Source organism: Corylus avellana, chromosome ca1, assembly GCF_901000735.1.
Source record: "Corylus avellana chromosome ca1, CavTom2PMs-1.0".
NCBI classification, from domain to species: domain Eukaryota; kingdom Viridiplantae; phylum Streptophyta; class Magnoliopsida; order Fagales; family Betulaceae; genus Corylus; species Corylus avellana.
This window is the reverse complement of record NC_081541.1, coordinates 19,197,151-19,322,374: the sequence shown is the minus strand read 5'-3', so window position 1 is coordinate 19,322,374 and position 125,224 is coordinate 19,197,151. Positions and strand designations below refer to the sequence as shown.

The 125,224-nt window shown below is 35.4% G+C and overlaps 6 protein-coding genes across 9 annotated transcripts; 4 read left to right on the top strand and 2 right to left on the bottom strand.

Moving 5' to 3' along the window:
* Positions 1-32,314: 32,314 nt before the first annotated feature.
* On the top strand, positions 32,315-48,175 carry LOC132179866 (uncharacterized). Of its 3 annotated transcripts, none has more exons than XM_059592661.1 (11): positions 32,315-32,412; positions 32,648-32,790; positions 33,953-34,478; positions 36,105-36,255; positions 38,576-38,686; positions 40,998-41,400; positions 42,651-42,893; positions 44,843-44,912; positions 46,025-46,203; positions 46,807-46,873; positions 47,828-48,175. In XM_059592661.1, the coding sequence occupies exons 2-11, from the start codon at positions 32,653-32,655 to the stop codon at positions 47,974-47,976; spliced, it is 2,037 nt and encodes a 678-aa protein (XP_059448644.1). In that variant the 5' UTR covers positions 32,315-32,412; positions 32,648-32,652; the 3' UTR covers positions 47,977-48,175. The 3 variants fall into 3 exon arrangements, with proteins under 3 accessions (XP_059448644.1, XP_059448657.1, XP_059448650.1); XM_059592667.1 differs by lacking the exon at positions 32,315-32,412 and adding an exon at positions 32,439-32,517; XM_059592674.1 differs by lacking the exons at positions 46,025-46,203; positions 46,807-46,873; positions 47,828-48,175 and having other exon boundaries at positions 44,755-44,844.
* A 765-nt stretch (positions 48,176-48,940) lies between these two features.
* On the top strand, positions 48,941-51,031 carry LOC132179890 (mitogen-activated protein kinase kinase kinase 20-like). Its single transcript, XM_059592684.1, has 2 exons — positions 48,941-49,357; positions 49,523-51,031. Exon 2 carries the CDS (start codon positions 49,555-49,557, stop codon positions 50,881-50,883), a length of 1,329 nt encoding a protein of 442 aa, XP_059448667.1. The 5' UTR covers positions 48,941-49,357; positions 49,523-49,554; the 3' UTR covers positions 50,884-51,031.
* Positions 51,032-55,705: 4,674 nt separating this feature from the next.
* LOC132167817 (mitogen-activated protein kinase kinase kinase 20-like) lies at positions 55,706-57,309 on the top strand. Its single transcript, XM_059578846.1, has 2 exons — positions 55,706-55,851; positions 55,966-57,309. The coding sequence occupies exon 2, from the start codon at positions 55,998-56,000 to the stop codon at positions 57,258-57,260; it is 1,263 nt and encodes a 420-aa protein (XP_059434829.1). The 5' UTR covers positions 55,706-55,851; positions 55,966-55,997; the 3' UTR covers positions 57,261-57,309.
* A 5,475-nt stretch (positions 57,310-62,784) lies between these two features.
* LOC132167449 (mitogen-activated protein kinase kinase kinase 20-like) lies at positions 62,785-64,476 on the top strand. Its single transcript, XM_059578433.1, has 2 exons — positions 62,785-62,953; positions 63,072-64,476. The coding sequence occupies exon 2, from the start codon at positions 63,104-63,106 to the stop codon at positions 64,337-64,339; it is 1,236 nt and encodes a 411-aa protein (XP_059434416.1). The 5' UTR covers positions 62,785-62,953; positions 63,072-63,103; the 3' UTR covers positions 64,340-64,476.
* An 8,749-nt stretch (positions 64,477-73,225) lies between these two features.
* LOC132165546 (myrcene synthase, chloroplastic-like) lies at positions 73,226-80,931 on the bottom strand. Its single transcript, XM_059576166.1, has 7 exons — positions 80,682-80,931; positions 78,849-79,116; positions 77,742-78,123; positions 75,347-75,565; positions 75,069-75,207; positions 74,268-74,532; positions 73,226-73,633 (listed from the first exon to the last, which is right to left on the bottom strand). The coding sequence occupies exons 1-7, from the start codon at positions 80,919-80,921 to the stop codon at positions 73,332-73,334; spliced, it is 1,815 nt and encodes a 604-aa protein (XP_059432149.1). The 5' UTR covers positions 80,922-80,931; the 3' UTR covers positions 73,226-73,331.
* Positions 80,932-83,028: 2,097 nt separating this feature from the next.
* On the bottom strand, positions 83,029-96,932 carry LOC132176489 (ATPase family AAA domain-containing protein At1g05910). 2 transcript variants are annotated; one of them, XM_059588720.1, is made up of 11 exons: positions 96,810-96,932; positions 96,235-96,535; positions 95,367-95,468; positions 93,407-95,221; positions 93,133-93,321; positions 92,842-92,984; positions 92,193-92,438; positions 88,386-88,572; positions 86,175-86,240; positions 85,844-86,096; positions 83,029-83,704 (listed from the first exon to the last, which is right to left on the bottom strand). In XM_059588720.1, the coding sequence occupies exons 2-11, from the start codon at positions 96,457-96,459 to the stop codon at positions 83,301-83,303; spliced, it is 3,630 nt and encodes a 1,209-aa protein (XP_059444703.1). In that variant the 5' UTR covers positions 96,460-96,535; positions 96,810-96,932; the 3' UTR covers positions 83,029-83,300. The 2 variants fall into 2 exon arrangements, with proteins under 2 accessions (XP_059444703.1, XP_059444712.1); XM_059588729.1 differs by having other exon boundaries at positions 83,029-83,698; positions 96,235-96,931.
* Between the last annotated feature and the right edge of the window lie 28,292 nt (positions 96,933-125,224).

The window sequence follows — 125,224 nt, the reverse complement described above, 5'->3', positions numbered from 1 at the left end:
GATGAGGAGGCGGACGGTGATAATCAAAATGTAAATGCAGAGAGAACAATAATACAAGTTAGTGGAATGGGAGAATGCTATGGTGATGAGGTTAATGATGATGATGCATAATCAAACATGGCACGAAGTGACATTCTTGTATCCCCTCCCAGAAGTGATGAGGAGAATGAGGTTGATTCTCTTGCCACATGTGTAACTAAGCGACCAGAGTTTCAACAAACTGACATGTACAACCCACAGTTGAGTAATAGACAGAGATTTCCCTCAATCAAAGTCTTTAGAGAAGCTATTAGAGAGAACAATTTAAGAAATGAGAAGGATATAAGGTTTAAAAAGAATTACATGGCCAAATGTATTGTGGTATGTAGGGATCCAGGTTGTAGGTATCGGGTTTACAGTTGTAAATGTAAAGATGAGGAGTCATTTGAAATTAGATCAATACAGGCCAAACACACTTGTACAAGGAAGCATAGGAATTCGACTGTGAAATCATCCTGGATTGCTGATAAACTGATTGACAAGTTTAGAGCACAACTTAACATGCTGTTGAAGGCAATTCTTGGGGAAGTCAAAGATAAGTGGGGTGTTGATGTTAATAATTGGCAAATGTATAGGGCTAGAAGAATTGCAAAGGAAATGATTCAGGGCAAAGAAAAGCTTCAATACTATAGGCTTTGAGATTATTGTGAGACAATTAGACAAACGAACCGAGGTAGTTGTGTGATGATGAAGGTTGATAGACCTTTTCCTGACCATCCAGCATGTTTCCATAGGCTGTATTTCTCTTTTGTTGTCATGAAGAAAGGTTTTTGATCTGGTTATAGGCCTATCATTGGGTTAGATGGATGTTTTTTGAATGGGACTTATAAGGGACAACTTTTGCCTGCCATTTCGAGGGATGGCAATAATAATATGTACCCAGTGGCACTTGCAGTTGTTAAGGCAGAAACCAAAGACAGTTGAATATGGTTTCTTGAGACTTTGCTATCAGATCTTGGCATCTCCCCTGCACAAGGATGGACATTTATTTCTGATCGTCAAAAGGTAATATATTTTAAGTTCATTATGTTTCTTTGTTTTTGTTTTTTGTTGTTTTCATCAAAAGATAACCAATTTTTTGTTTATTATTGTGACAGACTGTAGGGGCTGCAACCAGCTTTTGATGTGGTGCTTCCCGGGGGTGACCACGGTTTTGTGTAAGGCATTTGTATGCGAACTACAGAGACGTGGGTCATCGTGGTCTTGCATTTTGGGACAAGTTATGGGTTGCGACTGCAACATACACTGAAGCTAAATTCCATAAGGAAATGGATGAATTGAAGCTTATAAGCCAAGATGCATACAACTATTTGTCAAAGATTGACCCAAGCTCATGGTCCAAGGCTTGGTTCAATACATTCCCCAAGTGTGATCTACTTGTGAACAACCTGTGCGAGTGCTTCAATGCTTACATTAAGGAGGCGTGTGACCTGCCCATCATATCCATGCTGGAGATGATAAGGAAGAAGTTGATGAAGAGATATCAAACAAAGAGGGATGGCATCTGCACCATGACTGGTAGGCTTTGTCCAAGGGTTGTTGCAAACTTTGATGAAATTGGACAGGTTGCTGGGCATTGCTACAGCACATATGCTGGGGTTGGGTTATATGAAGTGACACACAATAACAAGCAGTATGTTGTAAATTTGTTGAGGAGAACTGGTGGCTGTAGACAATGGGACTTGACAGGAATGCCATGTGCACATGCAATGTCTACAATTTGGTTTTTTAATGCAAACCCCGAAGATTATGTAGATGATTGGTATACTGTTGAGATGTATAAAAAAGCATATGATGAAATTGTTTATCCAATGCCTGGAGATGACTAATGGGTGAAGACAAACTACGACCATATGGACCCTCCCCTACGTAGAATACAACCAAGGAGGCCTAGAAAATTAAGGACAAGGGGTCCGGAAGAGCTTGTTAATCAATACCGTGTGAGGAATGGTGGAGTTAGGATGAGATGCACTAAATGCAGAGGGATTGGACACAATAGCAGAATATGTCCACATAATAGAAGAAAGGCAGTGAATTACAGGGGAGAAAGCAGTAGTGCAAGACAACATGGGGTGAGCTACTTCTGGAGCTTTTTCATGTTTTTTTTTTTTGGTTATAATATGTTAATGTGTAACAATTTTGTTATCATAGGTACAAGATGGTAGTGGTACAAGTTTACATGGTCAAATCCCAACTCCCCAGCCAACCACTGATGCTGAAACAGTAAGTTCCAAACTGTTAATATGTCATTACTCATTGCCATAACTTCTTTACATTCGATTTACCAGGTTTACATCATCTTTGCAGATTTCACAAGCTACTAATGCATCAACCAGAAGGGTCTATTCAACCAATTGGATCTTCTCAGCCTCCTCAACCACAATTGGGGCTAACTACTCCATGTACATCAACGCCTTCCAGAAGAGGTAAAGCTATTGTACCAACCGTGGATAAGGGAATTGAAGTAATGGAGGCTAACAAGAAAAAAAGGAAGAAGCCGGATTGGCAAAAATATTAGATCCAAAGAAAGGGATTGTAAGAGCAACAATTTGTCATGTTCGATGTGTAATATAAATGGTTAATGGAAGACACATTTACCTTGTGAAAGCAACAATTGGTTATTTTGAATGTGTTTTTGTTAACTTGTGTTATTGAGATATTAACTTGTGTTTTTGTTGACCTTTATGGAAGAGCTGGTCTCATTGAGGAGGCTTGCGTTTTGGTCAAGAGAGATATAAAAGTCTTTAAACTACATGGATCCAGCTTCGATGCGGTAGTGAAAACTACCGCATATATGCTGTTAAGATTTTGGACGGCTCAGATTTAATCCATGCCTTTTTAATTCAAAAACTCACGCCGTATATTTTTTTTCTTTTTTCTGTAAAACAAAATAAAACATCTATTTCCAATCAAAGTAAAAACAATAGGAGTACACAAAACAAAACATGTTTAAATTTAGATTCAAACACAACCTCCTGCCTCTCTTCTTCAGACAATGGAGAAAGATGTCCAAAGGAAGATGTATGCCCATGAGCTTTCAAATTTAGTAACCAGACCAGTGAGAGAGAAAAAATTTCCAACAACATTTGGCATGAATCGTGTTCTAAGTGCCAAAAGGCAGTAAAGAACAGTCTTTATATATATATATATATATATATCATCGCATAATAAAAATCTCACAAATATAAGGGAGGGAGAGACTAGAAGAATAAGACATGTTTTGCTCTATCTTTGATTGGAAACCACAGAATGCCAACAATTCCCATTGCAAATCAAAGGAGACGTTTCCAGTAGCAAATAGAGGTTTGCTTTGTTTGATGGAAGAAAATATCACGAAATAAAAGAGACGTTTGTTGTTTGGTCAAACGGCGTGAGTTTTTGAGTTAAAAAGGCATAGATTAAATCTGAGCCGTCCAAAATCTTAACAGCATATATGTGGTAGTTTTCACTACAATCCCATAACATATATTTATTTTCTTTCTCATATGCCTTTTAATTGTGTTTTATTTTTTTTTTCCTGTTTGAAAAATAGATAACAAATCCAAATTCAATCTATACAATCCCATAATATATATTTTGAATCAAAAATTTATTCAAATACAATCTCAATTGCTCCCAATAAATTACAATTCCTCGCAAAATACAATTCTTATAATTACATTCAAAACTCTCACTCTAAAACCAAACTTCAAAATACAAGCCACTCTCACTATAAAACCAAACCTCATATGCCTTTTAATTGCTGCATCTTTTTTTGATTTCTGCAATCATCAAACCAAAAGGATCAAAGCAAGAAACTAAATTAGTATAGGCATAAATCGTTTGTTCAGAAGTTTGGTACTCTTTTTATATTCCATAAGTTGAGCCAAACACAAAACGGCATTACATTTCCTTTTTCTTGTTCGCTGCTACCTGTATTGTGTTATTAAGGCAACAAAATATGAAGAAATGAGCCTTGGCTTAGAATGCTTATTTCCTTGACATAATTTTTGTTTTGTTTTTATTTCCTTGTTTTTGTCTAAGTCGATAGAAGTTCAAAAAAATAAATAAAAAGAAGAATATAGTATTGTTTCTGTGAGTCTTGACAGCAATTTTTTGTTCTAATTTCCTTGTTTTTGTCTAAGTCGATAGAAGTTGAGTAATGCTACGGAATAGCAAAATATGGGTAAATAATATGGATTTCTCTGGTTTAATCCAACTCGAGTTAAATCAGCCTAATAAAAATAAAAAAATTTAAACCAAAACCGCGTGCTTTTAGTTTTAGACTAAGAAATTTAAGAAAAACTCTATTTCGTCGGAAGATAATACCTAGAAAAGATGAACTAATCAATAAACATATAAATGAACTATCTGGTTCTAACATAGCTCTGATGGATCCCACAAAATCAACTATTTACTCTTTGATCTATGAGTTTGACTATAAACTGTCAATTACTTTTTGTTTATCAAACTGAAAGAAGTTCTTACCATCAATTTTGTAGGAGACTATTAGAAGATAAAATCTGATCAAGTCAAGCATATCCAAGCAAGTCAATAATCCCATGATTTCCTCCTCCATGATCTATGGGATGCGTTCCCTTCATATGCCTATATATTGTTCTCTAACATTCAAATTACCGAATCTAATGTAGACAAAAATGTAGTCTTATATTTTGTCTTTGTGTTCTTTTCTTTCTTCCCTTTTTCTTCTTTCTTCATAAACTTTCTTCCCCTTTCTCTATATTTTACATGGTATAGTCAGCTGATAATTGAAGATCAACCCAACAACCAGATTCTAAGGAGCTATTACGGCTGTGTGAGACAACCGGACTTCAAGAGAAAACAATGTCACCTATCACAGGAAACATGGGGCCTCAATCCTCCTTAATTCAAGGCTTATTTCCTGGGTGTACAGCTGCTACCTAGTTGTACGTCCTCCTATATATATTGAACTAAGTCTGAATGCTAAGCAAGACATTACAACCAAAACTCTCTTGGTGTCTTCAATCTAATATATACCACTGCACCAAAAAGGCTCATTACTGGATATATATATATATATATTGCAAATCACAATTGGTTTTGGAATATATATATTTTCAAATATATTCCCATATCAATATCCTCTCCAATCTCTCCCATAGCATTATGGCTGAAGATTTGAGGTTTTCGGCCATCCCCCAAAAATCACCAAATCAAAACTCCTCTCGAAACCCAATTGGTTTGACAGCCCAGAACATTTCAATTCAACCACAAAACCTCCAAAATCAAACCCCAAAATTTGCAATCAATTAATCAACTACAACTGAACAAGAACACCTAATCAACCTTTCAATCACCGAAACAAATACCCAAATTGATTTTAGCTTCATCAACCACAATCACCCGAAATCAATATGAAACAGAGACCGAAATAACGAATCTAAATCACAATACATGTCAATATAAGACCCACAAATAAATAAGTACCAAATCACAAAACACATCAAATGAAACCCTATCTTCTTCCAAAACAAACCGAGAGATGAGAGATAGAAATACAAAGAGGGAAAAACGAAAACAAAAACAGAGAGATGAGAGATAGAAATACAGAGAGAGGGTGAGAGATGAGAGATAGAAGAGACGGATAGAGAGATACCTGGAATCGAGAGACTGAACGGCCGCGATTCACAAATAAACCCTAAGAAACTTATTTCGAAAACCCCTAATTTTGAAAACCATCGTTGACGAGCTATGAGCCGGAGAGGAGAACGTTTTGAGCTGGAAGTGATGAACTGGAATATAGAAGATGAAGAAAACGAAGTGAGAAACAGTATGGACGGAAGTACGATATGTTGTCGTGCAATAGATTCTTTTGAAAGCAAAACGACAACGTTTAGTCGGATTTGTTTTTAATTTGATTTTTTTAAAAAAAATTGTATTTTAGTAACTTAACCTCAACAAAACGACATCGTTTTGCATTTCCCATCCATTTTGACGGTGTTAACTAACGGAGTGGTCAAATTGTAACTAGTTCGTAGTTTGGGGGCTACTTTATTACATTTTGAACATTGGGGGGCTAAATTACAAATAGCTAGTAGTTTAGGGGGTATTTTATATTTTTTCCTTTATATATATATATATATATACACATTGAAGAAGTAATAACTTTCTATGTGATTTTTTTAATTTTATTTTTTTAAAAATAAATGTCTTTTTCTTCGGAATAATGATCATTTAAAAAAAAATGATTTTTTTAAAAAAAAATACCAAAAAAAAAAGGACCAGTATGTTATTACTTTAGGAAATTTTTTTATTTTTTATTTTATTTTTTTTTTAAAAAAAGACCACATGAGAGAAAAATTTGGTCAAAGTTGTGTCTCTATCATTTCTCTTATTTTAACATAATTTGGATATTTTGTTAGTGTTTTTCTTATAAAAAAAAAAAAATTATTGGCAGGTACCATTTGATTTTTTTTTTAATATATAAGTTACCATTTTGAATTTGAGGAAAGTTTTTAATAAATCCCTGAGTCAACGCGTGAAAACAAAAAAGATCATGAATTTTTTTTTGAATTTTTAGTCCCTAAATCAATCGAAAAATGTCATAAGCCATTTCGTTACATTTTCTTCAAAATTTCTAACATCTATCATTCAATCTCAAAACTCATTGTTTTGTCACATCAGCTTTTTTCCACATCACTTTAAAATAGTAATTTAATTAAAAAATCAAATCTAAATAAAAAAATAAAAATTGAAGGGGTGGCCAACAGTGGGGCTACCACCCCTGGCCACCCCAACACTCATAGGGTAGCTTTGCGGCTGCCCCATGTGGGTTTGGGGTGGCCGCAAGCCACCCTGTTGGGAGGTTAGGGGTGGCCGCAAGCCTCCCCAATGGGTGTTAGGGTGGCTTGCGACCACCCCATAGGGGATTGTTGGGCAATGGCAAGTAACAGCGATCCACGCTCCACCAGGAGGCCACGCTCGTTATAGAGGAGAGCGTATCGGCGCTTTGCCTTGACAACCTGAAACCGAGTGTTGTCGAAGAGCAAGTCAAGATCGTCATCTATCTTCGTATTGGCCTAAGTGTCAAAGTTGGTGTGCTCTGAGGTGTGAGTCAGGGAAGACTCCTCCATCGAGTTATCCTGCTCCATCTCCAAGGCCTCTTGGGCGTCGATTTGAGCCCTCCGCCATGTGCAGGGTCAGGAAGATGAATAGGCTACGCTAGCCTTGGTGCGTGCCATAGCCCAAATCTAGGAAATCACTATATGAAGATTCACAGTTACAGACTAGACGATACTCACTCCTTAGAAGACCTCTAGATTTAGTAAGAACAACAAGCTTACCAACTTGTCTCCATCGTGACCACCTTCATGCAGCGCATCTCCTTATCGACCATTCGGTAGACTTCTTTGCGATTGAGTGATGTGTATGGTGTGGTATGAAATCAAAAACAAAAACCCCAAGTGGTGGAAAGCTTCAAGGTTTTTAGGAATTCCACTTGGTACAAACACCGGTGAAGGGCATCACTTCTAAGAGTGATAATAGCAACCCTTTGTTCATCAGGAACCTCCAAACTCAGAAGAGCATAAATGGAAATTGAGAAGTTCAAAGAGTTCTGCAGAAAATGAGACAGGTATTTATAGATTTGAAATTTTACTTATTTCCGTCTTAACGTAGATTTTTTTCCGTTCTAACGGGAAGGCCAAAATCTGTATTTTGAGCCATTCCCGTCATAATGGAAGTTAATCCTCGTTAGAACGCAAAGAGTAAAAAGTATATCTAAATACCCAACACGAGCACGTCATAACACATCCTCAAACGAGAAAACAGTAGCTTCAACTTTGTTCTTGTCACATGTCCCGTTCTGACGAGGAAACAGTAACCGCCCGTTACATGTCCCATCCTAACGAGGTTCCTGACGAGGAACCAGTAGCTTCTCATTACATGTACCGTTCTGACGAGGTTCCTGACGAGGAATCAGTAGCCTCCCGTTACATGTCTTGTTCTGACGCGACTTTTGATGGGGAAACAAAAACTTCCTGTTAAATGTCCCGTTCTGACGGCGCTCCTGACGGGAAACCAGAGAGCACTCCTTCAGTCTCGTTCTTACGCCACATCCAACGAAGAAGGCAAAGAACTCTAACAAACATTCAATCCTCACCCTGACACTTGGGGAAGAATGGGAAAATACAAACAAATGTTTTGATCATTAAATAAGGCCAAATTAAACCTAACAAAAATCATTATTGGTTTTGTAAGAAAATGGGTACAAGAATTAGTCCAAGTTTTTTGTATTACAAGAAAGCAGTAGTAAGAACATGAAGGATACGGGAATGACCAAGAAATTATCTTGATGATGGCAAAACTCCACCAAGGCTTCCTCCTTCTCCTTCAAAATCACTTCTCACTTCTAGGGTCAGGGTTTTTGGGTGTGAGGAGGGGCTGAGGGTCGAAGGGAGGGGTTTATATAGGGAAGCGGGCATGCTCTCCTGAAAAGATGGATAATAGGTTAAAATTACTTTTCAGAGTTGTCAGCAAACATTCGAGTACCATGGGGCGAACGCTCGCGTACTATTACCCAATGGATAAATGGGTTCTAGCGTACGTTTGGATATTACCCCTAGCTCAAAGATTGGTCAGCGAACGCTCGTGGCGGTCCCCTAGCATACGCTCGCACTTAGGTCAAAAGCGTACGTTTGGGTGGTCCCCTAACATACGTTCAGTCAGGGAGTGGGTGTCTTGGGTTTTGTTTAAAAGGGTTTATGGAGTTGGGCTACTCATAAGGGGTTTGGGCCTTTGGGTTATAAACCTATGTTTTATGAAAATGTTTTGCCACTTTTTAGTAAATTATTAGTATTTTAAAACTTGGTGTTTTATCGGGGTATTACAGCAATGTGAGGGAAGCAACCAACAACTATACTTAGAGATCAATCTGCTGCAATGGCCAAAGCAATAGGCGGGGTATTTCCCAAATCACATAATTGTTTATGTGTATGGCATATTTATCAAAATGTTGCCAAGCATCCGAGTCACGTATTTCACTCATCAAAGCAATTTGCAAATGATTTTAATAATTGTGTATATGATTATGAAGAAGAAGAGGAATGGCTACTTGCATAGGATAATATGGTTAAAAAGTCTTACACTTAGGTATAATTCTAGCAATGGACTATTAAGATATTTTACCTTGTTTTAAAATACAATAATTAATTTATGACTCCATTAATGTATTTTGGCTCATGTTAATAATTAAATACAGTATATATAGGTTTCCTCCGTAGGCATAGATTTCCTCCAACAAGAGCATCGTAATGTCAAACAAGACTTCCAATTGTTAGATAACTTGACTCAGGTATAATTCTAGCAATTGATTATCTAGATATATTACCTTGTTTTAAAATACAAAAAATAATTTATGACTTCATTAGTGTATTTTGGTTTATGTTAATAATTACATACTGTTATATATAGGATTTAGTTGTGGGCATAAATTTTCTCTAACAAGAGCATGGTAATGTCGAACAAGACTTCCAATTGTTGGATAACTTGACTCAGGTATAATTAGATTACTTTACAATATTATTATATTACTTTAGTATTGAGTTTTGTGAACTTTTTATATTTTATATGACAGTTAAATGATGATGCAAAGATTTATTTTTACTTCATGATTTAGTTTTTTTTTTTTTCCTTATATCTGTAGGATCCAAAGAGAGCCTCGAGAAGTGCCAAAAGGAATCCTTAGATAGATATGATGAAACTATAAAGAGAAATCTATATTGAAGTTGGTGCATGTGACCAAAGGCACATATAGACCACTAAAAATGCATGATCTATAACGCAGGAATGTCATTTTCCTATTTTTGGAGCGGTGTTATTTCTTTTTGTATTAAAAAAGTTCATTTTCTTACTCTCATTATTGGTGACGATATACTTTGGACCATCTTAACAAAGTCAGTTTGTTTTTAAATACAAACCTAGCCAAAAATGTTTCATTTTCTTACTCTCATGTATCACAAAGGCAATTTTCTCGAGTTGTGCTTTAAACAGATTTTTGGTGCAATAAAATAAAAGCTTTCGGGACAAAAAATGACATTCTTGGTCTATCAAGTTTGATTAACTAAGTTGTGGTTATCAACAAGCTCAACAATTAGGATGGATATTTGAGAAGTATAGAACAAAGTATGCGGTGTAAAATGTTTTCACCCTACTGATCTAGTAAGTTTGTATGTGTGTGTGTGTGTGTGTGTGTGTGTACAAACTATAAAGAACAACAAATAGAGTGTACCAGCTATACTAACAGTTTGTACATAGAGGCTGATACCTATTACAAATAGAATTTGATAACTACTACTTCTAAGAGTTATGGTCAGCTATGTATTTGAGATAGAGTAAATATATTATACATTCTTATCTCTATCTATTTCTTATCATCTGGTTCATGATCACAGATATGATTACAATCTGTTTGAATATGTGACTCTTTGGATAAGATATCACATGCGTTAATAAGAAGTTACATATAGAATTTGAATTACGTTATCCAAAACAGATTGTTTCATTGAATGTTAATTGAGTTGTATAATTGCAGGATTGTAGTTATGCATTAAAATTCAAAATGCTACAAGATAAGCTATACACATCAGAACTCTCCAGCAAATAAACTGAAACATCAAGTCTCTGAAGCTTCTTGGAAACAACTTCTCATCTATGGACATTCTGCAAATGATCTATTAATTCAACGTCAGCAGCTATCTATCTCATCCCACCAGGAAATTATAATAAATCGGGAATCATGACAATAGCAAGTCTTTGAAGCCAATTTGCTTATTTGTATCAAAAGTGTCAACCTACATACACATCTTATGTTGCATCTCATACAACTGGTGTAGCAGATCATGCAACAAATAATGCTAATCAATTAGCAGATCATGAACTCAAGCAAAAGCCAGCTAAGGAGATATGCTATGCAAGGCAAGATTGGACCAAAACAACAACGTGTACAATGCATGCAGGCAAGGCAAGAGCATATATTAAGGGATTACAATCCATACAAGGAAACCAGATTTGATTCCATAGAGAGTACGCTGATTCTATTAATTGTAATTATTAATGTCATTCTATACTTACTCCAATGTATAATTGTATATAATGTCGGAAGGCTCTTCTCGTAGTGGGGACAACGAGGTATGGAAGGCAATATGGGCTATGAGCCTTCCTAATGTAGCAAAAAAATTTATTTGGAGAGCTTGTCACAACTCTCTACCGACAAAGGACAACCTCTTGATGCGGAAGGTGGTTTCGGATCCAAACTGCCCTATATGTGGTCAGGAAGCTGAAACTGTGTACCATGTATTGTGGGATTGTCCGTCGGCAAGCGATGTTTGGGGGGCAAGTGAACATGTTTTCCAAAAGAGCACCTTACAAGGCCCTACTGTTGTGCCAAATATTACCTAAATTAATAGATAATATTTAGTACGTTTTACTCGTAAGTGCACAAGATAAAATGATAGTATAGTGCAGCAAGTACGAGATTCATCCCACAGAGATTGTTGATTTTGTTTTATAAGTAACTAAAATACCAAAATTGTCACGAGATTGATATTGATACTAAGGAAAAGAAATAAAGATAAAGATAAGGTAAATGTAAGGTTTTGATATTCACCCCTAATCATACTTAGATAATATAACAATATGTCAATGATCCAATTATATTATCAATACTTAATGTTTACCAACCTAAGGGTATGGGTGTCTACTCCTTAAGCTATTGATTTTTCTAAGTAACGAATTAGGCATGGGTGTCTACTCTAATTCTTTTATTTCTTAAAGGATTTAGCATGGGTGTCTATTATGTTGTTCTTTAAAAAAGCATAAATCTGTAGAAATCGACAAACACATGAGGCCAAGGGCATGGATATCTACTTCCGGTTCCCCATGTTGATTAACCCAAGAACGCGGTGTGGATTTCTTTTATTACTCTTATTAAGCCCAGGACTCAATCATCTAAATTAATTTAACTAACTAATTCATACCACATGCATATAATGGCCAGTCACATACATATGAGGAATTCAAGAAAACATGAATTAATCAAGTTAAGCAACACAATATGATTATCACAAAGGCGCCAATATTGAAATATTAAATAAACATAATTAGGGTTTCAGTCTATCCATCCTTAAGAGTTAGTTACACATAATTAAAATAAAACTAAAAAGAAAACGGAAAGAAAGAACCAAAAACCGCTCCTAGAAGTAGCCTCTAATTCCTCCCCCTAAAGTTGTCTCCTTGAAATTCTGTATTGAATTGTGAGGCTTAGAGATCAATTTATAGGGATTAGGAGAGTCCTAGAAGTCCTAGTAATCCTAGGAAATTTGGAGATTTAAGTCCTAGTCCAATTAGGATAAAGAAAACTTAAGTCCAAATCGGAATAGGATTCGTCTAGAATGGTGTTCCTATCTTGCAGGGTAATTTTCGCATAGTGGCATTCCGAATTAGGAAAATGATATTTCCCAATGATTTGTATCATTTTGAGTTATCTTTACAATGCCACTTGAATTACCTCAATCGGATATTTGAGCTGAAAGTTATGGTTAAAATACCGAGACATGTGCATAATCCAAATTTGAATCCCATCCGATTTTGACTCCAATTTGAGAAATTTCAATTTAATCATTTCCTTTATTTGATTAAACTTAACCACATCATATAGGTCCTCTATTATGATTGGTTAAGCTTAACCATATCTTCTAGTTCTTCCCAATTTGCCCTTTAAGTTTGGAACTTTTTCGGAAACGCTTTCTTTTCTTTCAAAAACCTATAAAACAAAGAAAATACAAAAAGGAAATAAAATAGCATAAACTAACAAAACTAAGGAATTAACAAATATAAGTTAAGGGCTAAAATATGAATATTTTGGTACTTATCACCCACTTTTCTACAAGTGGCGGAGGGGATTAGTCAAAACTATGGCAAGGAGGTTCTAAACTTATTTGTGGTCACGACTAGACAAATATGGCTACGCAGGAATAAAGTGGTTCATGGAGGTAATTTTACTCACCCAAATATTATTGTGAGCAAGGCAAGGGTAGCCATGGAAGAGTTTCAGGAGGTAAGCCAGCCCAGTAATACTATGAGTACGGAAGCACATGTGGAGACTCCTTTATGTTGGACGGCTCCACCTGAAGGCTGGATCAAAGCAAACTGGGACTTCAGTTTGGATGTGCACAAGGAACGGATGGGAGTGGGGATCGTGCTACATGATCATCTGGGAAAAGTTATCGCAGCTCGAAGCCACACAAGGGTGGGTGCACCTGAGCCTAGTTTAGTAAAAGTGGTTGGTGTGTATCTTGCTGTGTGTTTCGGCCAGCTATTGGGTATCCAAAATCTCATCCTTGAGGGTGAAGCCCAAGTTGTGACAAAGGCAATATGTTCCACAGAAATTAACATGACAAGATTTGGCCATGTAATTGTGGATATGCAGAACGTATTGCAGTCTTTTAGAGGGTGGAAATGTAATTTTGTTTGTAGAAATGTTAATGGTGCAGCCCATTTGCTAGCAACTATGGCAAAACAGTCTTTCATGGATAAGGAATGGTTGGGGGAAACGCCGGATTGTATCCGTGATGTAATTTTGAAAGAGCAAACCGCTATTTCTATGATCTGATATATGACATTTGAAATTTTCTAAAAAAAAAAAAATTGTATATAATGCCTAAGGCATCAATGTAAATAATATCATATTCAAAGAACAGAGCATATGGGATATATATATATATAGCAAAGTTGTATTTTAAAAACTACACTTGACACATTCAAAGGACTGTGGATATGGATTTTTCATCTTTCTTTAATCTATAAACTTGGTAGATCAAAATAGGATAGTCATGTAATATTTATCAATGGAATAACTTGAGTGGGCTGGAAGTAAATATTAAAAATAAAAGTGATGAAAAAACAAGAAAAAATGAAGTGGAAAAAAAAAAAAAAAACCTACAACAACGTTAGATAATTCTTTGTTAATGGGCTAAATGAATAGTTTAAAATAAAAATTCAAACTGTTATATTACTCTCTGTTAATGGGATAGCTGAATAGAGATTAAAACCAAGCAGATTATTATCCAAAACACACCAAAACGACAAAGTCATGGTTAATAAAATATCAACAAAAGTACCTTTATATGATAGGAGACTAGTCTAGAATAGGAAGATAAAGTCTTGACATATATGTAGAGAACCTCATATGCCTTCTTCTCCTATAGCAACAGTCTTTCAGCAGCATATGCAGAAAACTTGAGAAAGAGAGAAAGAGACACAAATGTATGCTTATTTCATGACTATTCAACTTCACATTGTTTGGGTTTACAAAAATTTTCTAACGTTGAGTTAGGTGAGAAAATGACACTAGAGTCCTTGAGACATTAGTTTAACGTTAGTAAATTGCTCTTAATGACGTTAAGAAATAAATGTGTCATTTACATGTTAAAAGACACTTGAAACTATTTTAAATAGGTTGGAGAAAATTTCTTCCAAACTGGTATGGAGAAAATTTATGTCCATTTGGGAGTGTCATTTTAAAAAATGGCAGAGATACAACTGTATTATAATTTTAAGGGTTAAATATCTTTTTGCCCCATCTGGTTTAACAACTTTGAAAGTTTATAAGGATTGTGTTCTACTTATAACAACCAAATATTCGAAAGTAAGCAACTAAGCCATTTCAACAAACACGAAAGATGCACAGCAGAAACAAAAAGAACAACACAACTGATAAGTGCCAAAATATTCATATTTTAGCCTTTAGCTTATATTTGTTAATTCCTTAGTTTTGTTAGTTTTTGCTATTTTATTTCCTTTTTGTATTTTCTTTTGTTTTATAGGTTTTTGGAAGAAAATGAAGCATTTCTGGAAGTATCGGGTTTAAATAGCAAATTTGGGAAAAGCTAAAGGTTCTGATAGTGCGATCGATCGCAGGGGACTTGCGCTCGAGCGCACTACCAGAGAATGTCAATAAACGAGCGCAGCCTGGTGCTCGTGCGCACAACAAGCAACATTGATCGCATCTACGATCAAGCACTCAACACAGAAGATCGATCGCAGACGTGCGGTCGAGCGCATACGGGCCACAATCGAGCGCACCCGTGTGCTAGAGAATTTTAAATGCGGTGCCAGACTTCTTTTGCTTTCTATATTAGGGTTTTTCTAATCTTAGTTGCACTAGGACTTAGCCCTACAAGTTTACTAGGATTTCTAGAGTATTCCTAAGCCTATAAATAGACCTTTAAGCCTCACAATTAGATATACAACTCTTGAGGAGAGGAATTGGAGGCTACTTCAATAAGTTGTTTTTGGTTCTTTCTTTCCCTTTTCTTTTTAGTTTTATTTTAATTATGTGTAACTAAACCTTTAGTAGGGCTAAATTAAAGCCCTAATTATGTTTATTTAATATTTCAATATTGGCGCCTTTGTGGTAATCATATTGTGATGCTTAACTTGATTAATTTATGTTTTATTGAATTCCTCATATGTGTGTGACTGTCCATTATATACATGTGGTATAGATTAGTTATTTAAGTCAATTTAAATGATCGAGTCTTGGGCGTAATAGAGTAACAAAAGAATTCCTCACGGGTTCTTGGGTTAATCAACATGTAAAATCGGGAGTAGACACTCATGCCCTAGGTTCCATGTGTTTGTCGATTTCCATAGATATATGCTTTCTTAAAGAATAACTTAGTAGATACCCATGTTAAATCCTTTAAGAAAAAAAAGAATTAGATTAGACACCCATGCCTAATTCGTTACTTAGGGAGATCAATAGCTTAAGGAGTAAACACCCATGCCCTTAGGTTGGCAAACATTAGGTATTCATAATATGATTAGAACATTGACATATTATTATATTATTTGAGCATGATTAGTGGTGGATATTAAAGCTCTACCTTTTATTTATCTTTATTTATTTTCAATATATCAATATCAATTTCGTGACAAAGTTGATATTTTAATCAATTCTAAGCAAAATCAACAATCTCCGTGGGAACGATCTCGTACTTGCTGCACTATACTATTGTTTTGATCTTGTGCACTTGCAAGTTAAAACATACCAATTATTATATATTAATATAGGTAGTATTTGGCACCACAACAACCGCAACACAAGATTTGTTTATAAAGTGGAAAACCCTTGAGCACCTCAAGGTAAAAACCACTCCGGAGCAGCCAAACCCAATAAACCACTAAATGAAGATTTACAGTTACAGAATAGACGATACTCACAACATTGAGGACCTCTAAACTTAGTAAGAACAAGCTTCCCAGCTTGTCTCCATTATGACCATCTTCAAGCAATGCATCTCCTTATCGACCCTTCGGTACACTTCTTTCTTCAAGCATCCAAAGCAGCAATCTTTACATAGCCAAATGAACAAGGCAACACGCCAATCAAGAGTAAAGGGCAACTCCAAGCTTTAACACGCCCCCTCTTGAATAACAACCCCACCAAGACACAGCATTCGTGGAGAAATATTGAGACTTCAGTGAAGAGAGCTCACAAAATAAATTTCCAAAGTTTGCAGAGAATAGTGACAGGAAGACTATTTACAGGAAATACCTATTTTCTTTGTCACACTCTAACAAGACACTTTCCTGTTATGATAGAATGAACAGATTCGTAAATATGAGAATTCTACGTCCTAACGAGAAAGTAGTTACGTTATGATGGGAAGAACAAATGTCTCCTTTTCGTCACATGTCCCATCTTAATGCAACAGGTGACGGGGAACCAAGGAGTCCAACTTTGGTCCCGTTACATGTCCCGTCCTGATGGGGTTCCAAATGAGAAAACAGAGGCTTCAATTTTGCTTTTGTCACTTGTCCTGTTTTGACGAGCTTCTTGATGAGAAACTAGGATGTCCAACTTCTGCTCTCGTCATATCTTCGTTCTGACGCCATTCCTGACGAGAAACTAGGGAGTCCAAAATTTGCTCCCATCGCATCCTCGTTCTGTCACAGTTCCTAACGAGAAACCAGAGACTCCATCTTCTGCTCCCGTTATATCCTCGCCCTGACGGAACTCCTTACGAGAAACTAATAACTCCCTGTTACTTGTCTTGTTCTGACAGCACTTCTGACCAGAAAACAGGAAACACTCCAAGAACCCTTAAAAACCTAAGAACAACTCCGAAAGTTTTAAGCAATACAAACAAACAAGAAATATCATTGAATAAGGCCAACTTGAACCTAACAATCTCACCCTTTGGCCATTCAATGACAAACCCTAAACAAAGTTTAAAACTTTACAAAATACAAAACCAACTAAACACAAAGAACACACCAAGTTTTGCGCATCAAATAAGGCTAATTTCTAAAACCTAACAATCTCCCCCTTTGGCCATTCAATGACAAACCTCATACACATCAGAGACAACAACAATTACAAGTAAATAACAATATTTTACAATCACACCCAAGCCTAACAAACCACTACAACTAAGGTTGATCGAAGATGTACATTGTACCCGTTCTTTTAAAACACTAAACAAACTCATTAAACATATGGGGAATAACAATGAATAATCACACCAAACATGGATATCATTTATTTAACCCCATAACCACCAAGTCTCCCCCTCAAAACTAACAACTTCTCCCCCTTTTTGTCACAATAGACAAAGGGATATAAAAGGAATACATACTCCCTATATCAATAACTCAATTGATAGGACAAGAGGAAAGAGAATGAAACAACAATCACAATTACACATGTTAAAATAATTAAACAAATAACGACAAATAAACAAGCATGTGTCATGAAACATTTAGTGCCAAAATATCTCATAAAATATGTCAAAGAAACAAGAGATATGAAAGATATCACAAAAGGAGCCCAGCTCTAATGTTAACTCCCCCTTAACAAAAGCAACATCTCCCTAACAAGTGTTCTAACAAACCGCATTCTCCTCATTTTGTCATAAAAGACAAAGGAATAAACTCAAGTGGCGTAACTTGTATCCTTGGAAGGTATAAACTTGGGGGGTAGAAACATTATGAGCACACAACACAAACAAGAGGGCATGGTAGATTCAATTATGCACATGAAAAAGTTTAAAGAACCACCTTTTATTCAAGAGCCCAATTCAAGTCATCCAAACAAAGTTGAGATGCATGAAAACAAAGACAAAGAACAAGACTATAGCCAACATGACATTTGCAAAATATCAAGCACATTTGAACGAAAATGGCACAAAATTACAATCACAGCATGTGAATCATCAATTGCAATTTCTTAACATAGTCAAAAGGCAATTGACATTAATTTCACACAAGAGGCATTATTGCACCATATTCAATACTTTAAAGAAAAACTAGACATTCAGAATTGCATAAAGAATAAATTTATTGTGCCAAATACCCACTAAAATTAATAGGTGAATACTTGGTACGTTTTAACTCGCAAGTGCATAAGATCAAAACAATAGTATAGGGTGCAAGTACGAGATCATTCCCACCAGGATTGTTGATTTTATTTAAAGCAGTTTTTCCAAATTAAAATACCAAATTTGTCACGAAATTAATATAATGAAAAGAGATAAAGATAAATGAATGTGTTAGGGATTCGATATCCACCACTAATCAGACTAATTAAGATAACAATACGCCAATGTGCCAATCATAACGATATATTTAATGCTTGTCAACCTAAGGACATGGGTGTATACTCCTTAAGTTATGGATCTTCCTAAGCAACGAATTAGGCATGGGTGTCTACGTTAATTCTTTTCTTTTTCAAATGATTTAGCAGGGGTGTCTACTAAGTTGTTCTTTAAAAAAGCATAAATCTATGGAAATCGACAAACACATGAAGCCTAGGGTATGAGTGTTTACTCCCGGTTTTCCATGTTGATTAATCCAATAACTTGTGATGGGGTTCTTTTGTCAGTCTATTAAGCCCAGGACTCGGTCATCCAAATTGATTTAAATGACAAATTTATACCACATGCTTATGTTGATTAGGGACATTCATATGAGGAATTCAATTAAACAGAAAATAATCAATTTAAATATACCAAAATATGATTATAGCAAAGACGCCAATATTGATATCCTAAAAAGACATGATTAGGGCTTCAATCTAGCCCCTAACTAAAGAGTTAGTTACACATAATTAAAATAAAGGGAAAAGAAAGAACCAGAAATGACTCCTGAAAGTAGCCTCCAATTTCTCATATCTGAAATTGTCTCTTGAATGGTATATTTTTCTAGAGGCCTAGAGGTCTATTTATAGGTTTAGAAAAATTCTAGAAGTCCTAGAAACCCTAGTAAACTCGTAGGTTTAAGTCCTAGTTGAACTAGGACTTGAAAAACCTAATTTGATGTGGAAAAGGAGTTTGGTTGCATTTAGGCCGCACGAGTGCTCTTGATCCCAGGTTTGTGCGCTCGAGCGCAAGGCTGCGCTCTATCCTATGTGTGATGCGCTTGAGTGCATATACGCTCAAGATTTTGCTTGTGCGCATCAGCGCTGCTGCTTGTGCGCGAGATCTTTGCTCTGGCGCTGCTGCACTCGAGCCTAGGCCTTTTGCGATTGAGTGCAGATGCGCTCTATCCTAATGGCCTTTGCTCAATCCCAAAGCTTTCAGAATATTTCCAAATTGCCCTTTAAGCCCAATACTTCCAAAAATGCTTCCTGTTCTTCAAAAACCTAGAAAAATATAGAAAATACAAAAAGGAAGTAAGACAACACAAAATAACAAGACTAAGAAATTAATAAATATAAATTAAGGGGCTAAAATATGTATATTTTAGCCCTTATCATACCCCTAAACTTACATATTGCTAGTCCCTTAGCAATAGGAAACTAAAAATAAAATGAAAAACAAAAAACAAAAAGATAAATCTATCTTTCATGGGATGTACGATTGCATTTAGCATATGGAAAGCATTTTAAACCCTTAGACATCCCTAGTAGGACGAGTGAAGTCTTGTGAGGGTTTAACAGAAATGTTACCCACAAACATTATGCAAAAATTCATGTTATCCAAAAATTAAAGTATCACTCAAAATCAAGATTTTCATTCATTAGCAAGCTTAAAAAGATAAATTCAATCTTTTCAATGAATTGAATTTTAAAGTCTAATCATTTACAAAAGACAGGCTAATGCATCACAAGTTCGAAACAGTGTAAAGTGAACTAGCACATAAATATGAAGCTTCCAATTATTTTCAATGTGCAATGTCTCAATATCTCAAAGTTCACTGAAATCCCCATCAGAATGAATAACTATGGCATAACTTTCTTCTTCTGCTTTTTTGTCAGGCTATGCAATGTTTGGTTTTTGTAAGCTTTCTAATTGACCCATGTAACGAGTGTTAAGCCAATGACTCCAAAACCAGAAGGTTTTTGGGCATTAGGTGTAAAGATACCCCTAAGGACTTACTAACTTGAGTCAAAAAGCTACGAAACCAAACTAACTATGACATTAACCTAATCAAAATTCTCACATTTTGACGTGAACACTCATTGCTTAATGAGGCAAGAGGTTCAGTTACTTAGTGAAAAGCTTATCAATGATTAATTTTTTATTTTTTAGTTTTATTTTTTTTATAATATGCCAAAGTATCCATCCAACAAGTCTCCCAGCTTCACCGAAGACATTGAAATATACACAATCAGATTCACATTTCATACCCCTCATGCTATGTGCTAATGTGCTTGTGTCAGATGAGATCAAACAGGTGAATTCTCAAATGCCTAAAGTAAGTAACCAAACTTAAAAACTTTATCATCAGATCATGTATTCATAATTTTAAGCTCACCAAGCAAAATCAAATCACAATTTTTTTTTTTATTTTTTATTTTTAGATCAACCAAAATTTTAAAACAAACATGAATATGCCTTTTAAAAAAAAAAAAAAAAAAAAATTGGGACAAAGTGTGTGTAAGTGCCTCCCATACCCCCAAACTTCAATTTCATATTGTCCTCAATATGTGTATAACATGGAAAGATCTTACCCGGGAGATGAAAAAACTGGCTAGAACAGGTATGGCTCGTAGCATACCCCTAAACTTGAATGCAAGCACACTTGTCTCTGAAAAACAAAACACTAAAACAACAACAAAAAACAAAAAAATAAAAATAAAAACAAACAGAAACAAAATGAAAAACAAACAAAGAAATAAAAAGGATATGATGTGGGGTGCCTCCCATGAGCGTTAAGTTTAACGTCTTCAGCTAGACTGTTGTCCTGCTCTCAATGTTGTCTAGAAGAAGATGCCCCTGGAGCAGGTGGCAATCATGCTAAAATGGATCGAAGTAGTTCTTCTTAATTATGTAATCGTTGATTAGCCAAGAACTTGTCCTCCCAGGCTTCCATTATTTGATCAACCAGCTCAAACTGAAGAAACGATAACTCGTCATAAATGAATTGATAGTGTGAAATGCCCATGGTGATGGTCTCCTCCTCTTCTACCTCCTGCTCAGCCATAGGGTCATCCATGTCCATAGGCTCCTCCTCCTCGACTCTCTTTGTCTCAGTTGCTGGCACCTATGGCATATGTGAATAGCTCTGGTTCCATTGGATTATGCCAAATTGAAGGTGCTCAGTGACAGGTCCATCTGCTGAAGTACCCTTAATTCCCTTTTTTCAAAGTATATGAGTGAGAAGAAACGGGAAAGGTAATCCCCATTTGTTGGTACTGTCCGTGCCTCGAACATGCACCCTATCCCAAAACTTATATATCTGGCTCTAGATGAGCTCAGGAATGGAGCATCAATAGCCTTTATGAAAGGCGTAGAGTGCGTTGAGGAAGAGGTCTCGTCGTTGAGTTTTGTGTCCCAAGGGACATGCATTCCAATGCAGGATGAAATCCACAAGCCAGAGTTGTGGAGGCATTTTGGCATTGTCGCCTGCATTGCGGTGCCCATTGGCATACTGTCCCTCACACATGTCTCCAATGATATCTTCGACAGTGAGCATGGAAGGTTCCTCTTCAAACTCATCTTCCTCTGGAAGGTACTCATTGTTGCACTTTAGAGCAGCGAAGATGTTTGTAGAAGTCACCTCAATGTTGACGCCTTTAATGGATGAGGTCATGATACCTGGCTTGTTGCAGTTGAAAGTGAGGTGCTCATAGAATTGTGCGATTAGGCTCTTGTGGGCTGTTGAGGTGACTGGCTTGAATAACTTCTTCAAGCCACGGCGCTTGAACTCTTCGACCGCCCATCTAGTAGCTTCAAAATTCTTGAAGTCATCTCGGATTGCAAATGTAGTCTCCAGAATGAACTTTCTTTGCTGAAAAGTGGGGCAAGATGAAATAGCCTCAGCCATGGAAGCTTGAGAGGAGGAAGCACGGTTCTTTGGCGTTTTGCAAGTTGGTTTAGGACTTTTTTCAAGCACCTGGTGCACAACTTCGAAAACAAAGGTGCAAAACCACTGTAGAATGACACCTAACCCCCTTCAAAACTTAGCAAATCCAATACAAAACACAGCACAATCCGTAGCCACGGATTGTGTTTGTTAAAATAGTAAAGAATGGGTGAAGAATGGAAATGAATGTGATGTGGCTTGTGTTGGAGGTAGAGTGATGGATTGGCGGTGTGGAGGGAGCTTCACGGCGGTAGTTGGTGCCGTGGAGGTGTTGGGCAGTGCAAGTGGTGTGGTGGCCAGTGCTGTGAGTGCAGGGGTGGCTTTGAAAGAGCTGAGTGGTGTAGAGGTGTGGTGGAAAGGGTCACGGCGTAGGGAGAGAAAGTGATGGAAGAGAGAAGAAAATGACCTATAAATAGGTCACGTGAGCCTCTGGTCGAGTGCGCACGATCGCACTTGTGCAGAGGGTATGTGTGTGCGTGGATGCGCTCATGCGCGTAGGGGCGCACAGGCGAGAATGCGCTTGAGCACACAATTAGGTGCGCTCGATTGCACTCGTGTAAGTGAGAAAATTAAAGGAAAACAGAAAACAAATTTCAAATTAACAATAAAACAACATTAATACAATTAAATGATACTCCAACTAAATACAAGTCAGGTGCAACACATTGCAGTAAAAATATAATCAAAGAATGAACATGGAACAACAATGAGAAGGATAAACCTGGATGGAGATCATGGACCCTGGCTTGATGGAGGTCCCGAGTGCATAGGGCTTATGCTTGAACCTGTGAAGCTGACTCATTTAGTCAAAATATATGGGATCCGCCAAGCCACTAAATTCCTCATCATTGAAGCGCTCAGTGCTTTCTGACCTTTAAGTTTAAATTTGAAGCACAAATCTTTTCTTCTCTTGGACCAAAGAGAATAAATTTTACCTATAGAAAGGTAGTTCCAATTGTCCGTAGATCGGGGTGGACCACTCTGAGTCTTCTTAAACACTTTCTCATCCAGAAGGGAATCATGAGCTGGAATAATATGAGGAGAATACTCAGGGAGTTTATCTACCTTGATGTCTTCAATTTGCTCATTTAATAGTCCTAACAGACTACTCTCCTGGCCTTTTGGTAATTCGGAAATAGGAGTTGATGCTAAAGAAACCTTAATCCTCCCTTTCTTGCCTTTTTCCTGGTGTAATTCATGTGGAACCTCAATCTGCTCCTCCTTCCCCTCTTCCTCTTGACTTTCAAACACTTCTTCACTCCTCAATGTGGTGATAGCTTGCTCATGAAAGTAAGTACACCCATCCTCCATGTAGTGTCCATTAGGATTGGCTACTGACTGACTTTGAAACTCTTCTTCTTTTCTATTGAGGATATCGTCTATCTTGGAGATGGATTGCAGCAGTTGCTTACCGTCCTCCACTTGGCTTTTAAATTTGTTGAGAAGAGCTAAAAAGTCATAAATCTTTGGGGGAGGTGTGGCTAAGAAAAGCTGATGGCTCTTCTTCTAAGTTAGAACTCATCGGAGGAGATGCCTCGGCCTGATACTGCTGTTGTGGAGCTAATTGGGAGGAATATGATTGATCATAGAACTGTGGATATGATTGATGGTGCAATTTATGAAATTGTGGAGTATGATTTCCAGGAGCTTGAGCTTGCCATGAGAGATTAGACTATTGGCTCCATGCCTAGTTATAGGAATCAACAGAGCCGTCTTCCCCGGTCTAGAGAACGATGTGTTCATATGCCCATAAGAAAAGTTAGAAAATTGTCTTGTTGAAGGACAATCTCTAATATGATGATAAGGATTATGGCAATATGAACATTGTCCATGGGGTGTTGGCATGTTTCCCCACATGTGTGAAAACAAGAATAAAATAACAAAAAGAAGTTAAAATCAAAAGGAAAATAAAAACAAAAACTTACGAAGATGTAGACTCGAATGACCCTACATGAAAAGAAAAAAAATTCAGATCCGTAATTAAAACAGTTTCAATGCTGCTGTCCGGATGTGCGATCGATCGCACTAGTGTGCTCGATCTCCCTGGAATGGGCGCTCGAGTGCACCTCCATAGACAGCATAGGAACTGCGGTAAACCAGAAAACAGAAAAATTAAAAATTAAAACAAAATAAAATAAACTAGGGAAAAAAAATTCTATACAAAATTAAACAATCCCCGACAACGGCTCCAAAAACTTGTTGTGCCGAATACCCACCTAAATTAATTGGTGAATATTTGGTTCGTTTTAATTCGCAAGTGCACAAGATCAAAATGATAGTATATGGTGCAAGTACGAGATCATTCCCACGAGGATTGTTGATTTAGTTTAAAACAGTTTTTCCAAATTAAAATACCAAATTTGTCACAAAATTGATATAATGAAAGAGATAAAGATAAATGAAAGTGTTAGGGGTTCGACATCCACCACTAATAAGACTAATTAAGATAACAATATACCAATACGCCAATCATCGGTTTATACTCTTTAAGTTATGGATCTCCTTAAGCAACGAATTAGGCATGGATGTCTACTCTAATTCTTTTATTTCTCAAAGGATTTAGCATAGGTGTATACTAAGTTGTTTTTTAAGAAAGCATAAATCTATGGAAATCGACAAACACATGAAGCCTAGGGTATAGGTGTTTACTCCCAGTTTTCCATGTTGATTAATCCAAGAACCTGTGATGGGGTTCTTTTGTCACTCTATTAAGCCCAGGACTCAGTCATCCAAATTGACTTTAACAACAAATCCATACCTCATGCATATGTTGATCAGACACATTCATATGAGAAATTCAATTAACCAGAAAATAATCAATTTAAATATACCAAAATATGATTGTAGCAAAGGCGTCAATATTGAAATCCTAAAAAGACATGATTAGGGCTTCAATCTAGCCCATAACTAAAGAGTTAGTTACACATAATAAAATAAAGGGAAAAGAAAGAATCGAAAACGATGCCTGGAAGTAGCCTCCAAATTCTCCTCTCTGAAATTGTCTCTTGAATGGTATATTTTTCTAAAGGCCTAGAGGTCTATTTATAGGTTTAGAAAAACCATAAAAGTCCTAGAAACCCTAGTAAACTCGTAGGTTTAAGTCCTAGTTCAACTAGGACTTGGAAAGCCTAATTTGATGTGGAAAAGGAGTCTGGTTGCATCTGGACTGCACGAGTGCGCTCGATCCCAGGTTTGTGCGCTCGATCCAATGTGTGATGCGCTCGAGCACATATACGCTCGAGCTTCTGCTTCTGCGCATGAGTGCTGCTGCTTGTTTGCGCGATCCTTGCTTTGACGCTCAAGGGCTGCTGCGCTTGAGCCTAAATCTTTTGTGATCGAGCACAAATGCGCTTTGTCCTAATGGCCTTTGCTCAATCCCAAAGCTTTCAGAATTTTTCCAAATTGCCCTTTAAGCCTGATACTTCTAGAAATGCTTCATTTTCTTCAAAAACCTTGAAAAATATAGAAAACACAAAAATGAAGTAAAACAGAACAAAATAACAAGACTAAGAAATTAACAAATGTAAATTAAGGGGCTAAAATATGCATATTTTAGCACTTATCAATAATGAAGTAAACAAGTTTTCCTCAAGAGATAAAAGTGAGATTCAAGAATCAATTAATCTTTTGATCACACAAATTAGAACATGATACATTCATTGATTTAATTCTTACATGTAATAATTTTAAGGAAACAATCCAACAAAGGCATAATCAGTGAAGTGAGTCATTATTACAAAAACTGAGGATACATAATTCAAACCTCAAATGACAAGAAGTTACAAAGGAAAATGCTTATCACTTAAGACGAAAGTCAAACCCTTCTTTTCTGATTCTTGAGCAAAAAGTCACACACTCATTCCTCCTCAATTGTTTAAGTCATTTATTAATAAGAAGAATCAATCTCCTGGGTGTTTCACCTTTTACCGCAATGCATAGACACAGGCTTTTTCTATAAGGATAAAAAAAGAGTCATCATTTGAAATTCACAATTAGAACATACACATGATCTTTGATCAGTTGCTTGTCATTGCAGGAGGTGATGCCATTAACATTTAATAAAACAGACATTGGGGTCAATTTGTAAAAGATCAAAACAAAGTTTCAAATAGAGAGTTCATGAAATCCTTGGTAAAAGGAATATCCTTGTTTTGAAACATGTGTTTTAAGAGAATGCCTTGACAGATTGACAACCACAGAATATTTACACACATAATCTTTTCAAATGAAAGAAATCCATCCAACAGTGTTCACACTGAGTCAATTAGACAAAAGAAGCAGCTCACTCTATCAATTTTGGAACAATCAATCACATGATAAAAAAATGGAGAAGGGATGCTCTCGACTCAAATATCACATCTTTAGAAAATTCACAAGAGTACACAACATGAATCAAAAGGAAACATAATAAACAAGAAAAATAACTACAGTACACAATACATGAGCTAGAACACAAAATGTCACAATATGCACGGAGAACTCGCCTTGTAACCCCAACCCAATCTAGATAGGACCTTGATTACCTTCAAGTTTGACCAACCTAAAGGTTATGTCCTTCATAAACGAAAAGATTTGATTAAGGGGGTCGTTGTGTGTCTCAATCTCATAAGTATTAAAGTTCCCTCTAATTGGAGATTTATGAGAGAGATGGTAGAAGTGTGGTCGAATATGACCATTTTTGCCACAAAAATGACAAGTGGGAACTTTCCTTTGAAAAGGTATTCTCCTCACGTGAGCGTGAGAGATTTGTCCACTAGACCCTCTCTCTTAGAGAATTTAGAGGTCTAGTAATTTTACCCTTACCCTTGTCATTTTTCTCAAGACTACTAAACACAACATATGAAGCATGTGAGGCAGGAACAAAATTAATCAATTTTTTCGAAGCTATCACATTTCTTGAAGTAGTAGCACTTTGATCATATCCAATTCCACGTTTATCACCAAAAGACTTTTGCATGCTCAGGATGGTATTTAGTTTAGACGAAGGAGATTCATTTTGGAGACTTCCTTCTGTGCATCTTTCGATCCCTTGATTCCATTCATTTTGTTCATCAAGAATTGATTTTCATCTTGCAAACTTGCACAAATTTTGTTAGCATCAAACAATTTAGTAGTCAAGGAATTATTTTCTACCTTCAGGAATTTTTTTGTCTTGTAGGCTGAGTCCAACAGATTTTGAAGAGAAATGTTTTATTCTTCAGGTGCAGTCAATTGCTTCAATAGCTCCTTGCACTTCTTCCTAACTTCTGTGCAATGTCTAACAAGAGTGTCATGAGACACAAGATGACTGCTGCTTTTCACTAATTCTTCATCCGAGTCCTCCTCATATGACTCATCATCAACACCTGCAGATGCACGATCATTGGAACCTTGAATGGTGGCTGGAAGTGCCATGAAAACAACCTTCTTCCCTTTTTGGTCATTGGTGTCATTTGACTCTGATTCATCACTCAAAGATGCATTCATGGCATTTTCCCTAGCCTTTTTCAGGTTTTCACAGTCAGCCCTGATGTGACAAAATCCCTGACACTCGTAGCATTGAGGAAAATGGGTTTTTTTGTCTTTGTAGGATTTATCTTGTGAATCCTTCTGAGATTCTCCTTTGGATGGCAACTCATATGATCTTCCAGTTCGTTTAGTATGCTTCAGATACTAAACGAACTAGATTTTGAAGAGAAAAGTTTCTGGTTAGCATAACTATTGATTTAGAATCAGAGGACTCATCATCATTGGATTCTTCATGAACCATTTCCTTTTACTTCTTGGAATTTTGCAAAGTAATGCTCTTTGGGAGAAAATCTCTTGCTCTTATAGGTTACGAGAGAACCTACCAATTCATCGACATCCAACAAGAAGTTTCTTGGAGAACCTCTCATAGTAATGCTCTTTGGGAGAAAATCTCTTGTTCGTTTAGTATGCTTCAGATACTTGTGGAAGTTTCTGGTTAGCATAGCTATTGATTTAGAATCAGAGGACTCATCATCATTGGATTCTTCATGAACCATTTCCTTTTACTTCTTGGAATTTTGCAAAGTAATGCTCTTTGGGAGAAAATCTCTTGCTCTTATAGGTTACGAGAGAACCTACCAATTCATCGACATCCAACAAGAAGTTTCTTGGAGAACCTCTCATAGTAATGCTCTTTGGGAGAAAATCTCTTGTTCGTTTAGTATGCTTCAGATACTTGTGGAAGTTTCTGGTTAGCATAGCTATTGATTTAGAATCAGAGGACTCATCATCATTGGATTCTTCATGAACCATTTCCTTTTACTTCTTGGAATTTTGCAAAGTAATGCTCTTTGGGAGAGAATCTCTTGCTCTCATAGGTTATGAGAGAACCTACCAATTCATTGACATCCAACAGCTCTAAATCCTTGCTTTCTTCAACATCAGTGATCTTGGGGTCAAAACGTGGAGGAAGTGACCTACGAATTTTTTCAAACACTCTAACTTCAGGAACTCTCTCACCAAGCCCTCGCATAGAGTTCACAATCTCACTTAATTTGGTGTAAAATTCACCAAATGTTTCATCTTCCTTCATGTTCACAGTCTTAAACCGAGACATCAACATCTGAAGTTTGGCCTTCATCACCCCTTTTGAACCTTCATGAGTTTTCTCAAGAATGTCCCATGCTTCCTTGGAGGTCTCACAGAGAATAATCTGTTGAAACTCATCCGACAATACACAGTTGAAAATGCAACTTAACCCACGATTATTCCAGTTGCTCTTCACAGTGTCTTCTTTACTCCACTCATCAAAATCACCATCAGGTTTTTCAAATCCCTTTTCAACAGTAACCCATATGTTGTCATTAAGCCCCTTTAAGTATGCTTTCATACGTACCTTCGAGTGAGCATAATCATTCCCATTAAAAATGGGAGGGGCATTTGAAAAAGAAGTATTTGGTTCCATAACAAAGAGGTCAACAAACATGCTCAAGACGTTAGTAAAAAATCGAGCGAATTTGATACCAATTGAAAGTTTAAAAGGATCGTGTTCTACCTCTAACAACCAAATATTCAAAAGTAAGCAACTAAGCCATTTCAACAAACATGAAAGATGCACAGCGGAAACAAAAAGAACAACACAACCATAACACAAGATTCGTTTACGAAGTGGAAAACCCTTTAGCACCTCAAGGTAAAAACCACTCTGGAGCAGCTAAACCCAGGAAACTACTAAATGAAGATTCACAATTAGAGAATAGACGATACTCACAACCTTGAGGACCTCTAAACTTAGTAAGAACAACAAGCTTCCCAGCTTGTCTCCAATCGTGACCATCTTCAAGCAGTGCATCTCCTTACCGACCATTCGGTAGACTTCCTTCTTTAAGCATCCAAAGCAACAATCTTTACATAGACAAATGAACAAGGCAACAAGCCAATCAAGAGTAAAGGGTATCTCCAAGCTTTAACATGTCCCCTCTTGAATAACAACCCCACAGAGACACATCACTCGTGGAGAAATATTGAGACTTCAGTGAAGAGAGCTCACAAAATACACTTCTAAAGTCTGTGGAGAATAGAGACAGGAAAACTATTTATAGGAGAGACCCATTTTCTTCGTCACGTCCTAACGAAACACTTTCCCGTTGTGATGGATTAAACAGATTCCTAGATCTGAGAATTTCATGTCTTAACGAGAAAGCAGTTCTATTATGACGGGAAGAACAAATGTCTCTTCTTCGTCATATGTCCCGTCTTAACGCATCAGGTGACGGGAAACCAGGGAGTCCAACATTGGTCCTGTTACATGTCTCGTCTTGACGAGGTTCCTGACGAGAAAATAGAGGCTTCACTCTTGTCAATTGTCCCGTTCTGACGAGCTTCCTGACGAGAAACCAAGGAGTTCAACTTTGCTCCCATTACTTGTCCCGTTCTGACGGGGTTCCTGACGAAAAACCAAGGAGTCCAACTTTTGCTCTCGTCATATCCTCATCGTGACATAGTTCCTAACGAGAAACCAGGGAGTCCAAAACTTGCTCTCATCATATCCTCATTTTGATGCAGTTCCTAACGAGAAACCAGTAACTCCCGGTTACTTGTCTCGTTCTAACGGCACTTCTGACGGGAAAATAGGAAAGACTCCAAGAACTCTTAAAAACCTAAGAACAACTCCCAAAGTTTTAAGCAACACAAACAAACAAGAAATATCATTGAATAAGGCCAACTTAAACCTAACAATCTCCCCTTTTGTTCATTCAATGACAAACCCTAAACAATGCTTAAAACTTTACAAAATACAAAACCAACTAAATGCAAAGAACACACCAAGTTTTGCATATCGAATAAGGCCAATTTCTAAAACCTAGCAAACATTATTTTTTGCCCCCTAGAATTTAGTTTTTATCACATGAGGTATCTCGGGTTTACATAAGAATGGAGATGGTACCTATGTTTAAATTTTGTCTAAAATTTGACGGAAAGCCACGTCAGCACCATTAAAAAATTTATATGTGTCCATATATTAATTAAAATACAAAATAAAAATTTAAATATTTAAATATCATAAAATTAGAAGAAAAAAAAACAACAAGGGAAAGGGGTGGCTTGAGCCTGCGCCACTCGTGATGAGATGGCCGGCATAGTACTCCTCGACCTCATGTAGGACGTCGTGAGTGCTAGGCCTACCGCATCCGGCATTTTCGCTGGAGATACGTTAGTGTCCATGCCAATGTTCAGGAGGGACTGCACTGATTTGGTCCATTGGATCGCGTTGCTTGCACATTTGCTGGAGGAGATCAGAGACTGCGACGAAGGCCATTCCTGGCCGTTTGATGCGTCTACTTCTTCTTCTTCTTCTTTGTGGTTGTCCGATCTAGTGGTGGCCGTCCAGTCCTCCAAGTGCCTCTTATTACTCGCCGAAAACTTCCGTTTCAATAGCTCTTTTGTGAGTTTCATCTTCTTACTTAATGTTTTTTTTTTTTTTTTTTTTTTTTTTTTTTAACTGGCCAAAATGGGGGTGGCCCAAGGTGGTTTGGCCACCCCAAAAGGCCAATTGAAAAAAAAAAAATAAATAAAAAAAATTAGGATTGGCCCTTGGGGGTGGCCGAACCTCCCCATACCAAATGGGGGTGGGTGGGCCACCCCCAACAGCTTTGGGGGTTGTTTCGGCCACCCCGATTTTGCAAATTGAGGGTGGCTGAACCACCCCAAAACTAGGAAGGGGTGGCCGGCCACCCCTAAGGGCAAAATGGGAGTGGCTATCCAAAGGGGTGGCTAGCCACCCCCCCCCCCGCCTTTAAATAATATTTTTAATTTTAAAATTTTGATTTTGTATTTTTAATTAATATATGGACATGTCGATTTTTTAATGGTGTTGACGTACTTTTCCGTCAAAATTTGGATAGAATTTAGACGGAGGTACCATCTCCGTTTTTATGTAAATTCGAGATACGTCCTGTGATAAAAACTTAACCATAGGAGGCAAAAAATAAAGTTGTTAAACTATAGGAGGCAAAAAAAAGTTTGAGGGGGAGACTGATTGTGGCTATTTTACTTTGGTGTGACCATAGTAGCACCAATGCGTGGGGGACTGCTCAGGAGGAACCTAGACGACAAAAATCGCAAACGCAACTTTAAGACCAGTTAAGCCATAGCTTAATTGCCTGTCCCACCAAGGCATTAATGAGAACCAATGTGATTTATACTAATTAGGCATGCGGATTCTCCATTGCAGAGATTCGAACCTACACCCTACTATTTACCTAATTACTTAGAAATTTTTTTCGGCCATTAAACCACCCCTCCATGGTAATACGTGGATATTAAATTCCTTACAAATTTTGCTCCAATTAGACGGTGACAAGTTTCAAAAAGTAATAAAAAATTTGTATGTGTAGCTTTACACAGATTCTGGCATGCTTGGCGCGCTTACAAACCTGACAAAGCGCAGAATCATGAAAATGGCATGCTGTTTGTCGCTTCCTCTAATTCCAATAATTATACGATTAAAAAAAAAAAAAATCCAATACTATAAAAGGACTCACTTCTTACACACGTTTTCTCTCACATCAAACTGATTTCTGAAGTTGATCTTGAGTAAATTCTTCACTACTTGTCTTCTTTCTTTTTCTTCTTTAAACCCTAAAACCCTAATTTTCTGTGTTTCAATTTCCTGCATTCTGAGCTTTTCTCGCTCTCCAGGTTTTTTTTTTTTTTTTTTGCTTTCTAATTCTGAACTTCAGGGTAATTTTTTGATTTTTTGATTTATTTATTCTGTACAGTGCTTGTTTGATAAAGCTAATTCATGTTTATTAATTCATTGACCCTGTAGAGGCCATGGATGAATCAGAGGTGTGTCCAACTGAGGATGCTATTCAGGCCTTTCTAGCTTACTTGCTTGACCCAATGCTTCCGGCTAAGTCTTCTTTGCGGGATATCCCATCACTTTCTCATCAGCAATCAGTGGCGAAACAGGTGCTTCATCAATGTTACAATTTTTGTGGTTATCTCTTTCTCATGGTTCGCTTGTGGTAAACAATGCCTTGTGTTCTTGAATATTTGATGGTGGAGGAGTAGATAATGCTTATACATCTTCTGTGGTTGGAACGTGGTTAATATATATATATATATATTTGGATGAATGAACAAATTTTATAGCAAACAAAAGTCTACATTATATTTTCTGGAACTCAGCCACAATCATTGGCTTTACAATCAAACTACTAACATCTAACACTTTATCACCTATACAAACATCAACAATCAGCCTATCTAAGGATTCCAACAGGCAATCCCCATTTTTTGCACAGTTCTACATTTTCTCTACTTCTCAGGAATTTACAATTAGAAGCTAAACGAGCTCTAATCTTCCGTGTAATTCTTTGAATGATCTTCTCTTCCGAAAGTGGATTATTCCCATGTCAAAGATTATTCCTTTCAATCCAAATGGCGTAGATTGAAGAACTCAAACATAATCGAACCAAAGTAGCCTTTAGTCCTTTTCTGCCTCAATCCATAACAGAATCCCAATCATGGTTATTAATGTAGATAGTTTTATGTGTATACTGCACACTGTTTTACCTTTTACGAGAAGCTGTCTAGAATTAGGAGTGTATATCCATTTACTACTAAATTCTGGGTAATGCGGTAAAGAAAGGAACATTGAGAGGGATATGAATTTTGGAATGCCCCAGCAGGTCCATGTCAAAGCGTGGGAACTAATGCAAATTAATGAATTGATACCATGTAAGGTTTGTCTAAAAAGGTTATATTAAACATGTAAAAAACATGTATAATACTCAAACTAGTGATAGAGAAGAGCATGCCTAGCGTAACCTACCATTCTCGAATACCCCATTGTGGAATACCAGAATAGAGAAACTAGGATGACGCTGTTGCTGGATGAGGAACGTTGGGACACATACCAGAATAGCGAAACTAGGATCACGCTGTTGCTAAATGAGGAATGTCGGGACGCACCCATATGCGCCGACAGGCTAGAGAGAGATGCTCACAATTTCTTCTACACCAACACTTACGCCACCAATTCATACATGAATAGATTTATACATGCATATGTGATCCTCATCCTCCACTCTTAACTACTTGTTTTGCCTTTAAAATTGATTGCTATTAGGTGCATGCCATTGTGTTACTGTACAACTATTACCTCAGGAAACGACAGCTACAGCTAGAAGTTTTGGGTTTTGAAGCCTTTTGCAAATTGGCTGTGATTCTGAAACCGACTTTGTTGGCATATATGAAGTTCATGCAAAGATCCAATGATACTGAATTGGATGACTTGGAGAAACAGTTTTCAGTGACAGAGAAAAGAATCATGGAAGCATGTGATATATCTACAAGTTTAGATGCATCCAAAGATGTCCCAAATATAGATGGATGGCCAATGTCCAAAGTTGCAGTTCTCTTACTTGACTCAAAGAAGGAAAACTGCTTTTTGCTATTTAGTTCCATCACCCAGGGAGTTTGGTCAGTGATTGAAAAGGACTTGGATATCTCAAACCTCACTTTAGAAGGTATGGCAGAGGCAAAACAGGTGGACAAAAAGAAAAGATTCATTAGAAAACCTTCAAAAGGTGAATCGAGTGTTGATGAATCTGGTTTGCTCCGGCTTGCATATTTAGCTGTTAAGGAAGCAACAGGTATGCTATGTTACCTATAGGTAGATGAACAAATTGTTAAATTTTGAAACTGCAGCAGAACATTTTCTTTTTTCCTTTTTAATGATTTTAATTTCTGAGCAGTTGCTACTATATTCTGAGTTTTGTTTACTTTTCCACCCAATATATCATCTGGATTTTGAAGTATACTCATAAAATGATTGTGGAATTTTGTTTAAAAAGGTTATATTCCTTCTGTTGGGAGAAACATGCTGAATTGATAACCTGGATACTCACAGTAAATTATATTTGCCTTTGATGCTATTTTCCTGATTTCATTTTTTGCTTGATACTATGTATGCCTGGCATGATACACCTTACTTCACTTTAATGAAAATGAATCTACTTATACCATTGGTATTATGCTATGCATTTAAATTTCAAATGTTGCTGCTCAATGAGGATGTAAATTCATTTTTGGTGCTTAAGAGATCTGTCATGTTTTCTAAATTCTAATGATTAGTTCATACTTATCCAAAAAAAAAAAAAAAAGATCTGTTCTCATTCTCCAAAGTTGATCTTATTGTGGAGCTGGCAACAATCTTCTTGGCCTTAAATCTTATTGGGTTTTCACTGGAATTTCCCTTTTGTAATGCTGTTGTACTGTAGGCTTTATTCTCCTGAAGATATTTTATGGAAATAGTTTTTCTGCAAAACATTTTTGGGAAAAGGATCTAAATCACATAAATTTCCTTTGGAGCAGCCTATTGAATACGGAAATTAATATTAATTGGTTTGACTTATGTATTAGGATGACCAATTGTTATTGTTATTAAGGATTTTGTAGTTTATTAAGCAATATGTCTATCCAGCAAGAGTATAATATAAATTAATCATGGTTATCGTACTTGCAGCTATATATATTTTTTGATAAGTCGTACTTGCAGCTATATTTAACCAAGTTAAATTATATTTCAAGTTAGGAACATAACATTTTTTTTCTATAATTAATTGAGATATCGTTAATAGCGTAAGGCGCCCCCATGTACATAGGAAGTATACAAGAGAAGCCACCTAACTAGTAGATACAAAAAGAAGAAGAAAATCATGATAATTAATCACCAAAGGAGAAACATATGTAGCTTCCCAAACATGCAAAATTGTTGAAAAATAAAGACTTTATCTCCTCTGAAGTCTTCTTGTGGTCCTCAAAACATCCGACATTCGTTTCTCTCCATAGATACCACAAAAGGTACAAAGGCGCTATTTTCCACATAGCAGCACTCAGAGTGTTGCCAGCAGTCCATCAACAAGCAAACAAATTGACTACTCGTCTAGGCATAACCTAAGGCAACCCAAATCAATTGAAGAAAACATTCCAAATGGCACAAGCAACCTCACAATGAAGAAGAAGATTCACGGACTCCTCATTCCTTTTGCCATATAATACCAATCAACCACAATGACACTCTGCTTCTGGAGATCGTCCATGGCAGCCCATAACATATTTGATTGCTCTATCATTTGGCAGCCCAATCTGTGAACTTTAGGCATTACCTCATGATTAGCACTTGTTAGAGTTTAGTGTAGTTTCAGTTACCCTTTCCTTTTCTTTTTAATAGTTTTAGACTTGCTGATAATTGAATATGATTCTTGTACATGGAACAGGTATTAATCAGTCTGATCTCCTGGTTCTAGAAAGCCATGCTGTATATTCTCTCAGCAAAGAAAAGACAACTGCTCGCTTTTATATAATACGATGCACCCAATCTGTGAATGAGGATGTCATTCAAGTTCCTCTTAAGGATGCGATTGAAAGGTTTGGCGCTAGGCAGAACCTTTTGTGTATGCATTTATATATATTTTTTTATTATTATTTTTCTTTTGAGAGAGAAAAAAGGGGGGGGGGGGGGTTAAGGGTGTAGACCTGTGATTCCTGGTTCTCCTGTTAGCGAGTAAGATGCATGTAGACATTTGATTGGGTTCTTTCTAGTGCCAATCATTTGCACACTAATGGAGAGAATTGGTTTACATATGTTCTAAATTTTTCCTAATATTGAACTAGTTTATCAAACCAATCCACTTGGCATCTGCTAAGCGCCTTTAAGTATGGCAAGTAATTTATTTGATTTTGTATCTTTTGCACAAAAAAAAAAAAAAATGTGTTTGGCAAACTAACTCTTGAGTTATATTACATGTTAGACTGAGTTAGAGAGTAGAAATTTGAAGTATAATTTCTCTGTTTTATTGGAAGTGCCCTGTTATCTAGGTTGAGAAATATCCTTACTAAAAAAAGTTCTTTAAAGAATGGAAGAGAAGATGTTTCTTGGTCTTCTATTTCACTTATTTATGTGTGGTAGATTAATGCGGGAGGTTTATTTTCCTATTTTATGTTAACATTTTGCCCCTTTAGCTCTAAAATAAAAAGTTCAGTATTTTCCATCTCTTGTTTTCAATTTGATTTTACTTCCTCTACATTTTCATTTTTTTTTTTTTTTTTAGCGTAGCAATACATTGAATTATTCTTTATCTTAAAATAAAAAAATAAAATAAAAGAGGGTTATATCAATATATATTAAAAGAGTATTCTACTTCCTATATATATTGTTGTAATTTTGTTTCAATCTAATTGTGTTTATGTCGGTTACATCTTTCGGGCTGAAATTTCATGATTAATGGAGATTACTATCTTCCTAGCTCTAAACCTTGAATTGGTGATGAAAATAATAGTGATAGAATTTTATTTTTCATGCTAAGTGAGAAATTTGGATTCTTAAACCAATTATGAGTTAAATTGTGACCTAAAAGTATGTGCCAGATGGTTAGTTGATGAGAGTGTTCGTTTGAGAACAGCACACCTTAAAATGATGGCAGTTTTGTATTATTTTATGTTCTTAGAGTCAAGACATGGATGAAGTGAGCAATGAAATCAAAACCAACTATTGGGCTTAGGGGAGATCAACACGTAGCTTATAATATGAAAGTTGAAACTTTTGTAGCTGTTAGAACAGCAGTTCTATATACAAACCATGTTTTTGGGCCTTTGCTTTGTGAGACTAGTATCTATAGATGTTGTGTCTATTGTCATCTTCTTCTTTATCATGACTTAATTTTTCTTTCCTCATGAACTGCAATGCAACACGTGCTCAGGGTGGAATTAAGTGTTTTGATGTCTTTTATATTGATATTGTAGAAAATTATAATAAGATGTAAATGGAAGAGAATATAACAGAAGTGGAGGGAGAAAAGACACAAGGATTTTTGGGTTGTTGGGCCATAAAGGCCTACGTTCACTATTGGGAATTGCTCTAAAGGCTACATTGTGCTCTTATTGTCTTCTATATGTTTACTATACAAATGACCCATTTTTATAGGGGAAATGTGGTAGGTGGAGTGAATAAGGTAAAGATTTTATTACAATCAACCAACTTTGGCAAATACATTGATTAGGAAAATATCAAACTTGAGGTGGAAGCTTGAGTTCGGAAAGAAAAAGAATTGACCTTTTTTTTTTGGTTGAGGTGGATTTGGTGCGACAAAAACCAATATCTGAGTGTGAGCTTGGCCTTTGGATCCATTGATGAAACAGATAAGGATTGTGTTTGGCAAGATCCAAAAGCAGGATGTGAGCTCAGATAAGGGTGGAATCAAGTGCGACGCAAAGCCAAATCTGAGCGTGAGATGGGAGGTGGCCGGTGGTGGCAGTCGGAGACGCGGCTGGATGGTTGCTGGAGATGGAAGCCAGGCGGCGACCGGATATCTGGACTGACAATGGGCCAAACTAGGCTGACTTGGGCCGACAAATAACCTGATTTTCAATAATACTGAGAAAACATCGATAAGACGGTTAAATTAAGGTTTTTTCATTGTTGAAGATGATTAAAAAACCTTATTTGGTTGTTTCATAGAAACTGTTCTTTCTCCATTGACTGAGTAAATCAGATGCCTTTATGTAGTGTCACTTATTGAAGGAAGCACCATATATGATTCCGCTTCAAGAAAGAATATACTCTTTATGCTTCTTTCCCCATTAACTGTTATTTGGTTGTCTGACCTGAAATCTTTTTTATAAGAAGATCATAATCAACTGTACATTTTTTTAATGAGTTTTTTTTTTTTTTCCTCCGCTATTTGAGTAGCTTGCAGGGTCCTTTGGTCAGAAAAAGTTCCAGCAGATGGACGGTTACCCCAGTTATCGAGTACTTCCATGTGCTTCCTTATGCCAAGATAGTGTCAAGCTGGCTTTCGAGGTGCACCTAATTGTTTTCAAAATAACTTCATTGTGTGTTATAATTAGAAACCTTTGTTTTACCTGCATAAAGTAGTTCCTAGAAATGTTCTTTTTTTTTGTTGGTTGTGGATTTATTAGAGTTCAACTCATTTGAACACCCAATGTCAAGATTCAATGCTGTAGCATGTATAACATTTTGAACTTCCCATTTTAGATGCTTCAAAGATATAGCTTTGATGAAAACATTTTGGATCAGATAAATACTGTTGATGCAGACATCAGATATTTATTAAAAGTGGTTTGTGGGCTCCAAATCATTAGAGAGATAAATAGATAACACGTTTCTGTTCAAAACGTGTTATCTATCTATCTCTCTAATGATGTGGAGCCCACAAACCTCTTCTAAGAAAGGTTTTTTTAAGCCTGGGATGCATGATCTTGTGCACAAGAACTCTTCATTATGTGTAGCACTTTTTTTCTTCATTCGACATATTATCAATATGTATTTTTCCTTCCCCTTTTTGTTTGGTGTAATTCTAAGCCTTGTCCATGTGTTAGGCTGGGAATTGAACCCATTTTGTTGAAGGTGGATTCCACAACTAGGCTTGGGAACTACCACAACCTGGTTGTCCTGAGCTATCTGGCACTTCTTGCATGTAATACTGGAATATCTATAGCTAATTTTTTTTATTATTATTATTATTTTCTAATCAATACAAAGGAAGAGGGCTAGGGAGCTATATTCAATTTCATTTACTGCCATAGAAGATGTCTTGTAAGATGCATTTTCTCATCAATATGACGTTTGTGACATTCATTTCTTGGATTATTCATGGCAATATTTGGGGCTTGCACAAAAAAGAGAGGCTCTAAACAATAAACCTCTCTCCATTTTATTATATAAAGGGTTGTAATCGAGCTCGATTCAACTGACAAGTAGCTGTTTGAATTCCCCTATGGTTAAAAAATAGGCTGCTCAAACTCGAGTTGAACTCCAACAGGGTGTTCAAATTTGGCTAGACTAAAATTGGCCATGTTTGAACTCGGCTTGAGAAATTTCAAATTGTCTTCACCTTTTTTGCGTTGGAGGAGACCCACCACAATTTGTCTTCACCTTCCCGTCTCACTCTAACTAAATACAAGATCCTGAAGAATGTGGCAAAGACATCTACCTCTCAATCATGAACAGCTCTAGAAAAGTTCATGTTCTACTAAATGGAGCCACTAGACAGCTTCAAGAGAGCCGCAACAGAAGCATCCTTATACCACAAGTAGAATATAACCCACATTGATATGCAAATGAAATACTGAATGATCCGTCTAGCATATGTGAATACCAAATTCAATACCATTTCAAAGAACTTCTCAAACCATGTTCTTGGTGTCTGGTTTAGACTATATAAGGCTTTCCTTAACCTGCATATACATCCCTACCCTTTCTTACAGTTAAGAATTCAAATTGTGGATTTTAGTAACCTATGTGCTTAGTTTGTTCTTTACTAAAACAAAGGAATTCCTCAATCACAACCAATTATTTCTCAACTAACATTGATTGAGATTGCTCAATAAGAAGTATTCTTTGTGGTTGAGACATGAGAAGTCTGAATAATGGGATACTTATGATTCCATTCACAATGATAATTTTATGTTATTGTGACTTGTCGCTAGTCAAAATTGGGTGTTTTGTGTTCTTTTGATCTGTCAACAACAATAAGTTGTTTTCCACTGTTGTTTCAGGGAGTTAAAATAAAAGGGCTGTTCCTTTTAGAGATAGCCCTTTCTAAACTTGCATAGCTGGACTGCATCCATAAATGCAATTCCTGTTCTTTCAACCACCAATACAAAATTTATGGTTCCTCTGTTCATATCTTTTATAGATTTTATGTGAGTGCTAGTGATTTATGTCCTCAGTACATTTGTTTGTTTATTTTATTTTATTTTTATTTTTTTCTTTCGAGAGAATTGCATCGTTGAGCCTTATATTTGATTTAGATTTGATACAGATTCTTGTATCTCATGTGATTTAGATTTAGTTATGACTTCCAGCTTTCAGATGAAATCTTCAGCATAGCTGATTAGCTGGGGCCTTGGTCTTTGCTGGTATTTCTACACACTGTATGGTTCTTTTTGGGTTTGCTTCTGCAGTTTCTAGTTGTTTATGGTGCTGGTTTATTGCCAGCCCTTCTAACAAATGTGGAGGTTGAAGGGTGTTGCTTTCCTTTGTTCTATTATTTTCTTATATATTTCTTAGTATATGAACCGTTGGTCTTTTAGTTTTCCTTTTTCTTTAATTCATTTACTTACTTAAAAAGGGGAAAAAAATTATGCAGGGAAGTTCTGTCTGGTAGCTTGCATACTTTAAGCATGGTAGAGGGAAATTCAAATGTGAACAGCCCTGACACGACAGATAAACCTTGCACTCCAGAAATTCATAAAAGGCTCGATAGATCTCATATAGAATATGGACTAGTAAGGGGTTTTGGCAACAAGGCAAAGGACGCTAATGCTGAATCACTCAAACTGAAGGATGATAGTGAATGTCACATGATTGTTTTGTCTGGTTCTCTCAATGGATCTCTGAATATGAATGTGGATGACTCTTTCATGGTTCCTTCCCAGAATGGAGAGAAATGCAAGAACATAGCAAATACTATCCAAGTTGACAATCGTGAAGAAAAGATGAATAGTATGGAAAGTTATGTAAATGGCTCACCAAGTGATGTCAAGGTTAAGGTTAGATCCTTTTTTCCGCTTAAGTGACAACCTTTTTGGATTTCCTTTTAATTAAAGTTTATTAGGGTTAGATACACCTTTAGTTTGTAAGGTCTGTTGGTTTCAATTATATCCCTGCAATGTTAATTTACAATCATCCTTTAGTTATTTAAATTGTTTTAATGTTGTACAATCCCTAATAGACTAACAATGAACCATAATGGATTCTTCTTATGTCGCATAATTTTTATTGCCGCAGTCTATTTTGGTTGATATGTATTGCCATGTCAACAACTTACTAACATGGAATTTTATTTTTATTTTTTATTTTTCATTAAATAATAATTCTCTCTCCCTCTCTCTCTCCCCTCCAACTCAGTCCCAACCTCCGTACCTCTAATCCCTTTCAACCTACCAGTTTCCACTAGCAACCCTTTAAACTCCAACTAGACAAACACTAGCAATGAATTTTTTCTTTTAATAGAAAAGAAGAAACCTCTCTAGATAGGAAAAAAAAAAACCCATCATCCATCTCATACAACATAACACAACAAAAAAATCCAAGTTCATATCATATCATATTCCCATTTTGAAACTGATCAACGTTGAATGAAATTCAAAAAAGTTAAAACAGACAATAATTTCCATTAACAAATCGTCAACAAAGCATAAAACTTGAAAATTGATTCTTTTGTCTCAAGACATGATAAACTTTCCTTTTCGGATCGTCTGATATTGTATAAACTTTCTAAGAGTGGAAGTCTATACTTCTTCAATTTCTTCAATTGATATTGGTCACTATTGGGACTGCTAGAATTACCACTTTTGAACATAGTGAAGCCGAAGACTTCATGGAAAGAGCGAAGCTCAGAACTATTCAAAATCTTCATATGAGCAGGCTCGTATTCTGACTTAAAGACATGAAGAAAGAGAACAACGTCCACATCTTTATTGTTTTTCCAAATGTGCAAGTTCGTATTTGAGTGGTTGTGACATATTTCTTTCTTCCACCACCCCTATGATAGAGAGAGAGGAAAAATACAAAATTTCAGAATAGGGACACCTCTTAGGTACACTTCACTCTTCTTCTAGAATAGGGACCCCTGTCCCTTTTCTTTCTTACACAGATTGATGAGCATATATGTAAGGTTTGGGTTCAAGATTATGTGTTTTTGACTTTGTAATTTGTCTAACTATAGCTAGCTTCTTTATACTTTCTTTAGTTTTCTTATATTTGATTTATATTTATGCATCTGATATTGGGTTGACAGGATGAGTTGGTGGACTCGAGGATGAGGCCTTCCTTTACCAAATGCAAAGATGAACAGATTGCTGCTGGAAATAGAACTTGTGACAATATCTTGTCTGTTCAAGATGGGATAGGTGATCATGTAATGGTTGCTTATGAATCCAACTCAATAGAACTCGACAAATTGCAAAGTTTTATGGCGTCAAAGCAACATGAATTGTCATTCACTGCCTTGAGAGTTCTTCTTCGTAAAAGGGATCAACTGGTATTATTTTTATCCTCTCACATGTTCTAATAGTGCTTAGAAAAAATTGTCCTAATATCTGTTTGATAATACTTTTTCAATAGTCTCTCTCTCTCAATCACACAGACACAGAGATACAGATCAGTAATTTCATAATTGACCGCATATCTTCTGTGTATGTGTCATAGGACTGGCAATTTTTGACACGACCCGTGAATCCGACACGAACCCAACACAAAATTAGTAGGTTAGGGTTTGGTATAGGTGCTTGGGTCACTACCGGGTCAAGCCGCTTGACCCGTTTAATAAACAAGCCAATTCCGGGTCAAACCGCTTAACTCATCGGTGATCTTTTTGACCCGTTTATAAAATCAGATTTTTTTTTTAGAATTTTATTTTGTGTTTCCATGTTCTGTCATTACCACAAATTTTGTTTCCCAATATCAAATCTCTCCACACAAGATTGAAAATTCAAGTTGATGTTGCCCTCAACTAAGTCCATCTTCACCAATAATCAATTGGCCTCTGCGCTTGGTTGCTATGTGGTGCCTCTGTTAACTTGAATGTGTTTATGTCTGACCATATTAGTTTGGGATGGCTATCATGCTTAGGTGTTTGGGGTGTAATATCATTTTGTTGGCTCTTCTGCTGTTACTTTGTGAACTTGCAAGACATCAGTATCATGTCGCAATACCAAGTTTCCTAAATGTGAATTATGCCTACTGCTGTGAAGAAAGGACGTGAGAGGTGCCCTGCACCAGATTGCTAGCATTTTTTCAGATACGCATTGAGAATTAAATGAATTTGGATTTAGAAATGCCCAAGAATGCAAGGCTGAATTAGAAACGGAGTCTCGCTGTTATCTATACAGTTGAGATACATCCCTCCATAAAATTTTGATGGACATTGCAATGCCTTGCGAACATAATTTTTCTTAGGGAAAAATCCACTTTACCCCCCTGAAGTTTCAGGGGTTTTTCAATTTAAACTCCAAAGTTTAAAAAGTGGCAATGTACCCCCCCAATGTTTCAAAAATTTTCAATTTAAACCTTCCGTTACAATTTCCGTTAAATTGGACGGAAATTTTTTTTAAAAAAGCCTGAGGGTAATTATGTAATTTTAGAGATTTCCGTCCAATTTAACAGAAATTATTAACGGAAGGTTTAAATTGAAAATTTTTGAAACATTGGGGGGGTACATTGCCACTTTTTAAACTTTGGGGTTCAAATTGAAAAAGCCCTGAAACTTCAGGGGGGTAAAGTGAATTTTTCCCTTTTTCTTAAAACAATGTCCCAAAATCCAGCTTATCTTTCTGTTTCATTATTTTGTTTATATTTGTAATTTTTGTTTTTTTTTTTTTAGTTTATCAAATCATTGTCATGCTTGGGTCAACCCCAACATGACTTATTTATTAAATGGGTCATGCGTGTTTGGATTGAGTTGGGTCAACCCAACACGATCTGTTTATCAAACAGGTTAGACGGGTCATGTCGTGTCACTCGCTTATTTAAATGGGTCGTATCAAGGTTAGAGGGTTTGACTTGTTTAACTAAATGAGTCGTGTCAAGGTTGACCCTTAACGGCTTGGCTGGTGGACATGAACCTGTATTGCTAGCCCAGTGACATGGTCGATAGTGTGATGACATATGCATGCTGTGTTTGGTACCAATTAGCCAATTAGGTCACTACAATCGATAACATCTTTGAAGTCTACATTGATGGCATGTAATTTGTGACCTATAACCTTCAAGGTGTTGAAGATTGGATGTTCTCAATTACTATATTGGTTACCATTCTGATCATAGGGTTTTTTAAATGGACCTATGGGATGGTATTTTGGTTTCTTCAACCCATGCTGACATATGTTGTTTTTGCCTTTTAGGTTACTTGCTCGGTTTTGACAATAGCTTCCTTCTACTTCAAAACCCTGGGAAGATTCATGCTGTGTTGATCTTTACTTGTGTTTGCAGTCTTTTCAGCAGCGCTGTATAGAAGATGAGATTGCTCAGTGTGATAGAAAAATCCAGAAGATTTTAAACGGTATGATTTCCTCTAAATGTTCTTTTTCTTCCATTTATTTTTTGTAATTGGATGAACAGATCCCAGTTAAATGCTTAAAATATAGGAGAGGATCTGAATATAAGTAGCTCTAAAAGTGGACAGTTCTGGTCTAGTGCACTGATTATTGGGTCAGAGTTGCATGTCATTGGCACTCATGGCTGTAGGTGAGAGCACTATAGACAGTCTAGACTTTGTGATTCAGATTGTGCTAAAAGTAGTGCCTTCCAAATGTTAGTTGGGTTCTCCCAAATGAGGATCTCGGTCATTTAAATCATGGGTTCCAAATTCTGGCCATTCTTATTCTTGAACATATAAATAAGAATATTTAAGAATTAAAATATGACTGTAATTTTGGATATTTGAATGCTTCCTTTGATGATCTGCAACATTGGAGCTAAACCAATCCTTTGTAGTGTCCAAATCTCTTTGTTAACAGAAATCAAATCATAAACTTTTCCCACAGCATGTTGCTATATGATAAACTTGTACATGGTTAAGATTTCATAACATAAACAACAATAAATGAAAATTACATGAAAAGGGATGGAAATTGTTTATATTGAAGTTCACATGAAAAAGAAAAAAGGAATTCAGTGACAATAATATTTTGCTAGAGTAGCCTTCTATTTGAATGATTACATTTCATTATTTATAAATTAATTGCTTAATCAATTTGCATTAATTGTTAAAGTAATCAAATGCCCGCGCTTATCTCTTTCTTTCTTTTTTTTTTTTTTTTTGAACTCTCTTTGTGGAAAAAGAAAAGAAGCTTATATTTAATATAAGCATTACTCATACATTGTCTGAATGTTTACTTTATGCATATTAAACGTGTTAAAACACACTCAAAACCTTAACAATTCATTGTAGTGACCAATCAAAACTGAAGATTATTTGAATTATATTTTCAGAATAGTAGATGAATAGGTTCCAGTTTGTTATTTTCGACTGGTAGGGTATCCTACCTGCATGTTTAGGAATCCCAATGCTTGTATTTTCTAGAGCCTGTCCTTACAAGCATCAGTGAGTATAGCAATAGATAGAGATACATAACCTATGTTTTTATATTTGTGTTCTTCTTCTTATGATAGGTGGTGAAGATGACTTGGTCTTAAAGATGGAATCCATCGTAGAAGGTTGTAATGATGTATGCCCAAGAAGTATTACCCAAGAAAGGACTTACCAGCAACTTGAAGACCAACATTCACCTCAAAACTTCAAGAGGAAAAGATTGTCAGAGGCTGTTCTTAGTATACAAAATCCATGCCAGGCAAGTTTTATCATTGGATTCTAATGCAAGCTTTTAAATGTATCATATTGATTGAATCACCTTAGAAGGGTCATTTAGATTTTTTTATCATGCAAAATTGACCGCGGGGAGGGGGGGGGGGTTTCTATTTAATGGTGTGTAGAGATTGTATTGGGTGCACAACTACAATATATCATGCTGCGGGGGATAGGTTAAGTTGTAACGATGTGTCTTTACATATTGGAACTGTTTAATAGTACTTGAGTGCCTTGAAAGTCAAAGTGTAAGAAAGCAACAAGAAGTCAAAAGGAGGATGTAAGGATGGGAGGCTAGGCTATTCATATTATCTTGTAAGGGTCCATGAGCCTCATATTTGCTGTGAAATTTAAATATTGTGTGCCTGATTGGGACTCAAATATTTGGTAACAAGTCTGGAACCTCTGAAGTTGTTAAAAACCCTTGGTAATTGGTCGTGTGTGCCCTGGGACTGCATGCTAGAGGGTCTTAAGTTATGGCCATTGATGGCATCATCACTCATATTCTACATTTTTATAAATACGGGTGAAGATTTTATGCATTATTTTTCATTATTTATTCTCCTATAACACCTTGTTAACTTGGCAGGAATTGGATAGTGTGTGTTATGAGAACAACTGGATATTGCCAACTTATCATGTATCCACATCAGATGGTAAGATCATCTAAGTTCAGTTTGTATTCTTTTTTTTTTTTTTTTTTTGATAGGTAATCAAGAAATTTTATAGGAAGCGTAGGCACGCCTAAGCATATAGGAAGTATACAAAAAGGACACAAAAAACAAAGAAAAAACAAAGAAAAGCAAGAAACCCCAAACACCAAACATCCCAACAGAAACCAGCCCACAAACCCTAAACAAGATTACATCACAGCAAGAGCCCACAAACCCTAGCATCAAAGTTGATAGAGCACTCTAAGTTCTTCAACTCCCTTCTCCCTTTAAACCTTGGAGACCCTTTAAGCTTGGGAGTGGAATCTGGGACCTCATGACGCTGACCCTTATCCACTTGAGCCATGAGGTTCAAAAATCCCATCATGTTCCCCTCAAAAGAGATTCCTGCGGCTTGAAGACACAGCGCTGCCATGTTTGTATTCTAAATAACATGAATTTGAAGTACTTTCTTTTGTACTGTTAATGAAGTACTAATGGCATAGCTGTTTATATATTATATGAAAATGGCATAATTTGTATTCGATACAATTACTAGATATTGTATTGCTCCTTGATGAGCCACCAAGTTCCTTTTTGTCTTCAAGTTTAAAACATGCTAGTCTAAATTTGGGATTGTTTAGTAATCAATATCCTGTTAGATGTTTTACAAAAATGATCCTTGCTAGGATTTCTCCACCATATCTTGTAATGATTTTCAAGTTTTTTGATAAGTTTACCATTTAATACGTTGCCTCATTATGGTGTATATGCATAATCCTAATGGATTACATTTGTTGACTCGTTATGTTGTATGCCAATATCCTGGAGGCTAAAGCTTGAGAAATGTTTTAAAAAATCGTGATGGCTTCTCCATCACGTTATGATTACAGAAGATCTTGATGGTCTGTTAAGGAATTTGAAAACTAAAATAATTGTCACTCTGTTTTGCTTTTGAAGGTGGATTTAAAGCTTGTGTCACTGTAAAAGGGATTGATTTCGAGAGTTCGAGTGATGGTAATCCCTGTATCAATCCTCGGGAAGCAAGAGAATCAGCTGCTGCACAGATGTTGGCCAAGTTACGAAGAATGGCGGGTTCAACCTCGTAGTTTTATGGTCTGGTTAGGTTGATTTATGGAGCAGGATAGGGAAAGGTAACATAAAATACATAGGACTAATGTTAGTAATACATGTAGAAACTCAATTTCCTCTCTCCATGCAGAAAATGTTACTCTCGGATACTAACCCATTTTTAGAATATAATATGTGCTGCTCTAATTACTATCAAAGTGGCCTTAATTCTGGGTAGCTTGGGTTCCAAGGAAGGGGTTTTGTAGCTTTCATATGTACATTTTGCATTGGATTCTCCCAAATAACCGCAGTGTGTCATTCGAAACATGATATTTAGCTTTCGGTTGGCCTTGAATGATACTTAAAGCTTCATGGAAAGAGCCAATAACAACTTCCGTCTCCACTTGTTCTTGGCCAATCTAAAGACTAAATCTTTTGTTTTTAATGCTACACATCGGTTACACGTGGAAGAACCTATCATTTGGAGGAAAAAAATATCATGGTTTTTTACTTTACCACAAAGTACTGGGGATCTTGAACTTGAAACCATTTAACATTTTTTTTCCTTAAAAGAAACTATATATTGAGTACTATATGCTTAGAAAGAAGATAATTTTTTTTTTTTTCAATAAATATCCATGAAAAAAAGCATAAAAATTAATGAAACTTAAAATTTCTTAAGATTATTATAGAAAGATGAAGTATCTAGATGTATGAAATACCTCGAGCCCAACTGCTTCAGGAGGTAGACTTCTTTGTGATCTTTGGGTAAAATTCCCTCTTAAGTAGTATTCGAAGATGGCAATTGTTTTGTACGGCACAACTTGTTTGCACATTTCTAGCCAGTAATATCCTAGTCGCTACAAATTTGAATATAATTTATCTAAAATGATTTTATTAGTATTTATCTAATTTAAGCGTTTTTTCTAATACTATTTTTTTAAATGATTTTATTTAATTTCTAAAACCATGTGATTCACTAAAACTGTGTCTAAAAGAATGTGGGTTTGTGAAAATTTACACTAAATCCGTAGGGAGAACAAGATGTCATGACATACAAGTTTATGGTTCAAAAACCATAGAGAACAGAAGAATTTGAAAAAAAGAAAAAGAAAAAGGTGATGGAGCCTCCAGGGCCGAGGCAAATAGCGTGAAGCTTACGCAAGAGGGATATAGAAGTCTTTTTCATTTTTCTGAGAGTTATATAAATAAAGGCCTTTAGCCGCGAGGGAAAAATCCTTCACATTCCTCAATTCTCATGCTAGCCGTTACCACTACGCGTGAAACCTAGGTCATTCTCTGTTGTCTTCCATCGCAAGAGCCAGCGATTCATCTCCCTCCGCCGCGTTCGTCGACGGTGGAATCAGCATCATCCGTATCATCGCGGAGCCCAGAGACCCAATTGCTTCCATCCTTCTGGTGCGCACTCTATCCTTCCTCACTCCCCCATCCTCTAGGGTTTCTATTCCTTTTTCACCCCTAGGGTTTGTACGCACCCTATCCTTCCTCCCCCTCTGCCTAGGGTTTCTATTCCTTTTTCACCGCTAGGGTTAGTATCATGTCTGATGTGTGGATCGTTTTCAGGTATCCTCTTGGAAGCCGATTGACACGGAATAATGAAGAGATCTAGAAAGGAGGAGGATGATGAGTACTCGCTCCTCTGTGGAGAGCTGTCGTGGCGTAGGGGAACGATGATCGGCCAAGGAGCTTTTGGGTCTGTATACAGAGCAGAACTGAAGAAACCCAGAGCTTTTGGGTCGGTTGTGGCTGTGAAATCGGCAGATCCGTTAACTGGGAATTCACTTATGTGGGAAAAGACGGTTCTCGATGCTCTCCAAGGCTGTCCTCATGTTATTCAGACATTTGGAGCAGACACGACAAAAACACGGAATGGGATTGTGCTCTACAATGTCCTCTTGGAATTTGCTTCGGGAGGAAGCCTTGCTGATTTAATCCTAAAATCACGCTGTCGTGGGTTGTCTGAGAGCGATGTCAGAAAGCACACAAAGGCTATACTTGTGGGGTTGAAACACATTCATGCTCGTGGCTTCGTTCACTGTGACTTGAAGCCTGATAATGTTCTGTTTGTGCCTACTGCTGATGGGTTTGAGGTGAAAATTGCGGATTTTGGATTGGCAAAGAGAGTTCACAGTTGCCAGACGGAGACAGAGACTCCATCTTGGAGAGGGACTTCCTGGTTTTTAGCACCAGAGTGTGTAATTTACGGGCTACAAGAGGCCTTCTCTGATATATGGGCTCTTGGATGCACCGTGCTTATCATGCTCACTGGACAACTACCGTGGGCTACCATGTCTGGTTCAAAGGAGTTTGAAGATCTTATGTCTCAAATTCGGTCTGAATCAGTGCCTGAGATTCCGGACGAGATATCAAACGCAGCAAAGGATTTCTTGAAGTGCTGTTTTGCAGTAAATCCCATGCATAGATTGACAGCTGATGCGCTGTTAGATCACCCATTTCTGGAGGATTTAGATGAGACAGATTCTTCTTCACATGTTCAACTATCAAAAGAAGAAGCTGCAAATGCAAAGAGGATTAAATGCAGTCCTTCGTCTTTTCCTTTTGGATGTAGCTTCATACCCTTAGAAGAAGCTGCAAATGCAAAGAGGATTAAATGCAGTCCTTCGTCTTTTCCTTTTGGGTGTAGCTTCATACCCTTGTCGGATTTTTCATCACAAGAGGCAGAGGTTCCAGAGATTCGAGCTGAAAATACAAACGCAGTCACATCTTTTCCTTTTGGGTGTAGTTTCATACCCCTACCAGATTCTTCATCAGAAGAGGGAGAGGAGGAGGACATCCGACAACCTGCTGATTCTTCTGCTGAGCAAATTAGCTGGAGTGCAGTTTTCCCAAAACCACTCATCCGCTCAAGGCCTTCAGCTCATTGGCAACATCCCTTTACTTTCACAGCTTGTGCCGGGGCTTAGGGATTGAAATTAGTTTTGATCAAATTTTGTATAGGCAACAACAATAGCACATAACACCTCATTTCTGAGAGAGGTTACTTGTAAATCGGATTATGTTACGTACATTGTATGCATTCTTTCCACTATATAATATAATATGCTTGCAGCATTTCTTCCACTACATGGTTTGCCTTAATATGTTATGTGCAATGTTTTTTTTTAATCATTTTCTTGTACATATATAGTAAGAGCTTGATCCTGCTTATTGGCCGGAAACAGGTATTGTTAGGAGGAAGCAGCGTTGAGGTGCTTTCCTTAGAAACAAACAGCCTCTATGAGCCCCTGCTTTCTTTAATAGTCTCATTCACTTCCTTGTGCTGTGACTTTGGTTTTGGCAGGAATGGCCTCTGCCTCTCCTAGATCTCTGTTAATCTGCTACTAATCTTTCTTTAATTGCCGTAGGTTGCATAGATTTTCCACCAATCTCTACCTTTTTGGTACTCTTAAATTTTTAAGGTAGCAGATATTGAAACTAATCTTAAGTCCATTTGTTAACTTCTTTTATTGTAATTACTAATCAGTGAACAATAATAGCATGAGAAAATATTCATAATTGATAATCTGTTCATTTATGCTTCTACTTTCATAATTCATTTATGCTTTGTTGGGGATGTTGAGCCAAATCAGTCAACTGGGTTGTTTTGTTTCTTAATTGTTCCCATTGAACCAAAATTTTCTGGAAAGTTATGATCTGCCTCCCCCAAAAGATACCCACCTTAACAAAGAAAAACAAAATCATCATTAATGGGTTACTTTATATATGAGTGTGAGGATATTTTAATTTATTGAACATAACTCGGTGTTCAACCCAAATTTAACTATGACCTTCATATTGGTGTGGCCGGTGAACTATTCTGATTTAAACTGCCTAGAGAGCTGTAGAAGAAGATTTTAGATAAACTTTATTCAAATTTGAAATATGTTTATTACCTTTCTGTTTGGAAGCATTTAGGTTGAAAGCCTATTTCTTTTATGTGAACTGCTAGTTGATGAACTTTAAGGAACCACAAAAAGTGGATTGCTTAATTAATCTTGATTTTTTTTTGGTGAGGTGGGGGGAGTTGGGTATGGCCATTGCAGAACTTTTATTTCCACTAGTGAGAAAATTGCAACGAAATTCCATCATTTGATTGTTGCTCTTTTGCTTTATATTCTTAAAATGTTATAGAATTTTACCTAAAAAGTCAACATATTTTCCTGACATTATCTGAATTAAATAGATAATTTTAAATGTTCATAAGGGGTAAGAGCTTTATATTCTTTTGAAGAATCCCCAAAGTTAAAACTAGAAAAAAATTTCTTCCCAATAAAAAGCTGACATGTGGCAATGAGTAATAATAAAAATTAAAAAATCATTAAATATTTAAAAAATAGGGAAAGTCAACGTGTAAAAATTAATAACACCTGCAATGTGTTTTTTTTATTTATTATTTTTTTCTTTTCACTTTTAACTCCTTAGGTTCATCGAAAATGTGTTATAAACCCTTCTGTTACATTTTCTCCCAATTTTTTAACGTCCGTTAATCTAACTTAATAAGCACCGTTTTGCCCAAGAAGTGAAAAATAGAATCTTATGCGACCCCTGTTTTTCATGTTATAAAACAGAGAAAGTGAATCCTTCGGTTTTCTATCCTTTCAAAATTCTTCTCGTATGCAATCCTTAATTGGTAATTGTATTAACTATGTGGAGTAGCCCCAATTTTCGAGTTCCAGAGAAACTAACAGTAGACAACATGGAAGAATGCATGCATTACCTCCACAAAGGCCATTGAAGAATGAGTAGATTCCCCTAGCTAGGCTTCAACAGCACAGGAAGATGTCTTCTTTTAAAATCCCTTTTGAAAGCCATTTTGCTGTTCATCTCTCTCCTATATACATCTTTTTGAACAATAAAACAAAAGAAAAGAGAGAAAAACACTATGGGTTTCTACCAACCACAAAGTTTTTATTCACTTGGAACCAGAAATTTATTCCTTTAATTCATGGCCAAAGGAGTTGTTGTATGTTCATCAAAACAGAAGGCCATCATTTTCCCTACGGTTAGCTTTGCGATTATGGGTAACATTTCCTCTATTTTAGAACATGAAATCTGAGGTGAACAAAGCATAAGATTCAATTTTTTACATTGACAACCGTTAGAAAATTGGGAGAAAATATAACGGAAGGGTTTATAACACCTTTTCAATGATCCTAAGGAGTTCAAAGTGAACAAATAAAAAAAAAAAAAAAAAAATACATTGAGGGTTTTATTAATTTTCAAGCGTCAACTCAAGAATTTATTAGAAACTTTTTCCAAAAAATATAAATAACTAATAAAAAAAAATTAAAAACCTAGTTGGCCATCTCATTTTGGCCAATGTAAAATGATTTTAATGCAATGCACACCCATTTGCTACATGCCGACTATTCTTTATCAAAAAAAATTGATAAGAGAGATTGCTTTCACTTAATACTTAAGCATTGAAAAGAAAATTTCGACCTTATATTGGCTGCTAGCTTTTTTTTTTCTTTAAAAAAAAAAAAAAAATCTATTTTACATTTTATTTTATTTATTTTTAAAAAAAAATACTATATGTTATTGAGTGAAATCATCTTAGAAAGAACGGTTAAAAACAGAGAACAAACAGAAAATAACTGAAAATTAAAATTCTTTTAACACAATTTCAAACACCTAAAATGCTAAAAGTAGAGCTTGAAATTAATAAGAGGCGAGTGAATGATTTACGTAACGCGATAGATGTTAGGTTCTGAGGAAACCTAGACCTTAGATTCTAAGAGAATCTAGACCTTTTAGATTTTAAGGAAACCTAAAACCCTTTTGAAACTTAAGGTTTGTGATTAATTTTTTGATCATTTTTATTGAAATATCATTCTTTAAATAGGAACATTACGACGACTTAGAGTAGAAGTCCTACACTCACTTGGAGATAAACCCGTAAAATGATAACTAATGCAATATTGATTCTAAAATAAATAACTAGATAATTGAAATGATGTTTATCTCTAATCTAAAAATAATGATAACAAAACTAATCTAAATTAATCTTAAATGAAATCTAATTCATATTAAATATAAGTCTACTCTATCTATGTTACTTCCATCACATTAAATGTTACATGAATACGTAATAGGATATAATTTAGGTTCTGAGATTTTAAGGAAACTTAAAGATTATTTTTCAAACTCAAGGTTTGAGATTAATTTTCCGATTTCTTTATTAATGAGCTTGATGTCTTTAAATAGACAATTACAATGCAGACTAAGTAGAATAAACTATTGATAATACTTATCCCTAATATTTAAATTATACAAAGTAAAATAAACTACTCTAATGATAATACTTATCTCTAATATTTAAATTATAATCTCTAATTCTAATGTTATCTATAAAGATAGCATATTATCCTAAGGTATTTTAATCCTAAAATACCTCTATTATTAGACCGTACTCTTAACATTTCATTCCTCTTAAATGAACCTTGTCCTCAAGTTTCTACAAATTTAAAAACATCTTGAAGTAGATTTGAACTTGACGTTGTTGCACTTGGTCTCCTAGTTGAGTTGGCCTTCTTGTAACTCGGCGGCACTTGATCTCCTTGATAAGCTAGTCTTCTATATGCCTAAACTTTTGTTGGCTAATGAGGATGCCCAGATGGCTCATGCAACATTTCATTCTCTTTACACGTCTATTGTCCTCGAGAAAGACTTGTGGCAATTTCAATTGACATTCAACACTATTTATTTATTTATTTTTTTTATAAGCTTTGTCTTCTTTTGTTTCGTCTTTCTTGCTCCTTTATCACGTTTTCAGCACCTGCAATTACAAAGATAGAAAACAATACCTTTCACGATTAGACTGCGAACAATTCTTTTCGCCTGGGTCTTTCATTCTCTTCCTAGGTGGTTGTTCTTTCGGCTGATGCATGTTACAAGAATGGTTTTATGTGAAACAATTATTAATATTAAAATATATGATATGGTAGAATATTTTATTGTGTTTATTTTTATTTGATATTGTCTTTATTTTATTTCATATAAGAGTCTTGATGACTCAGCCCTAGTTTACATTCCAATAAAAGTTGATGACTCAGATCTAAAAAATATTGTAATAGTTTGCAAATAGGCCATTACTTTATGAATAAAGTAACCAGAAAATTAATCCAAATTTTATATTTGAAAACGTAGACCTTTTAGATTTTGAGGAAATCTAAAAATCTTTTTTCAAACTCAAAGTTTGAGATTAATTTTCTGATTTCTTTATTAATGAGCTTGATGTAGTGACAATAAAAGACTTAAGTAGAATAAACTACTGAGAATATTTATCCCTAATATTTAAATTATACAGTAAAATAAACTACTTTAATGATAATAATTATCTCTAATATTTAAATTATAATCCCTAATTTTAATGTTATTTATAAAGATAACATATTATGCTGAGGTATTTTAATCCTAAAATACCTCTATTATTAGATATTTAGACCCCTAACAAAATCATCTTAAAAAGAAGGGTTAAAAAACAGAGAAGAATAATATGGGACAAAGAGAAAATCTTTTAACTCAATTTCAGACACCTAAAATGAAAGCCTGAAATTAATAAGAGGCCTCGTGTTAAACCCTTCAAAAAAAAAAAAAAAAAAAAACAGAGGAGATCGGGGAGCTGCTAGAGGCGAGGGTTAAAGCGTAAATTTACGGAGGTGGGATATAAAAGTCTTTTTCTTTTTGTGAGAGCTATATAAAGGTCTCAAGCCAAAATTCGCTCACAAAATTCTCAGACTAGCCGTTGCCTCTCTGCGTGAAACCCTAAGCCATTCTCTTCAATCGCAAGAGCCAACGATTCATCTCCCTCCGCCGCGTTCGTCAACAGCGGAATCAGCGGCCTCCGTATCATCTCGGAGCCCAGAGATCCAATTGCTTCCATCCCTCTGGTGCGCACCCTATCCTTCCTCCCTCCCCCCTAGTCCTAGGGTTTCTATTCCTTTTTCACCGCTAGGGTTTGTATCATGTCCGATGCGTCTCTAAAATCCTTGGATCGTTTTCAGGTATCCTCTTGGAAGTCGATTGACACGGAATAATGAAGAGATCTAGAAAGGAGGAGGATGATGAGTACTCGCTCCTCTGGGGAGAGATGTCATGGTGTAGGGGACCAATGATCGGCCAGGGAGCATTTGGGTCCGTATACAGAGCGGAACTGAAGAAACCCAGAGCTTTTGGGTCGGTTGTGGCTGTGAAATCTGTGAAATCGGCAGATCCGATAAATTCGAAATCGCTTATGTGGGAAAACATGGTTCTTGATGCTCTCCAAGGGTGTCCTCATGTTATTCAGACATTTGGATCAGACACAACAGAAACGACCAATGGGATTGTGCTTTATAACGTCCTCTTGGAATTTGCTTCGGGAGGAAGCCTTGCCGATTTAATCGTTGAATCAGGCTTTCATGGGTTGTCTGAAGGCGTTGTCAGAAAGCACACCAAGTCTTTACTTGTGGGATTGAAACACATTCATGCTCGTGGCTTCGTTCACTGTGACTTGAAGCCTGATAATGTTCTTTTAGTGGCTACTGCTGATGGGTTTGAGGTGAAAATTGCCGATTTTGGATTGGCAAAACGAGCTTACACTAGTTGTGAGACTCCATCTTGGAGAGGGACTGCCTGGTATATAGCACCAGAATGTGTAATTTATGGGGTGCAAGAGGCCTTCTCTGATATATGGGCTCTTGGATGCACCGTGCTTGTCATGCTCACTGGAAAAGTACCGTGGTCCATAACTGGTTCGAAGGAGTATGAAAGTCTTATGTCTCAAATTGGGTCTGGATCTGTGCCTGACATTCCGGACCAGATATCAAAAGCAGCGCAGGATTTCTTGAGGTGCTGTTTTGAATTAAATCCGATGGAGAGAATGACTGCTGATGCGCTGTTAGATCACCCATTTCTGGTGGGATTAGATGAGACAGATTCTTCTTCACATCTTCAACTATCAAAAGAAGAAGCTGCAAATGCTAAGAGGATTAACCGCAGTCCCTCATATTTTCCTTTCGGGAGTAGGTTCATACACTTTCCTTTTGGGCGTAGCTTCATACCCTTATCGGAGGCAGAGGTTCCAGAGATTCAAGCTGAAAATACAAAGGCGGTCACATCTTTCCCATTTGGGTGTAGTTTCATTCCCCTACCAGATTCTTCATCAGAAGAGGGAGAGGAGGAGGTGATCCAAGAGCCTGCTGATTCTTCTGCTGAGCAAATTAACTGGAGTGCAATTTTCCCAAAACCACTCATCCGCTCAAGGCCTTTAGCTTGTTGGCAACATCCCTTTACTTTCACAACTTGTGCCGGGGCTTAGGGATTGAAATTAGTTTTGATCAAATTTTGTATAGGCAACAACAATAGCATATGACACCTCGTTTCTGAGATAGGTTACTTGTAAATCGGATTATGTTATGTACATTGTATTCATTTTTTCCACTATATAATATGCTTGCAGCATTTGTTCAACTTCATAGTTTGCCTTAATTTGAGTGAACCATTGTGCAATGTTTTTATTTTTATCATTTACTTGTACACATAGTATGAGCTTGAGGCTGCTTATTGGCTGGATGCAAGCATTGTTAGGAGGAAGCAGCATTGAGGTGCTTTCCTTAGAAACAAACAGCCTCTATGAGCCCCTGCTTTCTTTAATGGTCTCATTCACTCCCTTGTGCTGTGACTTTGGTTTTGGCAGGATTGGCCTCTGCCTCTCCTAGAGCTCTGTTAATCTGCTACTTATCTTTCTTTAAGTGCTAGCCATAGGTTGCATAGATTTTCCACCAATCTCTACTTTTTTGGTACTTGATTAAAGATTATTCATGATCCTGTCTTAAATTTCTAAGGTAGCAGATATTGAAACTAATCTTAAGTCCATTTGTTAACTTCTTTTATTGTTATTACTAATCAGTAAACAATAATAGCATGATGAAATATTCATAATTGATACTCTGTTCATTTATGCATCTACTTTCATTATTCACTTATGTTCTGTTGGGGATGTTGAGCCAAATCACTCAACTGGCTTCTTCTGTTTCTTAATTGTTTCCATTGAACCAAAAGTTTCTAGAGAGTTATGATCTTCCTCCCCCAGAAGATACCACCTTAACCAAGAAAAAGAAATCATCATTAATGGGTTGCTTTCTATATGAGTGTGAGGATATTTTAATTTATTGAACATAGCTCAGTGTTCAACCCAAATTTAACTATGACCAGTTTGGAAAATTGGTGGCCGGTGAACTGTTCTGATTTTAACATCCTAGAGAGTTGCAGAAAAAAAATTTTAGATAAATTTTATTCAAATTTGAAATTTGTATATTACCTTTCTGTTTGGAAGGATTTAGGTTGAAAGCCTATTTCTTTTATGTGAACTGCTAGTTGATGAACTTTAAGGAACCACAAAAAGTGGATTGCTTAATCTTAATTTTTTTTTTTAAAAAAAAAAATTTAAAAATTTAAAAATTTTTTAATTTTAATTTTAATTTTAATTTTGTGTGTGTGTGTGGGGGGTGGGGGGAATTAGGGATGGCCATTGCAGAACTTCATTTATTTCCACCAGTGAGAAAATTGCAACGAAATTTCGTCATTTGATTGTGGCTCTTTTGCTTTATATTCTTAAATGTTATAGAATTCGACCTAAAAGCCAATATGTTTTCTTGACATTATCTGAATTGAATAGATAATTTAAATGTTCAGAAGGTAAGAACTTTATATTCTTCTGAAGAATTCCAAAGTTAAAACTAGAAAAGAAATTTCTTTCCCAATTTATAGTTGACATGTGGCAATGAATAATATTAAAAATTATTAAATTATTAAATATTAAAAAACTATAAAAAAAAAAAACTAATAACTAAAAATATTTTAAAAAATTATTATTATTATTATTATTTTTTTAAAAAAATACAACAAAGTGGTGGCTGTCCATCTCATTTTGGCCAAGGGACCACCTCCCATTGATAGTCTTGGAGAGTGTTTTTGAGGTGACAGAAATCACCCCCAAAATAGTTTTTGAGGGTGGCCGAAACTACTATTATAGACTTTGAGGATAGCTCGGCCACCCCGGTATGGCCAGGGTATAGTGTTGCATATTGGATTAGACTTTGGTTAGTTTGTTGTTTATACCGAAGTATCTCATGAAATTTTGCACAAAAAAATTTCTCTGTCCAGAATTTTGAAATAGTTCTTGGTTTCCCTAGCTAGCCACGGACCTAGAAAATAATATAAAATTATTAGAGGCAAGGCAAGTGAAAATCATTACAAATAAATGTCTTCTTATGCCAACATAATGAACGTGCTTATTTTGATTCTGCTGATTGGGCTTTGGGAAAAGTACTAATTTTGACTGCTAATTCTAAATTTTGATCACATTTTAAAATAAATAAATAAATAAATAAAATTGTTTCATTGAGAAATTATACATAAGACTATTCGACTATAATTTTGAAAATTAAGTTGGAAGAGTCATATAATGGTGGGATTGATAATTTATGTTGAAGTTTTTGAAGGGTTTTAGTTAGTTTATAATGATTTTGGCTGTTATGGAATGAAAAATGACCAAGGAGTACTTTGTGGTTCGAGCATTGAAACAATGGTGAATCTAAGAATTCGTATTAAGAGGGGCGGAGCTAAAATAATCATTTTAAAAAAATTTTTGGAGGGGCGGGAGAATGAGGAGTAGTGGTTTGGGTCAAGAAAACTAAAAAAAATACCCTTAAAAAAAAAATTCCCTTTATATCCACCACTGCATTGAAATAGAAAGCCGAATTCACAAGCATTAATTCAGTAAGTTCAATCTATAGGAATCATAAATAAATTTTAACTATAATTTTAAAGGTTGAACAACAATTTTATCAAACGCTAACTGTGTTTTTAAAAAACTAAGTTTTTATTTGCTTCATTTTAAAATCAGTATTTTTTTTTTTTTAAAAAAAAAAAAAAGTTGCACAGTTAAAAACCATTACACCAAACGAACCCAGTCAAAATATACTGTTTGTAAAATGAGTTTATGAGAAAGTTCAAGCTTTTAAAGGGTTTTTGTTAGTTTGTAATGATGGTTTGCTTTTTTGGATGTTGTGGAATGAAAAAGGACGAAGGAGTTTGTGGTTCTAGCATTGAAACAATACAGCCCAATTCACAAGCATTGATTCAGTAAGTTCAATTTGGAGGAATCACAAATAAATTTTAACTATGATTTCAAAGGTTGAACAAACGCTAATTAGGTTTTTAAAAATTATGAGAAACTTCATTTTAAATCCTTGAAACTATTGCGCATTTTGAGAAGACCTCCTTAAAGTTTAAAGACTCTTAATTTGAACTTTTCAACTTTCAATTGCAATCAATTTAAATCCCTCTGTTAGTTTTTAAACGTTAAAAGTAATACAATAACGTTTATACCCCTGACTTTTTTTAAAAATTTCAAATTTACCCACAATTTCAAATTAAAAAAAAAACAAAAAACAAAAAACAAAAAAGTCCAAGGTGACCCTACCTTGTGACCCGTGGGTCAAGCCAAACCCACGCGAGTCTGGCCGTGACCCATGTTTGGTCTCGGCTAGAGACCAACGCTGGGTCACGATTTTGACCTGTGGGTCAGCAGGTCATGACCCACGTGGGTCTTCTGACCCTTGCTGAGTCCTAGTCATGGGTCAGCAGACCCCCGTTAACCCAAGTGTGGGTTAGCAGACCCACACTGGGTTACTTATTTCATTTTTAATTGTGACAATTAATGATTTTTAATTGTGTTTTTAAAAATTATGTTTACATTTTAAAATCGCTACTTTTTTCTTTTTCTTTTTTTTTTTTTTTTTAAAAAAAGGTTGCACATTTGAAAACCGTTCACCAAACAAACCCTTATTGAAAACACACTCTTTGTCAAATGAGTTTATGAGAAAGTTAGTCCAATGTTAAGAATCCATCATAAAATAAACAAATAAATAAATAAAAATTAACACATGAAATATTTAATTAAAGTAAAAGATGAATTTTGTTTAAAAAGAAAAATTAAAGTAAAAGATGAATTTAATCAACTCCAAAAGAAAAGGACAACACAGACAGCAAAGACTCCATCTCCGCATCACAATTATGATCAAGCACGAGACTCCATATATCTTCTCAAACTACCACCCAATTAACAATGTTTTCCCAAACTTTTAATTGTGACAATGTTCACTTCCAAACTACCAAAAATTGTCAATGTTCCCCCCAATAACAAAATTACCCTTGGTGAAATGAAAACAAAAATACTAAAACTTCTAGAAAAAACATAAAATTAACCAAAAAAAAAATCGAAATGGTGGCCAAATTAAAAAAAGAAAAAAGAAAAAAGAAAGAATCATTTTTCTAAGAAAAAAATAAAAAATTTTGGATTTTTTTTTTTATAAATTTTTTTTTTTTTTAATTTTTGTTTTATAATTTTTTTGAAATAAAATTTTCCGTTTTAAAAAAATTTCGTTTTAAAAAACATATTTTTAAATTAAATTTTTTTCCTTTTTTAAAGAATTATTATTATTATTATTATTTTAAATTTATAGGAGTAATTTTGTCTTATTGAGAAATCTATAAGAGCATTTTTATCTTTTTGCTACTTTTAGGGGGCGCATTGACAATATTTTAGTAGTTTGAGAGGGACATTGTTACAATTGAAAGTTTGGAGGAACATTATCAATTGAGTGGTAGTTTAAGGGGGATTTGTGGACTTTACCAAAAAAGAAAAAAAAAGTTGCACATTTGAAAATCGTTCACCAAACAGACCCTTAGTCAAAACACACTCTTTGTAAAATGAGTTTACGAGAAAGTTGGTCCAATGTTAAGAATCATAGTTACCATAAAAAAAAAAATAATAATAACTTTACACATGAAATATTTAATTCGAATTTATAGGGGTACTTTTGTCTTATTGAGAAATTTATAGGGGTATTTTTACCTTTTTTGTTAGCCTTTGAGGGGACACTGTGAATTAGGTGGTAGTTTGAGGGGGGTATGTGGACTTTACCATCTTTTTTTTTTTTGTTTTTGTTTTTTTTTTAATTATTTTAATTTTACTAAGGGTCTTTTCGTCATTAGGGGGGACATTGACAATTTTTGGTAATTTGAGTGGGACATTGTTACAATTGAAAGTTTTTTTTTTTTGGGGGGGGGAGGACATTGTCAATTTGATGGTAGTTTGAAGGGGGACATTGTCATTAGTTTACGTGGTTAGCCTAAACTACAAACCGCTCATTGTGGTATAAAAAATAATTTAGAAGTCCTCGAGGTAGGCCAAAATAACAATTTAGTCCTTACACTCAAATTCCGTCAAAACACTTAACGAATTCTATTAGCGTGCCACATCAGTACCAATAAAATAATGACAAGTGTAAATTTTCCAAACCAAAAAGGAGACAATGTGAAATGATTTTAATTCAATGCACACCGACTTGCTACACGCTCATTGTGCTTTAACAAAAAATTGATAACAGAGATTGCTTTCACTTAATACTTTAGCATTGAAAAGAAAGTTCCGACCTTACATTGGCTTCTAGGCCTTTTTTTTTTTTAAAAAAAAAACTATATATTGAGTGAAATCATATTAGAAAGAAAGGTTAAAAAAGCAGAGAAGAATAATATGGGACAACGAGAAAATAAATGAAAATGAAAATTCTTTCAACACAATTTCAGACAACCTAAAGGTAAAGCCTGAAATTAATAAGAGGCGATGGTGTTAAACCCTTAAAAAAAAAAAAAAAAAAAAAAAAAAAAGCGCGTAGCGGCTAGAGCCGAGGGTTAAAGCGTAAATTTAAGCAAGTGGGATATAAAAGTCTTTTTATTTTTGTGTGCGCTACATAAAAGTCTCAAGCCAAAATTCGCTCACAAAATTCTCAGACTAGCCGTTACCTCTCTGCGTGAAACCCTAAGCCATTCTCTTCAATCGCAAGAGCCAACTATTCATCTCCCTCCGCCGCGTTCGTCGACAGCGGAATCAGCGGCCTCCATATCATCGCGGAGCCTAGAGATCCAATTGCTTCTATTCCTCTGGTGCGCACCCTATCGTTCCTCCCTCCCTCCCCCCTAGTCCTAGAGTTTCTATTCCATTTTCACCGCTAGGGTTTTTATCATGTCCGATGCGTCTCTAAATTCCTTGGATCGTTTTCAGGTATTCTCTTGGAAGTCGATTGACAAGGAATAATGAAGAGACCTAGAGAGGAGGAGGATGATGAGTACTCGCTCCTCTATGGAACTCTGCCGTGGTGTAGAGGTCCGATGATCGGCCGAGGAACTTTTGGGTCGGTATACAGAGCAGATCTGAAGAAACCCAGAGCTTTTGGGTCGGTTGTGGCTGTGAAATCGGCAGATCCCTTGAAAGGGGATTCGCTTATGTGGGAAAAGACGGTTCTTGATGCACTCCAAGGCTGTCCTCATGTTATTCAGACATTTGGAGCAGACACGACAAAACCCAGGAATAGTGTTGTGCTTTACAACGTCCTGTTGGAATTTGCTTCGGGAGGAAGCCTTTTCGATTTAATCGAAAAATCAGGTGGTGGGTTGTCTGAGAGCGATGTCAGGAAGCACACCAAGTCTATGCTTGTGGGGTTGAAACACATTCATGATCGTGGCTTCGTTCACTGTGATTTGAAGCCTGATAATGTTCTTTTAGTGCCTACTGCTGATGCTGATGGGTTTGAGGTGAAAATTGCTGATTTTGGATTGGCAAAGAGAGCTTACACTAGTTGTGAGACGCCATCTTTGAGAGGAACGCCATTGTATTTAGCACCAGAATGTGTAATTTACGGGGTACAAGAGGCTTTCTCTGATATATGGGCTCTTGGATGCACCGTGCTTGAAATGCTGACTGGAAAACTACCATGGCCTACCATGTCTGGTTCTGAGGAGTATGAAGATCTTATCTCTCAAATTGGGTCTGGATCTGTGCCAAACATTCCGGACAAGATATCAAAAGCAGCGCAGGATTTCTTGAGGTGCTGTTTTGAATTAAATCACATGGATAGAATGACGGCTGATGTGCTGTTAGATCACCCGTTTCTGGTGGGATTAGATGACACAGATTCTTCTTCACATGTTCAACTATCAAAAGAAGCTGCTGCAAATGCTAAGAGGATTAAGCGCAATCCCTCATACTCATATTTTCCTTTTGGGCGTAGCTTCATACACTTTCCTTCCGGGCATAGCTTCATACACTTATCGGAGGCAGAGGTTCCAGAGGCAGAGGTTCCAGAGTGTAGTTTCATACCCCTACCAGATTCTTCATCAGAAGAGGGAGAGGAGGAGGAGATCCGAGAGCCTGCTGATTCTTCTGCTGAGCAAATTAACTGGAGTGCAATTTTCCCAAAACCACTCATCCGCTCAAGGCCTTTAGCTAATTGGCAACATCCCTTTACTTTCACAGCTTGTGCCGGGGCTTAGGGATTGAAATTAGTTTTGATCAAATTTTGTATAGGCAACAACAATTGCATATAACACCTCATTTCTTAGAGAGGTTACTTGTAAATCGGATTATGTTATGTACATTGTAGGCATTCTTTCCACTAAATAATATAATATGCTTGCAGCATTTGTTCCACTTCATAGTTTGCCTTAATTCGAGTGAACCATTGTGCAATGTTTTTACTTTATTTTTTATCATTTCCTTGAGCCTGCATATTGGCTGGATACTGGCATTGTTAGGCCTCTGCCTCCCCTAGACTGTTAATATGATCCATCGATCGGCTTTATTAATCTGCTACTCATCTTTCTTTTAAGTGCCATAGATTTCATGGATTTTGCACCAATCAAGCATTAAAACAATCTCTTCTTTTTTGATGCTTAATTAAAGATTATTCTAAGGTAGCTGCAGATGTGGAAACTAGTCTTAAGTCCATTTGTTAACTTCTTTTAATCAGTAAACAATAGCATGAGCAAACATTCATAATTGATAGTCTGTTCATTTATGCTTTGTTGGGGATGTTATGGTGCTTTGTATAGTGGAGCAGACTGTTGAGCCAAATCTGTCAATTGCCTTCTTCTTTTTCTTAATTGTTCCCATTGAGCCAAAAGTTGATTTTTGTTTTCATTTATCTATTTTTTTTCTTTCATTTCATAAGCAGAAGTAGGTTTTGACTAAAAAGTTAGAAAACCTTCTAAACTCTCTCTTTCTCTTTTAACACACAGACACACACCAACTCATTAATGGATTACATTTCTCTTTTTTGGAGAGTTATGATCTTCCTTCCCAAGAAGATACCACCTTAACAGAGGAAAATAAATCATCATTAATGGGTACTTTCTATATGAGTGTGAGGATATTTTAATTTATTGAACATAGCTTGGTATTCAACCCAAATTTAATTATGACCGGTATGAAAAATGGATATTAGCACTTTCATATTGGTGGCCAGTGAACTATTTTGTTTTGAACAGCCGAGAGAGCTGCAGAAGACAATTTGAAATCTGTTTATTACCTTTCTGTTTGAAAGGATTTAGGTACTTTATCTTTACTAATCACTGAACCATAGGATGAGCAAATGTCCGTAATTGATCCTTTGTTTATTTATACTTCTACTTTCCGTGACATTAGTTAATCTACTGAATCCCTGATAAATTTGTTTATGCATTAGTGGTCTCAAATGTCAGGGTAGCTCTGTTGGGATGTTATAGTGCAGTCTGTTGAACCAAATTAGTCGGTACAAGAAACTTGTTGAAGATGATACATATATAACCTATGCTTATGATAATGAACATGATTTATCCTTAAAAATAGAATATCCAATACACCAACAGTCACCTCAAACCTTAAAAGAGGTTTAAATTGTCAGAGGCTGTTGTTAGCAGATGAAATTCATGCCAGGCAAGTTTTATCACTGATTTATAATGCAAGCTTTAAAATGTGGCATATAGGGTCTTGGAAGGAAGGGTCACTTAGCTTTCCATTCTTGCACAACTAATACAATATTGTTGTTTCACGAATTGATATTATTTTCCATGCAATCGTATTAATTACTGGGCATTTCAATGGTTTCATGAAAGTTTTTCCTTTGAAAGCGGTTTAGCGCTTCGAAGGCATTATTTAATAGCTGTCCGCTTTTCATGCAATCGTATTATTTAAAAGAATTAGCTCGTCTCCTCTTCATTTAATCTTCCAAGCTTTTTAAAATGATATTGGGATTATATTTTCATCACCAAAATTTCCTTAATATAATTATGGGAAAAGTTCACATACCCCCTCAAACTACCACATAATTGATAATGTCTTTCCAAATTTTTAATTGTAAAATTTCCCCCCAATCTACCAAAAATTGTCAATGTTCCCCCTAATGACAAAACTACCCTTAGTAAAAATAAAAACAAAAAATACTACACCTTCTGGAAAAAACCTAAAACTAAAAATAAAAAATCCAAAGAGTGGCAAATTTAAAATTAAAAAAAAAAAATCTATTGTATAAAAAAAAAAAATTCTATTTTTTTTTCTTGTTATAAAAAATTTATATTTTTATAACTTTTTAAAATAAAAATTTCTGTTATAAAAAAATTAACAATTTTCGTTTAAGAAAATAAAAAATTTCGTTTCTAATTTTTTTTTTAACGTTTCTTTTAAATAAAAATTTCTGTTTAAAGAAAAAATCGTTTTAAAAAAAATTGTTTAAAAAAATTAAAATTTTAGTTTGTACACTTATTTTAAATCTTTCTTTTAAATTAAAATTTTATTTTTTAAAAATATTAAAAATTCTTTTTTTTTTTTTTGAATTTATAGGGGTATTTTTGTCATATTGAAAAATACATAGTGGCATTTTTATCTTTTTGCTAGTATTAGAGGGACATTAACAATATTTTGGTAGTTTGAGAGGGACATTGTCACAATTGAAAGTTTTTGGGGTACATTGTCAATTGGGTTGTAGTTTGAGGAGGGTATATATATGGACTTTACCCTATTATTATCAAAAAAACTAAATTAGATTTTATATGTTTTGTAAAAATAAAAAAACCTAAAATGGCAATTTTTCTAACTTACCAAAATATTGATTACGGGTAGTCACATAATTAACATTTTACATGATCATCTTATTTTTTATTTATTTATTTTTTTTGACACGTCTACACAAGGGAATTGAGAGGGGGATTCGACATGATCATCTTATTATTGACTAATTATACCACATTTTTAAAAGCAATAAATATTAATATGACAACTTTAATTGGAAACAATAATAATGATTTAAAGAATTATGTATAATAAAATAGTATAGAAATTTTAGAGTATCCTCGTCTCATCTCTGGTAGAAATTGATCAAAATATCGTGGGTTGAACCTGAAAGAACAGAGAAGGTTTCTTAATAGGGGCCCACCATGAGATTTGGACCAACCAGCATGGGCTGTCGTGTTGTTATTCCCACCACCACCACCACCACCAGGCCCGATGCCAACTGTGCTCAATGATTTGGCTAACATGCGCACCCCCACACGACAAGTGTTATTTGTGTTTCGGATTATTAATAATTTCAACAATTTTATTATTGGGATTATTAATAATTTGGATAATAAATATGAAAAAAAAAAAAAAAAATTATAAGACTTATTTTATGTTAGCTAAAGCTGCTCTCTTTACAAGGAAAACGACGCCGTCTTCTCTCTGTCACTTGGAGCTGCCGACACACCAACCATTTGGTCGATTTGTCGCATTGTAGGAGTAAATATGAAATATGACAGTTTGGAAAATGGAAATATTGGGATTCACGTACCAACCTAAAATATTAGGAAAGATTTGTTATCTCGTTATTATGGGAGTAGTTGGCAGTTAATACTATTATTTGGTATAGTTAGGCATGAAATAATGTTGACCAGGATATACTTAGAGAATATCTTCTATTCGGTCGTTCCAAAAAACTCATGTTTTCTGTCCTCCAATAGAAGAAAGACACCTCAATTAAAGCATGTATTATTTGTAAATTCTATTTTACAAATAATGTGAAGGACCTCGCACCTCAGTAAGTATATATGGTGCTTCACATAATAATAATAATAATAATAAGGGTAAACTTTACTTTAAACTCCTGAATTACCATACATCTTGAGAAGAGCTCCCAAATTTTAAAAACTTTCAATTTCTCTTTGAACTTTCAATTTGATGCAAAGTACCTATGCGTCAATTTTTAAACATTAAAAGTGATAAAATGACCATTATACTCATGATTTTTTTTAGAAAATGGTCTTTTTCTTCGTAATAATGACCATTTTTTAAAAAATATTTTTTTGGAATAAATAAATAATTTATGCTAACTACAGTGACTAATTTAGGCCAACTACAATAACTATTCATGTCGTATTAAAATAAAATTAAAGATACGGTTCTTGAGATATTTCAAAAAAAAAAAGGAAAAAATATAAAAAAGCTTCCCAAACAACCAGTTGTTTTCGATTTAGCCCCATAATGTTCCAAAAGTGATAAAGTAGCTTCCTAAACTACCAAACTATTGCATTTTGGCCACTCCGTTAGTCAAAACCGTCAGTTTGGACGGAAAGTGCAAAACGACACCGTTTTGCTATGGGTAAGTTACTATAATGCCCTTTTATGAAAAACATTTTTTTTGGAAAAAATATAAAAAAGCCCCCAAACTACCAGCCATTTTCATTTTAACCCCTTAATGTTCAAAAAGTGATAAAGTAGCCCCCAATAAAATGACATCGTTTTGCAGTTTTCGTTTAAACTGACGATTTTGACTAATGGAGTGGCCAAAATGCAATAGTTTGGTAGTTTGTGGGGCTACTTTATCACTTTTGAAACATTAGGGGGCTAAATCGAAAACGGCTGGTAGTTTGGGAGGCTTTTTTATATTTTTCCCAAAAAATAATTTAGTTCCTGGAGTCAAATTCTGTTAAAAAAAATGTTTTTATTCTCCTATTGATTTTACTTTAATACGACATGAAGTAATTTGTAATTTAGGCCAACTATAGTGACTAATTATTTATTTATTCCAAAAAAACTTTTTTTTTTTTGGTATTTATTCACCCATTGGGGAGGTTTTTTTTCACTAATTTTTTTTTTTTTTTTTTTTTTTACAATTATTTTTTTATTTTATTTGTTAAAAGAATATGGTTATTATAGGAATATAAAAAAATAAGTGGCATTTTCGATACATTTGGATAGTTTGGTGGGCTATTTTTAGTACCTTTTGAACATTGATGATGTAACATCCCCAGCCCGTTAAGGCTGAGTTTGCCACTTTTCTTCTTTTACAACAAAAGCTTTTGCAAAGATCTATAAAGTCTATCAGAGTACTTGATTTTTTTTTAGGATACGATCAATGTATAAAACATTCTTCAAGAGATTTTATTACAAACAAAATTAGTAAACATTAAACTTTAGTTGCGGAATATCATATTATTACAATAATTGATATGAAAAGACTTTGAAAGTTAATAATTATTCCCGCCCCCATTCCTGCCTTCTATTCCAGCGTCCTTTCTACCTGAAAACAAGAAATAAAACTAAATGAGCCCAAAGGGGCCCAGCAAGTAAAATCCACAACCATAAATAGTTTTGCTCCTTATTCTCAGTTTTGAAAATTGTTTTCACAAATAAATATACATCCAGCCATAATAATAATACATGTATGTACGGTTGCATCTTCCGTAGCATATATGTACTATTACATATATTATTAGATCTTTGTCATAAATCATCTTTATAAATCATCATCATAATGCATCGCTATAAATCATCGTTGAAAATCATCATAGTATATCATCGTTGAAATTATATTATCATTTTCTCATATTAGGGCCCATGTACACTATTACCCCTGTGTACGAGGGTTGCGAGTCCTTGTGACCATGGCACTGAATTGTGGCCTCAGCCATGCCCAACCGTCAATTAACTCTTTTCTTGGTGCACTCAACGGTCATGTTGATGGAATACCACCTTCTGACATAGCCTCCTTCAGTGGTTTCGCCTCCATCCGAGTATCGGTACCGAACTCCTCACATCCTTACTTATCTTAGGGCCAAAAATACTCTCCTCCATACATGTGCCCTAATTTCATAAACATTTAACTCATTTCTTGTACTTCACTTTGTACTTCTTTTGATGCATCCTAGGGCAACATGTAGGAGGGTTTATCATTATTCTTCTTTCTTATAATCATCATCATTTCTCAACTTTCTTTTCTTATAATGGAAACTTTTCGAAATATAAACTTGTTGTGCTTAGAAAGCATTTAAAAAAATAGAAACTTTCTAAATAATTCTTTTAGAAATCTTTCATGCATGCAACATATCTCCATGATAGGTAAATAAAATAATCATTTACAGTTTGATACAAGAATGAATAAATAGCATGACATGAAGTACTTTTAGAAGGGGTAGTGAATTTACTTACATCTAGACTGAAGCTAAAAAGTGGTCTGAATGATCTAGTTGCTCCAATCTGACTAACACCACTAGTATATTTTTCAAACTAATTTCTCAAGTCCGTTCTCTCTCGTGTTCTTTTTTTCTTGCAACGCTTTGTCTCGCCTTTTCTCTCTTTGTTTCGTGTAAACACTTTCAGAAAGAAGAAAGACCGAGTAGAAAATGGAAGAAGGAAGAATATGTGGAAGAGAGGATATGAGTAGTGAAAATTGTGAAGGGGAAGAGCTCTATTTATAGGAAAAAAACCAAATACTATTCCGCCTTTCATTTACAATTCTACCCTTCATTTACTATTTCACCTACCAAATACTATTATACCTACCATTTACTATTCTACCTACCCTATATTATTCTACCTACCAATCTCCAATTACCATTCATACAATATCATAAATTCCTCAAGAATTAACATCATTGCCTAATATGAATATTAATATAATCATAGCATCAAATTAATATCTCTAAAATAAGACTATCAAAATCTAAGGTGCTACAAATGAGATATAGTGCAAACAATTGGTAGTTTGTGGGACTTTTTATATTTTTCAATTCCCTAGAAATTATAGACAATGCAGAACGGGAGTAGCCAAAATGATTGATCCTGAGATATTGTGTTGGAAGAAATTTGTTTAATCCAGTCTATTTAAGTGACATCAATTTTTAGAGTACATGATTCTCATACGCATTCTAAAAATGCATGTTAGAATCACATTCTCTATGAATACGTGTCACATACTCTAAAAATAAATGTTAGTTTGATAAATTTCTTTAACCTAATTTGAAGGAGAATTTTGTCCAATATATATATTGCGTGTGTCTAATCGATTTTGATAGTCTTATATATTTTCATTTATACTGATTAGAGACCTCTTTGGGTCTATTAATCATGTTCATATGAGAAAAAATACTTGCTGTGGACCTGCTGAACAAAACTCCTATCCAATCATACAGAGAAATTTCTGGCCCCCATACTCTGGGTGTGCCATGGGAATATTTCCATATTAATGGAATGCATGCATTAATAACCTATGATGATCTTAGTAAACAGGCAGTGGCAATAGATCTATAAATTGTAAGGGTAAGAATTTTCTGAATATTGCTTGAACTTGAGTCAAATAATTTAGGACAAATTTCACTTAAACTTTCATCGCTTTTACAATCTCTTCTCAATGTTCAAAAACTCTCAATTTAGTATATCGAGCTTTACAAAATTTATAGTCTCACCCATGCATGTATTTTCTGTTAAATCCTTATTGAGGGGTGAGAAATTCTCAAAATACCCAGGTATTTGCCTTCTTCTTTTTTGTTAAAAAAAAAAAAAGAAAAGATAATTGTAATTTAAGGATAATTTTGTAATTTCATAAGTTTACAGGGATATAATGGTCATTTCAGCATTTTCTGTCTAATTTAACTCCAAACTCTAACGGAAAAAAGTTAATTTTTACCAATAATGGCGTAACATGTATAAGGGGAAAAGTTTTATCTGTTTTCTAATTAGAGAAAGGTATTTAGTTTCATCTTTCACTTTTCATCTTCTTTTTATTAAATTCCATATCTATATACATATGGAATTTCATAATTCTAGCCAAAGAATTAATTTTAGCCCTTATCAAAAACATGATGTCATGGCAAACATTAATATTATTCTTTGCAGTGTTTATCATTATCAATGCATTTGTATTTGAATTTCTACTTTGGTTATTTAAGGATCCAAGTCATGAATAAAAGGGCATGCCAAGTTTAATTCTCAAACTCTTAGTTTGATTTGAAGGAGCCCATGTTTAACTTAGGACACAGTTTTTTTTCAAACTCAATTGAAAAAATTTCCTCAAATCTATTTTATAAAAATGACATATGTCCTTTACATGTGAGAAGCACATTTTTTTTTTTTTTTAATTACAAGGACAAAGTTAGAATAAATTTTATTCAAAAAACATGTGTTTCTCACATGCTATTTAAAAAGCATGTATTTCTCAAATGAAAAGTAAAGCATATCATTTTTATAGAATAGATTGAAAAAAATTTCTCCAACATAATTTGGAGAAAAACTATGTCCTTAACCTTCCCTATTTTATTTGTTGAATCGTTATGCAATTGAAAAATTGACTATGTAACAATTGGCATCAAAGCCAGATTGCCCATCACCAACAAGTTCTAGGCATGTTGAACTTTCAAATTGATTGTTTAGAGCTAAATGTGACGTCACATGTTTGAAACTACAAGGTGTGAACAGGTTGATAAAGTGACATACATGGTGTGAACAGGTTGATAAAGTGACATCAACCGTATAAGGGTAAGATACGAGTATGATGATATGAAAGAAATATGAAATAATGTGATGAAATAAAGTTATGGTTTTAAAGTACATGAAATGTGCAAAGATGTTATTTTTTAAATACCTCAAAAGTGAAATTGTCATGAAACCATGCCTCGTTTTATGAATTTGTTACATTACATTTTCCACCAGATATTTTCTCAATTGTTTGTGAAAACCTTCTAAAAAGGCATGGTATTATGAAGTCATTTTGAGTCTATCAAGGGCTTATTTTCATGTAATGTTCACTTACTAAGTCGTGAACTTACGCAGTTGCTACTATTTTTCACCTATGAAATACCTTGATGTTTTGCAATTTAGCATATTTTAAATCAAGTTAGAGTTATTCTTAATTAAATCTAGGGGCATTACAGGCAACTTTCAGCAGTGGTCCTGTGAACTCCGCCAGCTTCTGAAGGTGGTTCAGCAACCTCCGACTATTAAGGACAAGCTCAAACTCAAAAAATTGTTTACAGTTTTTTAAAAAATGAAAACCATTTTACGGAAATTAAAGAAGATTTTCCTAGTCAACCGAAATTGTTTTCGGTTTGACTATGATTTCCAGTCGTACCAAACACCGAACAATAGGAAAAACATTATTCATAAAACATTTTTAAGTTGAAACAAAATGGAGGCCATAAAGAAAAGGAAAGGAAAAAGAAGAAAAGCTTTGACTGCAAGTTCATCCTCTTATATCAATTCTTAATCCCATTTATCTTTGTAGAGAGGAATGGGATGGATGAGCAATGATAATACTCGGTCCTTAGTTTCACCATCTTGAACACTGTGGCCATCCCCATGCTGGTACATGCATTGAGACATCCTTGCAATGTTCATTGCAATTTCAATAAATGTCTGAGAGAAGGGATGGTGACTTACAAATTTTTCTCCATTCATCTTCTTCCATGTGGCACTAATCAAAGATCTTATGTACTCACGAGCATCTTCTTCACTTGCACCAATTTCATTCAAAACTAGTTTTAAAATATTTAGGGCAAAATTCACTTACTATCCCATATTTTTCATCACTTTTACAATCATACTCTTAAACTTTAACAAGTGTCAATTTAGGGTTACCATCTTTCAAAAGTTTGTCATGTCTAAATTCAGCGTTAAATCAAATGGTTATTGAGTAAAATCTCTAGAATACTCTTAAGATGTTTATAAAATTACAAAAATATTTTGAGTTTTAGGCTGAGGTATTTTGACAATTTTACTTCATCCATTAGAATTTTACATTTAATTTGGACGGAATGGTTGATATCAGGCACGAAACTAGGATTTGAGATGAGGGGGGACGGAACTAAAAAAATAAAATCTTTAAGGGTAAAAATTAATTTTCGAGGGTTGAACTCATAAAAAAAATATAACATTTGAGATAATTTTTAAATTTTTTTTCAAATTTTTGCAAAAAATTTTTGAGGGGGTGGGACATTTGTCCCCCCAACCCCAGGGGTAGTTTTGCCCCTGGTTAACATTGCAAAATTTTGAAATATGGTAACCCTAAATTCATATTTTTAAAGTTTAAGAGTATAATTGCAAAAATAATGAAAGACAAGAGATGGTAACTGAAGTTTTCCCAAATATGTATATATATATGTTAGGCTACGTTGGTGCATGTGAAATATTTGGAAAAGCATCTCTGATTGCATACCTTAGATGTTCCAAGATCATCTGCAAATCGTACAACCATTGATGACCAACGGCTTATATTGGGAACCTCTTCCAACCAATCCAAAGTTTCCTTTGTTATTGGATTTGTGATAGAAAAATAAATATGCACAAGCATTACTGCTGGTCCTATTGAAACCCATCCATTCTCAATGTATTCTTCAAGGCTTGGTGTATATCCGCTGTAATACCACTTTGCTTCCAACAAGAAAGATCTGCATTGATCTGCCCACTGCAACATTTAAAGTGGAACAATCAATATATATATATATATATATATATATATATATATAAACTTCAATTAACTCCTGCGAACTTTCATCACTTTATTTAGTGTATCGAACTTCTAATTTTTTGTAATATTACTCATCTAATAAGTTTCTCCGTTAAACTCTATCAAAATTTCCAAAATACCCAATTTTTATAAAATAAAAAATAAAAAAGTGCAAAGATTCATTTATGGGTATTTTTGCAAATTCTATTAAATCCTGACCAATACACGGAAAATTGTAATTTTTTTTCTTTTTTCCAAACAAAAATATATAATTGGAGGTTATTTTAGTAATTTTGACACTCGTCTGTTAGGATTTAACAGAAAAACCTAAGGGATGTGTGCCATTGTAAAAAATCGAAAGTTTGATATATTAAATTGAGAGTTTTTGAACTTTAAGAAATAATTGCAAAAGCGATAGAAGTTTATGAGAGTTAAGTGGAGTTAAAGAAGATAAAATAAGGATGATGGAGTTTAATTAGAAGGCGAGTCCTTACCGCTTTTCTAAAGTAGGGAATGATGTGGAATCCTTGTTCTTTAAGGATGTCAAACGCCATTTCATTAATTGAATTGTGGAGAGCAAGGAAACATATCTTCATATAATATGGAAGCCGATCCATTGCATTGGTATCCCATCTGGAATCAAAAAGAGTAGAGTTTCTTCTTTATGTATGCATGTGTGTATGTAGGCATGTGAGTTACATTTTGAGCATTAAATAATGAAAAACAAACCTCTCGTAATGGCATTTTGAGCATTAAATAATGAAAAACAAACCTCTCAATGGCATCTGTGAAGAGCTGGAGTTCATGGAGAGTGCCATATACATCATAAACATCATCGATTACAGTTATAAGTGCATTGACTTTGGTTAATGTTCGCCGACAATATCCAAATTGAGGCTCAAATGCTTTTCCCACTGTCCACAAAAAATTCTCCATCAGCCTATCCCTCGCAAAGCTCAACTTTTCTCCAAGCCCAGTCCTCCTCCACCACCTTCATGCATGCATGCGAAACAAATTATATATATAAATAGAGGGTTCAATAATATCAGTTATTCACAATGGAGATTGGTTTTTGAGGCCTGCTAGGTTTGAAGACTTGGTGGAAATTCAAGCTTGACTTGCTGAAATCAGCTTGGAATCTTGTGATAAACCTCTGCCTCAAAGAAAGGTATCTATGTGAGTTCAAATACTTGGGAGGCTCTTAGGGAAAAAATAGATCAGATTGAGTGGTGGAAGCTAGTCTGGTTCCCTCTAGCCATTCCTAAGCAAGCCTTCATTTTATGGCTTGCCATGAAGACAGGTTGGTTACAGGAGAGACGTTGCTGAATTGGGGTTATAGAAGAGATGTTCAATGCTCTTTTTCAGGAATCAATTGGAGAGCCGCAACCATTTATTTTTTAATGTAGTTTTTGTTATAGAATCTAGAAGTTTTGTATATCCAGATGCAAAGTGGCTAATCTTCCTATTATATAGGAGGATATTCTTCAGCTGGGATGTGGTTCTTGGGGTCGTAAAACTCGTAACGGCTTGATTTGTCATCTAGTCTTGGGTTTTGCAGTGTATAATATATGGTGCACTCGAAATGAAATTAAGCATGCAGGTCATCCAAGCACAGAGGAGTAGATTTTGAAGAAAATTCTGTGGGAAGTTAGTGCTAGAGTGGCTGGGACAGGAAGGTTCCCAAAAACTAGTGTAACGACCCAAGGAAAAGCGCCAGCTATATCTGAACTATTACTCAAAAATGACTAGTCAATTTGAAACTTCTCTAGGATTCATTATAAAGCTCAGTTTTACCTAGTAACTAGGCAATGTGGGACTTAGCACCTATGATTATTTTTATAAACCACCTACTCTATGTGGGCTTCTTCTTATCTTCCCAATATGGGACTGAGGTGTTACAAACTCCCCATTTTAAATTTGTGACGTTCTCGTCAGGGCCACGTCATGCAGTGCCCTAGTATCACATGACCTAGTATTACTAGGTGGCTCTGATATCATTTGTAATGACCCGGAGAAAAGTGCTAGCCACATCTGCGCTATTATCCCAAAATGACTAGTCAATTTGAAGCTTCCCTAGAATTCATTATAAAACTCAATTTCATCTAATGATTAGGCAATGTGGGACTTAGCATTCATGACTATCTTTATAAACCATCCACTCTAAGTTGGCTTCTTCTCATCTTCCCAATATGAGACAAAGGTGTTACAACTAGGGAGAATCTTGTGCTTTGTTCCTCATGGAACCTGCCTATAGCTCTGCTATGTTGATGCAAGTTGCTGCAGGTTTTTATGGTTTATGTGTTTTGCTTTTGCTTTTGTGGCCTGTGTAAAGTCCTTTGTAAGGGCTTGGTTAGCTTGTTCTGTTTGCTGTATGATGGTGTCTACAAGTTGTGATTTCTTTTAGTGTGTTTGGGTTTTGGCCTCCGTGAGGCTGTGTCTTAGCCTGATAGGTAGGTTTGTAATTGGTGTTATTGTGCTTTTGATTTGTTTGGTTTCAATGAAGTTGCTTATTCATCCAAAAAAAAATAAATAAATATCAGTTTTTTAAAAAAGATTGTCAATTACAACATTAATGCATGCATTTTATAATTACCTTTCGGATTTGGTAAGTTGTCAAGTACTAGCTAGCTTACAAATTTAGGCTGTAATTTATTCTTTTCATGTTGCCATGAGATTTAGTTTCTATTTTACTAGTATTCATCATTTTTACACTTACAATTTTTTACTAGATGGGAAAAGTTCACATCCATCCTCTAAACTATTATTAAATTGACAATATCTCTCTCAAATTTTCAATTGTGACACGCAATTAATGTTTCCCCCCGAACTAACAAAAAATTGACAGTCTCCCCAATGACGAGAATACCCTTTAAAAAAGAAAAACAAGGTGTGAAAATTTAAAAGTTTTTAATTTTTATTTCTTTTTTGTTTTCGAATTTATTTGATTTTTTTTTTTAATTGAAAAAGAAAAAATTATGGCTATTTTTGTCTTTTTGCACTCATTAGGGAGGACATTGTCAATTTTTTTGATAGTTTAGGAGGGACATTGTTGTAATTGAAAGTTTGGAGATGATATTATCAATTAAGTGGAAGTTTGAGGAGAGTACATGGGCTTTTCGCTTCTGGATGAGATCCAAATTAGAAAAAAAGCGATGTAAAATATTTACCTTGAGAGTTGTTTTAGATCCTCTTGATGGACTGCTTGTACCATGTTGAAGTCCAATTCTGCAAGCTCAAGCAAGATAGGGTTCATGTCCTCTCTGCTCCTATAAATATCAATGAACCACCTTACTTCAAGCCTTATCATCCTCCAATGCAGTGGAAGCTCCAAAGCATGCCTCACCAAAGAAGAAAGATTTTGATCTTCTGATATGTTTTGCTTGAGGTACTCTTTGAGTTTTCTAGTTGCAAAATCTCCTGCTTCCTCCAACATACTTTCACCTTCTCTCAAAAGGAATGAAGCTTCATACAAAGAAAGCATTCCCTTAGTATCCTCACCAAGCGACTCCTCCAAGTTCCCCTTATCATTTGTGAAACTATTGAAAATATCTGCAATCAACAAAGCTCAAGCTTGCTACTCATTAACGTCTATAAGTGATGAAATGCTATATATATTGTGAATTAGTAGGTTTGACTGTTTGAGGATGATGACAGGCCCAAAGGAAATAAATTTTGATTTATGTTGTCGATATTTTCTTTCTCCTACGTATTTTAAAAGTCAGGTTAATTAATGGAAAAACTTCACTTACCATTCATGATCTTTCATCACTTTTATAATCATATTCTTAAACTTTAAAAAGTGTAAATTTAGTAAGATTTTCAATTTCTTTTAATTTCACCATTCTAGTAGGATTTTCCGTCAAATCCTATCAAAATTTTCGAAATACTCCTATTCTTAAATAAATATATTAAAAAAGATTTCAAAGATTCATGTCTGAGTATTTATGCAAATTCCGTTAAATCCTAACCAACGCCTAAATCCTTGTATTTTTTTTTTCTTCTCTTTTTTTCCTAAAAGAATGAAGGGTATGTTGTGAATTTTGACACCTCTTCGTTAGAATTTTCCGTTAAATCCCAACTGATGGTTGAAAAAAAATAAGAAAAAAAGATGAATACGCTAAATTGACACTTTTTAAAATTTAAGGGTATAATTGCAAAAGTGATGAAAGATGAAGAGTGAAAAGTGAATTTTTCCCTTAATTGATTCTACTCAAATCAGCTTTCCTGTTTTATTTACTTTGGTAAAGAGTATGTATCTATATAAACATGTTTACCTTGAGGCACACTAAATCCATTTTGTCTTAGCAGTCTAAACCCAAGAGCAGTGGTGTATAAGTTCCTCTCCTTGTTGCATATACCATGATTGGTATTCATGTATACACCTTCCAATGTGCTCCTTATTTCATCCTCAAAATGATATGATAATCCAAGTCTTTGCAGGATATCAATCAGCTCAAGTTGCTCCCCAGGTTCCACCACTTTGTGAAACATCATCCTCACTTCTCCCTTCAACTCATCTAGCTGTCTAGTGCAGGATTCCCCCTGTCAAAAAATAGTTGTAAAAATTACTGATTAAGTGGTTGGATATGTATTAAGATGAGAGTTTGCATCCCGAAATGGAAATTTTCAATCCTATTATTACTAGTCGTCTTTGATTCTACTCATGTCTTGATGGGATTGGGGTCAAGCTATAAATGGCTCAGTTGGATTTGAGGCATTGCATGCGGTTTCTCATTGTTTAGGTCCTTTATGTGCAGCTTCCGATGACAGGACCAGCCCAACCACTAGGCGAGTTAGGCCGATGCTTAGGGCCCCCAAAATTTAAGGCCCCCCAAAAAAAATTAATAAGGCCCAAAAATTTTTTTAATAATGCCAAAAAAAAAAAATAATAAATAAATAAATTAACCGAGAAAACCAAATATGTTCTAGAAACAAGAAAAAAATAACAAAAAATCTGACAAGCCATCTTCTCTCTTTGCTGAAATTGCAAAGACCAAGAAAATAATTGTATTATTGTTTATTATCTAGCCGTTGGAAGGCTGTATTGCACAGCCGTAGTAATGAAAAGCCTCTAATCATGTTTTCTTGGACACCACAAGAAGAAAGAAAACAAACATTTCAAATACCAGGGCCCTTTTCTCAACCTTCCGCCATTTTTCTCTTCTTCTCGAAGTCTCCAAGATTTCAAGAACCTTCATGCTTCATAATTTCTTTGCCAAATCAGGTTTTATTGTTCGATTTTTATAATTTATTTTATTATAGTCAAAATATTCTTTTATATAAATCGTGTTTGTTTAATTTTTTATTTTTGTAATCAAACATGTATACTAGAAAATATGCATTTGGATATGAAAATAAATAAATAAATAAATAAAAAAAGAAGAGAAAAATAGAAAAAACTGATTGAATCTCAAAGAGGAGTTGTTGATCAAGGGGTAAGGATTCATAAGAAAAAAAAATTGATTTCATTTTTTTTTGTATTGTTTATTTTTGTGTTTGATGATTTTTGACAATTTTTTTTCGTAAGTTTAAGGATTCATAAAAAAAAAATAAAAAAAAATAAAAAAATTTGAATTTTTTTGTAAAGTTTATTTCTATGCTTATGATTTTTCTGGTGGATTTTGTACGAGTTTTTGACAATTTTTTTGGTTGGTTTTGATTTTCAGCTCAATTGGTTGGTTGGTTTTGTTTTTTCAGCTCATAATTCTTTTGCAAAATCAGGTTTTATTGTTCTATTTTCGTAATTTATTTTATTAGAGTCTGAATATATTTTTTTATAAATTATGTTTGTTTAATTTGTTAATATTTTTAATCAAACATGTTTAAAAAAACTGATTGAATAAAGAAGAGCTTTAAATGAATTTGTTATTAGCAATAAACAAAATGTTTATGATAATTTAGGTGAAAAATTCATAAATGAATAATAAATTCATAAAAAATAATTAAAAAATAATGAAAATATTATTGATGTATTTATGTCCAGTGGGCACTATCGGGCACATAGTAGGATAGCTACTGTCAATGTCTCCCACCTGCCTTTTTAATTAGTGAAGAAAAAAAAAAATAATAAAAAAAAATAAAGGAAAGGGAGGGCCAAATGTCCGTACCACGTATTCACTTGTAAGTGACTGGATGTAATTGTAGTGCCAAATGGAAGGTTGATAGTTTGCTGATCGCCGAACAGTACTACCTCCGTTACTAACTGAGATTTCGTTGGTGGCCATGCACTTGGAATTAGGACGAGGAACATTGCCATTTCTGGATATTACAGGTGCGTTGGGACGTTTAAATGGGAGCAGTCCAGTGAGATTGCAATGGTGGACTGAAGCAAGAAGGTGAAGAGCCATTGAGAAAGGCCTTTAATTACTACTGGAGCCTGATCAATGGGTTACTTGGAAAAATATGCTTCCACACTTCCACTGCATTCCTTTATATATTAATTATACGTACGTGAAAGGCTGCCATCTTTGTCATGAAATGCTATTACGTCAAAGGCTGCTAACTTTGTCATGAACTGTAATAATAGCACACTCTAGTTAGCTAGTAAGGGGATCCTATTCCCTAGTAAGGAGGCCCCGTGAATCTAGGTTTGTACAATGCCATGGCTCTTAGCAATTATTGTATTTATTCCTTTCCAAAAAAAAAAAAAAAAAAAATTATTGTATTTATCCGCTAACCACACTGCTTTGGGAGATTAACAACTATCCGTTGATTAGCGGTTATTTATGAGCGCTTATTTTTGTGTTTTGAGCCTCTTCTTACAATATGTTATAAACGGTTTCGAGACCATTTAAATGTTTTATACTTGTTTTAGGATTTGTTTGAGTATGCGATTTCAACAAGTACAATTTAAAAATAATAATTTTAAAATATGTTATTTGAAAACATGATTTTTAAAAATACTACAAAAATTATAATTTATCCTTTAAAATTATGCGTTTTCAAAAGGCATCACATTGGCTGCAATTTGAAAAAGCAAATTAATTTCTACGTTTTTAAATCACAATTTTTTTCAAACGTAATCACAGACGATTCTTTTTTTGTATTTCGGTTTAAAATCGTATTTTTTATCTATGAAATCGCAATGCCAAACCCACTTTTAGTTTTGTTTTTGTTAACATATTACATATTCCAATAACCTAAAACAAATTAACCCAGGGCAAAATACTAACCATGAACATGATTTTGATGCTCCAATCTCAAGGGGATACAATGAAACATTATTCTGCATTTGCGCATTCTTTGCAATAATGCATGGCGGCTTGTCCTGTTTCCTGTCGGTATATGTGCCACAATCATGCATGGTATATCATGTCGCTGTAAAATTTGATTTACATCATGTCAAAAAAAAAAAATTTCATTTACATGTTCGTATACCAATAACTTGGAAATCCAGTTCGATATGCAATTATGCATGCTTCCCCAGTTCCCCATTTGAGACAGCAAGGACGAATCAAATTTGAAAATATATGGCACAAATGCTCCCCAACTTTAAGACACGAGTAATGATGGATAGCTATTACTTTTTCCGAAATTCATCTAAAAAAAAAAAAAAAAAAACAAATTGTGATGCCGGATGCCATTTCAAAAAAAGTGATGATCCCGAGCATTATTCTTCTTATGACGGGGTTTAGGCCAAATATGTCACTGTGAAGTGACTTGAAAGGAAATTGGATCCATGCGATGATTCATCTTAGGAAATGATTGGTTAAGGGCAAATGATAGTGATGCCCTTTCATAGCCTATCATTAGGCATAAGCTATCACGCAAGAGCAGAACTAAAACTTTTAGTTTGAAAAGGCCAAATTTTAAAAAGAAAAAAACTTGGATGGTGCCGCCCCTATTAATTAGGTACTTTCAATTTCTGCAAATCATACTTAAAAAAGGAAATAAAATATCAGTTATAAGTAGAATAAGACGTATTAGAAGGGAATCATAGTTTATAACCATCAGATATACATACTTTTCATTGCATATCAGAAGAGAAGCAAACGTGGCAACCCATTATTTGACAAAGGCAGCTCTCCAACAATCTTTGAAACGAAGGGGGGAAAGGGGGTTTTACGAGAAAATGCAAACTTACCCATAAGTTTATCTTTCCCTTAATTCTCATTTGTTTCTCTTCTTCTATTTGTTTTCAATCCCGCACTATTTCTAATCAACCAACTAAACCACTACTCCTACCTTATTTCATTAAGCAACTTGACCAACTAATTATCACACTAATGCTATTATCATAATTTTATCATTCCTATCTCATTAACCTTATCTTAATATATTTTTTATTTCAGACCTATTAATGTCATAGATGTCCCCATAATACACTTGGTTGTTATGATAATAAGTGCCGGTTACATAATTAAGTTCAAAAGCTCAACCTGAGACCAACTTTTGAAGCATGTTTGACATCTTGTGTGAATAATGTGCAGCAAGTATACATCAATGTTTGAAGTATATATGTTCAATATCTCCTTTGAACATCATATAAGTAATTAAAATCATCCAACAGATTCTTAAGCTTAGTTGAAGGATGTTCAATACTTCCGCATTGAAAAGAAAATTGAGAGAGAGAGAGGGAGAGAGAGAGAGAGAGAGAGGAGAGATTGCTTTCACTCAATACTTCAGCATTGAAAAGAAAATCCCGACTTTACATTGACGGCTAACCCCCTTTTTTTTTTTTTTTTGGATTTTTTTTTTTGTTCTGTTAAAGCAAAAAGGTCATTGAATCAGAAATTAGCCTCATCCTCGGCAAATTTCTCCAAATACGTCAAAATTGAAGGCCTAAGATCATCTTTTACTTTGTCTTTCGTTTCAAAAACGCCCTTCATTATACGTGTGTAAAGCCTTTCAAGCTGCGGAATGTTGTAGGTTGCAGTACGCTCCACAAAAAGCCGCCTGACAGACTCTGTTTGGCCTGAAATGTCAATATCACACATGGTAACATCTTCGGGTCCACTCCCATCAGCATGACCAGAAGGCTCTCCACAAGTTTCGGGCCGATCACCATCACCATCACCGCAAGACGTTTCTGGCCTTTCTGGATTTGTGTCATTTGTCTCCTGTTCCTGGGATGACTTTGCCACAACTGAATCTTGATACCGTGACTTATCTTCTGCAATTGAACCTGATTCTTACCAAACAAGTTCAATATCAATAACTCAAGTTTTATACCTGATTCTAATGGGTAATCAAATAGGAGACAGACTAGCAGTTTGATCTCTAAGGTGTGGATATATTTTGCAACACAACAATGTAGTCAGAAAAATCTAAAAGAAGATGAATCCAGTATGCATCTCTGTCAACTCCAGCGCAATTAGGGTGAGGGATCAAGGACTAAAGCACAATTCAAAACTAAACAACTCTTTGATGCAATACTAATACAATTGATGTTATTAATTTCAATCAGGTGTCTCACGGCATTTCCTATAGCAATTTTACCCACTGCCCTATATTTGGAAGTGAGCAGGTTGTGGATGATATTTGAAAATATCAGGATTCGAAAACAGCACATTATTTCATAGAGCTGAAATTATGCTAGAAGCCTAGAAGTTACACACTACAACAATGCAGATATTCCTAATTCATTGATATTGAGGCAAGCCTCAAATATAGTATTACTAACTTCCACATTATCCAACTTCTGTGACAGAAAAACCAGACAATTAAAGTCTATTGGAGAAATAAGAAACGTTGGATTTATCAACCACAATCTTTGATATGGTATGATGATAGTGATCTGGATCCAATATGCGAGTTAAAGTGAGGCTTGCTGACAGAAATTTACTGTTCACCACTGCAGTCTTCCAACTTCCAACCCAATCGGGTTCAGAAGCTAATGTCTTCAACCTAACCTGACACTGACAGTACATATCAAACCACACTGACACTGACAGGGTGTCGAGCAGGGATCGGTCGGTTGGTCAATTGAAAAGGCTAACTTGAAGCATGGGGAAGAAGCCTCCTGTGAAGACTGGATTTTATTTTATTCTGCCAGCAAGACTAGGGTTTAAGAAAGAACAACCAGCATAAAACAGCCCTCCTATGGAAGGACAGTGCCGCGGTGGAGAGGGTGGAGGCTGAGAGGCCAGGAGGCTGCTCTTTTTTTCTTTTTCTTTTTTGGGAGGGCCCGGGGGAGGGGGGGGGGTGTCTGAAAGGCGGCCACGGTTTTGTCTACGGATGAGTGTAAAGACTGAAAAAGTGTATTTATATTAAGGGGCAGGTAGCATTGGAAACCCACTATATAAAACTGTCCCCCGAACCAAACCCTTGTTGAAACTAAAAACAAGAAGACCTGAACTGGTCTGGGGGGACTTCAACTTCGACCGATTTTGATCAGTTTCAGTTAACCAATTCCAATTCTTTTACAAACCCTAAACCCTAGAATCTCCCACACCATTCTGTATCCAAAAAAAAGGCGCTGTTTATATAATTTTGCAAACTGACAAGGACTAGTAGCACCAGACTCCTTGAAAAAGCCATATGTCAGAAGGTGGATGGCAAGTCAAATGTGTATAATGCATGTAGCTCAAAGTGTTAAATCCAAAGGAAGGGATGATAACGGTAATAGCAAACTACTGAAGAGCTAACTTTGATATAAGGCACCATATCTAATTCATTCATCACCACGATGTGGTTTGGAAACTGTCCTTTTGTCTCCTCAGGTTTGTTCTCTCATAGTTTACTGTTAAGATAGGAAAATCCACTTTACCTTCTCAATGCAAGGGTGTTTATGCGCATATTCCATCTATATTAACCGCGACATACTGGAAGAGCTATAGGAGTCAACGCCATAGTTTCCAACCAACACATTAACAAAGTGAAAATGGACTGTACAACAAGAAGAAAAATCAACTATGGTGAAATTGAGAAATATATATATATATATATATATATGCAAACAGGAAAAGCTATTTGAATGACCATTGACCATTTCCAAAAAAAAAAAAAAAAAAAAAACCAAGCTATATGTATTCCATATGAGATCAGTAAACTGGATCCAGGAATGAGATCAGTAATTTAAAGAGAGTTTTCCATTAATTTGGGACTGGACCAATGGTGTTATGTATTTTTATTCCCCCTAGATACAACGTATGAGCCTTCTTGCTTGTAACAGCTTTAGAAGATAAAGTTCAAAATAATAGGCAGTAAAGGAAGATATCAATGAGACCACCCTTTGTATATCGATTATCTGAATTATAGATGAGATTATGAAATTGAATTTCATAAAGGCATAGAAGTAAAATGATAATTATTATAAAGGTTTTACTACCTGCATGTGCAGCATCGGCATTCTTCTTTGGCCTTTTCAGTGCCTCATAGCTTTGATCCAGATTAACCTCTGGCTGGACATTACGAAGTCGAGCACTTGCTCTGGTAGTAGTAGTTCCCAGTTGCACCACAGGGGTAGATGGGAAAGTAGACCCACCCAAATCATCTAGCGTATGCACAGGACCACCTTGAGCAGCAATCTTGTCACAGTATGCAACCAGCGCAGGGTCCATCTGTGATAGCATCCCTTGCACCTGAGGATAAAAATAAAGGAATTATGTTATGACATATAAGTGAGTCCACAAAATCTAAAAGCAATGAACAATACTTACTGCATCTCGAAGTTCATAAGCTCTACTAACAATCCTAGCGCCATTGTAATCATCTCCATTATAAGCCTGAAGCAGGAATAGCAGAATACATCAAACTGCCGCATCAAAAATTCATAACAGAATCACTAAAGCGTGATTACAAAAACTTCTGAGTTGATCTTTGTGCACCATATTCTTTGACTTGCACTAACAAACTCAAAAGTAAAAAAAAATGCAATAAAGTCACAAAACAAAAACAGTAGCACCATATTTCTTTGGTAGAACTTCAGATATTCAAGGAAGTTTTATGCAATTGCATTGGTGACTAAACATGAGCTCATTGGTATAGAAAACTATTAAATTACAATTCTCTAGCCCTATTTGGCATGGAGGATAGAAATGTAGAGGGGGAAAAAAGACAAAAGGAAAGATCTCGCTATCCATTGTGGGTGTTTTATAGAAAAGATGGAAATGTGAATGGATGTAAAATGGACAACGCTTTCCCTTGTTTAGCACAATAATTCAGTCAATTACAATCAACAAAAAGAGGCATAAATCAATAGGAATTAGTCTTATATTGCACCATTTACTGTCCAGTACCAGTGAACATCAAAGATTTTAGAGAAATGCTAGGGGTACCAAATCTTTTACCAAGAGAGCTTTGCCAAACTGCTGTGTAACCCATTCATTGGTATCCATTACATTTCCCTTAATTAATTATTTTGTTCCTCTCCAATAAATGAATTACACATCAGTTTGGTAAGGCTCTCTTGGTGAAAGATTAGGTACCCTAGCATTTCTCAAGATTTTATTATCTTCAACATTTAACAATACAACAAGATGCCTTGGTTAATCCCTTATATAAAATCACATTATTATCAGTGTCACCGATAATGTCAATAACAAAAACATTACTGTCATAGCAAAAATCTCTTAAAGTAATATCCAATAGTATTCCAAAGAACCAGCTCGGTTCAATAGTTTGTAATAATATTTTCTAGAGTTGAACACATTTAAGCCCCCTTGACAGGTGTGACACTTGGATACACCAAACTACTATTTTGTGACAAAAAGGTCACTACCATTTTGTGACAAAAAGGTCACTTCATTAGGGGTAAGCATTAAAATGGATGGAAAAACCAAATTTCACCAAAATCTTCCAAAAATACCCCCACTTTGACCATGGAAAAACCAAATTTGCCCTTTATAATTATTAATCAATTAAAAAAGAAAATTGACATAAAAATAAAAAAATAAATAAAAATTGAAGATCGGGGTGGCCAAACCGCCCCCCCCCCCCCTAGATTTATTTTTTATTTTTTAATTTTTGTTTTTAAATTTAGTTTTTTTTTCTATTATTTATTATTAATAGAATTTCCCCATCTGTTATTTATTATTAATAAACTTTTGTTCCTTTTTTTGGTCAGTTTTCTTTTTTTACTGAATAATAATTATAAAAACAAAAAATCTGATTTTTCAATGTCAAAGTGAGGGTAATTTCGGAAGATTTTGGTCAAATTTGATTTTTCCATGCATTCTGACAATTAAACCTAACGGAGTGGCCTTTTGAAACAAAATGGTAGTTTTATGAATCCAAGTGTCACACCTGTTAGTTTGTGGGGATTCCTTTTTAAAAAATAACTAGTAGTTCAAGGATCTTAAGTGTATTTAACCCTATTTTCTAAAATTCGTTAATTAAAGATGTACTTGGGTTTTTTCTATATCAATATTCTTTTGGTACGAAGATTTTATATAGAGAAGATGTCAAAGAAGAAAAAAGGCGCATGGACCGTACTTGAGCCCCGGATCAGCAATCTTTGTTGGTAACCTGTGAAATATAAATTTCTATCTTTTCAATTTTTTTAACCTAGCAATTTTTCAGTGCACAAAGGTGTTTTGAGGTAAAACATAAATATTCTTCCATATGTTAGCTTATAATTGATACTAAGGAAGCCTATAGCATTACGAGAAAAGAAGATAAATGGAAACCTTTTGGAACATAAATGACAGTTCCTTATATCTTAAATTCTCTTTACGAAAGCAATGTTACTTTGGGTTATAACATCATACATGTGCACACTGTGTGCCACTGCTAATTTGTTCTGGTGATTCGACTGTTGTGCACAGTTTCACATTGCAAGAATATTCAACATCTAATCTTCCATAATTTTTCCTGCTCACTATGAGATAATCCAAGAATTAGTTACATGCAAACCATAGCCAGAAACACACCTTCGCATTGGAGACAATGAGATCTACATCTTGCAGAAATGTTGAACATGTAATATACTGCCCAGAATCAACACGCTGTAGCAGAGTAGCCATGTCCATGGGGTTCTGAATGATTGAACGATAGTTTGGAGCATCCTCATCCGAAACTGGGTAATGGAACGCACCAAACCGTTTATCATATAAAATCCTGCAAATAAAGGGAGAAAAACATATATAATGTGTGAAAGAGAGAGAGTAGATATAAAGTTTATGATCCGGAAGAGCACATGCACGATGCTCCTGATTAAGTGTGTAAACATGCACAGCCAAATGAAGCCACTAATAGGATATTAAACTTGGATTAGTTGAAGTTGACCATATTCCATGTGAAGCACGGATAAGCTAAATCATTTGAGTGAAACATAAGCCAGATAAATGCTTTCCATTAGCTTGGGCCAAGGTCTAGATACCTTGGTATAAAACAAAAACCTCATTTCAGAAACTGAAGAAGCAAATAAAAGTACTCATTCAGAAAGAAATAAAAATAAGGCAAAACTTCACTTACACCCTTAATCTTTCATCACTTTTGCAATCATACCCTTAAACTTTAAAAAGTGTCAATTTATTAAGGTCACCATCTTTTAGAAGTTTGCAATGTCAATCCTCCCGTCAAAATTCAACGGTAAATCAAGCTTTATCAGTGGAATTTCCCTTACACTCTTGTAAAATTTATAAAATTACCAAAATACTTTAATTAAATGATTAAAATTAAAAAAAAAATAAAAGAAGAGACCCAGGCCGTGGGTCACCTTTTGACCCATAGCCGGGGCACTTGTGACCCATCGTGGGTCACCCTTGGTGAACCAGCTGTGGGTCAAATTTGAACAACAAAAAAAGCATATTTTTTTAAGGGGCATTTTAGGTATTTCAATTTTTTTTTCATTTGATTTAATACTGAATTTTGGCAAGAGGGTTGACATTGCAAACTTTTGAAAGATGATCCTAAATTGACACATTTTAAAGTTTAAGGGCATGTTGCAAAAATGATGAAATATCAGAGGTAAGTGAAGTCTTCCCTAAAAGTAAAAAGATTAAGAAAAAATAATATAATAAGATTCCATATTATTGTTTCCTGTTTTCAAAGCTAACATATCCCAACAACTTAGATCACTCACAATATACAGTTACACTAAATACCACATGGTCGTCTCGGTGAGAAAAGATGTTATCAAGAATAACAACGGAAGTAACTGATTACTGGCCCAAACGCATCAAATCCACAGCTTTGACAATGATAGGTTTTTTTTTTTTTTTGATAAGTAATGTAGTATATATCAAAAAAAAGCGCAAAGCGACAATAAAGGTGCCAATAAAGGAATAATAAGGCTAATTATGCCAATAAAGGTGCCTCCAAGCCTAAACTTTGGCCTCGGCCTCGTAACAAATAGAGCTTAATCAACTATCCAAGTTCAATGTAAGTTCAAAGGATCATCTTATCAAGCAGCAGGGCCAAGATAACCCCAAATTCAGATCAATTAGGCTTCTGACCACAACTATATATGTCTTTTGCACAAGGTGTGACATTGAATATCAAGGATTCAGCAAGACCTGATGAACAAGCAAGTTACTAATTAATTAATCAACTCAACTATCTGGCTAGCTCACTCAAAGCTTGCTTACTAATCAAGGATTCATAGCAACTCTCAAGTCCTGTTTCCTGAAAATCTATTACATAGCTCGTGACAAAGAGGCCTTAGTGTCGGATTGCATGGACTCCTCCGGCACTTATTATTCGGTAAACCACCTTCTCATCCATTCTGAGTTTAGATCTAGCACATTCTCATCTTATTCGGAGTCCATGGTTCATGCTTAGCAATATCCTAGAATTGCTTCATTGTTGGAAGATTCGAGGGCAAGGACATTCCAAAGAGGCCATCTAGAAGGTTCCCCGCATTACCAATGTAGAGCATTTGGAGAGAGAAATTGGCGCCCTCTTGAGGATAGCAAGTCCAATGTGCTACAACTAAAATCCTCCTTTTTAAGATCTCTTTTAGATTGGGTTGTAGTGTATGTTCATAATTTTTCTTCCTCTAATCTTGTAGATCCTGTTAACTTTTTAAATTTTCGACACTAATAGGGTAATTGATTCTGTTGTATAGTTTTCGTGTATGAGGATTTTGCCTCTTTTTCTAATAAATTATTATTCATTAAAAAAACAAAAGCCAAGGCTTAAGTTTTAAGGCTAATGCAAGATTGCTTGGCAAGCCAAGCTTCAGCAATGCCAGTGTACGATTCCTGGCTCAAAGTGATCCGGCAATAGTTAATGTAACTACTTCACTTCGATATTAGGGGTGGCAATCTCATGTAGTACTAGCCAACCCAATTATCCCACTTTGTATAACACGTGCGGGGCCAAACCATTTTGCAAATGAATATTGGATTAACCAATTAAAGAACTAATCAACAAACAGCTAATTAAACAACTTCAACGCTTTTAGACGCTCTAAATTTGAAAAAGAACTAGTAATATTTAATGACATATGTACTATTGAATGAAAAAAAAAATTTATAAGTAATCGATATATTATTAAAAGTACAAAGCACACCCAGGTATACAAGAAATATATAAGATTAACACCTAACTAGAAGGGGGGAAAAATACCAAAAAATCATGAAAACTAAGCAACAAAGGAGATGCAAATGCAGCTGTCAAATACAAATTCAAACTAATAATTTTTTTTTTTTTTTTTATATAAAGTAAATTCAAACTATAATTTTCATAGCCTTTTCTTTGTTCTCCTAAACTCATTGGATGTGTTTTTCACTGATCTTAAAAACACATTGGTGATCATACTTGCACCCAAACATTGGCAAAGAAAAAATCTATTTTTCGTCAAATTAAATAAGGATCAAACAACAAGACAAAGTTATGTTAGGAGGCCATGTGTGTTGAAGTAGATTGAATTATGCCAATTGGATGAGCACACAGCTTAATGGCAAACATAAAATGCTCTATTTCATATGACCTGAAAATATAAATAAATAAAGGAAACAAAGAAATGTTGGTTGTGATAAGTTTTAGTTAAAAAGTAAACATATTTTGATAACAGGACTTTTAGATGCTATATATAATTACCATGAAATTGACTGACACAAAATATGTCAGTCATATGGCAAGCTTCAAACTATTTTTGAAGTGGCTCAAAAGAAGGGATACATCCAGTCCTTTGGACTTGCAACCTAACAAAGTAGGATATTATTAAAACTTCCAACCCAATTTTGTTAGGGTACTTACAGATATATTTTCTAATTCCTTAGGTCTTTGAAAGTCAGCATATCAAGTCTAGAGATAATGAAATGCAAGGAAAATAAGTCCATATAGGCTTGATATGGATACAAGGAAGAGGGATAATAAACAGTCTGAGAACTTTCGGAGTCAAGTGATATTTTTAATAATAAAGTTCTGCTCATGAGAAAAGTAATTATAGAACAAAAGAATTGTTCTATGCCTTTGCATATGCCACTCTTTCATACATGGAGCTTAAATACCAATGAAATTGTGACAGATTCTTATATTGATATAACTCCTACCTAGACCTTGCTTGAATGAAACGTGATTTCATACTTGTAAACTGTTTGACTTCATGATTAAATCACAAATGAGGAGAAATTTAGGAGACTCTTTCAGAAGGGAAGGCAACTATAAGTTAAATCCCTTGCCTTGTAATCAGAGACAAAATGTAACTAAGGACAAAACCAAGAAATGCAATAGTATCATTTAATAATTTTTTTATGGAAAGGACTAGGAGAAGGAAAGGACTATCTTACCGGTTGCAAATATCTCTAAGGCACATCCGCAATCGGCGAAGGGCATGCTGCTCAGCTTCTACCTTGGCTTTTAACTCGGACGCCTTTGGACCACTAGCCACTTTCGGTGCCTTGGGAAGTTCAGGAAGGGAGACTGATTCATGGGATTTTTCTGTCATGCTCTCCAACAAGACGGACAAAGCAGCTTCAATTAATTGGTTGAAAAATAATGACCTGTCTCCAGTAGATGGTTCACTGACTTGGTAGCTGGCCCCCCCACAAAAAAAAACAGAGAGAAATTTAAACATAAGACTAGTAAATGTGACTTTAGCCACTCAATTAAAGTTCTCTAGAAAATAAAGTTTTATAAAAAGATATATTTTCAGAAAATTTAGGTTCAATATATGAGATTTTCTAGAGAACATTAAATTCAGTGAAAGCTGTAGTGCCATTCAAATTAGTTTTTGCATTTGAGAAATATGCATTAAAAGAATTAGAAATATCAGAATTGGAATCTACAATATAAGAGGACTGTTAAAAGACAATTAAATCCATGGATTTTAACTCAGCAACTAGCCATCCAGATTTAACAAATTAGTTGCCAACATTCAGAATATGGAATATCAGTTATGGAATTTACAAATCACTATCAAAACAAATGAAGACATACACAGAACGGGCAGAAAATACTGAAGTGGGCACGTCTTCAATTTCAGCAAGTGGAAGCGTGGATGTTCCAAGTAATAATATAGGCAAGTCAGAAGGCAACTCTTCCAGCAAAGTCTGCAGAACAGCCCTGAGCTGCTCATGTGCCTGCAACATTAAATCTATCAAAATTAAATGGAAGAGTAACAGAGTTAACCAAGGATTTTTTTGAAGTAAATCATAAGAATAAAACATGAATTTTGAGCATGCACAATCACTTGTTTAGCAGTTAGATGTTGACAAAGCATGCACTCACAGTCTCCCACCAAAGGTTGAACTGAGGTAAATACAGTATTGACGGCGTGGTTCTCCTTGCTTCACCAAATATATGTACCAGTGCCTCCTCCGTTGTCTTTGCACTGGGATCTGAAAGAAGAGATGGAAGCCCTAGCGAATGAACAGGAAATTTCTCCAGCTCATGTAAAATTGCAGGCCCAATATGATCCTGTTAAACTAAAGCAGTAAGTATATTTAGTTTATAGTTCCTATAGTGGCAATTTATCAATATCAATAAGTTCCATGATATTTACCAGCCCAGTACCTTCACCACCATAAAGCAGAAGCCGAGGCCTATAGACAAGAGGAATTGCAGAACCATATGAAAGCATAGAAAGCTTGGTCAACTCTGATGAAACGGCAACCGGAAGAAATATATCTGATATAGTATTCATAGCTTTCTGGAGATGTCTTTGTAGACATGGTGCAACTACTGAAGACAGCGGCCTAGAGTGCACAACAGCTCCTCGATGAGCAGCCGGAGTAATTGTTGACATGGCTTCAACAAAGTGATACTTCTCAACCCTTACTGAATCAACATCTATCAGAAATTTGTCGTCGCTTGTGTAAACCTGAGGGTATTTTTCACGAAAAGCACGAATGGCAGCTTCAGTACATAAAGCTTTTAAATCAGCACCACAGTAGCCCACACAACTAGCTGCAAGTTCCAATTTTAGTTCCTTTGAAGGAGGATGCTTCCATTTGCGAGTGTGAATGTCTAATATTTCAGCTCGTGCCTCAGAACCAGGCAAAGGAAAGTTAAATTCACGATCAAATCGACCGGGGCGTCGCAGGGCCCCATCGATGGCATCAATCCTGTTGGTTGCTCCAATTAAAACAACTTGTCCACGAGAATCAAGCCCATCCATCAAAGCAAGCAACGTGGACACAATAGAATTATGAATTTGCTCTTGTTTACTAGACCTCACTGGAGCAAGTCCATCTATTTCATCGAAAAAAATGATGGAAGGCTGATTCCTTTGTGCTTCCTCAAAAAGTAGTTTCAGCTGTCTTTCAGCCTCACCAACCCATTTGCTTAGTACATCAGCTCCCTTACGCATGTAAAAACTGACTTTCTGACCAGCCTTTGATGCAGCACAGGCTAATGCTCTGGCAATTAATGTTTTCCCAGTACCAGGGGGACCACATAACAATACCCCTCTTGGTGGGGTAATGTGGTAACTTGCAAAGAAATCTGGATATAATAAGGGAAAGAAAACCATTTCCTTCAAAGCATCAATATATTGAGAAAGGCCACCTATATCATCAAAACTAACACTCTCATCAACCTGTAAAGGCTGAATGTCTGCCCCACCCTTAGAGCTGGGCCCAGCAGTTTGAATTCCAGAAGTCAAGGTAGCAAAAGTATCACCCTGATGGCCCCAACCAGATGCAGCAACATTCAATCCCCATGCTGTTGTCCCATGCATATCCAGTCCCCCAAAAAGCCAAGGTGCTCCAGATCTGCTCCCACCTCGCCCCCAGGGAATCGCAGGGCCTTGGTCCAGCTCATCCACGAGAAGAGAATCATCAGAATCTTCAGCTCTCGTTAAACGATGACGCTTATGAACTCTTGATCCACCCTTCCTTACATCCCTACCAACCTTAGTCCCCATTCCTTGGTGTAATACTCTTCGAGGAGATCTTGGTCTTGGCTTACCTTCTTCCATAGACATCCTTCGGACATCTGCACGATTTCGAAGATCATATCGCCTCCTTCCCTCTTGTTCTTCTTCACCCTCTTCATCATCACCATCTTCCTCTCCTTCATCTTCGCCCTCGCCCTCATCTTCAGCCTCACCATCGTTTTGACCATCATCTACATCATTGTAGTCAACATCATTTCCATTTACCATGTCATCTTGACCAGCCTTCTCTACTGAAGTACCTTGCTCATCATCAGACTCTAAACTTAATCGTTGTCTTGCAACTGCTTTCGAACGACGAGGTCGAAGTCCTTCACGCCGAGGTGTTGGTTTAGTCTCCACGATCTTCCTACGCTTTGGAGATAACTCATCATGACTTGCACTGTTGGCAACCTGGTTCCTCAAAGGTCGATAGGCAGGTCTCTAAAACAAAATAGTGCAACATTAGTCCCAAAAACAAAATCATGTTTTCCGGTACTATTATGTTGTTGAGGCTTTCCAAATTGAAAGCAAGATAATAAACTGATATCCATGAAAAGTGCATGCTTGATAGAGTAATAAACCTCACCATTAAGTCTTCGTCCTCTGTTCCAGAACTATCTGTGTAATCTTCAAGATTTACCGAAACCCTTCTCTTTCTTGTAGAACGCCGAAGGTTGGTTGCGACAGACTGCAAATATAAGCACAAAAAAACCTTATACAAGAATTTTCAAATGCTTGAAGTAACCATAGAAAGGGAGTCAATGTTTTGATCTACTTTGCTTCAACAGAAAACAGCATGTATCTGGAAAGTGTAAAGGTGATAAATTACTGGGCCCTGGAGTGAAAACCTATTAAATTTATGCATCTCTAACCACAAGCGTAAGATTTCTAAAGCAGAAAAATAAGCAAAGAAATTAATTACCTTTACCATCATAAGAGCCTGAATATTCATAAACTAATGATTACTTTGTGTTGACACTCCTAAATTAAAAAAAAAAAAATCAGATAATAATAGAAGCAAGAAAACAAATGGTGGTCATTCGACTTTGGGTTGGATTAACATTGCCGTGGTATTCCAACTACTAAAACACACAAAACATACACATGCCAGGAACAAAAAAGATTTTCAGCAGATTGTGCCAAAGTAAGAACAATCCTTGCAAAACTCCGATACAAGAAATCACAAATTTACACCATACACGAATCGATAAAGATTTCCCAGGAGCAATTTTTTCAATTATTTCTTCAGAATCTCACTTAGATAATTGACAAACAGCAAATCGAATCACAATGCCGACTACAGATTCTCACGTTATGCTACCAACAAGTACACCTACACATTAATTACATCACACAACAAAACAAGTTTTGCACCTGACAACTAACATCATTCTCATCCAAACGCTCAACCAAATATACTATAAAGCAATTAACCAATAAGAAGCACTTCTTACATCGTTGTTGGGCGTGCGCACGCACAACATCTTGGCGATCTGAGACGCGGCGGTCCTGGTCTTGCTCTTGCCCTTCCCTTTCCTGGTGCGAATGATGTTGGTGTTGTAATACAAGTACGCCCGCCCGTAAATCTTTGGCCGCCTCCGCAGCCTATCGCTGGTGCGCAGCGGCCTTGCCTCCGCCCCTCCATCCCCTCCTTGCCCTGATTTCTTCCCACTATGCATACCAATCCCAATCCCAATCCCACCACCAACAACGACAACAGCTCTACCCTTGATTGCACCGATACCCTGCCATAAACTGCACAGAGACGCTCGTTTTGCTCAGCAATATCCGTGAATTCCAGAAATAACAGGCAAATGGTACATGCAGTGTAATTTTTGTAAGCGAGAGAGGGTAGAAATGGAAATATAAATTGTGTAGAGAAAGAAAATGGATGAAGGAAGAAGATGGAGTTTTGGCCAAGGGATTTTCGAATTTCTAACGGAAATTCGATTGGAACCTAATGAGATAGAGGATCGCGAGCATCAGTGTTGAAAGGGGAAAGAGGAGCAAATGGACGGTGGAGATTTACCTGATCGGAGATCTAGTGGTTGCAGAGAGCGTAGCTGAGAGAGGGAAGGAAGAAGAAAGGGCTAAAACCCCAGGGCTTGGTGCGGAGAGAGCTGCAGGTATATAAAAACCTAAGCTAACGAACAAGGTGGGGGAACGAGTCAACTCGGTGAGCTCCCAGCATGAGTCGTGATCCTCCAGAGTGGGACCACCTCGGGCTCCAACATTTTAGTCATCCGCCTTCCCTTCGTTCGCCACGTGTACAAAATAAAATGTAAGCCCTTTTTCCAAAAAATTTAATCAGTATTTTCGTATATTTTCTATTTATTATATTTTATTAATTCCATACATGATATTTTCGTAGGTGAAATTGATATTTTTCACATTTATTATGGTGAGTAAATTTTGACCGCACGCCGGACATGAGCCGATAAACTTGAAGGGGGACAGAAAACAAAATAGGCGAAGAGGGCTGTGGAATGTGCTAGTGAAGAGCACTTGCCTTTTATTTTATAGAGGTTGAGGTCGACAAGTTTGGAATGTCAAATAAGGCATGTGCAAGATGTATAGAAATTAGAAAGTGGACAAAAAGGGAAAGATACCAAATATATGGCAAGAATACCAAATATTACTACAAAAAATAGGATGGTTACTGACGTGACAAGCAGTAACCAAATTTTGTCACGTTAATAAATTTTTTTTTGACGTGTTGAATATGACACGTCAATATTTATTGACGTGTTACATTCAACACGTCAGAATTTCCTGACGTGTCAATATTTGACACGTCAAAAAATTTAAATTAATTTAATTTTTAAAAATTTTATATATATATTTCTGACGTGCTGGTTTTAGCACGTCAGTATTTCTTATTTTTTATTATTATTTTTTTTTATATCAAGTTTATATATATATATTATATTTCTGACGTGCTAAATTAGCACGTCAGAAATTTCTAAAGTGCTAATTTAGCACGTCAGAAAAAAAAAATAGCAGGACATTTAACTTTAATTTTCCCTCTTCTTTTCCTCTTTTATTATTTATTCTTTCCCCCATATCTATTTTTCTTATTTAATTCCAAATCTTCTTTCTCTCTCTCAATCTCCCTCTTCTCTCTACACACATCGCGGCCAGCTCTCTGCTGCACTACTCAATCTCTTTGAGATCTCCATCTTACTCTCTGAACCTCCACTCACCACGGTCTCCCATTCTCCTCTGAACCTCCCACTCTTCTCTCTCCCAATCTCACTTACGGCCAGTGAAATTTAGAAGAAAAGCAGATCAAGAAGAAGAAAAACAAAAGGTGAAGAGAAGATTGAAGAAGAGAAGCAAAAGACAAAAAAAAAAGAGAGAGAGAAGAGACGAAGATCGAAGAAGGAAGATTTTTGATTTGAAGAAGCTCTAATTTGGTTTCTTTTGATTTGATTTGAGAGATTTTTTATTTTTTATTTGAAGAGAAGAAGATCGAAGAAGCATAAGGTTTATTTTTTGATTTGGGTTTTTGATTTTTTGAAGATTTTTTTTGTTCGAGTTTTTGAAAATGGAGGAAAGAAGAGAGAGAGAGAGTGAAAATGGAGGAAAGAAGAGATCAGGGAGAGAGCTGGCATGGGGGAGAAATGTACGGTTGTATTCCAGAATTAAAAAAATATATATTATTTTAATTGAAAAATAATTTAAATTAATAAATTTTTTAATTGAAAAAAAAATCCAAAAAATTTTAAAAAAGAAAAATTATTATTTTTTAATAATTTTTAAATTACTAATGTGTCAAATTTTGACACGTTAGAAAATTCTGACATGTTACATCTGACACATCAGAAAATTCTGACGTGTTAAATCTAACACATCAGAAATTTTTTGTTTCTGACACCCATAATTTTAACACCCGAAACACGTCAAAAATGCCCCATCATAAGGATTTTCTGACATGTCAGACCACCTGACACGTCAGAAAACTTATGTCAGCAAAAAATTGGTTTTTTGTAGTGTATGGAGAGTAAAGAATATATATATATAGAAATGTTGTAAAATCAAAGAAATAACAAGACAAGATAAAAGAGATTGCAATATATGAAACTAGTTCTTCAGGAACTATGTGTGATTCTTCTTGCCTATTTTACATACTACTCAATACTCCATTTTATAGACATTAAATCATAATGAGAGGTTAACGAATATGAAAGGATGGTACATGAATCAAAAGGCTACATCAATGTATTACATGAATGTTATAGGAATTTTAAAATATGATATGAATGTGTAGAATTCCAAGAGATGGAACTAAATAGTCATCCACCAAATGCATGAATGCATTCATAACACTCCCCCTTGGATGACCATACACTAAGAATATGCCTCATTAAAACCTTGCCAAGGAAAAATCAATGGGAAAAAAAATTGTGTCGGAGGAAAAAAAAAAATACAATATTCTTATGTGCCTTCGTATGCTTTAGGACTGCCTCATTAAGACCTTGCAAACGAAAATCCAGTGGGAAAAACTTTGGCGAAGGAAAAAGAGTACAATCAGCATAATCATTTTACCCCCTCATTAGCATGAAGAGCTTCAATTGTTTATTATGAAAGATCACTGAATCAGCGCATTCCAATGTTATTCACCAACTTCTTAAATGTTGCAGTTGGTAATGTTTTGGTAAATAAATCTGGCAAATTGTCACTTGATCGTATCTGCTTGACATCAATATCACCACTCTTCTGGAGCTGATGTGTATAAAAGAATTTCGATGAAATGTGTTTGGTTCTATCACCTTTAATATATCCTCCTCTGATCTGTGTAATACAAATAGCATTATTTTCATATTATATTATCGAACTATCTTTGATTGAGGATAAACCACGCTTTTTTCGAATGTGTTGAATTATTGATCTTAGCCATATGCATTCTCGACTTGCTTCATGAATTGTAATAATCTCTGAGTGATTTGAAGAAGTAGTAATAAGTGTTTGCTTGACAGATCTCCATGAAATAATAGTACTTTCACATGTAAATAGATATCTCATTTGAGATTTACCTTTATGCAGATCAGAAATAAAACCACATCTGCATATCCAACTAAATGTGAATTTGAACATCTTGAATAAAATAATCTCATGTCAGTTGTTCCACGAAGATAACGTAGAACATGTTTGACCCCATTCCAATGCCTTCAAGTTGGTGCAGAATTTTATCTTACTAGTAAATTAACTGAAAATGCTATATCAGGTCGTGTGCAATTTGCAAGATCCATCAAAGCACCAATTGCACTAAGATATAGTACTTCAGGACCAAGAATTTCTTTGTCATCTTCTCGAGGGTGAAAAGAGTCTTTTTTCACATCAAGTGATCGAATAACCATTGGAATGCTCAAAGGATGAGCTTTCTCCATGTAAAAGTGCTTTAGGACTTTTTTTGTGCATGTTGACTGATGAACAAGAATTCCATTTGGAAAATGTTCAATTTGTAAGCCAATACAAAAGTTTCTTATTCCAAGATCTTTCATCTCAAACTCAGTTTTTAAATAAGTGGTAGTTTTTATGAGCTCCTTTGGAGTCCCAACAAAATTTAAATCATCTACATAATCTGCAATGATAGCAAATATAGATTCTGATTTCTTAATGAAAACGAATGAACAAATTGGATTATTCTCAAATCCTTCTTTCAATAGCTATTCACTAAGACAATTGTACCACAAGCGTCCGGATTGCTTTAACCCGTATAATGATCTTTGTAGCTTGATAGAATAAATACTTCGGAATTTGGAATTATATGCTTCAGGTATTTTGTATCCTTCAGGAATTTTCATGTAAATATCATTATCAAGTAATCCACATAAATATGCTGTAACCATATCCATTAAATGCATGTCCAAACTTTCTGTAACTATCAAGCTAATAAAAAATCCAAATGTAATTGCATCCACTACATGGGAAACCTTGTGTAATCAATACCAGGTTTCTGCAGGTTTCATAATCAATACCAGCTTTATGCAGGAAACCTTATGTAACAAGTCTTGCTTTGTATCTCACAATTTCATTTTTCTCGTTATATTTTCATACAAATACCCACTTGTATCTGTTGGAATATTTTATATTTTCTAAATTAGGTTTATTAATATTTTCCTTAATAAGTTATTTCTCTTTATGTTAGAATATTTTTATTCTTCGTTATTATATTTCCTTGTAAGGTTTATTCTCTTCCTTAAGTAGTTTAGGTCTACTTTAAGGTTTCTTGGTCACTACTCATTGTCTCTATATAAATAGAGAGTTATGTAATATTGTTTGATACAATGAATATACAAGATGTAGCCCATACATCTCTTTCCGCTTTCGCATTCTCTTTCTTTTCTTTCTTTTTCATATTTTAGTATTTTTATATTTTATATCTATTTCAACATAGTATCAAAGCCATGTTTCTGTTTATGTGGCTTTCAATAAAAGTCTTATGGCGTTTCTATGATGTTTTCTAGCATTCTCTTATGACGATCTCCCAATTTTGTTGTGATCCACAGCTTTATTCATTGGCGAGTCTTGTCACAATGTGGTTTGGCCCTTCACAGAATTTTTAATGGCTAGTTTTTGTTCTCCAGCCTCATTGTCAGTTGCAGCTTGGCCCCTTCATCGGATTCTTTTAGTAGCTTGTCTCCATTCTCTGGTATTTCTCTGACTGTCACTTTCAGCCTTTCTTGTCTTTCTTGTCGGCGAATCTTGGCACAATGTGGTTTGACCCTTCACAGGATTTTTAATGGCTAGTTTCCGTTCTTTGGCCTCATTGTTAGTTGCGGTTTGGCCCTTCACCAAATTCGTTTAGCGGCTTGATCTAACCATCAACTTTGAATGCCTTTAATTTCTTCTATTTTCCAAACTCAAGCTTACACCTTGAGTTTGAGGGGAGATGTTGGAATATTTTATATTTTCTAAATTAGGTTTATTAATATTTTCCTTAACAAGTTATTTCTCTTTATGTTAGAATATTTTTATTCTCCATTATTATATTTCCTTGTAAGGTTTATTCTCTTCCTTAAGTAGTTTAGGTCTACTTTAGGGTTTCTTGGTCACTACTCATTGTCTCTCTATAAATAGAGAATTATGTAATATTGTTTGATATAGTGAATATACAAGATGTAGCCCATACATCTCTTTCCGTTTCCGCGCTCTCACTCTTTTATTTCTCTTTCATATTTTAGTATTTTTATATTTTATATATATTTCAACGGTATCCAATAGGCAATACACCTTCAGGTGTTTAGACTATAGGTCCAAATACTTCACGATTTGCTAGTGAGTTCAATTTTGCCTGAATTGCTTCTTTCTACATTGGCCAATTATTTCTACGTTTCTTCAACGGTTTGTTGTTCAATATCATCATTATTTCTAGTAATATCAAATGTAACTTTAAATGAAAATATGTTGTTTACAACAATTTTGTTTCTATCCAATATTTCTCTTGTACTTACATAATTTATTGAGATCTCATTATTTTTAGGTACTTATTCCTCTTCAGGAGGTAACTCTTCAGGAGGTAACTCTTCAGGAAATTACTCTTCAAGAGGTTCCTCTTCTGGGGATTCCTTTCCAGGAGAATTTTGTATAAAAAGTTTGAATGGATCAATTTTCGTTGCCTGTTTTGTAGGGGTGTCAACCCTGTCTTGGTTCTTGTTTTTTGGCCAAAATCGGGGAACCAAACTGGGGTTTGTACCTGGTTATCCGGACCGGGTAACTGGTTTTTTAAGAAAATTATTTCTTTGTCTAGATAACAACAAGCACATTCATGAACCTTCAGGTAATTGAATAGAAGAACTGGCCACTTGCTTGAGGAAATAAAATAAAACAAAAAATCATTTGGTCTTTGAACCCCACAAAAGACAAAACATCAAAAGCTGCTGTGAGGAGAAGATGAACTGGCGTGGACAACATCAACAAAACTGGAGAATTCTAGAACCAGAGCCGTACAGATGAATCTGGCGTGGACAACATCGACCAAACTAGAGAAATCTAGAACCACAGCCGCACAACGCAAAAGAGTTCTCAAGTCAGGCGCCGCATGGAATGCTGTAGAAGAAACAGGCACCGCACGGATAAAATCATTAAAATCATATAAACATAGGCAATTCTCTAAACCCATCACAAAATCAAACAATATATTTCTCTCGGCTGGAGCGAGAGAGAGACAGTTCGACGGAGGTCACGGAGCTAGAGAGGGAGACTGCCTAACCTCAGGTCATAGAGCGAGAGAGGGAGATGGAGCGAGAGTAAGAGAGAGTCAGAGAGAAGAGAAAGGAGGTGGAATGTGTGAAGTTGTGAAATGAAGACTGAAGTGCTAAACGAAACAAACCTAAAACTAGAAAATAGTAATATATAATTATATATATAATAGGTACCCCGGTTCATGGTATCTTGGTAATAACCGGGTGCCAAAAATCGGGTACTGGAACCAGGGTACCCGATTTTTTCAATCGGAATCGGAATCGGGTCCTCGGTTTCCCGGTTTCGGTTCTGGTTTCCTAGTAATTTTTGATACCCCTACTGTTTTGTGGGTAAGGCCTCTTCAGGAGCGCTGATTTTATTTTCTTGTGCTTTTCTCTTCCAGTGGGAACCTTATCATTTGCACTAATAGGTCTTTCACGCTTCAGGCGTGCCTTAAACTCATTTGCTGCTGTATTTATTGATTGTCCTACAAGGACTTCTATCTTCGCTGGAGTATTAGCAGCTGAAATGTGAGACTTAACTATTTTCTTGTTGTCAATAAATGCATACGGCAATTGATTTGCAATACTCTACACATGAATGATCATCTGAACTTCTAGTTCACATTGATTTGTACAAGGATCAAAATGAGATAACGTCGAATTATTCCAAGTGATTTCTTGTCGTGCTTCTAGCAATGACTTTCCTCTCCCTAGTGATGGAATATGTTTTCATCAAAATGACAATCTCCAAAACGTGCTTTAAAAATATCACAAGTTAAAGCCTCAAAGTATCTATTGATAGAAGGACAATCAAAACTAACATAAATTCCAAGTCTACGTTGAAGTGGCGCAATTGGAACATATACAGTACAACCAAAAATACGAAAATGAAAAATATTTAGTGGTTGATCAAATGCAAGTTGCGAAGGGGAATATTTTTGGTAAGTTGTTGGTCTGATCCGAACTAATGATGCAGCATGTAATATTACATGTTCCCAAGCAAAAATAGGTAATTTTGTTTTTATAAGCAAAGGTCGAGCAATTAACTGAAGTCGTTTAATAAAACAATTCAACTAAACCATTTTGAATATGAATATAAACAACAGGATGTTCAACAATAATTCAAATTGACATGCAATATTTATAAAATGCTTGAGATGTAAATTCACCCGCATTATCCATCCGAGTAGATTGAATTGGATAATCAGGAAATTGTGCTCGTAATCTAATTATTTGAGCAATAAGTCTAGCAAATCCAACATTACAAGTAGAAAGCAAGCAAACATGTGGCCACCTAGTTGATGCATCTATTAAAGCCATAAAATATCTAAATGGCCCACATGGAGGGTAAATCGGCCCACATATATCCCCTTGAATTCTTTGTCAAGTTTACCTTGAGAACATGTAGCACAAGTTTAATCACTTGGTAAAAGAATCTTCTAGTTCTTTAAGGGATGCCCATGAGAGTTCTCAATTATTCAACGCATCATAATTGTTCCCGGATGACCAAGACGATCATGTCAAAGCATAAACATCTTTGGATTAGATCACTTCTGGTGCATTACAACATGTGATTCAATTATTTTTATTATTATATAATACAACCCAGAAGAGAAAGCACACAATTTTTCCAATATGAGCATCTAGCCTAAAATTATTGAAGTAATATAAAGATATTCGTCATTGCCTTCATTAGTGGTTTCAACATGATAACCATTTAGACGAATATCCTTAAAACTGATTAAATTTCTTCTAGATTTAGAAGAATACAAAGCATCGTCAATACAAAATGTTGTTCCTTTTAGCAATATGATATTTGCTCTTTTAGAGCCATTGATTAGGTTTGATGAACCTGATATTGTATTGACACTAGATTTGTTTAATATTAAGTATTGAAAATATTTCTTATCTCTAAGAATTGTGTGTGTTGTACAAATGTCTGTTAGACACAAATCTTCACCAATCATCTTGGAATTAATCATTCCATCAATATGACCCATGCCTCCATATATAAACAAAATATATATTAAATTTCATTAATAAAAAAAGAAGAAGAAGCAAAATACAATTAAATTTGATAATGTAAACATACTGTGATTAAGACATAATGAAAACATATTAATTGTTGCAGACATATTTGTTAAGTGCTAAAATATTCATATTTTTAGCCATTAACTTATATGTGTTAATCCTTTAGTTTTGATTAATTTATGCAATTTTAGTTATTTTATGTGTTTTCCTTGTTTTTGTAGGTCCTTGGAAGAAAATGAAGCAATTTCGGAAGTTTTGAGCATAAAAGAGCTATTTTGGGAATATTAAAGGCTCTGGTAGTGTGATCGATCGCAGGGGAGCTGCGATCGAGCGCACTACAGGCGAAGACCAAAAGCGCAAGGCACTAGCGATCGAGTGCCCAGCACAACAGGATTGATCACAGTCCTGCGATCGATCGCACACGGCTATGATTGAGCGTACCCGTGCGTGATGGACAAGTTTGTCGCCAGCCTTGATATGGAAAGTGCAATTTTTAGGGTTTTGTAACTTAGTGCGAACTAGGGCTCAAACCCTACGATTTTTAGGGTTTCTAGAGTATTCCTAAGGCTTATAAATAGATCCTTAAATCTCTAGAATAGACACACAATTTCCAAGGAGAAGAATTGGAAGGAGGCAACTTTAGGGAGATGAATTGGAGGCTACTTCTAGGAGCGGTTTCGGTTCTTTCTTTACCTTTTATTTTTAGTTTTATTTTAATTATGTGTAACTAACTCTTAAGGATGGATAGATTGAAGCCCTAATTATGTTTATTTAATATTTCAATATTGGCGCCTTTGTGATAATCATATTGTGTTGCTTAACTTGATTAATTCCTGTATTCTTGAATTCCTCATATGTGTGTGCCTGATCAACATATGCATGTGGTATGTACTAGTTGGTTAAATCAATTTGGATGACTGAATTCTGGGTTTAATAAAAATAACAAAAGAAATTCACACCGGGTTCTTAGATTAATCAACATGGGGAACCGGAAGTAGACACCCATGCCCTAGGCCTCATGTGCTTGTCAATTTCCACAGATTCATGCTTTCTTAAAGAACAACTTAGTAGACACTCATGCTAAATCCTTTAAGATAGAAAAGAATTAGTGTAGACACCCATGCCTAATTCGTTACTTAGGAAAATCAATAACTTAAGAAGTAGATACCCATACCTTTAAGTTGACAAACATTATATATATAACATGATCAAAACATTGGCATATTGATATATTATCTAAATGTAATTAGTGGTGGATATTAAAGCCCTACCTTTTTATTATCATCAACCTAAAATTAATCTTTGTTTTATTTTACTTTTGGAATTTATTTTTAAGGAAAATTTAGCAATCCTAGTGGGAATGACCCCGTACCCGCAAGTGCATGAGGTCAATCCTGCCCAGCACAACAGGATTGACCTCATGCACTTGCGGGTAAAACATACAATTATTTGCCTATTAATTTATGTACATATTTGTAACAACAATATTCATCACCAATCAAAAATCAGTTTTTGTGTTAGAGTCTACAAAGAAATCAGAAAAATCAAGATGAATCTTACCATTTCCATTAAGAGTATCAAGAAAAACTAGAGAATCAACATGATTACTGATTAGCAAAAATTCATTTCAATCCCCTTTTCTTTGTTTTTTATGGAGGCTTGATATAGGTCTACTAAATGTTTAGACGTACGACAGGTACGCAACCAATGTCCTTTTATACAAGGATCCAAGATAAATAATTATTGCCAGAAATGTCAAGAGCAACAAACTTAAGTTTTGTAAGATTTGACATCTATTCAAAAATATATCAAGAATTAAATAAAGGGGAAATTTCAGAAAACTCCCCTAAACTTTCAGCCAATTTGAAAAACCCCCCCTGAATTTCCAAAACTCTCATTTAGGCCCCCTGAACTTTGATTTTCTCTCACTTTGGACCCTTTTAACATTAAACTACGTCGTTTTGTATCCTAAAATTAAACACCTACCCAGCCCAAAAACGACGTAGTTTAATGTTAAAAGGGTCCAAAGTGAGAGAAAACCAAAGTTCAGGGGGCCTAAATGAGAGTTTTGGAAATTCAGGGGGGTTTTTCAAATTGGCTGGAAGTTCAGGAGGGCTTTCTGAAGTTTCCCCTTAAATAAATAAACATTATTTAAAATTAAGTGATGTTATACACAAATCAAAAATTTTCAAATATAAACTATAAGACATCATATTCATAGCATTTGTATGATAACATTCTAGTTCATATAAATCTCACATGGATCATAATATGCATATATTATAATGTGATTCTTAAAACACTAAAAACTTTTAAGCATATGTTAGAATGTTAATTAACAAAATAGATAATAAGATTAATAAATGTTAAAGAAACTTACAATGAATTGAGAATACCTCACGGATAGCTTTTGATGTTGAAGATCAAAAGAACACAACAATTGGCTAGAGCTTCATCCTGATAACGTGTTGTAAAATCAAAGAAAATAACAAGACAAGAAAAAGATATTGCAATATATGAAACTAGTTCTTCTGGAACTATGTGTGATTCTTCTCTATTATTGTCTATTTTACATACTACACAATACTCCCTTTTATAGACATAGAATCATAATGGGAGGTTAAGGAATATGAAAAGGTAGTACATGAATCAAAATGCTACATTAATGTATTACATGAATTTTAAAGGAATTCTAAAAGATGATATGAATGTGTAGAATTCCAAGAGATGGAACTAAATGGGGATCCACCAATGCATGAATGCATTCATAACAAGAAAGAACATAAAATGATTACCATAATTGTGGTATGCTAGTTAGGGGTGCAAAGGCGGGCGGTTTTTAACCGCCCGCTAACCGCTATAACCGCCAACCGCCTAACCGCCTAACCGTTTAACCGCATTAACCGCTAACCGCCTAACCGCCATAACCGCCTAGCGGTTAGCGGTTATTGGGTCTACTAACCGTAACCGCTAACCGCTAACCGCCTTTTTATATAATATATTTTTATAATTATACATATAACATAATCACTTGATCATTAAATCACAATTTTTTAAAAAAATAATTAAATCACAATTTGAGTATTAATATATTATCACTATAATTTATATGATTATATCATATAATCACTTGATCATTAAATCACAATTTTTTTAAAAAAATAATTAAATCACAATTTGAGTATTAATATATTATCACTATAATTTATATGATTATATCACATGAGATTGATTATTAAATCATTTGATTATATAATAACAAATTATGCATATATAATATGACATAACTCATAAGTATACTAATTCATACTAATACAACAATTAAATATCTAGAGACTTATTTCCAATGTATGTTATAAACCTATAAGTTATATAAGTCTACATATGTATATGAATAATATAAATGTATAATATCAATAGTTAATCATATGATTCAATGACAATTCAAATACTTTATTCAAGACTTCAAGTGAATCATATTATTAATGTACAATGATGATATGATTCGTATAATATCAAATTAAGTAATTGACATTGGATTAAACAATGACCAATGTGTTACTTATAAACATAATTTAAGTATTAATGTATTATCATTATAATTTTAGTAATTTATATATTATCACTATAATTGATATGATTATATCACATGATGACTTGATCATTAAATCATATGATTATATAATAATAAATAATACATATATAATATGACATAACTCATAAGTCATAAGTCTACAAGTTAATCATATGATTCATGTACAATGATAATCACAATTGATTCAATTGAATTAAACAATATGTTACTTATAACTACAAGTCTACAATTTAATTAAAGCATTATTAGATACTTTAGGAATTTAGGATTTAGGAGTTTGAACATTACCATTTACCATTAGATATTAAGTTCAATTCAAAGAAAAAAGATTATAAGTAAATATGATAAGAATTTAAATAATTAATCATATGAATCATATGATATAATTTAATGAGACTATATGATTATATAATATCAAATTAAGTAATTGACATTAGATTCAACAATGTGTTACTTATAATCACAATTGAAGTATTAATGTATTTTTTGAACATTTTTTAGAAAAAGAAATTTAACCATTTTTTGAAAGAAAAAAAAAAAGAAAATTAACAATTTTGAACAATTTTGAATTATATATATATATATATATATAGTTATATTATATGCATATTGAATAATATAAATGTATAAGATAAATATTTAACTATATGATCCAATTACAATTCCAATACTTAATCAATTATTCATGTACAATGACAATGACAATGTGATTCATATAATATCAAATTAAGTAATTGACATTGGATTAAACAATGTGTTACTTATAACTACAATTGAAGTATTTTTGTTTGTTTGTAAGTTTATAAGATCAACACTTAATCATATGATCCAATGACAATTCAAATATTTATAGCAATTGGGCCCAAGAAGATATTAAAAATACAAGAAAAAAAAATGAGGGTAAAAAAAAGCCAAAAAAAAAAAAGCCCAATTTTAAAAAAGCGGTTAGCGGGCGGTTATCTATTTCACTAACCGCTAACCGGCCACTAACCGCTAACCGTTAACCGCTAGGCGCTTAGCGGTTGCGGTTAGTGAAATTTACTAACCGCTAGGGCGGTTACGGTTAGCGGTTATTGCCACTAACCGCTAACCGTAACCGCCTTTGCACCCCTAATGCTAGTTAGGAGTAGGTATAATGGTTTACGGTGACTCTTTGTAGTGTAACTCCTAGAACACATGACATCATTCAGATGAGGGGAGCCTCTTAACAATGCGAATCGTGGTCCAAGGACAAGGGGGCCTTGGTGAAGGGTGCCCATCAATCGGTATTGGGTATTTCCTTTGAGAGGGCTTGGCTAAATCGGAGGCCAAATGGGCCTTTGGTAAATTGGTCTACCAATTGCCTCCTAATTCCCATGTTTGGTTTGTGGCTTGATCCGTGGGAATTCTAATAGGTTTTTTGCTTGATCAAATTCTTTTAACTTTCTCTTCTTTTGAGGCAATCTTTTGGACAGGTTTTGTAACGCCCCCAAAATTGGCATTGGCCAGCTTGGGTGGGTTACTGGCAATTACCCCAGTTTAACCAAGTGGTGGCTAAATGGGGAACCGTCCCTCTAAGCATTATCATAGTTAATGCATAGAAAGGTGAAATACATCTGAGAAATCTATAAATCATTACAGGGACAAGTGTAATGCTCAAATTAAAAACATGGAACAACTAACAATAATGTAAAGCAAACCTGATAACAGCATGAAGATCTTAAAGCAAAGTCTGTAGTGGCAACCATACCACTCATGGGTTCTAGAAATGAACTTCCTATAAGAGTAATAACAGCTTAAGTCTAACGACTTAATAAGTAAACCTCACAATTGGGTATGATATGAGCTCATTATTATTATACAAAAAATAAATGTGTAGTCTTGGTAAACATTTGAAAAGAGGTGTTATCTCCGTTAATACACCATAAAAATATTGTTTGGTTAATAAGAGAGTGATGTATTTTCGGCGGCAATCGCCTAAGTATTTTAATGCAGAGACACTAATGCTTCATAGGTCGTACCTATCATGTATGGTCTACCCGAGATATTACCCATTATTAGCAAGGTTGGCACTGTCCCAAAGGACCTGTAATACAATGCCGATGCTCTAACCATTATACGCTACCGTCCATAACACTAGCAGCCCGACCGAGTTCGACTGCAGGTGACCCACGCTACTAATGATGTACGTCCTGTCTTTGCCACCCGTTAAGGTTGTGCCGGCCACGAAACAACCATTGGATCCATGCCCATATATCAACACACACTTTTGACCATAGAATCAAGTCTATATAGTAAGCCCATGACCATTATATCGCACGTACCTGTGTACCATGTCATACAATGCATCTTATTAACAAGTTATTAAAGCAGTTACCAAGTTATTACAAAAATGTAGACATGCTTATATCATACGTGTGGTCAGTCAGCTGACATATCCCACAATTTTAAGGAAAGTATTTACTTACCATGTTTGCCTGCTCAAGTCCTCCAACAACACAAAACCCTGCCATAACGAAATATGACACATCATTATGCGCAATACTAGCGGACTTCTGCAAGTATGGTGCTAAGTTCTATCTAACAAAAGGGATTGCTGGACCTAATATTACACAGGTAGAACTAAGGGGCAGATGCCTTGCTCCCTAGTCGTATGTACGGCCTCGAGAGCGTACATTTGGCCAATGAGTTAGATATTTTGGCCAACAGCTCCAAACTGTGTTTTGAGACTTCTATTCCGTCTAAGGGTTGATACATCTCATCCTAGGCAACCAAACAAACACATGCATCATAAGAAAATTCAATATCAAGCAACATAACGAATCAAAGAGGTGCTTTAAGGTCTTTTGAAAACATTTCTTGGTTTTGTAAGAAAATGAGTACAAAAGCTTGTTAGCGCGTCTTTAAAACTTATAACATAAGAAAAGCAATAAGAACAACATGAAAGTTACGGAAATGGGAAAGGGGTTACCTTAGAAGATGGCCACTCTTCCAATCTCTTCCATTCTCCACAAAATCACTGCTCACACTAGGTTTTAGGGTTTCTTGAGTGCAGGGGTGGTTGTAGGTCGAATGGGGACCTTATATAGGGGAAAGGGTGTGGGGTTGTCTGGAAAAGTGGATAATGGGTTAAAAATTCTTTTTAGGGTGTCAGCGTACGTACGGGTACTATTGGGTGTAGGTACGGGTACGATTACACATTGGGTAAAATGGTTTAGGTGTACGTTCTGGGATATTGCTTACTGGGTCAAAGGTTGCTCAACATATGTACGGGTGGTCCCCCTGGTGTACGTTCTCACTAAAGACAGGTGTGTACGTACGGGTGGTCCCCCTAGGGTACGTCCTCACTCAAGTTAGGTGCGTATGTACAGATATTATTGGACGTACGTACGGTCAAAAAGGGTGAAATTTAGGTTTTTCTTCAAGGCTTCTTGGTTATGCGTAAGGGCTTAGGCCTTTTGTTTTAAAACTATGCTTTAAGAGATTTTAACTATAATGAGTCTTTAATCAAAACGGCTGCGTGCGAAAACAGTCCACACATTGGCTGGTTAACCCAACTTGGGTTAACCAGCCTTTTAATAAAAATAAATAAATAAAAAATAACACGCACCTTCAATAGATTTAGGGTTTCACTTTTACCCCAAATCCTAAATTATGCAGCCTCTCTCTCTCAATTTCTCCAACCCCCTCCCACCCACAACCATAACCAACAACCACAATCCAGCATTGCCGGCCACACCATTCAGTGGCTATAAAGCAGACGCGCCGCCCACCAACCACGAAGCAATAGCACCGACCTTTTACCCTTACTCTCTCTCTCTCTCTCCCAAATAGCTGGCCACCACAATCCAACACTGCTGGCCACCACGAAGCAGAAGCAACGCCACCACCTACCATGAATCAGTGGTGCCGACCCTTTCCCCTTTCTCTCTCTCTCTCTCTCTCACACCCAAATCGTTGGCCACCGCAATCTAGCGCTACCGGCCACCACGAAGTAGCAGCGTTGCTAGCCACCATGACCTTTTCCCCTGTAAGAAACTCCTCTAAAACTTCAAAGACTGTTTCTTTTCTTTTACAATAAAATTTATGTGTGTGTTTGGATCGAAGAAATTGCAAAATGTGAAGGATTTAGGGCTTCACATTTTGAAGGTTCTACCACGAAGCAGTAGTGCTGCCGCCCACCACGAAGCAACAGCTCCTGTAGTGACCCAAATAATTAACTAAACTTAGGTAGTTTAGTTAGAGGGATAATTTGGGCTTTGTGTCACTAGGAGTAGCTGGAAGGGTATTTGAGAATAATTTGGGCTTTGTGTCACTAGGATTGGAAGGGTATTTGAGAATTTTGAAATTTTTGACTGAACCTTCATAGGGGGACCATGTGAATGTATGCCTGCAAACAGTACATGAACATACGCATGGGGACAGGCCAAACGTTCATTGACTTTTGGTTGACCACTGGATAATGTCCGAGCGTACGATGGAACCTTTAAACCGTTAGGTAAACAGTACACGAATGTTCGCCCCTATAATACCGAATGTTTGCTGCTTTTTAGAACAGCCCCTGCAATGCCTACAACTTTTCCCATCTATAAATACCCTCCCTTCTCGCCCCTTAAGCCCCATTTTCTCTCTTGTACCCTCTGGAGACCCTCTGAGTGTTTTTGGTGAGTTTTAGTTGTTCTTGGCGAAGGAGGGGAAGTTCTTGGAGGTTTTGCTTCATTGAGGTAACTTTCTGTGTTTAAGTTTCTCTTTATAGTCGTTATACTGCTTTTATAGATTAGCTTAGTTGTTGGTTTGGACTACTAACAAGGTTGTGTCTTAAACCTTGACTTAAGCTCGGTTTAGCATTTTATTCCCGTTGAATGCATTTTCCTATGCATGGCGACGTTGTTTAGTGATAAGAGGTCCTAGAAATCCTTTTGATAGCCTTAGGACTAGTTTCAGAGGTTTAGGAGAATGTGTGGACCAAATGAGGTTCCACCTAAACCTTCTGGTCGAACGTTCGGCCAAGGGACCAAATGCTCGCCTAGAAGCGGCCAGGAGAACACCACTTGGGTCAGTTGTTCCATAGCTCCTATTTTCATGTCTTAGGTTCGTTCCAGTTTGGACTTAGAACTAATGCCAGGTTTTCCACAGATTTGGAGAGCCCGAATCGTTTGGAGGAATATTCGAAGAACTTGTTGCTCCCAGGTGAGTTTTAACTCACACAATGCTCACTATTTATTTTCCAACATCCCACGAATATTATGTGTACCAATATATGCATATTTACAACTCTCATGATATATACCTTGTTGCACCATGAACTCTATCATTTGTGAAAATGTGCTACTTAACAAAATAACGACATTGAGATTTGTAAAAGCATGCATGCAAAATACGGACAAGATTAATTGCATCGTATGACATGGTACACCGGTACGTGCAAGATAACGGCCAAGGGCTTACTGTACATGTTAATTTTATAGTCAAATATGTGTGTTATTATATGAGCTTTGGATCCAATGGTTATTCCTAACGGGCGCAACCATTGCCTAATGGTTGGTCACTACATAACGTACATCATTAGTAACGTGAGCCACCCGAGATTAGACTCAGTTGGGTTGCTAGTGTTATGGATAGGGGTGTCAAAAATTACCGAGAAACCGGAACCGGGACCGGGAAATCGGGGACCCGGTTCCGGTTCCTGTTGCAAAAAAAAAAAAAAAAAAACACTGGGACCCCGGTTCCGGTCCCGGTTTTTGGCACCTGGTAAAAATCGGGAAAACCAGAACCGGGTCTTATTTTATTAAATAATATATATTTTAATTCTTTTACGCAGCGTTTAGGTAATTAGGTCTCCTTTTCCCCTAAGTCAGTAAGTCCCCTTCAGCCTTCATCTTCTTTTCTGATTTTTCTCACATCACACCACCAAGCGCCAGCCCCTCCTCTTTAGCTCTTCTCCATTTTCAGATTTTCTCCTCTAGGCTCTAGTCCTCTTCTTCATTTCACTTCTCCATTTCTTGTTTCCCCCTTTGCATTTCAAACATTTCTCACACCCATTTGGCCTCTCTTTCAGTCTTTCTCCGTTTCTCGCTTCGCCTCCCTTTCTCGCTTCATCTCCATCTCTCGCTCCGTCAGGCGTCAGCCGAGCAATGAGCACTAGCAGCAAAGTCTGGACTTTTTATTTCTGGGTTTCTTTGATATTTTCTCTGTTGATCTATGAAATTTTTTTTGTTTTGCTTGGTTTTAGTGGATACGATTTAATCTACTCTACTTTTTAATTTTAGTATTCATTGCTTCATTTACATCATTACATGCATGTTTGTTAAATTTGTGATGGGCTTGTTTAATTTGGGGTGCTGCAATTTCGGATTTGGTGGGAGTGGGACGATGAGCAGTTTTGGCCGATTATTTTGCTAAGTTGAAATTTTTAGACAGTCTGTTTGGAGATTAGGAAAAATGGAAAACAAAGAAATATATTATTTATATACATATATATTTATTGTTGGTAGTTTATCTAAACAATATTTGATGGAATTCTGATGTTGGGTTTATTGGGTTGATTGTAGTATTTATTGTTGGTAGTTTATATTTATTGTTGTAATATTTATATATATTGTTCACTTTAGTGTATAACATCTAAACACTTTTAATAGATGGAGGAGACAAATAGTCCTAGTATGCAATTGGAATGTGACAATTCTGGAACCAATCCAACTTCATCTACAAATACCTTGCAATCACAAACGAACCTATCCAGAAAACCATCGGTGAATCAGTCTGTTGTATGGGATCACTTCAAAAAGATAGAACCAGTTGATAAGAACAACCCTATGGCAATGTGCAATTATTGCAATAAGGTGCTAGGGTGTCACTGGAAAAATGGTACTTCAGGCATGATGAGCCACCTTACCATTAGATGTCCGACCTCTCCACTTAGAAAATCGAATATACCCAAAGGTCAAACTTTGTTGCAAATGCCACTTAAGAATACAATAGAAGGCAGTCAAGGAGTATGATTTGTGAACTATGATCCGATTTATTTAAGAAATTTGATTGTGTGGTATTTCATCAAAGAGGAGTTGCCTTTTGGGCATGTGGTAAGTGATGGGTTTAGAGAATTGATGAAAGGAATTGAACCAAGGTTCATTGTACTAAGTCGCAATACTCTACAAAAAGATTGCATGAAACTATATGAGGAAGAGGAACTCAAGTTGAAAAATGTTTTGAGCGGTAAAAGGGTTTGCATAACTACTGATACATGGACATCTCTTCAAAATTTGAACTACATGGTTATTACCGCTACCTTCATAGATTTTGATTGGATAATGCATAAGAAAATAATCAAATTTGGCATGATTTCTAGTCATATAGGTGATGATCTTGGAAAATTGGTGGATAGTACAATGATGGAGTGGGGGATTAATAGTTTGTTCACAATTACTGTTGATAATGCTACAAACAATGATGTGATGCTCAAGTTTATGATAAGGAGGTTGAAGAACAAGCCTTATTCTGTTTTGGGATGTGAATTTCTTCACGTGCGGTGTGCCACTCATATTTTAAATCTTGTTGTAACTGAAGGGTTGAAAGAATTGGGTGCTTGTGTTTCTACTATAAGGAATGCAGTGAAATTTGTAAGGTCCTCACCGGCGAGAATGGCAAAGTTTAAATCATGTATAGAGCTAGAAAAGATTACATGTACGAAGATGGTATGTCTAGATGTTCAAACAAGATGGAATTCTACGTACTTAATGTTGAGCTCCGCTGAGAAATATGAAAAAGCTTTTGCCCTACTTGAGGAGGATGAGGGTAAGCATTTTGTTGCTCCTAGCTCTATTGAGTGGGAAACTGCTAGGCTATTTGTGAGGTTTTTGAAATCTTTTTATGATGCCACATTGAAGTTCTCTAGTTCAAAAAATGTCACCTCCAACTCATATTTCATTCAACTTTGTATTATTCAAAATACTTTGAATGATGGTATTTGTAGTGATAATCCTATCCTTAGTTCAGTGAGTTTTGATATGAAAACAAAGTATGATAAGTATTGGGAGACTGTGGAGAGGATTAACTTATTGTTGTATGTGGCATTTGTTCTTGACCCATGTTAGAAGATGAAGGGGTTAGTATTTTGGTTGAGAAGATGCAATGATGTTGATTGGGCGAAATTTATCGAGGAGAGTGTGGACGCCCTCTTGAACCGTTTGTGAGATCAATACAATTTGTTTCATAGGGAGGATGGGTTATCTAACTCTGATGTAGGTATACAAAGTTCAACTCCTATTTTTTCAAATGTTGATGATGAAGACTTGGAGGATCAAGATATGAAATATTTGAAGGTGTTCTCCCAACACCAAGAAGAGACCGACTTGGAGTATAAGTCAGAGGTGGAACGATATTTGTCTGATCGGTGTGAAGCAGCAACCCAAGATTTTAATATCTTGCCTTGGTGGAAGGTTAATGCACCCAAATATCCTATTCTCGTAAAGGTAGCCCGTGATGTAGTTCATTATCTCCACTTACAGTTGAGGCCTTGATTTGCACACAAGACTGGTTAAAGAGTTGCCCAAATAACATTGAGGAGCTGCAGAAGTTTATGGGAATGGAAAGCTATGATGAGCCTGGTAACTAAATGATTATAAATTCATTACTTTTTATTATTTACTATGTTTTCATAGTTTGACATTTTATATATTATGATATTAAAATGCCATGATTTTAATATTAACCATTCTTAACTTTGTTTGTTATTTTATTAACAGGATATAGCTAGAAGATTTCTAAAGCTCGTGTGACATGCTGGAAGATTTGATGATTTTTGAAGCTTGCGTAATATTGTCTTTGTAATATGTTTGTGAACTATTTTTATTGTGAGTGTATTTCTTTTGGTTGGTAGATTATTTAAATACTTGTTTTATTTTTTATTTTTTTTGGGTTTTGAATTGTTGTAGTAAGGGGGTATTTATTTCTTGTGCATATTGGTTTGTTTACATACTTGTTTTTACTTTTTATTGTTTTAATGTTTAATTTAAAATGATTTTTAGGGTATTTTAAAAAAATTAATTTTTATTTCTAAGGCCCATATAGGCAAAAACATTGATTTTTTAGGATTTTTGGGCTTTTTTAGGTTTATTTTTCAATTATTTGGAACAATCACAATAAAGCCTTTTTAATTTAGACAAAAAGATTAATAGATTTTTTTAAAAAAAATGAGCTAACTTATGAAAAAAAAAAAAAAAAGGGCTTATTTTAGGCCCAATACCTAAAATAAGCCCCAAAAACTAATTTTCTTCAAAAACCGGTTACTGGATCGGGTAAAACCGGAACTGGCCGGTAACTGGGACCCCGGTTAAACCGGGGTCCCGGTTACCCAAAACCGAGAACCGGGATACCCCAGTTCCAGTTCTGGTTCCGATTTTGGCCAAAAACTGGGAAACCGGACCGGGTTGACACCCCTAGTTATGGATGGTAGCGTACAATAGTCGGGGTACTGGCATTGTATTACAGTTCACTCGGGACAACACCAACCATACTGAGAACGGGTAATACCTCGGGTAGATCATATTGTTAAACTATCACCGTTTCTCCTACTATAAGCATGTACTATATTTATATTGCATTCATGGATAACTGTCATACCTAAAATGTTACGTACTTTACCAAATAGAGTTCATCACTAAATGGCATGGGTATTGTGTGCATTATCTCTCACTAAGTCTTTGGACTCACCCCTTTTTATTTTCCCTCCCATTATGTATAAATTGCGTGGTTTAGCTAGCGTAGAAGAGGATGCCTTCGGACCGGATAATGATGGTTGTCCAGGATCTGATCGAAGTCATTTTTAAGGATATGGACCCGGTTTGGCTGAAGTTCATGTGGATGATGGAGGGACCGACCGGTCAAAGATGATAAAGATAATGATCTTCCGCTGTATTCTCTCGTTTAGGTGAGATAATGATCCCTCAGTCTTGTCCCGTGAGGGATGTAGGCTGGGAGACGAACCATGGAGTCAATTACTAGTTAATTGATTTTCATGGGGTGTTACAGTACCGGTCACAACGAAGCAGCAGCAACATCATATGCCCACCATGGCTTTTTCCCATGTAAGAAACTTTTCTAAAACTTCAAAGACTGTTTCTTTTCTTTTACAATAAAATTTATATGTGTGTTTGGATCAAAGAAATTGCAAAATGTGAGGGATTTAGGGCTTCAAATTTTGAAGGTTTTACCACGAAGCAATAGCGCCAGCCACAACTAAGCAGCAACAATGCCGCCGCCCACCACGGGTCATTTCCCATGTAAGAAACTCTTCTAAAACTTCAAAGACTAATTCTTTTCTTTTATAATAAAATATATGTGTGTTTGGATCGAAGAAATTGCAAAATGTGGGGGATTTAAGGCTTCACATTTTGAAGGTTAATATTTTTTGTTTTCGTATATGTACATTTTCAAGGTTTTTGTTTTTATTTTGAAATTGCTCATTGTTTTCATTTTTAGCAATATGTTTTGCTTTTATGAACAATTTTAAATGCATATGTTTGTCTAGCATTCATACGTGCATATTAGGACCAAATTTAACTGTTCTTGCTCTCCTCTATCACGCCCCCGTTTACCGTTTATGGTTAATTAGAAACACAAACTAAATGATTTCGTAATTACTATGGAAAGTTTTTATTTTATTTTAAACAAACACAAGGAAGCCCAAGGGAAAGTAGGAGAGGCAACTAGTATAAATATAGTTTTTTCTTATATATATATATATAAACCATCATCCATAATATATAACATGTCCTTCCAAAAGGAGGTATCAACAAAAGTAAACTAATATATGGAGGTCATATCCTTCTCAGATGTCAGTGTCCTCCTATACACAAGACTGTATGGTATACAAAAGATTAAAAGCTGTACAGTCTACATAAACAAAAGTTGCACAGTCTATGCTTGTCCCAAGCGATCTAGTCTATAAAATGGAGTCTTAGGTACTAATACTAATACTGCACCTGCTAATCCAAAAAGTAATAAGTTCAAGTGTCCCAGTCATTGGGCCAGATGATCAAGTTTTTAACAACCAAAAGGCCCACCAGTACCCCTGTCCTCAGCATTATGATATATAGGGCCACCTGAAAAGTTTATAGGGAAAATGGGTGAGTTCAACAACTCATTAAGTAAACACAGTACCATAGAAACAAGATGCTATAATACATGCTATGTTGATTTTTATGTCAAAATCTCAATCATGCACAATAATAATTTTTATAGAATAAAATAATTAACAAATAAAGCAAGAATAGTAAGTTAAATATAAAATGAGCAAGCACTTCCTTTTATTTTTCTTTAAAAAATGTTTTACCCTTTGACCCGACTTCGCAATTTTACCATGAGCAGCGCATGTTGGCTTGTCCCGAAGGACTCTATAGGCTCATTCTGTCGTCATAGGGAAGAGCTACCAGGTTGGGAACTTCCGTAGGTGAAGGCCACCTGGCCGATGTGCTTGCCATGTTATCCATGCGATCCGGTACCGGTTGTGACATTATGGTGCCTTGAGGTTAAGCAAAATGCACATGCAACATATCATATAATTTTGCGAGCTCATTTATAATTGTATAATATACCATGAAATCTTGGGAGCTCTTTTCATTCACAATCATAGTCATGTATAAATCATAAAAATGTTTAAGGTAATTGTAACACGTAAAACTCTGAAACGATGACATGTGAATGAATAAAACTTGGCAATAAAATATGAAAGGAAATGCAATTTAAAAGCATGGAAATGGAGGAGTTATAAAATCCCCAACTTTTTTCCAAAAGTTTATAATAAAATCTGTTGGGGTTTTTAGGGTTGTGTCCCCTTACATGAATTCGATGATGGGTAGCGTTGGATTGCTCTTCTACCTAGAGAAATTGTAAGCATATGCTTAGAAGAGTATTCTGGAATTTCAAAGTCTAAAATTAAATCAAGGTACCTTTAAGGATTAATCTTATATATATATAAACATATATATACATACGCAAGCCTTATTCTACTACAAGTCATTACAAGGAAGAAAACCAAGAGCATGAGTACACACAATCAATTAATCATCAAATAAGAGAGAAGCCAAGGATCAAGTGGCGGAGCCAGAATTTTGGTTTAGAGGGCTCAAGATTAAAAACTAAATTTAAATAAAAATTAGTTAAAAATATAAATAATACAACTAACGAAACAATAAATAATTCAATAAAATTTAACTATTTTTAAAATATATAAATGTAACTTACAATTTACTTTATCACGTCTAACGTTAATTTATTTTGTTGTTCTTGATGTGTTAATTTAAAAATGCAATCTAGGTATATATAAAAGCTTATATAGACATTTTTACTATTTAATAATAAATTTAAAATAATTAGTGTAAGAATTTAATTACAAGGAATGATAAAGACACAACCTTTTGACACAACTTTCGCCCAACTTTTCTCTTATGTGGTCATTTTTTTAAGAAAAAAATAAATTTTTTTTTTTTAAAAAAAAAAAGTATTTTTCTTCAGAAAAATTGTAATTTTTTTTTTTAAATGGACATTATTATAAAGAAAAATACCTTTTTTTTTTTAAATATCAAATAAAAAAGGGACCACATATGATGTTATTGTTGGGAATAGGATTGCAAATCAAAGTATTTACACAGGTGAAGGAATCAAATTCCCATGCCAAGATTCTTTATGAAGAATATGTGAAGAACCATTGCTATTTAATATTAAATTGCAAAAACAAAGAATACTTACTTGGATATCAACGGCCACTCATGGCTTTGGGCAAAAATCATTTTGTTTCTCCAAGAACATGTTCTTTATTGTTCAAGAACATCAAGAACGATTTCTTCTTTCTTGAAGAACATGGAGAACAAGTTCTTCTTTCTTCAAGAACACGAAGAACAAGTTCTTCTTTTCTTCAAGAACACAAAGAATGAAGAAACACAAAGAACTTGGAATGTAGAGGCCTCCAGATCTTCTCACTAATGACTGAAAATAACCAAGAGAGTGTGGACTTTTACTTGGCTCTTCAAATCTTAAACTTTTGTTCTTCGTGAGTTAACACAAAGAACTAATATAGTTTTCAGAGAGTTTCTGAAAACTATGATCAGTAATACTTGACTGAATGATTTGAGAGCCCCAAGCTCCTCTATATTTATAGGCATAACAAGGAGGCAAAGAATCAGATTTAAGTAATGTGAGACAAGTTGCATTAGGAGACATAGTTCAATTTGGACTCTATAATGTGTAGTGGATGGCTAGGGCTAAACACCCTAGCCTCCAACCCCCATGGCCATCAGGCCCAAGGAGACAATCTCCTTTGGCCATGCGTTCCCATTGCCTGGGAATGGGCCTAAGTTTTACCCCAGCTCTTTCTCTGTCTCTAATGCATATGCTCAGTGAATAAACTCTGGCCTTATGTTTTTTCCACTTATGCTCATTGGGCCTCTAGGTTTTATCTCAAGCCTAATTACATCTAATATCTTGAGCCCATGTTTTAATCAAACAAAACACTTAGCCCAATAAGAGCACTCCTTGCAGCCTCATCAAAACTATTTTTTGGTTATTTTGATGAGGCAATTTAACAAAAGTGGCTTAAATCTTCACTTTTCAAACTTACTACTTTAACCTAAAAAAAAAAAAAAAATAGTGAAGTGAACAGTACACAACAAATATAAAAAGTACTGTTCACTCACCTATTGATTAAACAACTTATTTTTCTCTCTTCCTTTTTGCTTTTCGTTTCTATCTCTTTTTCCCTTTTTCTTTTCCTTTTCTCTACAGCCTCTCTCCCTTCTCTTTTTCTTTTCTCTCAGCATTTGGCACCATTTCTGAATACCATCTCTCTCTAGCATTTCATCCCTTCATTAGTTCGAGTCTCGCCATCACCGTCCGTCGTGTTCCACGTCGTCATCGTCCATGGAGTCCTATGCCGTTAGCTCTCTTCGATTTTGATTTGGGTAAGGATTTCCATGTTCTTCATTTTGGGTTTGGATTCTAGGTTTGTGTTTATATGTTGTTAAAATTGTTTGTGTTTAGATGCTGTTAACCCACACAATTAATAGAAATAGCAAAAATGCTAGATCGAGCTTTCTTATTCCCATCGGAAGATGAAAGAGTCGATGTAGGCTCACCCATGGCGGTTTCAATACGTTCTTCCCTCCGACTCTTAGCCCTCAGCTGCCATTTTTTCATATTAGTCTATTTTTAGAGAAAAAATCTCTTATTTCATTATTTCTCAAGTCGTATAATTGGTTATTATTCATTCTAGCTTCTTAGAAAACTATAGATGAAGACAATGTTGAGAAAATCAGAATATTGTTTGATAGTCGGATAGGACTAATAGCTGCTAGGATAGAAATGGGGAGAAGTAATAAAAACCTAACTTGAGGATGGAATGGGAGAAGGGAAGACCCATCTAACCAGTAAAGACGTTGTTTGATGAAATGCATGTGAGAGACATTACTTGGAACATGATGATTTCAGGTTATTTTTTGTGCGGCATTGTTGATTATGCGTTAAAAACTTTCATAGAAATGCAAAATACTGAGACATGGTAAGCAGATTCATGGCTTTATGATTCAACATTGTCTGAATTTATCTAATGTGGTGCTTGGGAATTCATTAATTGATATGTATGGGAAACTTGGTCTTGTTGACTATGCTTTTGGTGTGTTTCTGACCATGGAGAAGTTGGATATAATCTCCTGGAACTCTTTGATTTTAGTGAATAAAATCCGCATGGGTAGTTTGCTTTTAGTTTGCTTGTTGTGTGTTTCTGACCGTGGTCTGGGTAGTTTCTTGGTGATCCCTATGGTTTCTTATGGACACTTTGGGAGTTTTGGTATGATTTCTTTTTGGCTCTATAGACTACTCTATCCTATGAAAATATCACCAAATTAATCCGCAAAAGCTTAGCAATTGTTTCTATTACTATTTTTGACTTGCTTTTTTTCATGAATCTTTTTCCATTATTTCTATTACTGTTTCCAATTATATTTCAAATGAATCTATTGTGAGTCCTAGACCTTTTTGTTTCAAGTGATGTTTCATAATAACATAATTACACGATCCCACCAAAAATGTTATGTTTTGTATAAATGACACAGTAATCTTGATATTTGCTTTTAGGATGGACTCCGAAGAGCAACAAGATATGTCCTTCATTAATCTTTTACAGGGAGATGCTAGCATGGACAACTCATTTTTGGGTGAATCTCAACAAGCTCCAATGTCCATTGATTACTCTCAACCCCAAGTTGAAGTGGTTCACACTAAGTAATCACAATAGGGTAACAACTTTTCTATAGGGGAAGACAAGTTCATGGTATCGTCGTGGCTAAATGTAGGCATGGATGCAATGCAAGGGACTGACCAAAAACATCACAAGTTTTGGGAAAGAGTTCACACATACTTTCATCAATATAAGGAGTTCCCTTTTGAATGAGTTTGTGCCTCCCTAATGAATAGGTGGTCAATTAATAAAAAATCAGTTACTAAGTTTATTGCGTGCCATAATTAGATTGAACATCTCAACCAAAGTGGTACTACTGAGCAAGACAATGTACTAATTACATTAAAAGCTTGCACTCAATACAATAATTTACTATTAGATTCAAGATACTAATTATTTTTTTTTATTAACAATGGTTTTTAATTTCAAAAGGCAAAGGTTGTATATCTCTCACAGAATAACAAGGTAGCTTTTCAATATGAACATTATTGGAAGATGTTGAAGGGGGAAGAAAAGTGGTTGTATCATTGCACCAAGGAGAAACAAAGAAGAAAATCATTTTTGGCAACATCGGCTAATGTCACTCATAGTCTAAGTTCGATAAATGAAGGTGAGGGGGACACTGAGTTGCATGGTAACAATGTAGACTTTGAGAGACCAATAGGTAGGAAAGAGGGTCCCTCCGAAGAAGCTGTGAAATTCATGAAGAAGAAAGCAGAAAGTCTTGAGGATGCACATGTTCAAGGCGAAGAATTTATTCGCTTAGAGAAAGAAAAGTTTCAATTGCAAAAGTTGGATCGGGAAGAGAACATAAATATAGAAAAGAGAATGCTTCATTTGCAAGAATTGGATCGCGAGGAGAGAATAATGATGCTTGATACAAGTAGGATGTCCGACTTCCAACAACAATATTGGATGGCACGCCAAAAGGAAATCATTGAGATTCAAGAATCAAGAAAGTGAGCAAATCGAGCATGATTTGCTCGCGTACTCTTTTGTTGTCTTATAATTCTAGTGCTTGACTTTAATGTTAAGTCCTTATATGTGCACTTTTGATCTTGTATTGGACTTTAATGTTCAGTCCTTATGTGTGCACTTTTGATCTTGTATTGAACTTTAATGGTTGGTCCTTTTGTGTGCACTTTTGATCTTGTATTGGACTTTAATGTTCAATCCTTATATGTGCACTTTTGATCTTGTATTGGACTTTTGATCATAATTATTGTACTTGACTTTTTGTTTTCTTTGAAGAAGTGCTCAATTTGCTTCTGGTTCTGTTGTCATCTACATCTTTTTGTACTCCATAAACTATCTTGTATTTGATCTGAAGAGCTTGAGTGGAGCTATCTCGGCAACTCTTTACTTGGGATATTCACTCTTCATGGTTTTAGCAATCATGCTGGCAACCGGCATAGTTGGGT

Excerpts from the sequence above, each read along its gene's own strand:
- LOC132179866 (XM_059592661.1), top strand. The coding sequence starts at position 32,653 with ATGGATGAATCAGAGGTGTGTCCAACTGAGGATGCTATTCAGGCCTTT. Across the intron at positions 41,401-42,650 it reads CAAGTGATGTCAAGGTTAAG|GATGAGTTGGTGGACTCGAG; the intron begins GTTAGATCCTTT and ends TTGGGTTGACAG. Across the intron at positions 44,913-46,024 it reads AATCCAGAAGATTTTAAACG|GTGGTGAAGATGACTTGGTC; the intron begins GTATGATTTCCT and ends TTCTTATGATAG.
- LOC132179890 (XM_059592684.1), top strand. The coding sequence starts at position 49,555 with ATGAAGAGATCTAGAAAGGAGGAGGATGATGAGTACTCGCTCCTCTGT.
- LOC132167817 (XM_059578846.1), top strand. The coding sequence starts at position 55,998 with ATGAAGAGATCTAGAAAGGAGGAGGATGATGAGTACTCGCTCCTCTGG.
- LOC132167449 (XM_059578433.1), top strand. The coding sequence starts at position 63,104 with ATGAAGAGACCTAGAGAGGAGGAGGATGATGAGTACTCGCTCCTCTAT.
- LOC132165546 (XM_059576166.1), bottom strand. The coding sequence starts at position 80,921 with ATGGCTCTTCACCTTCTTGCTTCAGTCCACCATTGCAATCTCACTGGA. Across the intron at positions 78,124-78,848 it reads TGGATTTAGTGTGCCTCAAG|ATATTTTCAATAGTTTCACA; the intron begins GTAAACATGTTT and ends TGTTGATTGCAG. Across the intron at positions 73,634-74,267 it reads TAAGGTATGCAATCAGAGAT|TGAATTTTGCCCTAAATATT; the intron begins GCTTTTCCAAAT and ends TGGGATAGTAAG.
- LOC132176489 (XM_059588720.1), bottom strand. The coding sequence starts at position 96,459 with ATGCATAGTGGGAAGAAATCAGGGCAAGGAGGGGATGGAGGGGCGGAG. Across the intron at positions 86,097-86,174 it reads CTTATGAACTTCGAGATGCA|GTGCAAGGGATGCTATCACA; the intron begins GTAAGTATTGTT and ends TTTTATCCTCAG. Across the intron at positions 83,705-85,843 it reads TGCCGATGCTGCACATGCAG|AATCAGGTTCAATTGCAGAA; the intron begins GTAGTAAAACCT and ends TTGTTTGGTAAG.